This window comes from Psittacula echo, assembly GCF_963264785.1.
Source record: "Psittacula echo genome assembly, chromosome: 13".
Taxonomy (NCBI): domain Eukaryota; kingdom Metazoa; phylum Chordata; class Aves; order Psittaciformes; family Psittacidae; genus Psittacula; species Psittacula echo.
In genome coordinates, this window is record NC_137749.1 from 1031613 (window position 1) to 1158958 (window position 127346).

At 52.1% G+C, this 127346-nt stretch overlaps 4 protein-coding genes across 4 annotated transcripts; all 4 read right to left on the minus strand.

Annotated features, from left to right (window-relative positions):
- Positions 1-4406: 4406 nt before the first annotated feature.
- CRYBB2 (crystallin beta B2) lies at positions 4407-6471 on the minus strand (the record flags this gene model as incomplete). The annotated part of the gene is made up of 5 exons (XM_080628780.1): positions 4407-4575; positions 4678-4820; positions 5144-5276; positions 6001-6119; positions 6418-6471. 5 exons carry the CDS (start codon positions 6469-6471, stop codon positions 4407-4409), a joined length of 618 nt encoding a protein of 205 aa, XP_080484906.1.
- Positions 6472-9438: 2967 nt separating this feature from the next.
- On the minus strand, positions 9439-15594 carry LOC308226569 (beta-crystallin B3). Its single transcript, XM_080628384.1, has 6 exons — positions 12199-15594; positions 11906-11985; positions 10638-10756; positions 10398-10530; positions 10151-10293; positions 9439-9673 (listed from the first exon to the last, which is right to left on the minus strand). Exons 1-6 carry the CDS (start codon positions 12422-12424, stop codon positions 9508-9510), a joined length of 867 nt encoding a protein of 288 aa, XP_080484510.1. The 5' UTR covers positions 12425-15594; the 3' UTR covers positions 9439-9507.
- Positions 15595-17204: 1610 nt separating this feature from the next.
- Positions 17205-61551, minus strand: KIAA1671 (the record flags this gene model as incomplete). The annotated part of the gene is made up of 11 exons (XM_080628382.1): positions 17205-18316; positions 18801-18883; positions 19042-19181; positions 19544-19671; positions 20288-20462; positions 21762-22017; positions 25435-25553; positions 54069-54179; positions 54964-58143; positions 58760-58853; positions 59957-61551. The coding sequence occupies 10 exons, from the start codon at positions 61549-61551 to the stop codon at positions 18805-18807; spliced, it is 5877 nt and encodes a 1958-aa protein (XP_080484508.1). The 3' UTR covers positions 17205-18316; positions 18801-18804.
- Positions 61552-94797: 33246 nt separating this feature from the next.
- SGSM1 (small G protein signaling modulator 1) lies at positions 94798-115550 on the minus strand (the record flags this gene model as incomplete). The annotated part of the gene is made up of 23 exons (XM_080628854.1): positions 115475-115550; positions 110672-110834; positions 109737-109889; positions 109138-109205; positions 108639-108784; positions 108104-108235; positions 107482-107606; positions 107059-107126; positions 106485-106648; positions 105927-106056; positions 103520-103658; positions 103090-103154; positions 102759-102904; positions 102284-102412; positions 101529-101711; positions 99542-99613; positions 98276-98854; positions 98032-98156; positions 96497-96579; positions 96076-96185; positions 95734-95830; positions 95216-95383; positions 94798-94886 (listed from the first exon to the last, which is right to left on the minus strand). The coding sequence occupies exons 1-23, from the start codon at positions 115536-115538 to the stop codon at positions 94798-94800; spliced, it is 3198 nt and encodes a 1065-aa protein (XP_080484980.1). The 5' UTR covers positions 115539-115550.
- Positions 115551-127346: the final 11796 nt, after the last annotated feature.

Here is a 127346-nt window from a genome sequence, read left to right on the forward strand (position 1 = left end):
CATCTGAAATTGCTCAAACTCAGCTCAGCACAGGCTTTTTAGATGAGCTGAACCGTACAGATTAAAGGCATGGCACCAGCTCCTGCACCTTATGCAAGATAGAAATTAAGGAGGAAAAAGGAAAGGTTATGTCCGTCCTGAAGTGAGAAATCTGATGTTCACTTTCCCCCTGATTTCATAAGAGCATCCCCAGCAGCTGATCTCCGCAGCACTGCCGTAATCCAGTGATATACTTTAATCCCATTATGTTGCCATGTGCTTGCCCACAGACTGCCTGGACCAGGAGGAGCCGATGCTTCCTAATAGGCACTTCTGCTGCCCAGGAGTTCGCCTCGCTCACAATAGTGCCTTTGCCTTTCGCTGACATTAAAAGCGAGACCCTGCTGCTGGTTTCTGTGCTGCTGTTCTATGGTGGTGGCTGCTCACATTCCAGTTTCCCACCTGGAGCTGCTGGGGCTGCTGCTGATCACTGTGGTTTAATTGCACCAGGGCTGCCCTGGCTGCTCGCCTAGAGGGGAAGAGAACATTCCCTTTAGGCTGATGTGTTTGGGTACATCCATGGGACGCAAAGCCCTGCCCCACAGCACAGCACAAGGGTGGCTGCAGCCCCTGTGCTGCATGCACAAGGATGCTCCCTTCTCCCAGCTGCAGCCGACTTGTTATTTCCCGGCACATACCTTTGGATTCTCATGTCATTGAATCATAAAGGTTTTGCCCTGTTTCATAACCAGGCATTGGGAAGAGCACCCGGAGCTGCAGCGCAAGGCAGGAGCAGCACTGCTGAGCCCTCTCCGCTGCTGTAATCCCCTGGTGCACGTTAATCCCATTATGTCTCCGTGCGGCTGTTTCCAATTCTGGCCTTTGAAGAAGTGATGTTTCTTAATCAGCGTTTCAGCTGGACGGGAGCTTCACTGCTGGAAGGAGCCTACAAAGCTGCAAAGCTTCTGTCCTCCTGTCTTGTCCCTCTTCACACTGTTAGGAACAAAAGCAGCAGGAAAGCAAACAGGAGCCTGGAATTCTGGACAAGAGCATCCATCAGATCTGGTCCTCTGCTCCCTGTGCAGCACCCTGGGTACCACAGGGTGATCAAGGCAGGTTTGTCTCATCAGCTGCTGGACAGGACTTGGTGTTCCCTCTGCCTCTGATACGAGAGATCTCCTCCACTGACCCACACAGCCCCTGTAGGGTAGGAAAAGCCATAATTGGGGCTGGCACCAGCCCAGCGATGCCAGCGGGCCCTGAGCCAGTGCCCAGCAGCATCAATCCCAGCTCTCTGTGTCTAATCCCGTGTTTTGGCTGCAGCACTCAGAGCCTGGAATGGAAAAATTCCCTGACACCCCCCAGCCGTCACATGTGAGCATTGAACACTATAAACTGAGGTGATTCTATAAAGCCAGGCCAAGGATGTCCTGCTCGCCATGGGGCACAGTGCCAGCACCCCTGTGTTCCTGGCCCCTCTCTCAGCGGGGTTATTCCACTCTTGTCCCAGCTTTCACATCCATCAGAAGTGAGATTACTTTTCCACATGCCAGAGCTGAGTAGTGATAAATCACAGCCCTGCAAGGCTTTAATAACACTTGCTGGGTTCCTGCTTAGATTTCCTTCCTTTCTTAAGCATTTAGGATCTGTGGCTCAGGTCTGTGATGCACAGGCGTGAGGCTGGAGCTCAATCTAGTTTAAAGGAGAAAAAACCCAAACCACCAGAGCTAAGAATCAATCCCACAGAGCCACGTGGCTCCAGACGCTGGAGAATTAAAATAACAGCAATTTCCAGAGGACAAAACTCTGTGAAATCCATGAAAACTCCTGGAATCCAAGGCACGTTCAGCCCCCAAGGCTGCAGATAAGATAGAGCTCAGCCCACTGTAGCCAAGAGCAAACATTTCCCATATTTCAGGACTACCGGGTTTTAGTCAGTGATTTCCTGACCTTGGAGCATCCCCAGGGCCTTGGTGCCCTGTGCAAAGCGGGATTCACCCAACTGCTGACACTGGGCACCACGGGAAGGCATCTCCTCATTGCATTTGCTTCCCAGCCCATCCTGCATCGGACACGGACATTCACAGAGGCACGTTCCAAGGACACACAGTGGCTGATGCTCAAGCTGAAAAATACAGTGGGAAGGGAAAAGCACCCAAATCTCAGGTGGGATCCAGCCAGGGGCTTGCGTTACTTTGATTCTTGCATGAATTACTCCATGGCAGACTGCTGCTGGGCTTTCCCCTGCAGGCAGGGCACCCCAACATGCCCTCGGTACCAAAGGAAACAGCCACCATAGGCAGGTGAAACCCAGCGTGGGTTTGACCCCCCCATATTATCTGCTGGGTGAAAGAGAACGGAACTCTTTCTTTGCCAGTCTGTGGAACAGCTCCGGCTCCCCCATTGCTTGGCAGAACAGCACCTGATAGCTGGGGCAGAGAATAGTGGGGGCCTTGTCCTCTGCCCCCCATCCCTGCAGCCCCATGGGTAAGGGGGTGCAGTGATTGTGCGTGCCATCGTCTCCCGAGCACTGCAGCGGCCACTGGGCAAAGCTGGGCAGCAGCCAGAGCCCCACCGGGTCCTGACCACGCGCTTGAGTCTGACAGCTCCTGCCTTGGTGTTTGGCACAAGACCGGAGCCCCGGCTCTGGGCTGTCACCGTGCAGCAGGTCCCTGCTCACCTTCCCTGCACCAGACCTGGCTCTTCGCCTCTCCCTGACAAGTCCATGGCTCTGGAAGCATGGGAGGTCTGCCCCCCCCCACCTGTGCTGCCGGGCACTTGGCTTCACATTTAGTATCCGGGGCTGCTTGAAAATGCAACCAGATGGGGACGTGGCTCTTTCCAGAGCTATCCTTACCTGCAACAGCCAGAAACAACAGCAGTGAGCAGGGAATAACAGCCGGGAACAGCAGTGATGACCAGGGGCATCGCCAAGTCCCCTCGCTTGGAGCAGCACAGGAGCTTCTGGAACCCCAGGAGCAGGCTGAGCTCAGAGAGTGGAAAACCCTACCTGAGCAGAGCTAAAGCCGCATGGAGATGAACTGAGGGCACCCACCTGAGTGCCCCAGGCATCAGCTGAGGGCATTCCCCAATGAGCCCCACATGAGCCTCCTCTGGGCTCATTCACATTTTCCTCTTCTGCTTTCAGTGCTCTTGGCCCCAGGTGTCCCCATCCCACTGCTCACAGCCCGGCACTGTGGTCCCCAGGGGGCTGTGGGTCTCGTTGCTGCTGGTTTTAGCAGCTTGCACCCACAGAATGCACCGTTTCCCACTCACAGATGAGGCAGAGGCCGCCCATCAGCAGCACGGGGGGGGGTGCGTGTCCCTGCTTCCCTTAAACCCCATTTGCACAGGAAATGCTGAGGTCTGGGAGCACTCTGAATTGCCCCTGTTGAGTGAGATGCACAGATTTCCGCAGGGATGCTGGGCCTGGTGATGCGCTGCCAAAACACGACTCGCCCGGAGCTGGTATTTCACAGCAACACTTGGCAGATGATTAATTCAGGCTTTGGGCCCTGCCAGAGCAGGATTGATGCCGGGCTCAGTCATCCCAGGCACAGAGGAAAAGGCTCTGAAAGGCAGAGGATTCTGGGGGCAAAACACCCTGTGTGGGGTGGCTGCGCGTGGGAGCTGATAAGAGGGGGCCGTGCATACCCAGCTCCCTGTGATTCCAGTTTTGATGGTGCTCACACCAAAACACAGCAGCCAAACAGCCACAAGAGGGTCCCAGCTCCCCGGGGACTGCGGTGCACAGGAGAGGACCATGGCAGGGGGGTGGCCGGGGTGCCCCATCAGGTGCCCATCACTGGGGCTGGGAAGCAGCCCCTGCACTCCTGCAGTGACATTGCATTACAATGCAAATAATGACACCATTCTTTAGCATTATTAATGCTAAATGAAATTTAATTAGCATTGTTAATTAAAGCTCATAATGCCTAATAATTAAAGCAGCAATTTGCCTTGGGGTGTCCTGACTGAGAAGGTGAACCCCACAGACATCCTTGCGTCCACACCAGCACCACAGTGCTTTGGGAATACCTGTGCCGGGCACAGCAGCCATCATTGTCAGGCTGGACCCCCCCAGGGTGATGGCTCCTGTCCCTGATGCTGAGACCCTGGCCCACATCCCCTGGGCGGTGAAGGGGAGGGTGGGATGCGGGCGGCACCGAGAGCATTGGGATGCAGCAATGGGTCCCTGTCCCTCCCAGCAGCACAGGGTCAGGATGCGCATCCCCTTGGTGGGGTCCTTCTGTGCCACCGAGGAATGAAGGAGGCAGAGCCGGTTCTTTGAAACTCCAAGCTTTATTCAGTTGCTTCGGCAGCGCTGGGCATCACACGAGGGAGGTGGGAGGCGAGGCCATGGGGGGACATTGGTGGCTGGGGGGGAGCTTGCTCTGGTCCCCAGGCCCTGGCACGTGCTGGTGGCTTTAGTTGGTGGGGTGGTAGGCGCCGCGCTGGTGCCACTGCATGTCCCGGATGCGCCTGACCGACTGGATCTGGGGGTGCTGAGCCCCGAAATCTGAGCTGTCCTTGTAGTCCCCCTTCTCAAACAGGTACTGGTAGCCCCTGTAGCCGGGGTACTGGTATCCCACCCACCTGCGAGGCAAGCAATGGGGTCAGGCTCCATCCCAGCCTGGCTGATGCTGCTCAGTGCATGATGCTCAAGCATCGCCCCGGCCCCGCTGCCCCGGTACTCACGTGCCGCTCTGCACCCGCACGGATGAGACCTTCTCCTGGTATCCATGTGCATGGAAGCTGGGCACATCGTCGTCTATGATCTCGATCTTCTTGCCGGTGAAGCTGGGGTTCTCGTACAGCACGATCTTGTGCTCCTGGCTGTCCTGCAGCGGGCAGAGCAGGAGGGGGCTCAGCGGCTGCCGGTACCCAGGGGCAGGCGGGGATGGGGGGATAAGCCCAGGGCTATGGGGAAACCGAGTGAGGGGCTGGCACCACAGCTCCCACCCGGTGCCGGTACCTGCTTGGGCACCTCCAGACTCACCACAGCCTCTGCCCCCGTCCCCGCGCTCCCTCCGTCCCCCCACCCGGGGGTGCACAGGGGGGGTCCCCCTGCCCGCGGGGCTGGGGGCGCGGGGAAGGCTGGGGAGCACGCGTGGCTGCAGACCTTGGTCTGGCGGGTGGGTAGTGGCTGTCTGGGTGCTCTCACCACTTTGATGGGGCGCAGGGAGGTGATGCTGTCGCTTCTCCGGCTGTTGGTCCAGGAGTCCCAGCGCGGGTACTCCCCCTTCTCAAACACAAACTGCTCCCCCTTGCAGCTTGCCTGCTCGTAGCCCACCCAGCTGCAACAGAGCAGGGACCAGCTTCAGGTGGGGCAGAGGTGCAGGGAGCAGCACCCCGGCACTGACCCCAGCAAGCACCCTTTTGCTGAGCCCCAACTGTGTCCCCAGTGGGGCACAGACCCCTCTGCTCCTGTTGTGCATGGAAACAGCACCATGGGGCCCGGAGGCAGTGCCAGGGGGGATGCTCTGATGTGGTGGCCACTTATCCTTGGTCCCTGGGGACCTGCAGAAGGATGGGATCACCCACATGTCCCCAGTGAGGTTTTGGACCTGCAAGCATGCTCTGCACTGCCCCATAGGTCCGGGGTGTAGCACATTGCCAAGCACAGAGTGCAGGCAAGGGACTCCCCCTGGTGCTTCCATAAGTGCTTCCCAGGGGATCCCCATTGCCCAGAGCCCCAACATGGGGGGCACAGCCCCTCAGAGAGCACACACAGGGGTCAGCAGGTGGATGGGGAAAGGAGCTGCCACCAGCAGCACCACTGAGGGGATCCCATTCCTGCCTGTGCCCAAAGGGAAGGAAACCAGAGGGAACACCGTGATCCATGCCCGCATCCAGCACCAGCAGGGCTGGCGGAGCCCAGCCTGGCCCTGGGGACACTGCCCCCCCTGCTCACCCATTGGCACCCGCTGTGGGCACAGCAGCCCCGGCCACAGGAAGCCCAGGGTGCTGCCAGCAAGGAGACCCCTCCACATCCCCCCCGCCCAGCTCCCCGGCACGTACGGTCCGGAGTGCACGAGGATAGAGCCCACTTTGTCCACGCCGGCTTCCTTCAGGTTGGGGCAGGCGCCGCTGAGCTCATGGCAGCGGCCCTGGAAGTTCTCCTGCTCGAAGATCGCGATCTGGGGGCGAAGGGGACCTCAGAGCGGGGCACGCGCTGGGCACAGGCACCAGCTCAGCGCAGCCCCCGGACCTGCCCACGGCTCAGGACCGGATCCGCTCCCGGCCGCTCCGGCTGCACCGGGATGTGGGATGTGCCCAAAACACCCCCTTGGGTCTGCAGTGTCCTGCTCCCCGTCCCCTCACCCCTCCACAAGCTCAGCACCGCAGTGGGACGCTGGATGCTCAGCAGCTCCCAGGGGTGGTTTGGGTGCTCAGTGGGGCTGAGGGTGCCTCAGGGCAGAGAGGTCCCACACTGACCTTGGAGCTGCCTTGCTGCTGCTTGGAGGCTGGCATTTGGTGCTCGGAAGCCATCATAAACTGGGTTGTCCGGTGCCCTGGGGGGAAGCAGAGAGGGTTGAAAGCTGCCACCGAGGATGCAGGGATGGGGCTCACAGGCACATCCGTACCCCGCAGCTCACCAGGCCCACCCAGGGCTGTTTGCACCACAAACTCTTCCCAGGCTCGTGGAGGAGCCCAGGGAATGGTCCTGGGGCAGCATCACCAATGATGGGACCTGCAGTGAGGAATCCATGGGCCTCGGCATTCCTGAGCTGTGCCCAGCCCCATGGGCAGGGCTTTTCCCACTGTCCCTGCCCGGGGCACTGAGGAGTCCCTGTCCCATGCAGGGTGATGGGGACAAGCTCCGGGGCTCCCACTGTGCATGTACAGGGTGACAAGCACCGAGCACCCGGCACAGCCACTGCTGTGAGGCAGCCTCATCCCCAAGCCCAGCAGGACCCCCTGGTCTGAGCAGGCTCCAAACGGCCCATTCCCAACAAACCAAACCCAGTCCATGGCCGGCAGCGATGTCCCTGCCTTGGCCACCTGGGCCTGGGGACGGGATCATCCCCATGGATCCCCCCCGTGCCCGCAGCCGCTGCCACCTCCACAGCTCTTGAGGAGCTCCAGGGTGGAGAGGAGGCAAGGACAGAGAACAGGAGAGCAAGCAGCAAAGCCTTACCAGTGATACCAGTACCCGCTGCGCCAGTGCGGGGCTGCGGCCGGGAGGTGCCATTTATAGCGGGGCGCTGCGGGACGGTGCCAAAACCATGGAGGGAGCCGTCAAAGCGTGGCTCAGAGCGAGAATGCTGGATTAAACCCCTCTGAAAGCCCGGGTCAGCTGATGGGCCCCTGCCTTTGTCTGCGCGAGCCCCGCGCCGGGAGTTATTCCATTACCTTTCAATTCGCTTTGTTGGCTCTGTGGGGAAGGAGCTTTGCAGTTTGCCTGCATCAGCCCAACGCGTGCCAAGAGCCGGGCGGCCCCTGCGAACAAAGCCCCGCTCCGGGGCGTTTGGAGCCAGGGCTCTGATCCCTCCACAGCCCCGCGGGCCGCGGGCACGGATCTGCTGAGCTCGGCTCTTCCCGAGCGCGGAAAATGGCATCAGACAAGGGGGGAACGCACGGATGCACCCGCGGCGCCCGCGGCCACCGCACGGGGACCCTGCGAGGGGCTGCGGGGCTGGGCAGGGGCTGGGCCTGCGGGCGCGGTGCAGGGGGCAGCACCCGGCAGCATCCTCAGCCCGAGCGCTGGTGCTGAGCGCTGCGCTCCTCCGTTATCCCCACGCACTTGGGGTCCCTGAGTCGCACCCCCGGCCCCGGGGCAGCCGGTCCAGCAGCACAGGGCCTGCTCCGTCACACCAGGGCATCACCGAGGCCAGCGGCAGGGGCTCAGAGCCTGGGATGTGTCCCCAGATCCGAGCTGTGCCCAGAGTGAGCAGCACTTCCCAAGGGATGAGCTGAGGGATGAGGGCGGCAGCAAAGCCCCTTCACCGGCATCTCACTGCCGGATGACCCGGGGGATGTGTCAGGGCCATGGGCTGGGTTTGGCTGCAGCAAAGTGAGCAAGGGGGGACACCACCAATGCACTCAGAGCCCTGGGTCCTGTGCAGCACCCACAGCCCCCTCCTACCCCTCAGAGGAGCAGCATCCCCTGCATCACCCCAGCAGGTGTCACGCAGCGTTAATGTGGCCCAGAGCAGCTTTCTTGTGCATGCAACATCCGTGGGTCCTGCAGCAGATGGGCTGCAGCCCCGCAATGGCACCTCTGGGCACCAGTGACATGCAGAGGGGTCGGGCCCCATGGTCTGCAGCTGCCCCGGCTCCTGGTGATGGGACCTCATGGGGCTCCACAACACACAGTGCTGTGCCTTGGGCAGGCTTTGGCACAATGGGGTTGTGAGGAAGCTCCTACATCGCTCCCAGCCCCGCCACCATCCTCCTCCATGCCCTGTGCCTCCACCTGCAGCACCGCAGAGGGATCCAGCTCTGCCCTCCCCATCTTTCAGGGCTAATTCATTGGGGTCCCCAGCCCAGGACCCCCATGGACCTGCCCCAGGCCCCAGCACAGGGCACGTGCATCCCCCCGGCACATCCCAGCCCCTCGGCACGGCTCCTGCGGGATGGGCTTTAGCTCAGCTCAGCCTCGGGCAGTGGCAATGGCACAGGCAGCCCCATGGACTGTGCTGGGAGCAGCTTCAGCAGCTCAGGGCCCTGCAGTGCCCTGTGAGGGCTGCAGACCTGGGCCCAAGCAGCAGAGCTCTGGGACGGCTGCTCAGGGACCAGCACAAACCCTGTCCCTGCCACCAGCACTGGCTCGTCCTCAAGCGCAGCTCCCAGGGCTCTGCCCCTCGGAGCCAGCCCAGGCACGGCAGCGATGCCCATCCCTGCCCCATCTCTGGGGCACAGGGGCCAGGTCTCTGCTTGTTCAACCAGAACAGGCCCCCCTGTGCCAGGGCACATCCCCAGGGAGCAGCAACCCCCTTGCTGGGGTGAAGCTTCCCCAGGGGCCCTGCAAGGGGATGGGCACAGGCTCCTGCAGGGCACGGCCCCCTTTGTGGTGCACAAGGCCTGGCACCACCCAGGGGTGGTTGTTCCCCATCGCTCCTGAGGCTGCCCATGGTGCCGGGCCCCCACCATGCCCCTTGTGCTGGGCACTGCCCCCATCAGAGCGGGCAGAGCTGAGGGATGTGGGGAAGGAGCCATGAGCAGAGTGACCCCGGTGCTGGGAGATGCTCTGGGAAGGGGCAGAGCCATGGAAAACCCCTTGGCAAGTGCCTGGAGAGCACTCCCGGGGCTGGGCTGCCCCTGGCTGGGGGCTCAGCTCCCTTTGCAGCACCAGGGGTTACAGTTTGGGAAGCTGCAGCCTTGACGTAGCTGCAAACCCTCCACTTGTTCCCTGCTCCGCGCAGGAGAGCGATGGGATCCCCCCCGCATCCCCGCGCACGCCCCAGCCCAGGCGGGCCCCGGCAGCCTCCAGCTCAGCGCTTTATTGAGGGTTTTGCACACCAACGTCCACCACGGTCACAGCAGCACCCGGGGCCCTGGCCCCCCCCGGCAGCGCTGCCCCCCTCAGCTCTCCTCGAAGCTGCCGCGCTGGTGCCACTGCTGGTCCCGCACGCGGCGCACGGACTGGATGCGGGGCTGGTTGGCGTCCCAGTCGTTCCAGTGCCGGTACTCGCCCTTCTCGAACACATGCTGCCGGCCCCGGTACCCGGGGTACTCGTAGCCAACCCACCTGCAGGGATGGAGGCCGCGCTCAGTGGTGCCGGGGCACATCCAGCCCCATGGCACGTCCCACCCGGAGCAGGAGGGCAGCAGCCCTGTGCCACCCCAGGGACCATGGCAGTGCCGGTGCCTCTGCCTGCTGCCGCCATGCAGCACTGCCAGGGCCATGCCCAGTGCTCCTGCAGCCCAGGTGGGATGTGCCATCGTCCCAAGAGGAGTTGGGGAGCCCGGAGTCCCACTGCTCCTGCAGCAGTGCAAGGAGCTGTCACACAGCCCTAGGGATGCTGCCCCAGTCTCCATCACTCCATGTGGACCAGGGAAAGGGTGGCAGCAGGGAGGGAAAAGGGATGTGATGGGCATGAGCAGCAGCATGGGAACAAGTGGCTCCATCCCTGCTGCTCCAGCATCCCTGACACCACCGGGGGCACCAACCATGGTGCCACAGGACAGGACCTCACTGGGGTGCTCCCAGTGCCCCCGTCCTTACGTTCCATTCAGGGCCCTGACGCTGGCCACGCGGTCCTGGAAGCCGTGGGCCCAGAGGCTGGGGACGTCGTCATCCACGATCTCCATCTTCCGCCCGGTGTATCCCGCGTTCTCGAAGAGGTGGATCTTGTGGTCGGGGCTGTCCTGGGGGGAGAAGGGGGTCAGGGGCCTCCCTGTGCCCCCCCAGCTCCCTGAGACCTCCTGCTTGTCCCCAGGGGCACGGAGCCCCCGACACAGCCACTACTCACGATCTGGAGCGGGCGGATGGACATGAGGCTGTCGCTGTTGTGGCTGTTGGACCAGGAGTCCCAGCGTGGGTAATCCCCCTTCTCCAGCACAAACTGCTCCCCGGCGAAGGCTTGGCGCTCGAAGCCCAGCCACCTGCAGGACCGGCACCAGGGGGTGGCACCGGCACCAGGGGGTGGCGCGGGTACCCAGCACGATGCAGCGCCACAGGGGGATGCTCTCCCTCCCCATCCCAGACTTACGGTCCAGACTCCACCTGGATGGAGCCCACCTTCTCCAGCTCCTTCTCGGCGATGTTCGGGAGCTCCTCCGTCAGCTCACACTTCTTGCCCTGGAAGTTCTCCAGCTCGTAGATGATGACCTAAGGCAGGAGAGACGCCATCGGCTGCCGCTGCAGCCCCTCTGCACGGGGAGCACACTGAGCCCCACTGGGCAAGCACAAGCAGGAGCAGAGGGAAGAGCTCCGGCCATGTTCCCTCTGTCCTGGCTGCCCCGCGCCGATGCTGCTGCTCTCCTGCAGCAGAGCTGGGCCCTGCGTGTGCCTCTGCCCCGATGGGTGGCTCCAGGGCTTCCCTCTGCAGCCCTGTACTGGCCAAAGGTGTTTGCTCAGCGAAGCACAGGCTGATGCTTCACCTCTGACAGGCTGAGACCAAGCTGATCAGCTCAAATACACTGAAACCACAGAGGGTTTGTGCTCAGAGACCTCCGGGGCTGCGGGCTGCGGTCTTCTGACCCCAGCCTGGGCAGGGCTCATCCTTTCCTCCTCCCTGCTCCCTCCAGACCCATTTGTGCCCCTGGCCTGGCACGAGCTCGTTTCTCGGTGTTTTCCTATGAACCCTGCCATGGCAGAGGCCACGAAAGCCTCCCTGGGACCTCCCGCTCTCAGCTGAGCTGCAGGACGGGTCTGAGCCTGTGGCGGGAGCACAGCAGGGAGCAGGGCCCGGGGTCCCCGCTGCAATCTGGGGACCAGGAGGGCCTGGTACCCCCAGCCCTGCCCTAACAGGGTCCCAGCTGAAACCGCTGAGCCCAGGACAAGGGCAGAGCCTCCTGCAGACCCCACCTGCGGTGGGTACCATGGGATGGAGGTGATGCTGTGGTCCTCAGGAGCTTCTTTCCATCCCAAAGCAATCCCCTTCAGCAGCAGCTCTTTATCCCATTTACAGGATGTGCTCCCAGCCAGGATCAGCTGCGGGCAGGGCTGCAGCCATCACAACGCCCAGAGCTCATTCACCTCCCACACCCCATGAGCACAAGCATCAGAACCCAGAACACACCCGGGGGGGTCCCTGCAGGCGGTGCCGCTGCGCCGGTGCTCGAGTTCAACCCAGCTCAATGCACAGCAGCCGGGCAGGCAAAGGGCCTGGGCAGCCGCGGGAGCAGCGTCTCCTCCTGCCAGGCAGCAGCAGAGCCTTGGGCGAAGCCTCCCCCCGGTCCCAGCACAGAGCCCGCGGTGCGCAGGGACCCACAGCATCCCCCAGAGCCCACCCAGGGCCGGCTGCCCCCAGGGTACCTTGTAAGTGCCTCCTCGCTCGCCAGCTCCCTCCCCGGTCACCATCTGCTCGGGGGGACTCTGCTGCTCGGTCATTGTGCCTGCAAAACCCAAATGGAGGAGGTTAAGGTGAGGCAGCGGCCTTTGAAGGATGCACCAGAACACAGCGAAGGAAGCTGGCTGGGAGCAGGCAGCAAAGTGAATTCAGTTCCCGCCAGTGCAGCAGCTGGGAAGCCCCAGGGGTGCCCAGGCCGGAAGGAAGGGCTCCGTTATCCATCCTCTATCCCTCTGGCACACAGGCCCTGCATCCTCACCCAGGCATCGCCAGGAGGCCAGAGAGCTATGACCAAACCAAGCCATCTTCCAGGTGACACCGGGTCCCTCTCTGTCCCTCACCCAGTTGCTCAATGGAATCACGTCTAAAAGCCCCTCCTTTGTTTCCAGCAGGAATTTCAGCTTCCAGCTGCTGCCATCTCTCCCCTCTATCATAAATCTGACATTCCCAGCATCCTGGCGGGTAGGACAACAGCGCGAGCCCATTGCCTTGCTCCAGGAACATCTCCCAAAGCTCCTCCTCAAACAGGAAACCCATCGGAATGCGCCTGCCCCAGGGCACGGGGTCGGCAAGAGTTAATAGGAGAGGAACAGGAGAAACCGCTTTGACCGGGCCCTCAATCCAAGCCGAGCGCTGCAGATGCCGGGACCTTGCCTCAGGCTGCTGCTCCCGTAACGCCCGCTGCAGGCCCGGCAGTGCCGCGGGTACCTCTCCGGCGCGGTTCCGCTCTGCGCCCGGCGCGGGCGCCCGCCTATTTATGGGCTGCTTCTGGCCAGAGCAGCAGATTGCCCGGGCGCTGATGCAGCAGCTGCGTCCACGGAATTCCACCCAGGAGATCCCAGCTCAATAGCGCGGGCTCGCAGCGCGCCATGGAAACGGCTTTCAGGTGCCCCCGGCGCTGCGCGCACAGGAGATTAACGGGGAAACGCACATCAGCACGTTCCCACCGCCGCCGGCCGGGGAAAACTCTCCCATCAGCAGGAACGGGAGGGATGGGCCTGGAAACCAAGCGCAGCGCAGGGCAAAAGCATGCAAATGGTCATGGTTTGGGCTGGAATGGAAGGAGAGCCCTGGGGGCTCTGCTGGTACCAGGGCAGGAACGGCTCTCAGGGTTTGGGTTCTGGATCAGTGCTGCCTCTCGAGGGGAAGTTACCTCCATCGAGCTCCTTTTCCTCCTGTACATCCCAGTGCCTCTCCCTGCCCCATGTGGCCCCCAGGAGCATCCCACACGCACAGACCTGGGTGCGCTGTTGGGAGCCAAGGGCATCGCACGTGGGTTCATCAGCCTTCGGAGGTGAGGCACAATCGAACAGGGCAAGTGCAGCCCTTCCACACCAAGCTGAGCGCCTTCTGCTTTGCTGGTAGTGGTGGATTCCCTCTTCAGTGAGCACGAACTCGGTTCAGCTCCACACCTCTCCAACCACCGCACCTCCTGCAGGGTTTCCCACCTGGGTCTCACCTTGAAGCTAAGAACCACAGAGGAAGCAGCTCCCAAAGCTGCCAAACCCCAGGTGCACGCGGCCGGGTTGGACAAACCTGGAGCTCACCCATGTGAGCAGTGATTAGAACACCGGATCAGAACACAAAACACTGCCCTGTGCTGCACAGCTCGAGCGCGTGGAACCGAGCTGGGGGGGGATGAGGGTCTCAGCAAGGTGAAGTTATTGCGGTGGCTCGGCACGATGCAGGCCTGTTTGTGGCCATGATGCTCCCAGACAGCCTGGCGCTGTCAGCAGTCCGATAGAGCCCGTTTCCATTGCAGTTCGATTTCACTTTCCCTTTGCACATGAAGCTGCTTGGCTGTAAAACACCAAATCCCTTCACACAGGAGGGGCACCTAAAGGCGAGCCTGGCCTGGGTTAATTTGCCTCCTTCACCAAACACAACAGCATCGGGCTTCTGACTGATGAGAAGCACAGAACTCTTCCCACCAGCCCCTTCCTGGCCAGCATCCCGGTGACAGCGAGCTCTGCAGTGCCCATGGATCTTCCTTTGCCCGTTGATAAGGCAATTACAGGAACACGACAGAAGGGGCACCAGATCTCACTGATTTCCCTTCCTAACAGAGCTCCATTTCCTTCTGCTGTCAGCCCCTTAAATCCCTGTGAGAAATGGTGATAGTGGTGGAAAACAGATTGGTTTTCCCTAATATCTGCTAAAGCTGGACGGGAATGGTAATGGTACAGTACAATACACAGCAGCCAGAACATCTTTATTACTTAGGAAACTACGTAGTACAAAATATTCTCTATAGCACAATATATTTATTGTGACCCATATTTACATAAGCTATAAGGCTATGTGGAACAATATAAAATGTTAATCTATACAATAGCTCCTTTAAAAACAGGCTTCATACCATTGTGTTTAACAGATACCATCGTGTTTTATAGATTGGTTTGTGTTGGAAGGGACCTTAAAGCTCACCCAGCTCCAACCCCCTGCCACGGGCAGGGACCCCTTCCACTGGAGCAGGTTGCTCCAAGCCCCTGTGTCCAACCTGGCCTTGAGCACTGCCAGGGATGGGGCAGCCACAGCTTCTCTGGGCACCCTGTGCCAGCGCCTCAGCACCCTCACAGGGAAGAGCTTCTGCCTAAGAGCTCAGCTCAGTCTCCCCTCGGGCAGGTTAAAGCCGTTCCCCTTGGCCTGTCCTTACATCCCAGCCCATGCTGGCAATCCCGTGCTCTCCGTGGCTTCACTGACCCCATTTAGCACACCACGTGGACCACCCGAGCCGTGGACACACGGTTCCTCTGGCCCCACAGCATCGTTACATGTCTGCCATGTTCTCTCCCATCCTACCCACAGTAACACAAAGGGCAACGACTCTGCAGTATCAGCACCAGGGTTTTCATAGAAAGGGGAAAAGGCTTCGAGACAGAAGCACCTTTCACCGGGACACAGACCTGAACACGGTGTATTTAAACTATTTATATGATATTTGCCTTAGAACTGCCCTGATCCCCACTAAGCTGTTTTGTTCTCCTTTTAACACCCGACATCAAACCACATCCTCGCTTTAATACCTAAGCCAGGAGGCCTATTCCAGTGTGTTTGCACAAGTCCTAAAGGTTATGAGCGAGCGGATGCTGCTCCTCCAGATGAAAGGGCCAGCTGAGGGTTTGCTTTCTGAACGTGACACACAGTGTTTAACAGTTCCCCAATAACTGTTTGCAAACAGAGGGTGAACAAACTTTGTGCAAACAGAAGGAGGGGGTAATTCCTATAGGGGCACTTCCAGACCTCAAAGGCTGAAGAGCAGAAACGTTGCCTTTCTCCACAGGAGGTAAAACCAAAGCAGCGAGGCTCCGAGCAGCTCAGGGCTCAGATTCGAGCTGCACAGACCTTCGAGAGGTGCATCTGCAAGCAGGAAAACGGCAGGGAAGGAATCCACAAGTGGGGCTGCAATGCAACGGAACAGAACGGCTGTGTAAATCCCTGGACCGAATGGGAGGGATTCCTGCTAAGAACAAGAACAGTGGAGCAGAAATTACTTCTGAATTCCATATACTTTGACTCTTACAAAACATTAGGTATTGATGCTGGAGTGCCAGGATCTCCATCACGCTTGTTATTACTCAGCCTCTGTTAGGACAAGAGCTGGATCCTGCTCTAAGGCAGGTTCCGGTAATTCAAGAGGACTCATCCCTTAAGTGCTGAGGTCAAGAGCTCGCTCCCATCTTATATTAACAGCAAAAGAACTACATGGCAACAGAAGCAAGAGCGTAACAAAGTCAAACAAGCGTTATTTGGAATTAAAATAGAATTATATAAAGTGTATTACAGAATGTTCTATCAGTTAAGTAGTAATAACATATTTATATATCTTTTATTACATAATGATAACCTGAAGAGAAGGGAGTAGGTATTTAATCCATGTACAACATAAAGAAATGATAGAGCAGAAAAAACACCTTCCCATTCCACAACATTCTAAAGATGCTTTTTAATTAGACATTTAAGCGTTAAACATTTCTCAGTAGTAGGTTAAACTACTAAATACAGTAAGGTTCAGTGCATTGTCCAAGCAGACGTGGAAATGCATACACATTCAAAGGGCTTTGTGGAAACCTGGTGTTAATCCCCTCAGGTTCCTCAAACACAGAGCAAACACTTCAGTTACACACCTTCTGGCCTTCATTTATGAGACCAAGAACCAGTAATTCCTCCAGCTCTTGGCAATGCAACACTCTCAACCTGCTGCATTTGAACATGGAGCCTGGGTAAATACTCTGGCAAGCAGGGGGAATTTACCTGATTTCTAGGTACTGTTTGAAGTCAGCCCCACTTCATCTGAGTAAGCAAAGCATCGCTGCTCCTCTCACACCCGCACACGCTGCTGCTCAGGGGTACCTGAGCGTGTGGCACGTGGGGTATGGAACTGATGGTACCCGTGAGTGCTGCCATCACAAAACACATCCCAAAAGACACACAAGCGAAACTTAAGAGTCGCCATTTCCACCAGCAGCTAAAGAAGAGGGAAGGAATTATGTGCACCATGGTAAAGTGAGCTGAGAGCAGCTCTTTAGTAGTGGTTGACCGCGTCCAACTGGAAGCCCATCTCGTGGCCCAGGTTAAACCCACACAGAATGAAAGGCTTGGCAGAGATCTGGGGTGATCGTTTCTTAACCGCTAGCAGAAGGGGCTGTGAAACTCTAACACTGGAACAGCTCCGATGTGAAATGGGGCAAAGCAGCAAAGGAAAGGTTTTTTCCCTAAAAGAAACACATTCATTTCATCTCCATTAAGTACAGGGAGCTGCTATCGGAACTAAATCTGGGAGAGAGATCTGGGCATATGGGACTTGTCTCCTGACATACTGCTGTTATTTCCTACGAGCAGACTGGGACTAAAATTCCCCTCCTCTATGACTCCTCCATGAGAAGAATTGGCACATGGTTTTGGCAGCTACAAGCTTGATAGACGGCAGAGCAGGCATGCCACTCCGGCTCGCAGATGCACCACTGCGGTAACCCCAGGAAGATCAAGCTTTCCGAAACGCTGATTGTAATAAAAGAAAAAGGAAAATGAGTTCAAGTGCTGGTGCTTTATCATTAATATCCAGAGAAACCCAAAAGCAGGACACGGGGAGGGCAAAGGAAGGAGCAGCCCCTGCTCCCACCCCAGCCACGGCACTCGGGCCCTGCGCGAGGAATACTGACATGACAGAATAACCTTCCTCGAGGGGCTACAACTTGGAAAGGTTTACTGCAAAGAGCACTTATTTGGGGGGAGAAGAAAGTATGTCTGACATGGACACCTCGGTTGCTATTTCAGAATCTGTATTCAAAGATATGAACACACTTGAGATATCAGTGGTATCTGTAACACCCGTGTTGTGCATGACATCTATGCCGCTATTAGAACATCGGTCTTAGCAACAGGAAAGTAAACGATCTGAGAAGCTGATCACACTGAGGTTATCCCATAAAATCAGCATAAAAATAAAACCTTAAACCTGGTATTTACAGCTTAACAAATAAAACTATGAAGTGGGACTACCCAAACTGCTATTAAAGTGACATTCAAGAGTTAACTGGAACCCTGATACGAGTGTAACATCCTCCCTCTTCCCTTCCTTTTTTGTTATAAAAACAGTATTTACACAGCTATGGTTTTTAGAGAGAACTGGTTGACGTTATTGCTTGATCCTCTTTAGGAAGGACATTCCAAGGAAGCAATTATTCCACATGCTGACAAAACACAGAATATACCATTTCATAGGGACAAAAGTCAACATTGTGTTCATCTAAAAATGACCCCATCCGCTGGCTCAGCAGAGCACATGGAAATATAAGCCAATCAAAAATACATTTTACAAAAAATACTCAAGTTTCCTTTGCAATATGGCAGTAAACATCATTTGTTCGCACACTCGCCCCTTCCCCAGGCTTCAGCCGAAACAGGAGCTCACTAGTTTTTCCACAAAAAAAAAAAAGAAAAAGGTAAATCTGATTAAAATTGTTATTTTCATAACCAAACACAAAGCCCACCCTTCCACCTGATGCGGCTACCAGCAGTCACCCTTCTGAGTCACTGATAACCTATGGAGAAATGTAGTCTCTGGTCAACAACGGGCGACTTTTCCGCTCCTAGATCAAGTATTCCCATCTTTCCTGACTTTCTGAAGGGCTACCTATGAGCCACGGGTTCTTCTTTCAGGCAGGCCTAGGTGACTGTCCTCCCACATCCGAAAAGATACAGCTTTGTATTTGACTATGAAGATGAAGCAGCTTTCTCCACGAAACAGGAAGGCACCATGCACATAGCAGTTGAGGCAGGAAGCAAACAGCAGCAACGTGACGTGTGAATTTTAGGTTCAGATGAGTTAAGGCTTCTGTTAAACTTCTTCATCTTCTTCTAGTTAGAATCACTACCTGCAAAGAAAGGAGCAATTCGGTCATGGGATGACATGGTCAAGAACACAGTCAGACCCCTCTCAGTGTGACAGGAAAGCCCTCACAAACCAGTACTACTGTGGTCGTGTTGCCTGGGTCTCGTGCTGTTTAATGTCCTACATGAGCTGCCCAGGATGCTGCTGAAAGAACATACACAAGGTTTTCCAACTGTGTGCAAGCCTCAGTTACTCACTCACAGACTCTTTCTGACTTGATGGAGGCACAAACAGACTGAAATCAGCTGCAGACAACCAGGGGATCTGTATCACCTGTGAATGAAAGCTTCTCTTTCAGGAGAAGGGCTCTGCCTCAGCACGGAATTACTGCACATTCCTGGGTTCACACTTGGTGGTAAGTCTGCTTCAACGTTTCTGCTTACAGAGTTGCTTTACTGACATGGTAAGGAAACATTTTCCATGTGTTTCCCTCTCGCTGCACAGCCCCTCTTCCTGTCAGAAGATACCTTTTCAAACCTGATTCTCATAATGGCTCTGTCTCTTCTTTGATTTCAGCTCCTTCAGCCACTGAGGAGACTTTTCTTCTGACCTACGATACAAAAAACCCCTCCTCAATCATAAAAAATCATTACGGAATAAAAAAGGAATATCCCGTTTCCCCATGAGCCTTGGGAAGTGCATCTGCATTATGGTTTTCTCCCACCAAAACGAGTTTAGCATCTTTCCGACACCGAGGGAGTCTCTCACCTGTCCTCCTTCTCTACACTGGAGGGCAGCACTCTGCTACCGGGAGTTCCGAGCTGCGCTTGTGGTTTCGGGGATTTGAAGGGCTGAGCAGAACTTACTTCAGCAGGACTTTCTGACCCTTGTCTTCTTCGCAGCTGGGCCTGAATACAAAAATAAAGACAAGGGCTCCTTGTTAAGGCAACATTCAGATGGTTTTTGGAATGGAAAAGAGATTTCTGAGATTTACAACACCACAAAGATCCATGTCTGAAATCACTGAAGGGATTCCTTATGAACCTTGCAGGCTCAAACGCCTGCCTGCTGATGCAAAGCTTGTTTTGTTCCAAATCACTTCGTATTTCTAGCCAAGAGTTAAAATAAGGAAGGTAACCGGGTGGTTTTGCCACACATCACACCCACCCTGCAGACCTCTTCAGCAAAACCTCCTAGCTCTGCTCCTGGAGAGGATCTGCAGCTCCTGACCCAGTTTAACTCTCAGCTGACACCTTCTGCCTACAGGTACCTTGAGAACAGAATGATCCATTCCTGGAAACACGGGGAGTCTCTGGGCTTGTACAGACGGTGACCTCACAATATGCTGGACCCTGTCTTCCTCATCGGAATCCTCCTGTTGCATAGTTTTCTTCTCTTCTAATTGATTGTTTAAAAGAGAAGAAGCAGAGGAGAGGAAAAGCCATTAGTCAGCAAGCTTTTCACCTGTACCTTGTTCTAGATCTCCCCTTCCATTCAAATGTGTATTAAGAGTTATATTAACACACCACAGGACTGAGCTCAGTGCTTCAGCAAACATACTAGGTACCCAACAATAGAAAGATTTCTTGCTGACAGGTGAGGGAGCAGAAGGTAATCCTGATTTAATGAATGTTGCTGCTTCTAAACATCTCAGTTGATCACACAACCTGAGATAAGTTTCAATGTGAAAGAATGCATCCAACTGCAGCAACTTCCAAACTCAGTATTTCCTCAGTGAACAAAATGCTCTTTAAGTCAGCAGCCAGAGACTCAGGGAAACTGCAGCAACATTCTCCTTCACCCTGGTCTTCTGCAGGTCTGGTGCTGCAGCTTCCCTTGCTCCAAAGGCTCCAAGGAATGGAGGGGGAGACTTTATTTAGGGGATGACCCAGAGGCAGGAAAATGAAACTGCTGTTAAACCTCAATGCAACTTCAGGTATGTTGTACCAGTTAGAAATTCCTGCTCTGGCAACCAAACTGATCCGAGCTGGTTATTTCAGGTAGTGAGGGGTACCTGTGGAATCTTTAAACATCCAGGTATTGTCTGGTTCTTCTGTCAAAGAAAATCTGTTTTCAAACTCCAGCCCTCTGCTTCTTCTAAGGGAGTGGGAAATAGGAGCCCGGCGGCGTCTCTTCTTGCTGAGCTGCACACGTGTTTTCAGAGCGCTGGAGTCCAGAACAGTGGTTTGCTGGAGAGAGAGACAAACCCTTTACTTTAACCAGCCTGAAAATAAAAGCCATCTCCTCCATAATGGTTTTACCCTACTTTAATGCATTAACTCCTTCAGTTTAATGAAACTGTACATATTTGCCTGATTATTATTCTTGTAGTTACTTAAAGCTGTATTAAAGAGAATTTCTAATGAGGATAAGCTAGACTGTGGCTAACTGGGTGCAATGCTGCTTCTTTGATCTCTCTTGGCTGTGGATGCCTGATCTGCACGAATCATTTTAACTGAATTAATAGAAAACTAACTGCGATAAATAGGATTTGGGTTCCTCCAGTGTTGTCAGAAGGCAGCCTTGCTCGCTAGTACCAGCTGAAGGCTGAGAAGATGATTGGGACATAAAAAGAGCAACTACACAAAATTCTCTTGCAGCAGAGCGCTGGGATTTCATTATCCTGATGGGCTGCCATTCACAGACACGTCCAGCTGCTCACCAGCAACAAGGAAGTTGTCATGATGCAAGTAAAGTGTCAGAGCAGTCACAAAAGCTCTGTGCTCAGCCCCTTCCAACACATCCATCTCTGGCTGTGACGGTAAAGCAACAACAGTTACAGGGCAAAAGAAGGAGCTGTAATCTATTTGTTTAAAGCAATCTGTTGTGAGAGGCTTGCTGGTAATGAGCAAACAGTACTGAGCCTCCTCCCCTTCTCCAGGAGATGCGGGTTTGTGTCTTGTCAAGAGGTTTCAGGTCAGGAATAAACTCCTGTTTTAACAGCATATTGCCAGCTGAACTTGCAGCCATTCGTGTTTTAAAGAGACACCTTTAACCACAGCCGGGGAAATCACTTTTCGTACACTAACTGCAAAGTTCTTGAGTATGAAATAAGCCCCTTAAAGGGCAACTGTAAGTGACTTCAGATGGAGACTAACTGTAAATAGGAAAAATATTAGTCAATGTCTTCATAGCACAGCTCCTAGCACAGCAGTCAGTAGCTATTTGTGATATTTGCCTCCAGTGTTCATGAAGCCATTTAACTCTTCTGTTACAGCTCACCGAGGACCAGAAACAGCAACTTTATTAAGCCACTGGCAGACCCTGCCCAAGGCCAATAGCTCTGGAATCTCTCAAAAATCTAAGCGGTAAAGAAACTAGAACAACTTTGTAGCTTTGATCTTAAACTTTTCAGACAGGAAGTCAGCTGAGAAAACTCCATGGGATAAAGAAAAGGCATAGGAAGACTGAGTGCAAAGTTTCCATTAAGACCAACACAGGTAACTATATAGTTAACGAAGAAGTTGTTTCCCATTATGATAACTTACATCTATGAAAGAGAAGTCCGTGGTGTTTTCATCAGGGTGGGTGTCTCCTGGAGGAGGTAAATCGGTGCCATCAGTAGAGTCCATGTCAGTGCTGGATCGATCCAAACTCGTGCTCCTTTGGTCTTTAGAGAAGTCATGGTGATCAGCCAGGGAGGCAGCTTCTGTCTGTGAGGACAGTGAGGATGGGTGGCTGTTGGGAGGCTGCTTTCTTGTTGAAATGCCATCATTTTCCAAGGAAGGAGATTCGGGCACAAAGCTGCAAATGAAGACAATGGAATCTGAGAGACAAATGCAAGCCAGGACAGTCTGGATCACACATACTCAGCAGATGATAGAGAAAGGTAGAACTGAAACAAGTACCAAAGGCATGTTTGGAGGCAGCAGGTACCAGCAGCAAGGGTGTGGATCGCTTTCATTAGCACGCTTTTTACCCACGTGGATTTACAGTGTATTGAATAATGCAAGTACAGATTGTAATAACTGGATCGTAACATTCTTGGGGTTTCTTCTCCCTAGCACAAAGGCCCCTCTAAATATATACACACAAACAAGATGAGGGGAGACAGCAAGGAAATAACAGCCAGGAAATAAACCCCACCAGTGATTTCCCTGTTTAATATATAACAGCAGCAGACCTTACACTTTGGCACTGTGTACATGTGAAACCACTGTGAAGGGTAATGCCCTGCTTGCAGGCCTCAGGCAAAGAGAAACTCATAAAAGATTCTTTTCCTTTCTCATCCAAACTAATCCCAAATACATATAAATGCTTATCAATCCAGAACAATCAATACTCTTCCTGTAAGTGGATTCCTGCAGGACACTAGGAGGTACTTGCACAGCTTTCAAGCTCACTTGTTCATGTTCCCTTCTCCCCAGGAGGGCACTTTCATATATCTATATATAATATATATTATATACATGATAACATATTATATGCATTATAATATATTATATATACATTACATATTATACATACATTATATATTATATATTATATACATATGTGTGTATATATACACACACATCTATAATATTTAGATTGTATTTATTTCCTTTCATATTAATCTCTTACTAAAGTAGTATTGTGTATTTCATATAGATACGTGGGTTTTTTCTTAACAAGAACCTTTTCTTCAGCAAATATCTAGGAAAACTGTTCAAACCCCCCCCAAAATCCCAACACTTACGAAGGAACACACACACATTTTGAACAATAGACCTTAGTATTTGGTACAGTCCAATGGTGATCTCAGAGGAAAACACTCAGGAGCTGTTGAATAACAATGTTCTACCAAGGAGCAGTGCATGGTGTATTTCCAGTCTGGCAGAGCAAACCCTGCACGCAAGGTTTCCAGCACATGGGCACAGTGAATGCCTCTTCCCCCCTTCCGTGTGGGCCCCAGGATAATTAAGCAATGGTTCTAATGAGCTCCAGGGGGAAGGGTTTGTCTGCTGGTTTTGCTTTCTGCAGCGTTAGGCTTTAGATCCACTAGAATATGGAAGATGATGTATTATGCATCTTCTTCTATTACTTCATTAAGATTCCAAGCTTTATGAGCACATCCATAAGCTACCAAGAGTGTGCAACTGGTGCCATTTACAGACACTTGCTTCTCTGAAAACCTATCCTACATCCAGCCCACGCAAATGCCAGCAGCATGGGCACCACACATATACAGTAAGATCAATCCTCACTGTCAACTGTAATTAAATTTCATTCGTTTTAGCAAGACAGTGCTGCACGGCCATAAAGAATGTGTTGCTTTATCACACAGAATTAGGAGTCAAGGCTCCTAATTTCAAGTGATGGTTCCTAATCTGGTTGGAACTGGATGAGCTTTAGGGTCCCTTCCAACCCAAACCAGTCTGGGATTCCATGAATCTATGAAAATGCCAGAGGCTGGAAGCTCCTCTGGCACAGCCGCAGTAGGATGGTGATGTTGTTTTGTCCCTGTTGTCATTATATTCCTTGTTTGCTCCCCAGGTGCCCCCGAGGACTCAGGTCACAGTGTGCTCAGTTCAGCTACGGCCACACACTGCCTGGGCAGGCGTATCAAGGTGCCCAAGGAACACAAGCCCAGGGCTGTGTGGCTGGGGAGATACACAGTCTAAGGGAAGGGAGCCAGGCAAAACAGGAAGGCTGAATTATCAAAGTCTCCTCTAAGTTCCTGCCTCTGGCTGAGCAGAGGAGACAAGCACCGCAGCAGCAGAGCACAGGGACGGGCTCCATCACCCACGGCAAGAGCAACAGAACGGCTGCCCTTGTCTTTATGACAAGTCCTCTGATTCATAAAACATAAACTGCAACCAAAATGCAGATTCCAGGAAGATTCCCATTATTACTTTAATATTTTAAAGTATGTTATTCCCATTCCCCTAAGTGTATGAATTAATACACCAGTAATTCCCCTGCAGTGAGCCGTAAGTCAAGCTAAAGCAGAGAAAGGGGGTGGCAAAATGCTGCAGAGTCACTATACTGTCATCATTATACTGTGAAAGCAGGAGAAACCAAACATTTCTTAGAGTGGAAACAAAGCTCCAGGACATGGGGGCTGAGTTCAGCATTTCAATAACCAGCATTTCTAGGTGGAGCTTTTCTAACCAGGAAGAATCCCCCAGGTTTGAAGCTGCACTCAACTGCTGTTTGTTGCAGAGCTGAGACAGCATTGCTGTTAAGAAACTGGTTTCAGAAAGTGCCTATAACATCCTGAAATCAAAGTTAATTTAACAGGAGGCTTGGATGTCACTGTTGGTGTGTCAGTGAGCCCACTGACTTCAGCCTGAAAGCTACCCTGAGCTCATAAGCAATCAAATATTTATAACACACTGTTCTTGAGCGTAGAACACACCAAACATAATTGACACTAATGTCTGCTATAAGATCTCAGCAAGTATAGCATTAAAAATCCAGATAAAATGCTACTTTCACACTGCACTGAGCAGACAGGATACTGGCTCAGTGTAGATGAAGCTATAATTTACACAACAGGTGTAAGTTACGAACCCTCACACTTCGGTGCTCTAGGTTTATTTCATTAAATCATGTTAATAATAGAAAAGCATCTGTAATACTAGATACCATTCACCTGACAGCCCTTAGAGCAGCTTCCAGGCCTAAAGAAGCCAAAAAGACAGCTGGAGAGGGGCTCTGGACAAGGGGAACGGCTTTAACCTGCCAGAGGGAAGACTGAGCTGAGCTCTTAGGCAGAAGCTCTTCCCTGTGAGGGTGCTGAGGCGCTGGCACAGGGTGCCCAGAGAAGCTGTGGCTGCCCCATCCCTGGCAGTGTTCAAGGCCAGGTTGGACACAGGGGCTTGGAGCAAGCTGCTCCAGTGGAAGGGGTCCCTGCCCGTGGCAGGGGTTGGAGCTGGAGGAGCTTTAAGGTCCCTTCCAACCCAAACCAGTCTATCCCAGTCCAAGCAGCTACTGTCACTGATCCTAGAAGCAGTGATGCTGCATTCTCACTGAGGGTGGAGTTTAAATTTCAAAACTTCCTGCAATTTGCAGACATTAAAGGAATATTTCTTCACTGACAGACTGAAGAAACCACGTGGTCGCTGAACTGAGCATGAAGCTTTAGAGAAGCCCCATGCACATGTGCACACCCAAGCCAAGGGCTTCTCTCCTTACTCAGCCAAGCAGAGCTGTACTGGTGGGACTCAGTCCCCTTACCTGTCCCCGCTGTGCCGCGGGTTGTTCCAGGTGCCGTACTGGCTGTCGGGCTCCTGCACGAGTGTGTCGGTGTCCTTGGCTCCCGCGGGCTGTCTGGAGAAGCACTGCTTCAGCCGATCCTGCAACGACACCATCAGAGCTCTCAGCATTCCTTCAGCTCAACGATTAACAGCTCAGTTGCCATAATGGGTTGGAATTCAGCAATTACACTTGGGCAACTTAAAGCCAGGAATAAATTGCTTGTTATGAATTTGTTTCCAATCCCAATCTCCCGTTACGAGCCACTGCATTCTTGCAATCACTACACAGAGTATTTATCAATACAAAGAGCTCCTTTCTGCACTGAAAACGTGGCATCTGTGTTAAGCCCCATACCTGCAGCCCCCAGCAGCTGTGGGACAACACTCCCTGACCTGGACAGAAGATGACCCAACACACATGAGCATCTCTTTGTCATTGGAAGCCAGTATGTCCCACCAGCTGCGACTGATGCACCTTCTCTCTATGCAGGGTGTATAGAGCGTATTACCTGCAATCACTCCCACTGTTTCTAGCTAGAAACACAGCCTGAAAAGCTTAGAAACAGGAATGGGAGCAGCAGAAAAGCAACTTAATTTCATGGCATTTAGGAGACATTGTTTATAATAAGTGCTGTGTTATCACCAATGTGATGGTTGGAAGGAGAAAGCATGGATGGCCCAGATAACACTGCCTCAGCAGCAGCAGCAGCAGAACATCTAGATGCAAATGTATTGCTCCTCTAAAGGCTCAGTAATTCTTAACTGGGAATTTGAAAGTGGGACCTTGGAGGTGCCAGGGAAAAATCCATTCCTTCCTCTTCAGAAGGTTTACCTGTCAGGAAGTATGAGCTGACTGTTCAAACACAGTAGAGGCTAGTTAAAAAAGAGGGATCATTTTCTCTACTTCCATCCTCCTTTGGCTTTCATACTCTCTGGATAGCACTTACTAGTTTGTATTAACTTTTGGGTTTTAAATACCAGTCAAAATCACCCAAATACTGAGAACTACACGTACGTACCACTGTGCTTTATGGCTGAGATGCTTTCAAGACACAAGCAACTCCAGTTTGATCATAGAGATACATTTGCATTTCCTGGCATTGACATTTTACATGGAACAACCTGGTGTTCCAGACAAAGAGCACGAATGAGGAACAAACTGGGATCACAGATTAAAAGCTGTAAAACATGACAGATTGGGAGAATAATATAGGACACTGAATGTACCAGAGTGACAATGTTGAGGTCTTTTTTCACGGAGAAGCTCTGCAGAACCCAGGATCCTGCAGGATGAAGCACTGACACGTCTGGCATTGACTTTGGTTGCTCTTAACAGACCTGTTCTGAACAGAAACCATTCCTCTATAAGAGACAACCACCCATTAGCAACTTGACAAGCTTGTGCTAATACGTGTGACCCATTCTCTTTCTTCCTCCATCCCTCGGCAGAAGCAACCAGAGCTGAAGGCAGAGGGGTATAACACGTGGAGCGAGGCCAGAGACAGCATCTCCTCAACAAACAGAATACTCATGGCACAGTAAAACCAGTCATTTCACAGGAAAAGGGGATCTGGTGTCTTCTCAGTGCACAAGATAAACCCAAATTGGGAACTTTCTTATATATAATCAGAGAAAAATCGCCCCAATCACATAAAAAGCACTGTTGCTCCAGTAGCCAAATGCTGTAATTCTCCATCTTTGATCTCAAACTTCATCATTCTTATACCAGTAGCCAGGAAAAAAACTAACTTAATTTTCACACAAAATAAACCAGCCGAGCTCTACACTGATTTCCCTCTAGTTCTTCTAAAATGAGACATGATGATTATGGCTCTTTCAGTGCTCCCTTGGAATTAAGCTGGGTTTGGCCACAGTCCAGAGCTGATTACTCCTCCAACTTCCAGTTCCTGAAAGCGATGCACACACAATATTGGTCCTACAGCACAAAAATTAACCGTAACCAAGCACGAATGCAGACACGGATGTGAAAAACTCTTCTGCACTGATGGATTCCTCATACACCACGTCTTTATTCCACCAGTTGAAAGAGATCTCATGAGTCAGAATCTGCACAGACAGCTTCAAAAATAGCTTTGTTTGCCAAAGAGACCGAGACATCCGACAGCCAAAATGACACCCCACAGCTTGAAGTGCAAGAAATAGAAGTTAAAATCTGCTGGCATAAATTGCAGATGAATGTGACTGCACAATGGAATGAAGTTGTGATCATTCTGCCTTCTTAATGTGCAACTCAGAGACAAAAAAAAATTGCCTGTTTATTGGAAAGCTTTTTTCCCTTCTCTCTTTCTCCCTTCTTTTTATCATTAAAAGAAGTGAGAAGTTGGGTTAAATCACCCATGTTCAGACCTCCCTTGCCCCTTAAGAGTGACCCTGCACTTAAGAGAGTTTACAAGTCCTTGCGGATGCAGGAAACCATCCCAGTTGTTCCCTGCACTAGGCCAAGAAGATGGCAATACACCTTATTCTGTTAAAGTATCATTCTCTTATTTCACAATTGGCTGTGCTCTGACCACGATGCTGGGCTCCACGACCTCCAGAGGCCTTTCCTAACCTGAACTATTCTAAGGATCATTACTGAAAGGTACACTACATATTCTGCACCATTAACAGAATTATCAAGAACATATCACCCCATCAAAACCAACCAACCAACGCAACCCACCACACTTTCAGAGGGCCTTATATAACACTTCACAACCTATATATTTTCTCTTGGTAAGCAGCCAAAAGCCTACACAGCAAGTGGAAAGCCTAACTCGGTGGGATCAGCATCCTGGGATTTCCATATATACTTACTATCCGCCGAATGAGTGCTGCCCACAGGGAGTAAGTCATGGCTCAAGACCACCACCCCAGTTGGTTCCTATTGAGCAGGAGAGAAGATCTGCCACCTCAGTGTGTGAGAAAGGAGTCACTGCCTCAGCACAGCACCCTGGGCAGCAGCAGCACCTCCTGCCTCCCCCCACCCCATGTGCAGTGCCAGATAAGCAGTTCCAGGAATTGTACGCTTGCTTTCTGACCTCACTGATGAGGGAAGTTAAGAGACCTCCAGTGCAGGCTCCACCCGCAGCATCGATAGTGAGCACAAGCCCCTCAGCCCTCCCGAATGCCCGCTTCCAACCAAGGAAGCACTTTACAAACGCTGGAGACCAGGCCTAAGAGCAGCCACAAAAGTAATGGAATTATCAATCCCATAACACAAGAGGGACGTGGAGCTGTTGGAGCGAGTCCAGAGGAGGCCACGGGGATGCTGCGAGGGCTGGAGCAGCTCTGCTCTGGAGCCAGGCTGAGAGAGCTGGGCTGGGGCAGCCTGGAGAAGAGAAGGCTCCTGAAGGGGAGACCTGAGAGCAGCTCCAGTGCCTAAAGGGGCTGCAGGAAACCTGGAGAGGGGCTTTGGACAAGGGCCTGTAGGGACAGGCCAAGGGGAATGGCTCTAAATCACTCCAGAGGAACATCCTGCTGGCCCTTGCGGGACAAGCCCTGGAGGAGACAGGCCGGTCTTGATGTGGCAAACTGCAGGGTACGTGAGCCTGGGGAAACACAAGGTGCCCCAGCCACGTCTGAAAGCACTCACACAGCACATTTAGCACCATTAAATCCTGAGGATCTACTGCTGTTCTACTCAGAAACCCTTTAAATAATAAATGCCCTGTGAGGAGCCGGGAGTTGGACCTGATGATCCTTGTGGGTGCCATCCAACTCCAGATATTCTTTGTTTCTATGCTTAATTTTCCCCTGTGCACTGGAGTAGGTACCAAGTCCCACAATATACAACATTCTCATAAATGATGTCAGCCACATCCTCGCTGTTGCCATGCAACCCCCGGCTGCCTCAGCCGAATGTGTCTTCTCTACCTCTTCCACTGGGATATGATATGATATGATAAGCAACAACCAGTGACATCCCCAAAGCTGACAGTGTTTTTACCTTATGAGACATGGGTTGTTTCAAGGCCAGGTTGGATGGGGCTTGGAGCAACCTGCTCTAGTGGAAGGTGTCCTGGCCCATGGCACGGGGTGGAACAGGATGAGCTTTAAGGTCCCTTCCAATCCAAATCATTCCATGATTCTATGATTTCCCTCACCTCCTGAACACACAGAATGACTTCCTCTGCTTGGCTCTGCCAGCCAGGTCCAGCTGAGACACAGGGTTTGACAGCAGCAGCACCAGAGACCCAAAGTCTACCCAGAGCTGACTGTCCACAGCACAGAATGCGGCCAAATTAATCCAGCCTATTTCCGTTTTGCCAGGAAACTGGTTATCACTGTGCAATGAAATCCCCCCACTGCTTTGCAGCGACTCCCAGTGAACCTGCTCACTCCACTGAGGATTTCAAAGCCATTTTAGAGTTGACAATTTTTATACCCTGAAAATAGAGCTGCCATGACTTGCTGTGAACACTCACCACGCACCTATCATGTGGTTTCAGCACAAGGCTGAAGACAGAGCAGAGGTTGACTTGATGTGCAAAAAGCAGACAAGAACCAAATACTAAATATACCTTGCTAGGGCTGAGCACGTCCTCTGAGAAGTAGTTGAAAACCAAAGCAGAGCAGAGGAAATAGCTGGGAGCATCTTTAAGACCCCTCCTGTACCAACTGTGGCTTGGAGCAAGCTGCTCTAGTGGAAGGTGTCCCTGCCCGTGGCAGGGATTGGAACTGGATGAGGTTTGAGGTCCCTTCCAACCCAAACCATTCCGTGTTTCTATATTAAGTTTTGCTTCCAGCTTTAAGCAGTCAAGCTCTAAAGACATTAAACTCCATGAAATCGAACCCAGCAGGATCAGAGCCATGGTGGCCTGCCCATCAGGGAGATTCTGAGCCCAGCAGTGCTGTCCTAGCCAGCAGCAGTAATAAAAGCTGGCACCCAGAGCTGAATAGGATCCCTCGTCTCCAGCCTCACAAGGGACACAAGCCAGAACAAGCCAAGACAGCTTTCTGCTGTTATGCTAGGAAGTGAAGCTATTTGCTTTTTCTGAGATGCTGCATACTTGAAATCAACACCTCCCACTTGAAATACTTGATTTCACACCTCTTCTGCACAGTTAATGTTCTGCCACCTAAGACACAAGTTAAACTTCAAACAAACGTTCCTGGGGAAAAAAGTGCTCTTTAATTGAAAGTCTGGGTTTAAATATCTGCAGGAAGGGACAGGATTTCTTGGGTTAGATGAGAGTGGTCAAAATACACCACCTCCCCCCCCAACGAACCAGCACCAGGATTTCCTACAACTATTGCACTGTTACAGAAGCTCAATACAAATGGACTGCCGGTGGTAAGAGTTGTGTTCAGCCATGTATTTGTTTAATACAATTTACTTCCCCCTGACAGCACTTAATGCTTAAAAACAAACCCAAAGAACACAACCACCAAAAAAAAGGCAAAGAAACCTAAACCCGCAAGGTGAATGAGCACAAAATGCCCAGCTCTAGTTCTTCTCTTACACTCTTAACATGGTCAAAATCACCTCCTTGCAGCCCCCCGAGTAAAATCACAGAGTAAGGTTGCTGAAGTGATTATCCCTGTCAGAACAACAAGGGACCAACAAAGGCACTCCACCAAATGCCCATCGCTGCATCTCATGGCCCAGATTCCTGCTGCCTGCTATGTTCATGGCCTGTTAAACCAGAGAGAAGCTATTAAGAATGAAAAAGCCCGAACTGTTTCAGCACTGGCCCTTGTATCTGCATTAATTAAACCAAACAGCTTTACTCCTCCCCTCCACCTCGAAACAGGACAAACAACTCACACAACAAAGTATTTCTGAGAGCAATTCATTGTGCTCTCCGTGAACATGAGGCCAAAACAGTTCATGAGGATCGAAAGAGCCAAGCTTGGAATAAAAATGCCAACTTGCATTAATTCCTTCTTACAAACAGTTTGTTGAAGGGTGTTTACCATAAAGGACAACCATTTGCAGACAGACCTTGGGTAAAGTCGAACGGGACAGCACAGATCAATGCTTCTTTAACAGCTGAGGTGCCATCCAGGATTTAACAGCGCTCTTCTCATCCCTCTCCTGCTGTTCTGTGTTGGACAGGGATCCTACTCCAATGGAAAAAGCTGCAGTCCCAAGAAGCAAGCTGACTGCACAAGCTTATATTGGCTCAGAAATAAACACAGGATCCCAGACTGGTTTGTGTTGAAGGGACCTTAAAGCTCCTCCAGCTCCAACTCCTGCCACGGGCAGGGACCCCTTCCACTGGAGCAGCTTGCTCCAAGCCCCTGTGTCCAACCTGGCCTTGAGCACTGCCAGGGATGGGGCAGCCACAGCTTTTCCAAGCAGTCCCATTGCATATACCAGAGAAGCTATTTAAAAATCAAAACTATCCCTGCACTCCTCTTTGTGATCTGCACCCATTAAACTCTGACCGATCAACCGCCGGTTTGAGAACAAGACAAACGGCTTTAGCTCTTGGGTTCATTTTACCCCTGGATTGCCCTTGCTTTCAGGCTGTACTTTCTGCAGACTCAGAATCAGACAGCCCTGTGTTAGACATTGATTTATGGAGGTGTCATGAAGCTGTATGAATTAAAGCCAAGAGGATAAAAGGAACAAGTGGAGGTTAGAAGAGCCTTTCTGAGGCACAAGCTGACAGTGTCCTGTGCATACAGCCTGGCTCCCATATGAAAACCAGGGGGTCACATTCTAAGCAAGCTGTCTCCACCCATCTCCCCTCCTCAGGAGCCTGCTGCAGAACCTCCTGGCTGTGGCACTGCAGAGAAGCAGCGGCCACAATGGGAGCTGGACCAGGAATCCAGCCCTGCATCCAGCAGGAGAATGTGACGAGGTACGAGCCAAGCAGCACAGCCAGTACGTCATTCAGAGCTGCTGGAGAGAAGGGCTTGAAGAGAAAACCACTTCCTCTCTCTCGCAGCGCGATCCCTGCTTTTCTGACCTCAGCGAGGAAATCAGCAGTTACGTCAAATCCCTCCCGCTCCAATCCCAGCGCTCCTCCAGAGCCGATAAAAATCTCTTCCCCAGAAAGCACCGCGATTCGCGTGAGCCCTTCCCCAGCCACACACGCGGCAGTGACCAGCTCAAATACACTGCAGTGGGTTATTGGTAGGGTGCTGATCTCCCAGCTTCTCTACCTGTCAAAAGTCTGGGAACTGTGAGAATGCCAGGCCTATGGAACAGCCCCAGGTTTCCCACCACGTCTCCAACAGGCAGCACACACAGCACTGGCCCTTTCCCACAACAGCTACTGCAAACACAGGGTGGCAACTACAGAGAACAGGACAATTTATGAGCCTGAGCATTGTATATTCAGAGATAACACCTACAAATGGATGAATGCTTTAAATGCAATACTCTAAATTCCTCCAGATCAGTGACAGGAGATCCATACAAACTCTACCCTGTCCAAAGTCATGACAGGGGACAAGAGCACAGCTACACAATGCAGCAGAATTCACCCTCACACCTCCCCTGCCTTCAGCCTCAGCAGCAAGGCATTTATAGGTCAAGAAGTTCACTCACACTACTTTAAATTGTGCTGTTTGACCTGAATTGTGAGAGGTTCCTTGGTCTTGTATGATGCTAAGTTCTCAGCCAGAAGCCACCAGAGATGGGAGCTGAGAGCCCCCAGTCCCTGGCTGCTCTATTTTAACTGCATCACTCAAGTACCAACGCTGAGGGCTACTCTAGAGCCCATCCCTAAACCAAGAAAGGCTCAGGCTGTGATGAGTTATGTGCTTTACAGTAATTCCACAGTTGTTTTGTAGAAAAACATCCGTAGCTCCAAGGTCAAAGTAAACCCAGGACCCTGTTCCAGCCAGATAGAAGTATAATAAATAGCTCAAGGTCCATATACACAAGCTGTTCTGTGGAGGGGACAGGCTATGAACAAGTGTCAAAACCTTAACTTTGAGCTCAGGAGTTGGGCGCAAGTTAAAGCAAATCCATGCATAAAGCCAAGCACACACCAAATGACTACTGAAGGGGGGAGCAGCAGCTCCACGCTGTCACCATGGATGGAGCGAGAAGGTCACCCCGTGTCCCACGATTCCTGCTCTGTAAGCAGCACAAAGGGAGTTGTCCACTTGTCCTCCACAGGTTCCACGTTCCCATTCTCGTCTTCCTTTAAACAAGCTTTTCAGTGAGATGATTCTAATAAATCACAATTATCAGCCTACAAAAGGCAGCAGCAGAGCTCCTCCGCGCCAGCGCTGTAACAGTGGTTACCAAATATTTTCCTGCTCATTCTTCCGTGCTCACTTGACAATGTTTTCTTTTCCAAATGGGAGGCGAGCAGCAAGCTCGGACAAAAATGCTCTAACCGGGGCTGATAAAAAGCACTGGAAATAGCCCGCACACAACGGCCACGCCTGCCCCAGGAATGCAGCTTTACCTTCAGCCGCTCTGTGAGGCCGCACCAACTCCGTGTTTGCACTGCACAACCAGCAACTGCTTCCTTTAGAAACCCAAAACAAAACCCAGCAACATGGGAGCCACGTCAGAGAGGAAGCTCCTCAGGATTTACCCACCTGCTGCTCCCAAGGCTTTGGTCTGATTCCACTCAAGTCAATCACTGCACACCCATAGCTCAAGCATCGGCCCTAAGCCCTCAGTTCCAGGTACAACTCCAATCACCATTTAGGCTCCTCTCCATGCAATAAACCCGATTCTTTTACCTTTCACACACTACAACCTAAAAGCACTGGCAGTATTTGGCAGGACTAGGGACAGGGGGTGGCACATACTGCTCACAAGGAGCGGGGCAGACCCCAAACCAGACCCACACCCCTTCCACTGGAATGGGGCTTCTCCCTCCACAGCCAGCAGCTCCTCCACCACTTTGTGAGGCTCTTCAATGCCAATTGGCATTCCTGAAAATAACCTGGAGACCAGGAAAGGCATTTAAGGAGAAGGGAGGGGATGGGGGCCTGTGTGGCACATGGCTGGGTGAACCAAGATCTCTTCATCTTCCCTTTGTCCCATGAAATTACACCCCACTGCAGCCCTCAGAAGCCATGCTCATGGAGCTTCTATCCCATGACAAAACAGCAATTATAATGAGAAAAACACCTCTTTTTCAATGAAAAAAAGATCATAATGATCACTGAGTGCAGAGTGACAGCCCTTCATGCTTTTCACAACTTTTGCTCAAGGTATTTGTACTGAGCAATCACAAATACAGATGTGAGCTCAAAGTGACACGGATCCACGGTGTGGCAATGACCCAAGTGCGGTTTCACACTAGCTTTCTGGTTCTAATGTCAGCCAAATATTTGCCCTACCTGGCTGTGTTGTTTTAAAGCAGCTCAACACCATTTCCCCCCCATTCCCCAAACCTGGACTAACTGTTCCCTGGCACATGAAGATACCCACCTGCGCTGCGGAAAGGAACCAGCTGGGAGCAGACAGACAGACACACAGCACTACCTGCGAGAGTTTGGGGGGCTATTTCTGCATGGAAAGCAGATGTGATACAGGTTCTGTTATCAAGATCAAATGCTGCACCAGCACCAAGGTTTTTGCATTGCGTTATCTACCTCGAGAGGCTCAAAAAGGTGTTTCGCTTACAAGCTCGGGTGGCTCTGAACTGGGCTGCCTCTTCCTCAAAGAGGAAAACCTCTGCTGACTCCGCACTGAAAACCTTCGGAAGGACTCTCTGCTCCGGGATGCAAAGTGCCTGAAGGAGGAGGTCCGCTTGAAGGGAGTCCGGCTGCCACCTTCCCCGCTAGTCCGCTCGTGAGCAACCGCAGTAGTGACTAAATTTAGAGCTTCCTGCAAGGATCTCCGCACTGTGCCCATCCACTGGGTCATGTGGGTTTGTGCCACTGTCAGCTTGTCTCCAAGGTAATCCATTTCTCCAGCAGAGACGAGAAATCAATATTCAGGAGGAACTGCTGGCAAAGAGATTCTCCTTAACAACCCTGGTTTGCTTCTGCTGAAAGGATTCCACTCATAAAGGCAAACAGCTCTGCACGATAACCATCAGCATATTTCTGTATTTCAATAGCAAAGGAGAGGTGAGGTTGGAGATTGGTATTTGTCAAGTAGGAAGAAATCAAGGAATTTTCCCACTTGCCATCAGATTTCCAGAGTTCCATCAAAATACGTTTCATTCAGCCATGTTAGAGAGAGAAATCAAGGTCTGAATCCTGACACAGCCACCTGAAATTGGTCCGTCTACAAGCAGAGAACTGGTCTCTCACTGTCTCATCTCAGAGCTGGAAAAGCAACTCCCTTTTTAAGCCAAGTTTTTGTTTTGCTGTAAATACCATCAGAAGGATAAACCCCAATGCATTCTTCTGGCTCGGCGGCTAGTCAGGTGCCAGTACATGAAACAAACTTCTGACGCTTCTATACAATCCATTTAGCAGCAACACGATTAGACCTTCCGAGCAATAAATCCCAACGGCTTTCTTCCCCAGGAACCCAGCAGGAAGGCATCGCCCCCAGCAGCACCCCCTCCTCACCACTCTCCCCCTGTCAGAGCCATTCTCAAGGCGCTCACTTCCAGATGCCCAGCTCCCAGTGAAGCTGCAGGGGACCCGTGGGGAGCCGCCGCCTTCAGAGCGGACCTGCCGCTGCTCGGAGCCTGCCGAGAGACCTCCGGGATGACATCAGCTCCTCCGCTCCGAGGGGCTTCACCCCGAGGAATGCAGCTGCACAGAGGCCAGCACGGAGCCTTGCCCCGCTGCTCACCCCGGCTCCCAGCACAGCCAGGGACGCGCTGCAGAAGGCACTGGGTCCGTGCCGGGTTTGGATGCCCGCCCCGGTCCGAACGCTCCCTGGGTAAGGCACGAGAGGTCACAGCAGGAGGGACGCTGGCTCCGGAATCCCGCTCCCTCCTCTGTGTCCCTGCCTCCCCTCTGCTCCGGGGAGGAAACAATGAGCTAGGTGGGAGAGCCGCAGAGGTCTGCCTAAGGAAGGATCTGGGCTGGGCTTTATTATAGTACAGGCAGGGTTACCACGGCAACGAGGGAACAGCATCTGCTTGCTGCCGGAGCAGGCAGGAGTTGCACAGATCTATTGGAATGATTCATAGTTTGCATATGTCACGTGCACTTACTGATTTTAACCCTTCCGTGGGGAAACGGGAGCAAAATCTCTGCCAAGGGAGTGTCTGACTGACACCAAAAGGCTTCCTATTCGGATGGGCAGCTCCAGGCAAAGTCTTCACCCTGCTCCTGGTGTCTGACAGGGCACTGGGGCAGCACCATCACCTCTTACCGCTCATGACGTGACTAAACTCAAACAAGATACTTCCGAGTTAGTGACCATGCCATCAGTGCAAGACAAGGATTAAACCAGAGCTCAAAGCAAAGCTGAGCGGGTCTGACCACGTAAAGCAGTTCTTCCCCCCCTTGCAGACACTTCTGTGAGCAAGGGCTCGCTGTCGGCACCAGCTCTGCTCCCTTCCCAGCTGGGAGATCCTGTCTGGGACCATGGCTGCAAAGCCCTGAATGCATGGGGATAACAGGAGAACCCCACGGATGAAACCAGCTAATACTGAGCAGCCAGATGCTACCAACCATGGAATTCCTGGGAACAGCCCATTTGGGAGGACAGCAGAAATAAAAGCTAAGGATTTCAATTAATAAGCTTAAAAAGGTATCCAAAGTCAAGACATGACTAGTTCAGGACTGAGGGGAGACAGCTATGGGTCTGAAGGCAAAAAGGGCATGTTGAGAGCTGCTCACTTTGTTTGTTCAAGGGGGTTGTGTTGCTGTTGCTTCATTTGCCATACAAAGTACCATGGTCTTGCATCATCCTCTCCTCCTCTAAACCATTCAGGAAGAGATTTAAATGTATTAGTTCATACATTAATGAATAATTTCTAGATAGCTTATGAAATGATTCTCACATACAGGATTATCGTATTACAAACAGGCACAGGAGCATGAGATGCTCTGAGGAAATGGGGGGGTTTTGCCTTTTAAGCACTGCTTGAAAGCCTCAACCATCCTGCAACTTAGCTCCAAGAAAAAAACCCTGGTGACAAAGTGTCCCATTCCCTGTGCTCTCCTTCACTGCTGAATACATTATATTTGAACATTCTCAAATGAGCAGCCTTACGAAACCCTCAGTGTTAAAGAGGAATGCAACCAATAGAGAAAAACATTTTCCCCCCCTCACACAGCTCTTGTTTTAAAGAGCTACAGAGTTGTTCTTGTACAGGCACGGGAAGAGAGACTCCTGATCAGATGCCCCAAGAGCTGGGTGCTCCTTCCATTTTTAAAGAAAGAGAAAACCCCAGACCTATTCTGACAGCTCTGGATGATGATTCACGAACGATGGAGAGCCTGTGCCCAAGGCTGAAATTCAAGACTTGCCCCACATTTTCAAGCTGTTGGGTCTAAGCTCTCCATTTCAAATGTGTGCATTTGCAAGCACAGCTCCGTGCTTGCTGCAGTACAGGGATTCTTCACGAGGCACTTGGCTGTTTCGGATGGGTTCAGGCTCTGTCTGATTCAGCAGCCCCCAAAATAGCCATCAGAGAGCTGTGGACTGTAGCTGCCACACGGGTCAGCCATCAGTCCCTGCACTGAGACAGGATGGGTGCAGAACTGAAAGTCAACCAGTACCTGGTGTACCAGCCACCACAGAACAGGAGGAGATGCATGACCAGATTCAGCCCAAGATCCTCAGGAGGCAGCTCTCACACTTGCTGCAAGAGCCTCTACATGTGTACTTGACTTGAGGGATCTGAGAATTCCCTAGGGAACATATTCACTTTTTCATTAGACCTCCCCGAAAAGAGTGGGTTGTGCCTGTGTTAATGTCCCATTTACCTTCCTCATCCTTAGGAGACTGTAAAACTGCTGATCTGAGGCTATCTGCAATACTAAATTTAGTCTCTCAATTTGTTCTTCTCGCCCCTCCTCGTCAACAGCTGAGCTCTGCCTGGATCCATGCAGGGGGTGTGAGGAGGGTTATTATTCCATGTTATTAAAACAGACTGCTTCTAGCCCTTCTATTCTGGTAGGTAAAAGAATCCACTGAGCCCTCAGAGGACCCCATGACATCAACCAGCCAAAGCTGGAGCACACTTGGAAAGTCTAAAGGACAGAGTTTTCAATAGCTGTGAGTAGCAAATTGTGGTTTCGGGCGTTTCTGGTCCAAGTGACATTTCAGCTGTATGAAGAACATAAGCCACTGTTAAAAATCATTTGAAGAGACACGAATCACCTTCACAGTGGGGTAAGGACTGTATTAGCCATAGGAGAGCAGCAGTTTCAGAGCGCAGGTCTCCTGCCTGAGGTGTGCACCCCATGCTGCAGCAATGCCTGGGCTCCCCGGGGAGCACGCCAACTTGTGCTTGTTCTTCCTCTCCTCAGGCTCCCCAGAACACGATGCTCTGCAGCACTGCACACACTTCCCAGCTGGCAAAGGGCTCACAACTGTATTTTAATTAAATAACAGCGTGGGGGTTACACATGGCCTCCCTTTACTTCTGTGGTGAATCCACGCATCTTTTTATAACCACCAGCTTCCAGAACATAGCTCGAACCATACAGATGTTCTATAATTGTCTCATAGCCGCTTCAGCAGCAGTCTTTCTGGCTGAGTAAGGGTTTGTTTCTGAACAAGAACAGCACAAGATGATCTTCTGCCCTTGAAAGCTGCTAGTGATTATCTTGAGCGGCAGCCACCCTGGGTCTGTTGAGGGTCTGCAGCTTCAGAACACAGAGCACACACAGCTACCTGGCACTGCACAAGTGGCAAATGGGACCTCACTATTCAAACATTGCTGGATGCTTTTATTATTAACATCAATTCCACCTACGACTCACAAACACAACCCTGCACAAAGAAGTAATGATCCCTATTTCACCCCTTATTCAGTAGAAAAGAGAATTCTATGGTTATATTCTATTTCTCAAGAGCTTTTTCAGCTCATTTTGAGCTTTACCTCTCCTCAAATACATGTAATTATGCTAATGACTATACAGGATTGAAAGGTCAAATGAAGACAGGCCTGCGTGTAGCACAGCGCATGATGGACCTGCCGTGGGAGGAGGTGGAACTCACAGCTCAGCCCTGTGAGGAGTGTGAGCCCTGCATGGCCATGGATCCCACCATCACCACCACCTCCTTCCTTATGGTAGCACTGGGGTGCATGGAACCAGGAGGGCAACGCTGCTGAAACACCATCAAAAGGACACTAGGGATTAGTCTGCACCTTGTCTGGATCCCTGCGTGATCCTTTGCCAGCAAAGCAGATGTGACAGTTTAAACTAACGCTGCCCATCCTTCTCTAACCAAGAGAACAGTGTCTGCTTTTCTCTTGTGGGACCCTCAGTCAGAAACCCACCGTCCTGGTGCTGACCTGCCTCCCATCCCATCACTCCACTTACGTTAGCAGTTATTACAATTCATGCATTTCTGAAGTGTTTCCTGCAAGCCATCACCCCACATATGACCAAGTACTCGCCAAGCTCACGACAGCTTCAATCCCATCCCGGGCCTCTTGGTTTGCCCAGTCTCAGCACCACGAGGAGAGAAGCCTGCCCTTGTAAGGCTGTCCTGGGCCCGCATTCCACACCGACTCTTTCTGTTTCATTAGTAAGAGAACTTAATTTAACCGGTTGTGTTTGACATTATGGACTATTTAAAGACACACAGCACCGGGCTGAGCTGAGCTGTGTGGCTCCAGACTCAATTACTCCGTGGGCTCCTCAGACACTACAAACCAGCTTACGGTTTTCTATATGCTCCTTATTTCTGCTCCTGTATTTTCTACTTTGCCAGCTGGGCTGTCATGTCCGCAGAAGGGCCAACAAGCATTCCTAACCACAGGCTGAATTGCCCACATGTAACATCCCATAATTTTTACTACGTCACCTTCAGATTCTCATTTGAAGGAAAGAGGAATGCTGCAGCACTCAGTCATCTGAAATGCCAAGTAATACTCCTGAGGCTTCCCAGTGACCCCCCTGTGACCTGCTCCAGCCACCCCACATCTGGCACAGGCACAAAAGGCCAACAGCTGGAGCAGAGGTTTTCATTGCATTCCAAGCCAAGACCAACTGAACTGCTTAAAACCAGTTTTAACTTGGGAAAAGACACAGCGCCTAAGACTGGGCACATACAGTCTGTTTGGCTTTCCATACACAAAGAACAAAAGTATTTGTGTATCGAGCTGGTTTCTTTACAAAGCTCCTGCCAACCCACCAGGTCTCACTCCCCCTTTTCCTCTTGAGGATGACTTGCTGTTACCCAAACACAGTGACAGATCTCTGGGTGCAGCTTGGGATTATCTGGATTTGGGGAAGTCTGACAAAGGCACAAGTTTCCATCAGGTTATCAGGCTTCTGGGGAGAAGCTGTCTGTGTGTGTCTGCCAGGTTAAATCGCACTTGGCTGGCAAGCAGGCAGACTTGGAGAACTGCGGGCGCTTCCCCTGTTCCTGTCAGTGCTCTGTCACAACTGTGCACAGAACACCCGCACTGCACAGAGCCTTAATTTAGAGCTTTGCTCACAGCACGCAGTGATCTCGTTCATTTACGTTTAATAAAACAGGAATTAACATAGAGCTGAAGTTAAACAAATGCCTTATATTTAGGTGCATGAACAAAGAACTGGAATCGCTCGGGCTCCTGCACCTGCTTTCACTTGACAAAGCTCCAAACCCAACAGAACCTCAAAGCCATGACAAGCTGCTCGGTGCAGGGATCACTGTGACATCCTTCGTCTGAAACAGAAATAAACCCTTGGTGCAGTCAAGATCTGTGCTGAGAGAGCAGGAACAGATGATGTGATTCACACCTCCGCATCCACCTCCGTCCCGAAGCCAGCAGTCCCGACAAGGACCCGCAGCAGGCCAGGAACCATCTACAGCTTGACATCCTTCAGCCTCACACCTTCCCCTTATTGCAAGGCTGTGAACACAGCCTGGGTGACAACGTAAGGACCTTGAGGTTATCCCAGAATCCCAGACTGGTTTGTGTTGAAAGGGTCTTAAAGCTCCTCCAGCTCCAACCCCTGCCACGGGCAGGGACCCCTTCCACTGGAGCAGCTTGCTCCAAGCCCCTGTGTCCAACCTGGCCTTGAACACTGCCAGGGATGGGGCAGCCACAGCTTCTCTGGGCACCCTGTGCCAGCGCCTCAGCACCCTCACAGGGAAGAGCTTCTGCCTAAGAGCTCATCTCAGTCTCCCCTCTGGCAGGTTAAAGCCATTCCCCTTGGCCTGTTCCTACAGGCCCTTGTCCAAAGCCCCTCTCCAGCTTTCTTGTATGCTCCCAACACACAGTGCTGGGGCATCACCAGCTGGGACACAGGTACCAGTATGCCCACACTGGAACAAATTCACAGCACAGGCCCCTGCTGCCCAGGTACTCTGAACACAACACAAGCCTTGCTTCCCCTCTGATTCTGACACAGCATCATGTCTACCACCCCAGAATAACAGACATGCCATGGACCCTCAGCCAGTCATTAAATTAAGTTTGCGTCTTCCTCCATCCTTCTTCCCATTGGCTGTACTTCACTTTCCCGTCCCACAAATCCAAGATTCTTCATGAAACTTGACTCAGCCAAAGATGAAAGGCCTTAGTGGTTGTGTCAGGTTTGTTTGTTGGGGTTTATTGTTCCTTTTTCATGGGGAACTACAACTCATTCTGATGCCCAGACTGTTCCACCCACCCCAACCACCATCAGCAGCCTGTGGGCAGCACAAAAAGGGACATAAAGAGTGGACAGGGTGTTTCAGCACCAGGACTTTGCACAGTGAACTCTCCTGTACCTCAAACACCGGCTGTCTCAATATTTACCCTAAATATTTGTGTTCTGCTCCTACTTTCGTTTTCTCCTGATACGAAGCAAATGAACTCACAAAGACAGTTCTGCCTCAGGCTTATCCAGAATTTAAGTCAGCTTGCACAGAACACGACATTAAAGGCATTCCCCTTGTACAGCGAGCTGCAAGGGACTGGAATTCCATTTCCAGGCTTTTTTCTTACATTGGGCTATTTTAAAAGCCCACAGAGGCCTCATAAACTATTGAGCAAGGAGAGGCTGCAGCAGCAACAGGTCCTGGACCAAGGCTTGTCCAGCTTAGACAAGCACCCATTAATACCAGAGACAAAGGAAGGTGCTAAAGCACTTCAGAAAGTATCTCATCAATGTAGTCCAAGGCTGCCAGATAAGGCAAACATTAACTTTGCATTCCTTGTCTTCCTTACAGAGCAATGCTTGTGATAAGAGAAAACACATCAGTAACTCTCATGACTCTCCACATATTTGTTTTCTATCTCCCTAAATAATCTTATCATCCTACCACCATGGTCATCCTTGATGGGATCAGTGAGAAACTGCAGCTTCCTATTTCACTGCAACCAAAGCAAGAAGCCAGACATCCCTTTTCCTGCACAAATTTCTGTGCCCTTTTACAGTACTATATCATTATTCCAAGCTTTTACATGCAGGTAATGGTGAACTATAGCTTTTAATCTAAGGTTTTCAGCCATTTCACTTAAAACATGATTACTACAATAACTGCAAAAACCAGAGTGCCAAAGGAGTCTTCTTTGGGAAATGTTAATTCTTTTGTCCCCCAACTCTGTTTCTCTTGAACTAAAGAAAGGCCCCGTTAAACATCCTGACCATGCATAGCTTTGGTACCTTGAATTGTTTCAGTATAAAACAATCAACGTTAAAGCGGAGGGAACAAGCTAAAAATACACGGTGTTGTTTGAAAGGCCACGGCCATAATCATTCAGCACTTCCCTTCTATCTCAATGGAGGAGGGAAAACTGAGAAGCAAAACAGAAACAGGAAATTCCGAGAGCACAGATCTTCTGGAAAGCCCTGAAAACATTTGCTTTACATTTGTTTACATCCAAAGGCTCAGGCCAAGCAAAGGATGGGGAGTTGCTGGTTTCCATTTATACAAATAAGAGGCCAGGATGAAAGTTTGTTGCTGATAAACACTGCCATACAGATACCAGACATTCCCTCCCATGGGGGCTGGAAACTACAGTCGAGGTAGCTACAAGCTTAGTAGCAAGCTAAGCCCTGGCTTTAGTGTCACCTAAGAAAAGAGGTTTTGGAAAACCAGGAGCTGTCTTACCATAGGGGAGGTACCTGATGCCAACACGAAACACGACGTGAAACTTATCCCTAAGGCAATGAAGCTATTTGCACACTGAAATGAAAATACGGGTGTGTAAAGCAGTATAAAGCAGGCTGACCACCCTGCACTACTGCTGTGAGCAGCTTCCTTGTTCTGATCCAATGCACCATCTCAGCATGGGCATGGTGCAGTTCGTCCCGAGGTCCCAACACGGGAACAGTTACTCCTCCATCACCTGACCCAATGAACTCTCACTCCTTAAGCACAGGCAACTGCGTTCAGCTCTGGGTCCCCCAGCGTGAGGCCTGATGGCAATTTCCATTTCTCCCTACAAACACCTTTCCATGCATCTTTCATCCACATCAGCCACTTCCTGATGGCAGGAAGCAGAACAAATACCAGGTACAGGTTCCTACAATAGGTCCTTTATCCATTTTACCTTGCCACATGCCATTTTTATGACGAAAGCAATAGCATTTATTCGCCGTGGCTGTGGGACCTCACATATACACACGGTTCCATTACTTCTTGGACTCTTGGCTCTTGCTGCCTCCTCCTCCTCCTGCCATGCACGCCAGCCCCACATCACCTGCTGGAGGGTGGCCCAGCCACATGAGGGCTGATGCTCCCACATCCCCTGGGCTGAGGCCAGGTCACTGGGGGGGACCACAAGCTGGCCAAGTCCACGCTTGCATCAAACTACACCCAGCAGAGATGCTTTTCAGGAGCCCTGAGCAGTGTCATGGTGCAAGACCAGCCCCGCAATGCTGCAGGAGGCCACATCCGAAGTTGTTTATCAGGGTCACTGCTCCAGGAGTGGCCTTCACTTACATTTCATACATAAAGTGCATTATTTCTTGCTTGGTCTGGAACTTCATGGAGCTAAAAGGTTGATCTGCTGGAATTCCTCCTGTGATCTCAACTAGGTTTGCTCTATTTCCTGCCCTCAGGAATGCTGCCGAGCTAAGGAACAAATCCAGAAGTAAATCCACATTCAACATCTGCAATCTCCGGCCCTAGCAATCAAAACTTGCCAAATTAGGGGCTGTGGTTAGCAACTAATCTATACTGCAGGTATTTATCAGCCTCAGCCATGAATCACTAAACCAAATACTTCCAAGCGTCATTCAGGCTTGAGAATCACCTGCAGTTACTTAAGAGAAGCTCTGCAGCCCAGAACAAAGTCCTGCATCTCTTGAGGGAAGCCCACAACAAAGAACTACTTTCCCCCTGCTCCAGCTGCTCTCCAAACTGCTGTTTCCTTTCAGTACAGTAAACACGCACCGGCTGCGCGAACAACTCGCAGGCACTGGAAGAATGGGAACAATAGTGGGAACTTGGCTGTCTCCCAGCACCAGGAACAGGGACAACAGCATGGGAAAGCAGGAACTGAGTCACAACAAGTCCACATCAAAACATTAGTGGGGAGGCAGCGGTTACCTCTGCTTTGTGTGTAGAAATGAGGTTTAACAACCCATTCCAGCTGCCCATCAGAGGTGTACTCACCACTTGAGGCTTGCATTGAAGGGGAAGGGGCAGACAGTGCCCAGCTCCAGCTGCTCCCAGCCCGGAATGACACCGTCATTCCAGAACAAAAATTACCAGGTCTACAAATGGCTGCCTCTTCCTGAGCAGTCCTTATTGTGCAGAATTAACCTAGAATGCACCGTTTCATCACAGCATTTGATGGCAAATTAAACTGAATAGCACACCTGATGACAACAGCCTGTCCCGGATCCTGCCCCGTGTCCCTTGTGCAAGCCCGGAGTCACGGCAGGATGAGTGGCCAGGAGCCAGCGCCCGGCCTTGGTGGCTGAACAGCACTCTCTCGTGTTCCTGCCAGGAATGGGCTTCCCTCCGCTCTCTGCTTGCTCTCAGCTGCGACACACAAGTTAGAATTCCTCTTCCAGGAAGAATTAGGAAAATGTCTTTTCAGATTTCTTCCCGTAACAGGGCTCCATTTCCTATCTGAAAGGCAGATTTACACCTCAGACACTACCTGGGGCTGAGGGGCATGTGCCTCAAACACAACTGCCCCATCATCAGAGGAAAACCTGTAACAGAACAGACACTGTGCAGAGGAAACCGCGGGCAGTGCACACAAGGAGAAGCCACAGAGCACCCACAGCACGCGCCTGCCCTCCCTCCAAGCAGGGACAACCATTCCCACAGCACACAGACCCACCATTAGGGTTTCCCCCCATCCCCCTGGGAATGCTGCACCAGTGACATCGATTGCCATGGCTATTACTGAACTGCCACTTCCTCTGGAGTCACCTGATACAGAGCTACCAAAACCACCCTTAAAAGGCAGCAACAAAATCTTGGCAAAACAAACTTTAGATCTTCCTGAAATGCCCCAATTTCCTTTTGATTTTACAATTACTGTTTAATGACTGCTCATAAAGAATAAGGAAGTCTTTTAAAACCATCCCAGTGCTGCAGGGCAATGTTGCATTTAAAACATGCCATTTTCCACTGAATGCTTCCAGGATGCAGCATTTGTTTGCTGTTTGAACAAAGACAAGTGCCAGGCTGGGATGAAACAACCCATCAGGAATGACACCCGGCATGCTCAGGAGACCTGTCACCAGCATCCACAGCAGAAGGCCAAAACTGAGCAACCCGCTGCCATTCCAGCTGTATCACAGTATTATGTGTGTGACACAGCTGCAAGATTCCCGAGATTCGCTGCTACTCAGAGGCTTTTTGCACCTCCATTGTGTTAACTGGGAGCCAAGGCCACCCTTAGATCACACCTATGATGTTTTCAAGGCATCCTCAGTCACTTACCTGACCAAGGTACTAAGAACTGCCCCAGCACAGTTCACATCCTGACACCAACCCTTTTTCTCCCTGGGAGCACAGCAGCGCCTCTTCACAATCAGCCAATTCCTTCCCTTCAGCACCTATTCTGGAAGAGAACCAGAGCTTCCCTATCTCCTGCCAGCTCTGCCCCCTCTGAAGCCTGGCCTCCACTCACCGAGCCGGCTTATGTTACCTGGTTCTACCTGTGACACGGATCGTTGCTTATCACAGTGCTCCTACAGCAGCCTCAGACACAGCATCAAAGTTGCAGCATCCCACAAACACCCTGGGGCAGAGCAAGCATTGCACACAACTTTGAGATACCTACAGGCAGAACTGCCAGGGCCCTCCAGTAGTGGTTGTGTCCACAAGCAAGCCAAAAAAGCTGGTTATTGGATAAAGGGCATTGCAGAGGAGCAGGAAACCACCTTCCTGTGGTGCAACCCTGGCATGCTGACCAGCTCATGGTGTGACTGATGCAAGCAGCTGGACACCAGGCTATTGAGCTGCACTTAAAGGACTTCTTCTGCAAATCAGACCTAAGGATGTCTTTCATCAGCTGCAGCAAAGCTCCTCACCATCTGGAAAAGGGATGATGAATACCCCGTGTACCCTGGAAAACACTCAAACAGAATAAATATAGCACATGGTCACTGCAAGACTGACACTGGAATATGTAATTACAATAATGAGCCAATTAAAGATGATGGAAAGGGCTCAGCAAGGAGGAAGTGCACAGCAGAACAGAGGAGGAAGTGATGACGTGGAGCACAGAGCTCTGATTCAGTGCCTGAACGTCAGCTGCCGACCACAGCGCAGTTGGTGATCAGTGAGCAGTGCTCTGGCTTCACACGTATCTGAAGGGGTCCGAATAACACCTCTGCTCTGTAATTAAAAACCTGCCTGAAAGCAGCTCAGCCGGTGAGGATTCCAGGCTGATGGAAAAGCAGCAAGAGGAATCGGTGCTCACACCAGTTGATGGAAAACAGCCAGCCCCAGGCTGGCCAGGAAAAGGAACAGAACACCGCCAGCAGCCTACGCCAAACCATGGTGCTGTGGTTTAAACCCATCCTAAGGCAGGTCCAACCACAGACAGTCCCAGCAAGGGCTGCAGACAGACCTAAGAGGCAGCCCCGACCCTTCTTCTCCCCATCACTGCGAGATCTTGGTTATATGCCACACAGGTTACAGCTCACAGTGCCTCAAATCTGAATGCTCAGAGCCCAGGAAGCATCAGCTCATTGCTGCAGTCACAAACCCACAAGCTGCTGAGAAATTTCTCCCAACAAGCAGCACATTCATAGTATGAGAAGACAATTTACTGAGTGGTATTGAAGAGTCCTGCTCTTCCCCCTCTCCAGGAAACACCAAGCAACCTGTCCAAACCCAGACTGTGCTAATCACACCAGTCAGGAACCTCTGGATTCTGGAACAGCCATCCTAAACACTCAAAGGCTTATGCAGTGATCTGAATGACCTATCAGCACCCCTGGCCCTCCTCTTTCACTGTTCTGTCTTTTGCTAGTTGGTACAGTCACAGCCAGAGTCCTCAGTAGCTCTCATTACCCATCACAAAGTCCAATGCTAGGTGCTGCTCAGGAACCTCCTCCTGCGCTATCCCATGTCAGTGTTACACACGGACCTGAAGCAAGCTGCAGTACTTCAGAGTGCTGCAGCAAGTCTCCTTATGGGTGCAGATGACCCAGGTTTGATTAGCTTGCTCTCCTCAGTACTCCAACTGAAAAGAGATCTCTTGGCTGCATTGCTGGACTGAACTCTGCCTGCACCTAACACAACCTAGTGAACAAAACAGGCTTCGTGGTGGGCAGTCCCCACTTCCCACATGCTCAGGCAGAGCACTGAGGATTCCTTTTGACACTCCCCTACACATCACAACATTACATATCCTATCCACAGGTCAGGAGAGGAATCACCAAACAATGAGCAGATAGCTGGCAATGAGCGTGGCCACTGGTGTCCAACAGCTCCACCACTGCGCAGTACCACAGATACACAGCAGGAGTGATGCAACCTATTGGGAACCCAAAATAGAGCTTTTAAAATGCATTTTCATTGTAATGCTTTTTAATTAAGAGTCACAGCTTCTTCAGGCATGTCCATCTCATGAATAAAGTATCTTAGCTCCCCAGGACAGACTTGACAACTAACCCCATCTTCTCTAGTTACTCCTGATTAAAGAGAGAACTGATACCTCCTTAGCAGCCTTCAGCTGTAACATCACCACAGAAAGTGACTGAAGGCACAAACGTGCTTTTCCCTTTCTATTTCTTTTTCTTTTTATATATATATATATTTAATATCATATTGTCCTTCCAGTATTTTCCTACAACATATCAGGAGTGGACACTAAAGAAAACACCTTAAGAAATGCTCAAGGCCCCTACAAGAGCCTGTACACACAAAAAATAGAACACGCCTGTCCTGTTAGAGACTAAAACTGCCCAATGTGAGACATGACCCCCGTGAGGATCTGCACTGCTCAAACACTTCAGTTAGGTTGGGGTTTTTTCCTGGCCTTATGGAAAATCGCCAGATAATGTGAAAGCAAAGGCACCTGGAGATCTCTTTCAGCGTTCCCACTCCAGGGAGAACATCCACCCTCTCATCACACTGAAGTCAGATACATCATGGTCATGCTTTAATAGGAGTTTAAAGACAGCTTACCTCTTCAAAACATAGTCAAATGAAACCAGAAATGGCCACAGACTCCCATGGTTTGCAGCACTACAGCCTCCAACAGGGACAGACCCAGTTCTTTGAGCACTGTTTCCTTTCCCAGCTGCAAAAACTTTGCATTGGCAGCCCCAGCTTTGCTCACGACTGCTCGCAGCACGCACAAGGAAAGGATTGTAAAATCCAGCTCTAAATGTGGGAGGCCAAGTCTTTGCTAGTTTCAAAACACGCCAGCAAACAGCCAACATTAAAGGGTTTAGTGTGTCAGTGCTGGTTACACGGATTTACAGCTGAAAACGGCATGAGATTAACGCAAACAGCACAACAAGCAAATGAAAACTGATGTTGGATTTGTACAGAAGAAATTAAAACATTAAGGAATTAGGTTCAAAGAAAACATTAAGGAATTAGGTTCAAAGTAATGGAGCATCTATTCATAAAGCCTTACAATCACATGCATCTTTTATGAATGTGAAAGTATCAAATAGCAATCCCCAGGCAACAGTGACCCTTCAGAGGCAGCAGGCTGCACAAGCAGCCGGCCAGAAAGAGCTTTTCACTGAGAGCTGTTTGGAGAGGAAGCGCTGCCCGACACAGGAGAGACCCAGAACAGCCAAACGAAACACACAGCGTTGTGCCATCACACACTGCTGAACCAGGGCTGCTGCTGCTCGACCCAAAGAACAGGCAGCAGGGGAAGGAGCACCCCTGGGAACAGCACTCGCTAGAGCCCAGCTTCCAAACACACAGAATGGTTTGGGTTGGAAGGGACCTTAAAGCTCCTCCAGCTCCAACCCCTGCCACAGGCAGGGACCCCTTCCACTGGAGCAGCTTGCTCCAAGCCCCTGTGTCCAACCTGGCCTTGAACACTGCCAGGGATGGGGCAGCCACAGCTTCTCTGGGCACCCTGTGCCAGCGCCTCAGCACCCTCACAGGGAAGAGCTTCTGCCTAAGAGCTCATCTCAGTCTCCCCTCTGGCAGGTTAAAGCCATTCCCCTTTTCCCTATCACTACATCAGGAAGAGTATTTCTAACACACAGGAATACAAAACTACAACTGCTATGGTTAGACATTAACAAGGAAGAAATTCCAGTTACTAGGAGGGTTTTCTGAGGCACATTCAAGTAGTTCAGAGTCTCATCATTTTGAGTATTAAAGATAAAATAGCCTTTCTCACCCAAAATAACCCCCAAGTTCAACGTTACTGTCCAGCTACATCAGAACAAAACTCCAAAGTAAAGCCACTGCTGCATGTGAGCATCCTCAGGATCTCTGAAAACAGCTACAAACACCCAACTTGGCAAGCACAACTGGAGTACACTCACCCACAGATACTGCAGCAGCTTCAGCAGACGTGGACAGTAATAATACTCCATCTTCCACAGCTAAAGTTCACACAGAACCATGGTGGGCAGAGCCAGGCTCCTGCTCCTCCCCGCCTCCAGCAGCAGCCCAAAGCAGAGCGGTGGGATGAGAAGCAGCAGGAATGCTGTAGGAATGGTGTGTGCACGTCACCACGCTCTGCTCTGTGCCTTTAACAGATGCTGGGGCTACTTATAAGCAGTAGCTGAGCTCCCAGCACCATGTGACTTCACCACTTGCTATTTAGCATCGAACTGCTCCGACCTCTCCCTTCTCCATAATCCCGAGTGTGTTAGGCTGGAATTAATAATAGTACTTTGGGTTTCATGCTAAAAAGCCCTTCATCTGCAGGGAAAGAGAAGCTTCTCCCCCCTCTCTGCTGGGCAGGCTGGGTTATGAAATGCTGCTAATGGTCGGGGTTGCCAGCTGACCTTATTTTCAGTTAATGTAGACGGAAAAGCAAAAAACCACAAGTGAAAAGAGCTCCTGCTTTAAATATGAAAACTTCTTTTGTGAACCAGAAGAAACAGACACAACAAAGTGACTTTTTATACAGCACTGGAATGCTCCCAGCAAGTGAATACTACCAAAAAAGGAAGCAAGCCTGAGCAAACCCAGTCCTTAACCAACACCAGCCTCCCTCCTCTGGGCTGGTTTTAGCAATAGGAAGCAGAACTGAGCGGCTGAAGGGTGGCAGGTACTTTGTGAAGAGCAGAAATGAGAGCGCAGCACATCTACCCGCTCCTGCGTTTCTGACCTGTGTCTGGCTTTGGATGGGAAAAGGCAAGAGAAGTGACCAGAGCCAGTCCAGCAAGGATCCTGATGGCTGCTCCCTCTCCAGCTCTCACCTTTCCCTGTGCAGGACAGTGTGGAGGAGACACCAAGCCCTTCCAGGACACCACAGCCTCCTCTGCTTGGAATTCTGGGTCTGGATGGTCCAGAAGAACACCCCTCACTTTTCTAATCCGCACCTGGAAGATCCTGCAGAGCTGACAAGTTCTTTTCACCTTCTTCCACTTTCCCACACATGGCTTTCAGTGCATCTGCCTGCACTGGGAGGGGTGAAGCTGCAGTACTGGAGATGAGAAGGCGTGCTTTCCAGTGGGCAGGAGAGACTGTCACAGGCAGACCTGGGAACTGCTGAACTGTGATGAGCCCAGCTTCAAATTCATCTGCTCGTGTTTATAAAATATTTATCTTCTCTCCCTTGCAGCTCCCTTCCAAAATATTTCCAAGAGTCAGCTCATGATTTCCTTAAACAAATCCTTCTCCACCCACACACCACATCTTTATATGGATACCAGATTTTCCCCACCAAAGGACAACAGGACAAGGGGAATGGCTTTAACCTGCCAGAGGGGAGACTGAGATGAGCTCTTAGGCAGAAGCTCTTCCCTGTGAGGGTGCTGAGGCGCTGGCCCAGGGTGCCCAGAGAAGCTGTGGCTGCCCCATCCCTGGCAGTGTTCAAGGCCAGGTTGGACACAGGGGCTTGGAGCAAGCTGCTCCAGTGGAAGGGGTCCCTGCCCGTGGCAGGGGTTGGAGCTGGATGGGCTTTAAGGTCCCTTCAACCCAAACCAGTCTGGGATTCTATGATTAAATAAATACATTAAATGCATAACCAGAAGCTTCACAATAATTCATGCCTGCACCAGCTCCAGTACCAGAGTGCTCCATTTGAACCACACAAAGCAGCAATTTTCGTTCTAGCCCATAGTTGCATTAAAGCTGCTCTGTTTGCAGATGAAGGCACAACCCCTTCATCCCCATACAAGTGCAGTTACTTTACTTAGGGGGTGAGCTGCACAGCACATTCCTCACTTTGTAATTCATAAGACTCCTATCAGTCTTGATGACTTAATCAGGAGCTGAGGTTTGTGACCCAGCATCAGGGAATGAAAGATGTGTCAGCTGTGATGGAATCCTTCTGATTTAACCAAGGCAATCCTTGAAAACATCTTCTGATACCCAGGTGGTTCACCACAACGTGGTGCAGACACAGTGTGGGAGAGGGAGCCCAGCCTCGAGCTCCAACACAACCACAACGGGTCCCTCCACCAGAGGGAAGTATTGAAACGTCCCAATGACAACAGCGACCACACAGCGAGCTGCACACCAAGAACTTCTCCAAAGAAAAACAAAGGTTTCAACCTTGCTGCCAGAAGAAACAGTTCAGTTTTACATCATCTTCTGTGCTATCTATGTGGGGCTTTGGCAAACAAGAAAGCATGGTGAGCTTTCTGCCTCCCAACCACGTTACACACACAAAGGCCTGGCTGCCCCTGTTGCTACCACTGCTCTGCAGAGCAAATACACCATGATCTGGCTCTTCAGAGCAATTCCAGTGGATGCTGGACACTGAGTGCTCTCGCCCAGCAGGGCTCACAGGCTTCCTTTCTTGCTTCAGGCTACGCTGGACAAAGTCAAAGGTTTACCCTGAGTAACCTCACACTTCATGACCAAGTTGGACAATAAGTCATGTTTATGCGAGCACAGCACCTGAAGAGTTCAACCATCCCAGCACTGCTGACAGCACTTTTCTCCCCCATATTCTACCTTGTCAACATCATCTTACACATCTGCACCATAAGCTGATGCCATTTAACAGCTCTTAGGAATCAAATGATAATCACCAACTTTGTAAATACCCCAAGTTCCCCTAAGATGAAGACTCAAGATGAGAATGGGAAGGACCAGGGGATATGAGCCTTTTGATACCTCCCATGAAGTTTCAGGACTACAACTGGAACACTATAAGCCTGTTTCCAGAACTCCTATTAGGAAACTTTTTACAAAATACTTAGAGGTTTCCTTTTTCTTCATTAGAAGAGACAGAAAGAACTCACTTAGCTCCTCTCCTTTGTTATCTTTCTGTCTACTCCCAGCTGAAGGGCTGCTAATAGCAGTGTGAGTAACTACAAAACCAGCATCTCTGCAAGGAGCAATACTCTCAGTCACCACACGAGTGTGCAGCAGACTAAAAGGATAGCTGACCTTGGGACAGCCAGTCTGGAAACACCCTTCAGCCACCCCTTTCCACACAGTTGGAAGAGCTCTGAAAAGACGTGGGACACCCAGACTTCCAAAGACAGCAAAGACGGGTGTGTGGAGTTACAACAGAGCATACCCTGAAGCGACCAGTGTTACTCCAGTGTATTAAATCTGTTTCCATGCACAAGGTTAAAAACAAACCCAACAAAACCCCCACAGCACTCGCAGTGGTTCCAAACAAGTTCTTCCAGTAAGGAAGGATTTCAGTGGCAGCACCAGTGTCCCTCTTACAACTGCAGAGCTCTGTACTGCTGATGTGGCTTCAAGCCCTTTACTTCCCACAGAAAATTCTGATCTTTCATTTATGCAGCTTTTGGAAGATCCAGGTTCTTGCCTTGTATTTCACAACGCCTGGACACAGGAGACCATTTCCCAGCAGAAAATTCCACTGTGGGCTGAGGTCAGGACATCCTCCTGCGACTTAGGAGAACACCACCCAATGGCTCTAAGCGGCAGCTTACCCCAAAAGACAAATCAGACAACCCAAAACGTCAGCTGGGATTCCTTCACATAAACAGCTCTGTGCGCTCCTCACAGAACAAGTCTGAAGCTGTCATTTTCCAGGCTCTGACACGGTTCTGTCTGTGCAGTATTTCAGCTTTCACAATCTAAGCTGAGAGCCCCCACGCGAGAACCTCCCCACAGCCACGTACCGTCCCGTCGTCCCTTCTCTCCTTGTAAAAGCTGTGGTGGCTTCTCTGGGTAGAGACCAGGGAGAAGTCTGCTCCAGCTGAACTCTGCTTGCTCCACTCTCTCCTCAACGCCTGTGTAAAGTAAAGACCAGAGGAAGTTCAAAGCCAAAAATGCAAAATGAGAAAACATCACAGGCATCAACGTCTCACCAGTCAGCATCAGCAGGGAAGTTTCATCTACAGCTGAGGGCCATTCATCCAGTAAAAATACAGAATGGATTGAAATGAGCTCTTAGGCAGAAGCTCTTCCCTGTGAGGGTGCTGAGGCGCTGGCACAGGGTGCCCAGAGAAGCTGTGGGTGCCCCATCCCTGGCAGTGTTCAAGGCCAGGTTGGACACAGGGGCTTGGAGCAAGCTGCTCCAGTGGAAGGGGTCCCTGCCCGTGGCAGGGGTTGGAGCTGGAGGAGCTGTAAGGTCCCTCCCAACCCAACCCAGGCTGGGGTTCTGGGATTCCATGGATTTGCTTCCTTCAGAAAAAAAGATAAAATAAAAAACAACCCAAAAGAACTCCAAGCTCACTGCTGACAACTTGCAAAATAAACCTCAACTTCTCAAATCATTACAGAACTGCAGAGCTAACAGTTTAACATCCTAGCACTAATAACATACACACACATTTCAAAGCTTTTTCAGGCTCTCCATGGAAACATCAATATTTATACACTTGAAAGAATCCAGTCATGAAGCACAATACAGATTCCTCAAGAAACACAAGCCAGAGGACAGGCACTCTACTGGATAGCCCTGCTCACTTGCTGCCACACAGCTGACACTGAAAACCTGTGTAGACACCTAATAAAAGCTTCTCCTCACTTCCAATGTTAGCTCCAGGAACACCTGGATACCCTGTGTCATACCTTTTTATCCTCATAGAAGAATGACTCTGACCGAGCTGCCACCTTGTGCTTCCATGCACTGTCGGCTCCTTCCAGCGGGAAGCTCTGCCTGCATGGGTGCAGATCCTTTGTTGCCCTCACTTCCTGCAGCAGGAGCAGATTGTCTTTCCCTTGGCGGCTCTTTTCCGAATAGGATCGTCTCAAATCCGGGGATGCACTTCCTAAGCTCTTCCAATCAGCTTTGCTTTTCACATTGGAAGAGTCGTTCTCACACACAGTCTTATTTGCACTGTCCTTGTTCCTCACTATGGAGATCCTTGCTACATTTTTGCTCCAATCACCTTCTGGAGACACCTCCAGGGACTGTTCTTTTGCGACCAACTTCTTCTGTAAGAGGCCATCGTCTGCCTTAATGGATAACTTGGAAGCAAAATTCACTTCCACCCTTTGGTCCGTACCAACCGCGCTGCTGGGCTGTACCTTATCGATCACCAGTTTTGAACTCTGACTCCTGGAACTGAAGTTCACATCTTCATCCTCATCAACGATGAACGTTTTCTTCCTTGTGAACTCCACAGGGGAGCTCACAAACTTATCTGGACTAAAGTTGCTCAGACTTCCCCAGTAAGGAGGAAGGAACTTTCTGTCTTTGGACTTTGGTTTATCCAATTCGGGGCTATGGGATTCCTCTTTCTCTTTGCTCTTTTCGTTTAGAATTAGTTTCTCCGGCCTGTTGCACTCCTCTGCACACTCACCTTGTTTGTTATTAACAGAATAGTGACCTGATCCCTTCCACTCTTTCCAGCTAGAGGAAGAAGCCACCCTATCCAACTCATTTCTCTTGTTCTTTGATTTCTCCCTACTCAGTGAACTCTGCTCTTCTAAGAGCTTATCTTGAACATTACTGGCCTTCACGGAGTCATCTTTGTACTCTGCCATAAGCGCATCAATATCGAGGATGTGGGACCTGTAGCCATCCTCAGCCTTCCTCCCACAGAAATCAGAGTGATTTTCACCCCGTGTCTGGGGGGCTGGTTCACTCTCTTTAGGTAACTGTGCAAAACGCAGGGGAGATCTGGGCTCAAGATAAGAGGAGGCTTTTCTTCTGCTACCTTTGAGATCAGTTTGGGCTGGACTTTCCAGATCCTGTTTTAACAGGAAAGCATCAACATCTATAATTTTCTCTTTAGAAGGATCCAACCCTTTTTCATGGTACTGTTGGTGATCTTTTGTAGACACATGAAAATTCCCAAAGGCAATGTTCTTGGAAAACATATCATCTTTGTGGTCATCTTTGCCCCAATCCCTGTTAATATGCACTTCCCGTGACGATTCTCTACAGTTTGTACTCCTCATGTTTGCATTTGGTTGCTGCAAGGAAGATTTGGACCTGCCCGGAAGACCAGGGTCCAAATTAACTGTTGCTCCCTCACTTGAGCTACAACTTGTTCTGGTTTCACTCACACTGGGAGCACAAATGAGGCTTTTCTCTTTTTTGTTATCAGGGACCTGGTAAGTCACTGCAAAATAAGTTGCCTTTGGCCCAAAGGGAGAACTCTGGTGTTTCAAGTCATCATCATGCCTGCCAAGAGCAGCCCGGTTTGCCTCGTCCCCTTCCACCCCTTCGCTGCTTTTTTTGCTTCTCTTTTTAACCAAGCCTTCATCCAACTGCAGTGAATCTGTCCTGCTCAGCCATTTGGTATTCTCAGGGGTGAGCCAGAGGACTTCTTCTGTCCTGATGGAGTCCTGAGGCAGGGTTCTCCTCCTCCACCTCTCGGAAATCTTCAAGTCCGAAACGCTGCTTCTGCTTCTCCTGACTTTCTCCTCTGGATCTGTGACTCGGGTTTTGTCACTGCTTTCACGAGCCGGACCATCTAAGCTGAAGTCTTGCTCTTTGCGAGTGAAGTCTAGACTTTTCCTTAAACCAAAGGCCCTGGGCACCTCTTTGTTAACGGTTAGAGCTGTTGGGTCAGGCTGGGGGTTACTGGATGATGTACTGAATTGTCCACCTGAAAGCACAGAGGACTGGGCCCTGTGTTTATTGACACTTGTTGAAGTAACTTCCCAATCCAAGTTGGTTCTGAATTCATAGCTCTCTGTCCCTCCTGGTCCAAAACTCCTTTTCTCAGAAGAGGATTTCATTACATTGGACCTCTCTGTTCTATCCAAGGAAGAGGCTTCACTCTTATCATTTTGAATTCCAAAATGCAGTTTGTTTGCTTCTTCATTCATTCCCAAACACTTACTTTTGTTTGCAGAATAGGGCATTTTCTCAGCTGTTAATACTGGACCAGTCTTATCAGCATCTTTTTTCTGTTCAGGTAAAGTGCACTCAGTGGGTTCTCTCAAAGCAGCTCTGCTTGCAAACACCTTTGTGTCTCTAGCTTCTGAAATAACACTATCTTCTTTCAAGTACAGAGTTTTACTACTCGTCCTCACCAACTGACCGGTGTGTGAAACATCCTCATCGGCTTTATTCTCCTTCACAGATGATTTTCTAGTTCTGAGAGTCACGGCCTTTTTCTCTGGAGCCATTGTAATGGCTTCACTAAGAACTCTCTCACCGCAGGTCTGGAAGATTTCATATCTTGGCTCTATTCTCTGGTAAATCACAGAGCCCTCTGCAGTTTTAGGAGGGGGCTTTTCACTTTTCTCAACCAAAGATTTTTCCAAGAGAATTCCTGAAGTCATTTTCTTGTCTTCACTTGAACAAGCTGGTTTTCCACTTTTCTCTCCATCTGCTGTATGTTTTGATAGATCAGGCTGCTTCTGATACTCTTTCTTTATACCAGTAGTTTCCTCCACTTCTCCCATCCATGAGCGTCTGCTGTGCCCTGAAGTCATCACATTGTGCTTTGCCTTGGGCTCATCATTCACTTTCAGAGCAGCATCAGCTCCAGGGTGATCAGCAGCAACGTTATGCCTCTGGACATGATGGTCAAACATGGTGGCACGGACAGTTTTAATGCAGGGCTTTTCCAGAGGTGTGCTTGGGTTTAGTTTCCTTTCCAAGCTGCTTGTGAAGGAGACAGAGCTGTCACTTTGCTGGGGAAAACGCTGACTGTCTCCAAGGAAGCTCCTACTCCTCTCCAGCTCAGCAGCTTTATGCGTTATCTTCACTATCTGCCGGGCTTTCCAAGGGTTCCCAGTAGCATGTGCCTCAGTGCAATCAGTGCCATGTCCAAGCTTGAGCTCCTTGCTCTGGAACAGGAAAATCCAACAGTTAGGAGAGTACATTGAAAAGGTGTGGAATAAAGCTTATTATAAAGCTACTTGCACCTACTCTGTGCAACATGGTCTGGTCAAGTTAAACACATCCATGTTCTCTGAACACAGAATCCACTCAGACCAAGGTAACTAAGCAAACGTGTAGCTCCAGCTCCTGAATCCTGATTGTAACAGAATTACCCCACAGCTTGATTTTTGCTTTTAATGCAGAAAAAGGAAAGATGTGGTGGTACATGAGATGCAGGACCAAGCTTCTGAGCATGGATTCCACAAGACAGTTTAACCTGTGGTGAATTTATACCCACAAACTCCAGAGAAGACAACACATGCCAAAACAGTACAAAACTTGAGAAGGTTCATAACCCCAGCTACCACAGATCCACTCCGCACTGAAGACTTCCCTACTTGATCAGCATGTCCTAAAGATAGACTCACACAAGTAAACCTATTAGGATTATGTCATTCTCAATACTCTCAATACCCATTTTCAAGTCACTGATCGATAAAGACCCACAGGACAGTGCTCTCTGCCTTCCAAACCAATGCACACTCAGCTGGAGAGCACACCGGCCTGGTGCCACTTTCTTACTTTGGGGGTTTCTGGTGTTTCACCCATGGAGTCATTTCTCGTTTCAGCAGGTTTCTCAGGCTTTGCTTCCCTGCTTGAGGTCGGACTTGAAAACCTAAACCAAGAGATTTCTGTTACTTCTTTTACTCCAGCAAGTTACTTAGCAAATACACTTGCACCAAAGCAGACTGGTAGAAATTAGCCAATAAATTGTATTTCTTAAAGGAGAAACATCAGCATTTCATAGTCAGCAACGGTGTGTGGTGGTTTCATCGCATCAAGACCAAAGGATTGTTGATTCCCAAAAAATGGTTGGTTATGCAGCTGACTGTATAGTGTAAGATTGAGAGGTGATGAGGCGCAGCGGATACAATACCAGTACCCTCACTCCTCAGGTAAATACCTTTATTTTGATCCCAATGTTACAAGACCAAGGTTTACAAAGCAGGTCCTGCTGAAAAACACCCACTGTGTTCATCACCTGAAGCACATCTCCCTTACACAACCTACACCCATCACTTTTCTGTCCTTCTCTCTCTGTCATGACAGACAATCATGAGCATGGATGCAGGACAGCTCAGGGGGTCTCAGCAGAGCAGAACAGAGGAGGAAAATCCCCTCCCTCTACTGCTGGCCACAGTTACCCAACTTGGCACTGACAGAACACATTTATCTTGGACTAAATCTCTTTGTACTGGACAGGATTTTCGCTCCTTTGGTTGGGTGTATAAAAATAGCAGATCTCATATTACCCTAATAGCACTGCCCAGGGCCACAGCTCAGGCAGCACAGACATCATCGATCTTCAGGCTTTAATACGACAGCAAAATCAGATTGCTGTCTGGCTGAAAACCCCATACTCTGGTACTGCTGGCAGAGACACGGGAACCATCCTTCTGCCTTAGAGACAGAGAAGCTTGCAGGCTAAAGTGCTCACCTCGAGATTCCAAAACGCATCAGATTTTAATAAGATACAGTTACAGCAACAGGCAGAGGCCACAAAGCTGACAGCATTATTTCTGCTGCTTTTTGCAGCTATTGACAGGGTCTATTTCCTACTTCTCGAATAGGAAAAGGTGGGAAAGGGCTCAAGAATAACAGTATAAAGAAGAATTACATTTAGCGGAACCAAAAAGATCAGTTTTACTGTACTGAGGGCTCAAGTTTTACTGCATGAGGTGGCCTGAGGAGGATTAAACAGAACCGCTCTGAACTCACAACTTGGTGAAGTCTGCAGAACGTGGTCGCGACTGCAGTGACCGGCGCAGGTTTCCTGCCTGGGCCTCGGCAGTTTCTGTCGTCAGCTCTTTGATTCTCTGCTGGATGCTCACACTTCTGCTCTCCTTCTCAGCCGCTGACGGGAGCAGCTCTGGATCCGTCGGGGTACTGGGATTTTCGGGAGTGAACAAACTAATGTGTTTTTTAACACTACCTCTTACAATGGCGTTCTCTGTTTCTGAGGAAGCTGCAGGGCTTTCAGAGCCTGGGATCATACACACGTCCTTCTGATCCGGTCTTTTCACCCCCTTAACAGTTCTGCTTTCACACGGGCTTTCATGGCTCCTTTCTGAACCCTGCGAGTTACTCATTAGTTCTGGTTTTGTCTCAATTTGTTCACTTTTAGGTTTAAGCTTTGTTTCCCAGATGTATTTTCCATTATTTAGAATGCCAATGTCCTGACTACTGCACTTCAGAGTTGGTTTGGAAGAAGTGCCTTTATTAAATTCAGTTTCTTCAGGTTTTGGCCTCATTTCAGCCTGATCAAGACAGCCCACATCAGTAAAAGATGTCATTGATGCATTCTCCTTGCTGTCATGAGATGAACAAGTCTTCGTGCAAGGAGAAAGATCTTTCTGTTCAAACTTCGCTGTCAGGTCCATGGACAAAGGCCTGGGTTTCGTAGCCCAGGATTTCTTTGTAGATGTCTCCTCAGCAGCTTCCACAGTGCGATGCTTTTGATCCCGTAATGATTCCAGGAAAATAGCAGATACTGGTCTTTGTTTTGGCTTTTGCTGCACATCAATGGAGACATCAGCTTTTCTGCTGATGCTATTTGCATCATCGCTGGGCTTCTCCCCTGGATGAACTTCAGAAGCATCTTTCTTTTCAGCAGTTTTGAGGGAGTTCCAAGAAACTGGTCTGACACTGGAGGAAAGCACTATCTGCCTATGGAGAGACCCTTCAGGACTCCTACATGTCTCTGATGGTTTCTCCAGCTTTGCATTGCACTGTAGCTCTTTCGTTTGCATAGTAGTAAATACTCGGCAGTCATCAGCAGCCCTTTTTTCTTGGGCCAGGCTCACCTTTGCTTGTTCTGTGCCTGCTGCCTCGAAGAGAATGACAGTATTTGCGCTGGGCCCAGTGTAGAAAGTCATGTTTGTGACCACTTCACTGCCAGCCTTACTTTCATTGCCTATTGCTTTCTGATCTACTAATGGAGGAACATTTCCACTCAATACCTTAGCAGATGATGTTTCTTCAGGGGCCTTTCTAATAAGACTACTTGATCTGAAAGCTGGAACGGGTGGTTTTACATTTGCAAAAGTATCTGAAGATTTCTCTTTGGAAAAGGGCTTTGGGAAGAGCCTTGGCCGTGATCCCAGCGACGGCATCGTTGCAGATCTCAAAGTGCTCCCAAACTTGCTCTTCTCTTCCAGAGTCAGTGATGCTGAAGCCTCCTTTGCCTTGCTAGTTGCATCTGAAAGCACACTTACATACACACGCTGTGATTTCTCCTCCTTTCTGATCTCATTTAAGTCAGGCACTGTCGTCAAAGACGCCAAAGGCGAATTTATTTCTACTCTTGTTGCCATAGTTGTAATTACACATTCAACAGAACTGAGAAAATCCAACAAGGAAAAGGGACCTGCAAAACAAGAAAGGAAATGCAAGTATTGATGTGGAGTCAGCAGGAATATCAAATAACATCATGCCAATTTAAATTCATGCAGCAGCTAAACTCAAATTAAGGTGCCTTTCAGAGACGCTGCTTACAGAGTGTATCACAAGGACAGACATCCTGCTCCTCCTCCCCTAGAGAAACAGCAACACCATTATTCACTGATCAGACCTAACAATCAAAGAATACATCACAAAACCTACAAGAGCTCTGCACACAGTTCCCATGAGTAAGTTTCAAGGGTTGAGATGCTTCAAAATAAAGAAACAGATTTCTTTTTGAAAGCCAACATCTCAGTGTTGACATGAGCTCCTTCTGAAAACACAAACAGCTGCTCAGCTGCATTGAGAAGGTACCTGCAGTTAACAAAACCAGCAAGACTGGTGTGTCTGAAAGCGTTGTTACCTATTAGCTAAGGCCTAGAGTTCAGCAATGGAATAAACGCATCTCCAGAAGCTTTGCTGCCACTTACCATAATCTGCATTTTCTGTTGGAACCACTCCATACAACTGGATTCACTCCTCATAGTGAGAGCAGGGTCCCGGTGCCCACGATGACATTAACAGCAGGGGAAGGGATCACTGCAGCAGCACTGCTCAGGCCTCTCCTGCACACAAACAAAGAGCTTCAGACTCCAGGGTGGCACAGACCCAGATGCACACAGGTAACACCACGAGACAAAAACCCGGCGCGCTTGAAGGGAAAAGAGCTGGCTCCCAGGTGGGAGCATAAACCGACCTCATTTAACTGCACACAGCAAATAAAAATGGGGGGTTTCAGACAGTTATTAAAGAATCAACAGAAGTTGCCACCTACAGCCTGAAAGGTCAGACTGCAAGGTCTGCCCTGGTGGGCACAACAGACCCAGCCCGAGCACAGGTAAAACCGCATCGCCACAAGTACTGTCTGCAGGTTCAAGTGCTGCCAGTCACTGGTTAAACACGAGCTCTGCACTGCCATCATCTCAATGACTGCCATTCACTTCCCAGTGTAAATCTCCTTTCTGAGGCAGCAGCAGGGAAGTGCCACCTGAGCAGCTGACCTTCAAGTGCCTGCTTTTCCAGCCAAATATGACTTTTGCCATGACAACGCAGTTTTTCCAGGCTCTCACCACAAAGGCACAGCAGCTTTGGCTTTAATTATATTCTTAGTGCAAAGACGAGGGCAAAGCAGAGTAATTACAATTTCAGCAACAAGAAGTAACCTGAATTTGTCCTAATAAGAAGCATATTTAGGCTCTGTAGCAGATGCTGGGGGCTGTGTGAGGTTAGGTGCTTAGGGTTTTTCCCCTTTAAAAGCTGCCATTCTGCCAATTTTGAGGCAATTCACCCTGTGTTTCACAGTCTCTCGCTGAGGGGCTCAGTTTTGTGTTGCCACCCTCTTGTCTACTTTTGGGCAGTCTCCGGACCCCCCTCGCCTCATCTATTCTGGTGTGTACTTAAACCCCTCCCAAAACGGGGCTCCATGGAATATGCAGCCCCTGCATGTGAATATTAAACTAAAAGGCACAAAGCCCACCAGAGCCCTTTCCCTTCCTGAGCCTGCCGTCCGGAAAAGGGTTGTTTCCCCTCCAGCTTCCCTCGAGCAGCCTGACACCACACTGGCACACAGACTGCAGGGATTTATTTTCGGCCCTTGCACTCGTGCCTTCCCCTCTGGGCCAGGCTGTGCCCTCACCTTGCCCGTTCCCTCTCATCTCCCAATCCACTTGGAATTGTGCCTCAATCACTGACACCCTGTTCTAGCCCCCGCAGAGCCCACGACCTCTCCTTTCCAAAACGGGCTCTAACCCAATCAGCTTATCAGCATCCAGCTGTCCCTTCCCCAGTCTCACAGATCTGAATGAGGTCTTCCTGCCTCACCCACTCCTTGTTCTAAGAAACACCATTAAAATCTGATAAATACGCTCTCACATTCCAAGGATGCAAAGGTTTTATGAGGAGACTCATGCTCTTAAACAGTGAAACTTGTGCAACGAGGGCAATGCCAACAGGAAATACCACAGGGCAAAAATTAAGCTGCAAACCCAGCATCTGCCTTGCAGTACTCAAGAACGTTTGCCCCGTTCATCCTGGAGCTCTTTTCCTTTGACAAGGAAGAAGGGGGCACAGAGCTTCTTAAATGGGATAAAACTTGATCCTCAACAGAACGCAAGGCAGCGTTCTGCTGGCAGCGAGACCACGATGCAGGACATAATCCCTGCTAACAGTGTACAACTGCTGTCTCCAGCCAACATTCCCCAGCCACAGCTTACCCATTCCGATGATATTTGTACCTTAGTTTTACTATACTACAGCTTTCCAGGATCCTGTTTTCTTCCCCATGACCTAGCAAAGTCCTGTGCTCATCCTCTACACATCCCAGCTCAATCCAGCAAAGCCGCCAAGCCACAACATCCCCCTTTGTGGGTACTGTTTTCCTTCATGCTCCCTAAGCTCTGGTCTCACTCCCCTCAGCTGTTCCATGGCACATCCTGGATGCACAAATGAAATTATCAATGGCACCAAAATCACTCCTGAAATTCCTGCTGCTGATAACAACAAGAACAGCGTGTGCAGGCCTGGCTCTTCCCTCTGCTCCTCCTCACAGCTCCTGCAGCCAGGATTTTCCTTGGCCAAGCTGAACCAGGACAGGGTGTTACAGGGATGCGAACGCCAACGCCACTCCAAGCTCAAGCAGGCTCTTACAGAGTTAATGTCTTGAGGTGCTGCCTGGGTTTTTAACTAAACAATCCAATTAAACAATGATACACGTTCCTCATCAAAACCAGAATGGATTGCTCCCTTCGTAGTGCTGCTTTTGCTAAAATCCTATGGGAAGGGCTTTACCCCAAACACACCCTTTGCATCGCGCTGCCCTGCCCACCACCAGCATGGAACTGGTATTTACCTCACTGGTAATTCCTTTAAGCCTATTAGGCCAAGAGGAGCAGCAGCCTGCAGGTCATTTCTGCACCACGATCCACATGGTTATCATCAACTTCCTTGTTCCGAAATAAGAATGTTTTAAATGACACAAAGCAAAATGACCCCTAAGCTGTCCCTGACCTATCCATCTGTCTCTCCTAAGGATGGGAAGCGTAAAAATCCCACAGAGAAAAACCTCTATAATATCAAGAAACCCCTAAACAATAAACCTCCCAAACCAGTTATAAAACTGAAAGCAACCCAAAAGCATGGCTCAAGAGTGACTATTCCTGTTTGCACTAAGAATACGCCAGCAGACAACTATCAAACACAGGATTTTCCTTCTTTAGACACAACTGCCCCAGCAGATCTGCGGCAGCATGAAGGAAGTCAGTGTGCAAATCCAGGAGGAGCTCCCTGTAACCACATGCACGAGAGCTCCCGAAACCCCGGCTCTGCCAGGGTACGCTCATCTCTCCCGCAGGTTTTCCCTGGGGCAGGAGGCCACAGGCACCACTGAAAACAAACGCAGTGAGCACACACACAGCAATCCCGGATTTGTCTCCTGCCCTCTACACTTGGTTCTTGCTGTGTCTTAAATGTTTCAGTCTTCATAAAAAGAACTCTTTCCTTTTCCCATTTTTCCCCTTCCTCTCCTCACTGACCATGTTTTGGCATCAGCGTACAGCAGGTCACATCAGTTCTCCTGAGCAATTGCCCTCCTGCTGGTCCAGCTGCACTTGGATTGCTGCTGACAGGATCCCTCCGTTAATTCTTGCTTAATCCAACCACTTGCTGGGCACGTAGGAAGAGGGGAATAACTTCACCATGGGTGTGAATTCTACCAAGAACACGCAACTGATACGGTACAACCAAAGTAACAGAGAGAAGAAAAACCCCTTTCCTGAAACTTCTAGCACCAAGCAGATAATGCAACTAATTCAGTAAAAAAGGGGTTTCTCTGTTCTTGGATTTAAGGCTGATTCCCATTATTAGTACTGTTATTCCCTTACGTGGGACCATCAGTTGTATTGAAGAGGACATACGGGGTCTCTTACAAAGATTAACAAAAGTACTGTCATTCTGGCTCGAAGTTTTACAATGATCCCTGCACAAACTGGTTCACAAAGGAAAAGCAGGAAACACAACACATTTCAATTCCCTTTTCCCGGATTCACAGTGCAGTTCAGGAGAACAAGGTGCTGCTTCTGCTTCTCAATAATCGATAGCAACAGGTTGAGAACTGAGATATCCTATGACCTGCAAAGCCCCGTACATCTTTAATACTAACATTCCAAATATTCCAAGTTACAATCTTCTGCCATTCCCCAGGAACAAGCCTATTTGAAGCCTCTATTTCAGTATTTTAAGGCCAAAGTGCTGTTCCTCTGGACACTGCAGTCCAGTCCCATCTCAAGGATGAACCACTCTGCTCTGACATTTCTCCCTCTGCAGAGAAAGATTAGCGTTTGGTTAAACAAAGTGCCCATCCTATAAATAGCAGCATTTACAAGCACTTGTAAAGCTCTAATTGCCATTGCCAGGGCAATTGCATAACGACCATCACTCCTTAGAGCTGCACCGAGATCCAGGCATGCACTAAAGAACAGGAGTATTTTCTACAACCCTTTTCATCATGTGCTGCTACCCAAGTGAAAACTTTACACCTTGTATTTCAATGCCCCTGTTACAAGGGTAAGGCAGTTAAAAGGGTAACAAACTATAAGCCAGTAGCTGCAATAATTCAAACTGGCCCCACAGAGGCAATAACATTTACAGCAAGGCAAAAATGGGATGTTCAATACGCCGACGTGTCCATGGAATGGACAACATAAATCTGAGATTGCATTCCTGATGTAGCAGGACAATAGAGACATTCATTCAGGAGCACATTAGCTTATGCTAAAATAGGATTCAACAGCAAAATGCAACTGTAACCAAGAGGGAACACAGTGTGAGGGCTGGGGAGCACAGGGAGTCATCTCATCCTCCAGATCTCCTGGAGTTTGCGAGACAAAGATGGGGCTGGAGGGAAGGATTTGTGACAAAATTATAGGTAATGACCCATTTCCATAGCTGCCAGCCCTGCAGAGCTGTCAGTGCCTGTGTGTCATGGACAAAAGTAACCAGACAGGATTCATCGCCGGAAATCAGTCACTAGGAAGCAGGAGCATCCCTGGGCCTTTGCCCAGCGGTGTGCCCACACTGTTCAGAAGAGGCAGCAAAGTGGAGCAGACCTGGAACTAGAGGGGTTTAACTCCAGTCGTGTTCATGAAACAGCTTCTGAATGTCAGCCCTTCTGGATTATCAGCCTCTGTTCCGTGCTCCCCCTCCTCACCCAGCCCAGCTTCCACCCTTCGCACAGCCAGGCATGGTGCCCACAACCCTTCCCACCAACAGGAGATCCTTCTCCTCTGCAGTGCCAGATGGTTTTAAGGGAAGAATGTGGGATCCTTCCCAGCAAAAGGAGATCCCTCCTAACACCAGCAGTGACCATACTTTCCCCTGCATGCCTATTGCATTTATCATCAGTTCTCAGAGCTGAACACAGGCAAGACCTCCAAAACTTGCTGCAGTCTTCTGGGGACAACTACAACTGTTCTAAGACAATCAAAGGCAACTGCTTCTCTGTGAAGATCAGCTTGGTCAAAGCCAGACTGCTGGTTTGGGTGTTTCCTCTTCATATCCCACTGCCAGCGTGTTCTCCTCGCGAGAGAGACCCATCAAGACTGAAAGAGCACGTTGGGCATTTCCTGACCTGCACAACTACCTCATTACGCCTCATTCTTCCATAATTCCATTCTCCACAACCCTCTCATTGACAGTTTCAGAGTAAACTCTTCTCCCGTCCAAGTTTCACAGAGGGTCTAATTTGTTTTGAAAGTCTCATGAGAGTGAGCTAGAACAAACCCTACCCAAAGGAGAAATGCTTTCAGGTGCGCATGAATAATCACTTTTTTGGTACCAGCTGCAGTGCATCCTCACCCTCCTGAGTCACCCTTCCTCGCCAGCTCGCTCTCTGCTCGAGGGATCCCATGGGCTCACCAGTGGGGGGGTACTTCAGAAAGTCCAATTCTTTTGGCAGTTGGAACAGGGAACAAAAGCAAAACCCTGATTTATGCGGGCGGGGGAGGACACTGGGCAGGAACAAGATGAATTACTGGGCAAGGCTGAGGAGTGCTTGTGCAGAAGGTCGGTATTCCCAGGAGGCCACAGAAAGTGCTGCTTTGTTTGCTTGTGTCATCCAACATTTGCTTTGTGGTCAGCTCCAACTCCTGGTGAGGTTCTTTTAGGTTTCATCCTTGTAAATGTGTTTCACTCACAAACCAGACCTTGGAAATAACTTCCCCCCATTATATGCAGTTCAGCATGAAAAGAAGACATTCCAGGGCCAGCTCCAGCACATGCCAGGTGAAATATGATGACTGGATCCAAGCAAGGAGAACTGGCTATGGAACTGAAAAAACAAAGAGGTCAGGCCAAGGCTCTTGGAGGCTGATGTTCAGTTGTTTCAGGCAGAACCCTGCCCTATCTGTAGCTCCCAAAGGTCACCAAGGCTGTGCCTCTGACACAGCACAGGGTGGATTCCTTCATCTGCAACCTGGCAAATTTCTCCTCAGACCTTTTCAGAGCCATTATAAAGCTTCCTCCTGGTCCATGTGCAGGAACAACGCAGTCCTCTTGCTGCAGGGAGCTCTTAACTGCATTTAAAATACAGCTTCAGAGAATCCCAGCCTGGTTTGGGGTGGGAGGGACCTTAAAGCTCCTCCAGCTCCAACCCCTGCCACGGGCAGGGACCCCTTCCACTGGAGCAGGGTGCTCCAAGCCCCTGTGTCCAACCTGGCCTTGAACACTGCCAGGGACGGGGCAGCCACAGCTTCTCATTTTGATTAGAATTCAGTTTTCCTGCACATAAGATTCTAAAGGAAAGGCTGCATCCTTTTCATTCTCCTATGCTGTACATCCCAAATACAATTAAATTGATCACATGCTTATTTATTTATACCTCCTCTGAGCGTGTGGTCTCCACGACCTTGCTTTAGAAGAGGTGAATTTGGTTCACTGTTGTTTCAGAAAGACATGGAGCAGCCACCAACCCCTCTGCCCTCGAGCAGGCAGCACATCTGAGCACCCCTTTCTAGGTATGAAGCCCTGAGGCAAGGCAGGGCTGTGTTTTCCCTACAGGATCCTGCTCTGGGTGGGAATGTTCCCATTTGGCAGGCACTCCATGGACATGGCTGAAGGAGAGCAAGTGACGGAGAAGCCAGCTGCCTGCAGCACAGACATACAGGATGGAAAACAACCTTTGGCATCCCTCCGCTCGATACCCCCTCCAGAATGCCATGTGCCGTACCAGGTTTCAACAGTCAGTGGAGCTCAGAGACCACCCACACCAGGAAATATTTACTGTAAGTGCCTGTACTTCTTGTCCTCTTGGCAGTAAGGGCAGCACAGGACACAGGTATCATCACTGCTGCAGTCTCTGGTTTGCCACTGTGCTCGCTGCCGTCAGAGCTACCAGCTGCTGCAAATGCTTTATAGGCAGCAGTGATATTACTGGGCCAGTGTCCTCCCAAAACACTGGGGAGAATTCCATGGACACTGACTCTATTTATTGCATGGAGCAAACGTTGGGTTAAAATCCTCCTCAGAAAACCCCTTGCTAAGCTTGCCAGCAGGAGGGAAACAAAGCTAAGCAGAACCGCAAGGAGAGCTGCTCCGGGGAGGTGGGTCTGGGCCTGACCCGGTGACACGGGAGTCAAAGAACAGAGTGAAACCATCTGTGGGCTTGGGGCTATTAAAACATCCGCCTACTCGATACAGAAATAGCCAGAGCCTGCACAGAGCCAGGGCTCCGCAGCCTTCACAAACACACCTGACACCTCAGCCCTGCGCCCAGGAAGGAACCGCGGGGATGGATCGTTTCATACAAGCTTGCAGTGATGTTAGCAGACGTTTCCTGCTTGCCTTTGAGCACAGCAGGTGCTCCTGTGGCAGGAGGGCCCATAAGAAAGGACAAATCCAATAATCCCTGATCGTCCTCTTCAAATTCGAACAGGATTTCCAGTGCTGGAAGACGCGGCGGTGGCCTGTGTGGTAACGCTCCTTCAGCACGTACAACCAGCTCGCACTGTGCTGTGATTGACTCAAACATCACTGGTACCAATATATAAATGCGACAGCTTTTGCACATTCATCTGACTGCCAGAAAGGGGATTAAGGTGTTCCCACACGGAGAAGAGAACAAGTGGGTGCATCAAGCCTTCAGGAAAACCTGAGGCTGCTGAAGGAGCAGCACCTTCAATAGGTCACTTCAACAGTTTAATCCCCCAGAGAACACCTGAAGCAATAAAACAGATGGGACACAAGACCAGAAAGAATCATGACAGGTTAAAAATTATATGTGTGCATATGCATGTGCATCTTCTCCATGACAGAACACCTGGGCAAAGCCAAACTGCATGGTTTCCACAAGGAAGTCAGCTTTCCTCCTGTTTTAATCCTCAGGATTTGCTCTCACCATGAAGCCAACTGTGTCAGGACAGCAACAGCCACTGACAACAACTAAAGCGTGACTGACCATGGGGCCAAGTCTTCGGGGATAACACTGTTTGTTCCTGAGGCAGGGCAGAGCCAGAGCTGCCGGGCAGGGGGAGAACATCACCCTCTGTGCACCAAAGCTGAGGTGCAGAGACCCACAGGAAGAGCTGTGGAACCACCACAGCCCAGTCCTGCACAAGGGCAGGGGGTGACCGACATCTGTATTTGAGGTCTGAGCACGAAGATTCCTCTGATTCTGCAAGAAGAAAGAGTTTCCACTGCATTAGTTTTACCCGTTCTTGTCTTAAAGGACAGACTGAAGCTGGACAGTCACCACTGCATAGACTCATTCACAAAAGGCACATGCCACCTACAAGCAAACCACTGAGCACAGATGTTGTAACAGGTAATGCTGCTTCCAAGCTTTCACCCAGCTGAAAAGAAACGTGCCATTGCATAGCCTTCTTACAGATGTTTCATGTTCTGCTTCGGCTCTTACAGCTCAGCCATTTGACATCTTCACGGCCTGATGTTCTACTTGCTTTCTCTAAAAAGACTCATACGCTATAAAGCTGTGTTCAACAGCTTTGGTTTTACTGCTAACACCACATTTTCTTTCAGTACAAACAGCCAATACTGTCCAGCAGCAGTTTTCCCCACTCAATCCACTATTCTACCTTCCAAATGTCTGCGTTAGTCATAACAGAAGCACATAGTCAGGCTTAGTCAACAAGCAACTACACTTAAGCCGAAAATACTTGTCCCAAGCACTACCTTAGAAATGAACTGCAGCATAAGGGCAGAAAGACAAACATGATGTTATACAGCAAACCAAGGCCTGTAATGAATTATTGATCCACACACAATCTAGAAGATATTGACTACAACACAATCCCCTCCATCTTCCTGGATGCTTGAGAAAGCACAAAAAAGAGGAAAATGCCCATTAATTGAAAGGCAACAGCTCAGACACTTCCAATGTTCATGTCTCCATTGAGGGGGGTGGGATTAAAAAGGGAAATAGCAGAAGGGTGAGGAAGCAGCACTGAGAAAGCAGGGAGGGATCGAGAACCAGCAGAGCCTGGCTGCGAGCACACCCCTGTGCTAGCAAGGGCATGGAGCGAGGCAAGGGCAGGCGATGGCGGCTGCTCACACCACGCTCACACCTTGAGCATAGAAGTGCACTTTAACCACAAGTCAACATTTTGTGGTAAGCTTTAAGCACAGAAGCCACAGAACCACTCAACACATGGAAATGAAGCTAAGAGTAACACAGAAACACTCGACACAGTGCAGACCTTGTGCACTGTGGAGATCACCTCCATTTTAAGGCATATTTTGGAGGTCACAAAAATCAGCAGGAATGAAGGGTCACAGGTATGCTCCCAGCAGTTCATCCAACCCTGGCCATCAGCACTCGCCTGCCTGGGAGCATCCCATCCAGGCCCGGATGCTTCCCTCCGATCACACCCACACCACTATTACAGCAACCCCAGAGCCTGATCCAGATTTCTCAGGGTATATCCAAAGGAAGGGATTTTAACAGCATTTTAGTAATCTGAGAATGATCTCACACTGAACTTAGAAACATCACCTTCCCAAGGTCACTACAGAGAAGGTTCCTTTGAAATCTGACCCAAAGCAAAACCAGAGTACAGAGTGGCCCCAGCTCCCCACCTCCATCCTTCTCCATTCCTGCTCCCAGAAAGCCATGCAGCAAAGTGTGACTGACCGATCCTGGGTTTAGCTTCACTGTTAACAGCACTAGATGCCTCTGGAAGGCACAAGACACATTCACCAACTTCAAGAGGCATGGTTAAGTCCTGCAGCTCCCAGGAAATCTGCTGAGCCAACTCCCTCACTGGCCTTTCTGCTGCAGATCTGCACGTTCAAGCAGTGGCACGATGCTCTCCTAGGAACAAGTAACAGACTCCGGACCCGCAATTTCTGCAGGAGGAATCCCATCTGAATCAAATCCTTCTCAGAACAGCCTTGCCAATCCAGGGAGCCGGATGTGAGGTCAAATGTGTCTTCAGCTTCCTCAAGTTCATGGCAAGCTTGACCAGTGCAATCAACAGTTCACACATCCCAGAACCTTCCATGAGATAGCAGCCAGTGGAGGATGCTTCAGAAGTGACAAAGGCACAACGTACCTTTGCTTTTCAGTTTCCAGTAAGCTGTAGATTAGAGACTTGATAAGCCAACAGAAGACCAGGTGAACGCAAGACAGATACGCAGGATGAAGAGATCTACCTGACCCAAACTGTTCAGACAGCACACAGCCTGTTTGTTTTGCAGCAAAATGACAAACTCTCCAGACTGTGATGCCTAATAAAAGCCAGTCCAACTTCTTCTAAACACTGCTTTGCACATTGGTTTAAAGCCAATATTGGCTAAACAGTTATAAACAACCTCTGTTAATGATATAGTTTAAAATACACACTCATGTCTGAACAAGCTTTTCACTCCAGGCCCCTCTCCAGATGTAATGGAGGGCAGAGCCCTTGAATCTGGCCAACACCACATTCTGTAGTTGCTCTTTGAAGACAGGTTCTGGTGCTGTCTCTCTCTGATCGTTAGCAGTTACTACCCCTGGTCTCAAACTAGTCAGACAGCTCCCCAACCGGAGCCCATCAAGCACTGGCAGTGGCATCCACTCAAAGCAATGCCAGGGACTCAGCAGGAAGCTCCCGGGCAGCCAAGTGTCCAAACAGCATCCACAGCCTTCCAACATGTGCCATCACCACTTCTAAAGCTCTCCAGACACTAACCTGCCTTCTGCTTCATTGCTCCCTTCTCACACTGCTGAAGATGTTCTCAAACTCTGGGTTGAGGTGCTCCTCCCACATTCACAGCCTTTTCCACACTCCCATCAGCAAGGGAGTCCTGGCAGAACCAGTGTAATTAGCAGGATGCTGAGATGTAGATCTCCAGAGCAGAGCTGCTTCGCAGTGTTGAAGGAGCCAACATAAGCAGAAAATGGAGCAGGTCACCATCTATAAAGGTTTGAAAGCAGTAAGAAAAATCCAGGCTACAGCAGCCCTGAGCAGGAGCAGGATGGGAAGGAGACATCACCCTGCCCTGAAAGCTTGTGGGAAGGCTCCAACTGTCCCAAGGTACAATGAGGCTTCTAACTCACCAGGAGGAACATCACTGAGCTCAGCTTCCCAGGGTCATTAGGAAGGACGTAACCCATGTACTAGCACAATCATTGAAAACTACACTAACCTGCTCCTACAGAGCCAAGCTCGTGCAAAACCTATCTCAGTCAATCATACATCTGCAGTACAGAAAAGCTGGATTCAAAATTGACTGCTTTCAACAATGTGCGCAACTGATACCAAGCAAACAGGTCGCTGTGTGATCATTACAAGTATCACATACACTAACGTATGATAAGATCTCTAAAGATACTGTACATGCTGGTTAGGAATCAGTAGCAATACACATTCATAGTATTCTAGACCAACTATGAGACAAAAGGCTTCATGTTGTTTATAAAGGGTGTCAGCACCAGGGCTTAAGTTCCACCTCTGCTTCAATACACTCTCATTTCATTCCTGCATGCACACAAACAATGAATTCCATCATTACAGCTGCTAGTCTCCCCCAGCCTTCAAGGCTTCACCCTCTCCATCACGGCATCACCTCCTTAGGTTTCATCTTCAGGCATAAGCACCAACACGACAGTGGCACTGTTTAAGCAAGTATTCCATGTAAAGAACTCGAATCAAACCGTGATCTGCAGACACATTTCTTGCACGTGGTTACAACCCAGCACACAAGAAAGCTGCTCCCTGCTCTAACCCAAGCCTCTGCACTCCAAGCGCAGAGCAAAGGCTCTGATGGAATCTGCAAGCACTGCAGAAGCAAAAGGAAGCACAATTCCAATATGTTTAACAACTGAATTAGCATAATGCTCACCATGCAGAAACCCGCTTCCCTGACCTTGAAACACTGCTCTGTAGCCATCGATGAGCCCTTCCTATGAGCGCTGTGATTCAGCTATGGTAAGGAAGCAGTGAGACAACATCCATTGCTCTGACAAGTTGAGTAAGAATGGGTCAGAGATGTGGAACCCTCTCCTGCAGCCTCATACCACCACGCAGCAACAGTGAGCATCTCTGTCCTAAGAAGGACTGAATTTAGGAGAGTACGTAAAGCTGTGAAGTTGTGCTGGAACTCTACATAACCAAATCAGTTCATTTAATCTCTCATTCACAAGCAGTAACCATAGAGAGCTGCAGTGATTTTTTAACACTCAGATTGTGAAGAACAAACTGAACATTATGATGACCACTGAGAATTTCAATACATTAATTTAAACAAGTTTTAGAAATGGTTAATGTCATTTGCATAAATCAAGACATCTGTTTCCTTGGACATAACTGTTATTGTAGGCTCAAACATGCAGAAGAAAAGCCCTGTATCATTTGTACGTGTGGACTACAACAGCAGGATGTTATTTAGGTAAGTCTGCAACAATCATGTTGCTTAAAATATTCTAAGGGCAGATTACACTAATATCTGACATTTAACAATGCCAAAAGAGTGAGAGCACTATTTGACCACAAATAATAGAAATGGCGTTTCTTGTAAAGGTCTCTAATGCAGCAGCTGAGCTGCGCAACCCCAGCATGAACACTCCTTTTAGAAAGGCATCTGTGCCCATTTTGTTCAATGGAGAATTCTGAGTGTTCTCACAAAAGATCAAGCACAATTCTGGTGGCCAAAAATTCCAGCCCTGTTTAAAGCACATCATGGCTTTGCTGGGCAGAATGCCTTCATTACGGATGAGACAGCTTTGTCCATCCAAAGCCTTGTATGGTTGAACATGCTTGCAGCAGATAAACATCCCTCTTCAAGTTTGGCACAACTCGCTCCCTACCAGGAGTTCCTGATACTATGGCTGAGCTGAAAAAGCAGCCAGACTTATTGCAGGCTGCAGTTTGACCTCATTAAAACACGGAACAAAGACAAACTTACAGCCCATTCCTCTTTATGTCTTTCAAATTCTTATCAACACGGTGAAATAAAGATCATCCTGGTTTTACAATAGGAGGAATAACAAGTCTTAGAACTTCACATCTATAGATATGAGCTGTTGAAAGGCATGGGAAGCATGTTTACCAATACCAGAAAAAACAGTCACTATGAAAACAAACAGAAGGGGTTGATGTGTGTGGCAACAACATTGTCTGCATCAGCAAAAGCACACGCAAATACTCATATTTTCATGCACTGCACTAAAATACTGGCAGCTTTTTACCCTTAGGAACTATGAGGGGTAAAACAGTTTTTAATGACTAGATTTAAAGAAAAACAAACAAAATAAGGCATCAGCATCTTCTTGTCTCCATCATGTCATGCCTACCTATTTTCAAAAACTAAATGCAGCTGATCTTCTGTTTCTTCTATTTTTGCCATCATCTCCTTTGCACCCAAATGCTGCTTGTGCAGCAAAGCCAAAGCTGCGGATGGATCCCTGGGCTGGCCCAGCCCGAGGAGCTCCCACGCTTCCCAGAGAGGCCAGAGCTCAGCAGCCTCTGCTGCCGCACGGGAACTGGGTCAGGCCTGTGCTGCAGTTGACAGCTCCCTTCCCAGCCCCCTGCCAAATCAAAGGGGTATTCTGAGCTTGGAAAAAGCCCGAGATCAACTCCCACCCCCCCGAAAGCTTACACTAAATCTGTAAAATCAGACAAATCAAAATCACACCAAAGCTGGAGCCGTTCACATGCCGTGTACTTACACTCTCGGAAGTGCCAGAACGCACATGCCTCCTTTTTCCTTCTAAGTGAAAGCCATGCAGATAACCAAACCTTCAGCAATTGAATTGTTATCTTTTCGTACTTGTTACAGCAAGCCAATGACCATCCTGACTCATAATCACTGCAACAGTACAAAGCTTTCAGTTCTCACAGTGCTGCAAGACCAACGCTTATCTTTATCTTCTTTCAGGCATGCAGCAGCTTTATTACTGCCCAAAACTCAAAGTTTGGGCACTTAATACTGATAAGAACTTCTAATGAACAGCTCTGTAAGTGGCTTTAAAGCAGCTCAGATTCCCTTCCTCTTCCCCCCCCCCCCCCCCATTTCCAACATTTAAGTGCATGTTCATAGGACATGACTCAAAACAAAACCAAGCAATGTTTTGGATAATAATCCTCTCTAGTCCCAGATTGCTCACGTTGCATCACCGCAATCACACAGCCTAAGAACAAATTCATTTCCTCTCCAAGCATGTTTAATAGCGATGAGTATTTAAAAAAACTCAGCTCTCATTGTTTCAATGTAATTTTAAGGTATTCAGGAACTGAGAAAATATGTATTAACAGTCTCCTAATTATACAGATGCACTGAAAAATAACCCCAACCAGCTTGGGAAGCTGTTTGAAGGTTTTCTTGTCTGCAGAAGTTTCAGCATTAGGTATTTCCAGAACCAACCAGTGGGAGGCAGGAAAATAAGCCACCTTGATTTGAGAAAAGAATCTGAAGATGAGGCTGTTTACAGAAGCATAATCTAGGCTTTTAAAAGTAGTATTGAAGCCTAGGCCTGAGGAGAACCATCATCCAGATCTACATATCCTTTTCTCATCAGACATTCAGCTCATATCAACATGAACTGATACCCAGTCATGAGAAAAAGAGGGAGACGTTACTCATTTTTTTAAACCAGTACCTGCAAAAGGATAGAAAAGATTTACTGTGTTTTGCCAAAACTCAATATCCAGGTTTTCTTAGTCCCTGTACTGGGAAAGCCTGCATGTTCAACTGCATGGGGCAGGTGCATCTAGAGCTTACCAAGCATGAGGTCTTCCAGTTACACTATCAAATCTACCAGCTCTGTGGCTGTTCAGAAGGCTGTTATTAGGATTCAGGACTAGTTTGCTGTGGAGGTAATTCCACAGCTCTCCTGTCGCTGTTACTCCAGTCTCTTTGGCTGCACGCTCAAGAGAACCCCGCACTGGCTTACACTGCAGAGGCTACTACTGCAACCAGTGCAGGAGCAGTTAAATAGACTTCTGAGGCAAAAGCAAAAGGTTTGTGGCTTTTTTCCATTGGATGTCTTTGGGCAATTCCTACATACACAACAAAAAACACAGCCAAACCATTGCAACATTCTCAGGTTCTACTCACCCTCATGCATCAAACACAAACAAGTGATACAGATTGTGCTCACAGCATCACTGCGAGCTTCATGCCTGGGCTTGCAGGATTAAGTAGTTTACTTCAGTCTGGCTTTTACAAACAGCCCACTGAATGCAGAACAATCTCCTATTCTATGAACATCTCTTTGAAGTATCCAACAGACATGATACTTTCCTCCCAAGGGCTGCCTACTACTTCACAATAGAATAAGTAGCCCCAAAAGGCTGCACCTGCATTATGAAATAAACACATAAATCAGCAGAAAAACTAAGGCATTGAATACCTCCAACAGTATCATGTAAATTCATCAAGTTATGGATGTGAAAGACAGACTTCCAACCAGCACCATTCACATCCTTGTGCAGGAAAACATCCTGTAGGTACAAATAGCTTGAAAAGAAGAACAGTGACATTACATTTAACTGCCTGCAGAACATCCAGAACTCGCACTTCGACATGCACACACACACCCCTTTACTAGTCAAATTTGTAAGTGACTCCACAGCTCACAACTCAGCATGACAACCTCATCTGCCAAGGGAAACTTCCCCAGCCAGTGAGCCGAGCCAAGTTACCAGCTCCGGTGGAATATCAATTCAGGAAAACATACCAAGTCCTAGAGAAAAACCTTGATACATGTGAGTGCTCAGTGAGAAACCAGTACAACTTTTAAACACATGAGCAGCCCGAGGTATCAGAGAGGTAGATTGCTGCTGCCACCATTCCCCATGTCCCTAACTGACATGCTCAGAGTAATCCTCTCAAATTATCAGACTGGTTTGGGTTGGAAGGGACCTTACAGATCATCAAGTTCCAACTCCCAGCTGCTTCCCGATCAAATACAGTCCCAAGCCCCGTGTCCCTGGTCTGCAGAGCACTCCCCACAAGCACTGCTATATTGACATTTTCAAGACTATGGGAAGTTTCCTCACCACTATTCAAAAACCCAAGGACAGGACAAAAATCACAAGGAGCTCTAACAACCTGGCTCTGATGATACTCGGAAAACCTACCACAAGAGAGAAAGCTCCATGACCTAAGATCAAACAAAGGCTAATCCCAAGGAAGGGACTGGGCAGCCAAGGCAGCAACACATTCCTCACCAGGGCGAGAGCGCTCGCTTTTCACTTGACAGTAACCAAGCACGTGTGAAAGAAGGGAGGTGACAGGACTGGCCTCAAAATTATCTAGTAGCCAGAGAAACACAAGTGCTGAATGGAGCAGAGTCCAGGACAACACCCAAGCAAAACCACAGAGCAAGCAAAGAATCCCAGGCAGGAATACCTGAGCTCCCATCGACCTTCCACCGGGACCTGCTGGTCAGGACTCAAATCTCTCACACAGGGTCTAAATTGTACCTTCAGTCCATGAGCAGTAGGGGCTGCCACACTTATCTCAGACCTTGGAGTCTGAAATCCTTTCTTTCAGTAAATCTATTTTATTCCATTTTCCTTTGTGAGAAAAGAGGCACACAGTAAGCATATTATTACTGTCAGAGGAGTCTGCAAACACACAAGGGACCCAATTAGCATCCAGTATGACAGTGCTACACATGGCTGGAAACAGTACTTAAAACTAAACCAACCAAGCACCACACACAGCTGTCAGGATGGTCATGATCAGAGGTGATAAATTGCTTCATCATCAGACATTAAGATTCTCCTACTCTATTGGCATGGTGTCAGTCAAGAGCCCAGGGCAGGGGGAACATACCTGGGTACTCTGCCCTTTCTCCTCCAGCCTCCAGAACTGCAGCACGAGCATAAACCTGGGACTGTGACACACGTCATTACCAGCACACATGAGACAGCAAAACCCCAACAAACTCAGGAATCCAAGTTAGGAAAGAGTCCTAGTTTTGCCTTCTTTTAGGGATTGGACATTCTGGAGTCACTTTGTTCTATGTCTTCTCTGTACTGGAAAAGAAACACTGAGCTGAGGATTAGTTGAGCATCGTCTGAGAGAACAGACTCCAGTTTACAAGTGTATTTTCAACAAACCATACGCCTATCAAAAGCGAATTACAGGCTACATCTACTTAAATGGGATTCCTACCTCTTTAATTATACTCAAGTAGAAAGGCTTTATAGGTTTACTCGCTAATAAATGTCCTTGACAACTTGTACAAAAAGAGGCTGAGCAGTGATGAAAATCCTACCAAATAGAAAAGTGAAAAGAAGTTTATAAAGTCTGGGGCTTTTTTAATAAAGTCTTTACCTGGGTCAAGCTGCCAGGCAGCTTTATTGGAATTTCTGCCCCACACTGTCTGTTTCCCTACTGCACCCTGAAAATGTCATGGGAAAACAAAGAAAAATGGTATTTTCATGTGGTCATTAAAAAGATGCAAAACCTTCTCCTTTCTGGAAGAGAGACAAGGCAAGGGAACACCAACAACCTTCAGTTCTGGCAAAAAAGTACCTCTGAAGCAGCTGAACAACTTCCCAGTTACCCTGGAAACATAGTTCACCTCTTCAGCCTACCATGAAAACTGCCTGCAGTTACCAGGGTGGCAGGAAGCATCAGCTTGACAAAATGTCCTTTGCTGCGTGCTGCCATTCCTGTAACACAGTGCCCGTGTTCTACCATCAGCAACACTTCATCTCCAGTACAACTGTGCTGTTAAACTCCAGGGAATCAAATCCATAGGTATTATAAGAGGTTACGATCTCTCGTCATGGTACAGAAGAGCTCTGCCATCTGCCAAGTGTGATTTCCCTTAATCCCATTCCACACACACAAATCAAAAACACAGGGATTACGCCACGGAAATAGAAGTCAAGTCAATACCTGAACCCACAGGATTAATCTCCTACGCTCAGACAGGAGAAATGCCACAACAGTAACGATGCTGCAAACACACTGGGGAAGGCAAAGCTCTTCACAGGACTCAACACCACGCAGGAAACAGCGATTTCCCAGAGCAGTTTCACCCTTCCAGAATCCCAGTTCTGCTCCCTCCCAAATCCAGGCGCAGAGCTCTACATAAACCCAGGGAACTGACCTCCTTCGGAGCAGCTTTCTCCACCCATAAACAGAACTCCACAGCCCCCATCCACACATAAACCACTTACATTTGGAATTTAGGAAGAAAAACGAACAACTAAATTGCATAACACAACACAAATCTGCCCTCCCAAACGCCAGACGTGCTCGTAAAACAAAGACACGGATACACACGCGGGCTGATGAGCCAACAAGACAAGGTATGTGCATCTGCAACTGAAAAGAACCGGCGCAATGACCTTAAACTGGCACTTGAAACTGTTTCAGGTATGTTTCCCGAAGTCCAAGGCAAAAGGGAGTCACATACCGCGCTTGGGATGCTAAATCTCTCCCGCAGACAGCTCCTCACCCGAGCAGAAGTCAGCTCTGCCGTGAACTCTTCGGGGGCAGAGCGAGGGGGGCATCTTTATTTGTACATTTAAGAACGCCAAGCACATTACCGTCACTAATCCAGAGGGGAACAGATAATTGCAGCGCTTACAAAAGTCATCTTGGATTACAAAATAAGGCTCTAATCTGCCGCGCTCGCCAGCAGAACATTATACCCATGAGCCATCAAAATCACCACCGGAGCACCCGCACCGGCGCGGGGCAGGGGCACGGCGGGATCTCTCTGTTCCAAACACAAACACGCACACGAGGAGCCAACTTCTCCCCTCGCCCTTGGTTCTGACGCAGTGAAAAACAAGCAACGAAGCGATCCCACCCCCACGGGGTCGGACCCACGCGGACCCCACAGACCGAGCCCCGGGTTGCACACAGGACCCCGGGCGTGTGCACTCGCCCCCCCAGCCGCCGCTACGGGGGAACGCGGAGCCGCGGGAGCAGCAGGGGAGCCCCCCCCAGCCCTTCCCATGGGTCGGCTCCGGGGGCTTCGGCTCAGGGTTGGGGCTCGGGCGCTCCCTTCATGGTGAGCGAACCGGACACTCCCCGCGCCGGGCCGCCTTTGTCCCGCCGCCGCCAGCAGCGCGGCTCCGCGCCCCTCACCGCGCTCCCACCGCCCTGCACTTACCCTGCGGGGCACCGGCTCCTCCCGCGGGGCAGGCGGCACCGGACGGCGCTGCCTCCACCGCAGCGCGGAACTTCCCAACTAACTTTGAGCGCGACGGCGCCCAGCGGCCTGCCCGGCTGAGGGCGATCAGCGGCCGGGCACGGCCGGACACCCCCACCCGGGGGCGGGGCGAGGCGGAGCGGGGGCCGCCCCTCCGCGTTCCCCGGGGCGAGGAGCTGCCGGAGGGCGGTGGAGGGGAGCGGCGCGGCGGGGCAGGGCCTGGCCCGGTCTCGGTCCGGGTCCTGCCGCTCCCCAGAGCCGAGCCGCGGGGCCGGGCCCGGCCCCTTCGCCCCACAGCGCCAGGAGCCGCGGCGCGCGCGCAGCCCGGCCCGGCCCCGCGGGAAGCGCCTCTGTTGCCATGGCGACCGCGCGGCTCCGCCGGGGGTGGGCGGGGCCTGCCGCGCGCAGCACGGGGCCCGTTCCCCGGGTGGCTCCGCCCCCTTTCCACCTGCTCCTCGGTGGTCCCGGGCGCGGCGCGGGAGCCGCGGGTTCGAGTCCCGGCCCTGCCAATCCCCCCCGCCCCGGGTGAGCGCAGCCGCCCCTCCGCAGCGCGGTGCCGCCGCCCTGCCTCCTCCCCAGGCCTCTCAGCCTCCCCGGACAGGCGCTGGGTGAGGGGCAGGAGCGGCCCTTCCGGGTGAGCTTTGTGCCACCATGGCTCGGGCTGCAGGGAGGGGCCCTGCGGCAGCCTGCACGGGGCTGCCATGGTGGCCGGGGGTCAGTCCGGGGAGCCCATCCCCTCACACCGGGTGGTTCTCCGCAGCCAGTCCCCCCCAGGAATGGCGCCCGAGTCACTGACCGTGCCCACAGCCACCTCAGCCGCCTCCAAGGCCGTGGCATGGTTGTGGTGATTGGAACGCTCCAAACGCTGCTTTCCGGCCCTCAAAAGGTGCGGCCTTGTGAGGAGTCCAAAGTCGGCTCCTGAGGCAGGGCCGGCGCCGGGCTTGTGACTCACGGCCCCCGGGCAGTGCCTGGGCTGCGGCCATGAGCGGGTACGGCAGCAGCAGGGCAGGAGGGCGATGCTGTGGCACAAGGGCAATGCTGTGGCACAAGGGCGATGCTGTGGCACAAGGGCAGTGCTGTGGCACAAGGGCGATGCTGTGGCACAAGGGCAGTGCTGTGGCACAAGGGCGATGCTGTGGCACAAGGGCAGTGCTGTGGCACAAGGGCAGTGCTGTGGCACAAGGGCGATGCTGTGGCACAAGGGCAGTGCTGTGGCACAAGGGCAGTGCTGTGGCACAAGGGTGATGCTGTGGCACAAGGGCAGTGCTGTGGCACAAGGGCGATGCTGTGGCACAAGGGCAGTGCTGTGGCACAAGGGCGATGCTGTGGCACAAGGGCAGTGCTGTGGCACAAGGGTGATGCTGTGGCACAAGGGCGATGCTGTGGCACAAGGGCAGTGCTGTGGCACAAGGGCGATGCTGTGGCACAAGGGCAGTGCTGTGGCACAAGGGCAGTGCTGTGGCACAAGGGTGATGCTGTGGCACAAGGGCAGTGCTGTGGCACAAGGGCGATGCTGTGGCACAAGGGCAGTGCTGTGGCACAAGGGTGATGCTGTGGCACAAGGGCGATGCTGTGGCACAAGGGCAGTGCTGTGGCACAAGGGCAGTGCTGTGGCACAAGGGCGATGCTGTGGCACAAGGGCGATGCTGTGGCACAAGGGTGATGCTGTGGCACAAGGGCGATGCTGTGGCACAAGGGCAGTGCTGTGGCACAAGGGCAGTGCTGTGGCACAAGGGTGATGCTGTGGCACAAGGGTGATGCTGTGGCACAAGGGTGATGCTGTGGCACAAGGGCGATGCTGTGGCACAAGGGCAGCGCTGTGGCACAAGGGCAATGCTCTGGCTCAGGAAGGCAGCTCCACATCCTCACCCCAGCGCTCAGCAGGACCTTGGCAGCTCGGGCAGCAGGCCCCGTGTCCCCGCATCAATGGCGAACGTCCTCGTGTGCCGCTGCCCAGCCCTCGAGGGAGCCATTCGCACCCGGCCTCTTGCAGACGCTGACGGTGCCGAGCAGTCCAGGCTGCTCGATGTCTCCATGATCCATTCCCCAGCTGCACGAGCAGCCCCGGCTTAGCTGCGGGCGCTGCCTCTTAGCAGGTGCATGGATGGGGGCCAGCAGAAAGCGTCAGCAGCCGAAGCATCCATCCCTGCGGCAGCTGCAGGGATACGCGAGCCTCAGCCCCCGTCCCCACCCTCGCCGTGCACACCCGCATCCCGGTTAAATTCAGATCCCTTTCCTTGCTCCCAAATCAGGATAAGAGATGTGTTTTCCCCACCTTAGCCAGCCTTTTATCTTTACCACACACACAAACACAAACAGATCCAGAATCCTTGCCTCATTTGCCTTTCTTTTCTCTGAAACTAGGACATAACCTGTCGCCTCATACACATATCCCCATCCATGCCTGCAGCTCAGGCTGTCACTGGTACCTGCCCCCATGGAACAGAGGGATCCATGGCTCAGATCAGTGCCTATGCAAAGAGCATCTCCCTGCTTCTTGCACCTCTTTGAAGTGGTTCTGTCCCACCCGTGGCTTGGGAACCCCAGCTGTAACACTTTGGGTTTTCAGCAGGTAAAGCCAACCACCGAAACCATCTGATCAGTTATTCAGGAGCCACTGTAATGGCAGCACCCTCCACAAAACACCTACATGAGACGAGAGAACTGGGCGAGCCGGGCTCCGGAGCCTCCACAGCCCCTGCATTCAAATGGGTGACTTCAAGAAGAGCAGGCGCCTTCCCAAGAAGCTGCAGCCACGTTTCCCACTGTCTGCAGAGGAACCTCAGCCTGAGCCTTTGTGAGTGCCCCGGGACATGAGAGCTGGGAGCTTCAAAGGACCCACAGAGATGCTTCAAGCCCCGGCATGAGGCAGCAGCAGCGGCAGCGCAGAGCTGCGGTGGGTGCCGCAGCGCAGAGCAGGCCTGGTCTCGACAAGCCTCCAGTGCAGAGCTGGAGGGGCTGTATCCTCACCCTCACTTGGCTCCTATTGCCCTGGGGACATCGCAAATGTGTGGGAATGGGAATGGCTGAAGTGCGGGTCCAGAACAGAGCAGGGAACCATGGAACTGTGGGAGCCAGGTACCTAGCACCAATCATCACATTCAGCCCTTGCACCCCAGCTCAGGCAGGAGAACACCATCACCCACCATCACCCATCATCACCCACCATCACCCACCATCACCCACTATCACCCACCATCACCCATCATCACCCACCATCACCCACCATCACCCACTATCACCCACCATCACCCACCATCACCCATCATCACCCACCATCACCCACCATCACCCACTATCACCCACCATCACCCACCATCACCCATCATCACCCACCATCACCCATCATCACCCGTCATCACCCATCATCACCCACCATCACCCATCATCACCCAACATCACCCACCATTACCCAACATCACCCATCATCACCCAATGTCACCCACTGTCACCCGTCATCACCCACCATCACCCACCATCACCCACCATCACCCAACATCACCCACCACTGTGGCTCCCTTGGGCAAACACAGAGCACACAGCCCTCTAGGAAGGGTTTCATCCCCTGTGCTCCCTCCCCACCTGAGGCCCTGTGTGATCCTTTCTCCCCCTGGCCCACCAGTGTTGGACCAGAGTGAGCTGCAATCTAGGGGCAGAGTTAAATGCAGAGCCCTGTCCTATCACCCCATGTATATACATTAGAGCTGTAATTCCACGCTCCGGTGTGGATGGCAATAGCAAACAGACACTGCCAGCTCCATCTTGCACAGACATTTGAGCTTTGAACCTTTGGTTTATGATTTCACCAGCCCATCAGTGTGATGATATGCAAGCAATATACAGCTCGCATACGGAACAGAATGACAGGCCCTTTCTCTATCAGAAGTTTCCATTTTTAAGCACATTCTTTGCCATCAAGCCCACAAAAGGCTCTGTTGGGCTGAGGCACCAGTTTACCAGCAGCTCTGCTTTCACATGGGTAGTGCCACTGTTTCTCCTCTCTATGATAGAATTAACTGTTTCAGAATTCAACTAAGAACTGCATTAAACAGTGAATAACCTCCACTGTTGGGTGTAGCAGCAGGGCTGCTCTGTGATCTGTTCCTCTCGCCATAGTCTGTCAGTGCCCTGTAGTGGAGAAATGGGTTAATTGCATATATCCCATGGAGCGACTGCCAAACCACGTTACACGCCTGCAAACCTGAGGTCAGGCCACGGAGCCAGTGCGGAGATCCCAGGCAAACACCTTTGCCTTTATAAACCAGCTCTGGAGCAGCAGCTGCCCCGCTGCCTCCATGGAGATGTAAGTCTGCTCCTGTGCTACCTCTGCTATAACAGCAGTGGGCTCTGCCCAACCTTACCAGTGCAGTGGCCAAGATTCCCTCCTCTGTTCCAGCCATTAGCAAGCTCCGTCTCTTCCCTCTGAGAGAGTCGCTCCTGTTGTGCAGAGGTGCAGATGTATGCAAAACCCCTTCATCTGGAGCTGGGGAACAAGCATCTCTCTTCTCAGGCCCACAGGAGTTTGAAATGCACTGGCCCTAAGCAGTGAAGCACCTCAATGTCCCATCTTACAACCTGCCACGAAGAAAGTGCTCCCATGGAAGCCAAAACTGTCAGTGAAGGTTCAGGATATGGCCTCATGAGGAACTGACCAGGAGCAAACTGCACCTCGCAGGCACTGAATACTGCAGGAAGGTGCTGACTACAGATCAGCTGCAGAAAGGAAGGCAGAAAATCCTCCTGCTCCCCATCACCACCACGGCAGGGGCCTCAAAAGCTCCTTTCCCTGCTCTTCATCCTCATCCACCATGAAAATCAGTGCAGAGCTGCACAGACAGCACCAAGGGCCCAGCACAGAGCACAGTGGAGGGCACAGCCCTGCCGCAGTATACTTCTTTCTCCCGGAAGGAGAAATCCAGGCAGGTTCTCAACCAAGCAACTATAGCCAGGAATCCTTGACAAAACAACAGGGATAATCGAGCATCCCATTAGTGTGTACAGCGCTCTGGGGCAGGAAGGAGCTGTTAGCGTGCACTGGAGGGGAGGTTCTGCTGCATGAGGGTGAACATTCCGTGGGTGTGGAATCTTTGCCAGCAATACAAACCCATCCCGGCCGCGCTATCAGCACACGGCACATGGTGGGATGTAGGGGGGGTTGTGGGAGAACAAAGGGAAGCAGATTTCCTGGGAGTCTGTTTGTGTTTCCCGAGGCAGTGACTCAGATTTCAGCGCGCGCCTGTACCGCGGCCAACAACAACAACGCTGTCAGCCGAGGCGATAAAGGCCAGCAAGCGTCTTTGTTCCATTTGCTGATCTCAGAACAGCTCAAACTTGTCCACCCCAGTCCCTAAACCAGAGAGCACGAATGAGCCCTCACAGCATCTTCCTCCCAAACAACCGAGCTCCTGGAAGCTGCCCAGAAAACAGACTTTGGTCTAGAGCAGCCCAAATGACCTCAGTTGGTGCATGGTCACAGATGGGAGCTTTCTGCTCTGAATGTCACCCCAATGCAGCAGATAGAAGTGCTGCAGAAATGCTTTCGCTTTCTGAGAAATGCTCCAGGAAAAAGCCCTCCACTTCCTTGTGCTTTAGGAGCAGCTCAGCCCATCCCTGCTCTTCTGTCTCCTGTATCTGAGCTTGTTTTTCATGGCTGTGAGCTACATCCACAGCTCGTTGGAAACACCATGGCTCAAATCACTGCACCACACTCAGATCCAGCAGGAAACTCCAAACCCCAGGCTGGCAAATCTGGTCCTGTCCTACAGGCTTTGGGCTCACAGTGATGCTGGGCAGGGTAAGGAGCCCCAGCTGCCAGCACAGTTCATGCTGGTGCCCCTCACCCTGGCATCGGGGTACGTTACTGCTGCCTGTCCAGCAAAATGGGGCTTTCCAAAGGATGTGCCCAGGTTTGCTGCTCTGTGGGTAAGCCTTTGTGCAATGGCTTTATTTTCCTTAGCAAAAAGGCATCCTGGAATACGTGTTAGAACACCTTCACAGTCAGACATAGCCAGAGGTGCTACCAGGACAGCGCGCTCCTGTACAAAGTAGGTGTTTAGACGAGAAGTACTCTGTTTGCATCGAGGTTTAACGTGTTCGTTCATGCACGTTAATAATGCGTTATAAAAACCCCGGTCCTTCCTGGCACTGAGGCCACGGCCGAGGTGCTGTGTGGGTGCCCTGTGCCACAGCGATGCAGGGAGGGTGACTGGAGACAAGCCCTGGACTTACCCCCACAGCCCCTCGTCCCATCCAACCCCACCACCGCCATGGGCTGCCCCGGGCATGTGCCGTGGAAAACTGGTTTGGCAGCAGCAGCAGCAGCCTCAGGGCTCAGACTCATGCAGCAGAGGATCAAACCAACCCTGCGGCTGCCACCACCCCTCCTGTCCTCCTGGGAGCTGCCACCCAAAGTGGCATCTCCTGAAGTGCCCCTGTCTGCAGCCCAGGGAGCTTTTCTTCCTGCAGCAGATAGGGAACCACCACCATTGAGGAGCCGCTGCAGGCTGGTGTCTCCTCACTGCAGGAGGTGGCAATCCCGATGGAAATCTCAGAGCACTTCAAAGCACAACCTCAGGATACCTGCTTTTGTGGGAAAATATCCCAGTTCAAAACGAACGAAACTCACTTTTAGGATCATTTACTCCCCACAGCAGGATTTGGCCAGCGCCTTGCACCCTGAGTGCAGAGCATGTCTGCTTTCACACCTCAGAGACCAGGCCTATAGTGATTAAGTTGCCAATACCAGGTAAGTAACATAGGCTGGTTGAACCCCCCTGGCACTTCACAAGCTATGTGTGTTTGGGAGTGTCTTCACCAGCCTTTTGAAGCCCTTCACTGCGAGCCTGCTCTGAAACCTGGTGCTGTGCCATGAGAGCAAACAGGCCCCAAGAAGCAAACATATTAAGGATTAATTAAATGCTAGGTGTATTTAATTAAGCCTCTTCTCGCACTAAGTACGTCGAGGCAGGAATCTGGAGCTCACATCCACCCTCACTTTTACTCCTATCCCGTGTTTAGAAATGCATTGAAACTTGCTTGGTGTTGCTTCAAACATGATGCTGGGGCCGATGCAAATCCTTGCTCTCTTCCCAGTGCAGGAACAGGAGCCAACAGCACATCGTGAGGAGGTGGCTGGTGGCACCGTGCGCTCCTGGGGTCACCATTCACATCTCCCCACACACAGCACTCTCCCCAGGGAGCACCCAAAGACCTTCTGGAGGCTGCAGGGATGCCAAGTGCCAGCCCCGCACACAGGCAGGACCCTGCTGCCTTTCTGATGCCCTCCACATCCTCTGTGTTACCAGGGACCGGCGCAGCCATAAAGAACCACCAGGATGGTATCGGTTTGAAAATACATTAACCATAGAGAATAGAGCTTTAATTCTTCTTTCTGAACAACAATAAGGAACAGTTGACATAAAAAACAAAAGCATGGATAAAATAATATAAAACAGATATTGTACCACAGAGTGGAATTCAAATCATCCCAGAACATTAGCAGCACTTCTACAAATATATTAAAAGCTATAGTGCTTGTTAAGCTCAATAGAGCAACTCCCAGAGACCAAAATGGCATCAACAGAGAAAAGCAGCAATTCAGTGTAGGGCAACAGAAAAGTCTAATGCCAGGACATCAGATACATTCATAGCCCTGCTGTGGAGAGGTAACCCCGTGTCCCACAGAGCTTGGGATGGTTCCTGGCATCTCCACAAGGGCTGCAGCAGGGCGACAGCCCAGCGCCAGGCTCTGCAGAACACACCTTAGCACAAGGGAGGTGACAACCGTGGGTCTATGACGGGATTAACAACACAGGTTCTCATTAATTCTGTTCGTGAATGACACCTTTCTCCTTCCCTGGCTCCTGGGAATTAACCTCCGAGAGGAGATTGAACTTCTAAGGATTTAAGTGGATCTTACGTGCTGTGAAAAGGAAGTTTTTAGTACCTCAGTATCCAGGATTTGCCTTTTCAATCCTTTCCCTTCCTCACCCCGAAGCCACACCTATCCTCAAACCTTCCAGGTATCTTGAACATTTTGTGCATAGTTTCAATTTTAGCATTGATTTATTAAAAACTAAATAATAATTTAAATAATACTAATAATAGAGCCCCAGACCCTCAGTGTGGCAGTGGCTCAGGAGCCACCACAGCCTGACATGGACCAGGGGCTGGGACCTGCAGCTCCATCCCTGAGCTCCCGCTCGGCCCCCATGTGCAAAACCCATTTCAAAAAGGAAGTTATCAAAGTACTGAACGGGGATTTAAGGTTGAATATGCCTATCACTGATCTAAAATTAGACACATTAACAGACTGCTATGGCTATTCCAACAACGCACATTCGCCAGGAAACTCGGGATTCGGACAAAGCTTAGAACAAATCTGAACACTCCAAACCATGGAAACGGCACCAGAACAGCTTAACCCGGCCCTCACTGCCAGCACCACACACAAAAGGGGTGTCAGTGGGACCACAAAGACTTCAGGTGCCTTTATCAGCGATAATGTGCTTACTTGAGGGCAGGCAACAAGGATCATGACCTTGGGCAAGGACCACTGGGGTGCCTGAAACAGCGCAGGCAGCAGGAAGTGGCATTTTATCTGCTTCAGGGTGTCTGGAAACTGGCTCTGGCGAGTTCCAACCCTTCGGGCCCGCTGGAGAAGTGTCACTTCATCCGCAGGTTGTGCTCTTTCACCACCAATTTGTGCTCAGGCGATTGTAAAATGCTGAAAACCAGCCCAGAACTGCTCGGCCCAAGTGGAAATTCCCAAACGGAGTAAGGAATGTTGGACAGATGTCTGATGAAATGCCAATCATTTCAGGCCTCCTGATGGAAGGGCTCTGAACAGCAACACCACAGGAGAGAGCAGAGATCTAAGACGTTGTAAGAGATTATTAAAAGCAAATTGAGGTGATGAGGATCCTAACCTGGTCTCACACCTATTCTGAGGACTGTTGCCACAGCAGCTCCCAGTGCAAGGGATTAACCCAAGTAAATGGGGAGAGAAAGGAAAACCAGCCAGCTGGATTTAAATAAGAAATGAACAAAGGAGAAAGAATAAGAAGAATCTATCCCATGAACTGCTCTTGGCCACAGGGCTGGTTTCTCCAAGGTGGGGTTTTGGGATGGGCTCAGCTCAGCTCACCCATGGATGGGCTGTGGCAGAACCACAATTCCAAGTTACCACATCAGGAATGTCACTTCTCTTGATCTGATTTCCAGTTCTCAGTGATGGAAAGGTCCATGTGGGTATGTGAAGGGATGTCCAGATCGTAAGAGGCTGGGTGAGAGCAGAACAGGGTGGCAGCAAGAAGTCCCCACACAAAAAGCCCTCTCAGTCTTCATGAATCACACCCATAGCAAAGCAGTTCAGAGACTCAACACAGTGAGAGAGCAACTCCTGTAAAAACCACGTTTAGGAACAACAACAACTTGTAAAGGGTTTACATGAGTAACACTGAAAGGGATGGGTACCAGGAGCTATTTGGTAGGTTGCATCAGCAGAAAGCTCAAATGCAGAAAGGGAATCCATCAGTAACACCCTCGGGGAACATGGCACTGGGACATTCACTGTATTTAAAGATACCAAGATAACTGTGAGCTGAGCGGCTCATAAAGTGAATCCCTCATGCCTCTGAGGATGCTCAGCACGGGTGCAATGTGAGTTGAGCATCTCAGCCCGTGTCCATCCTTCACTCCAGCTCAGTCTGCAGCCACCCGGAGCAGGGAACACAGGCTGGGACAAGTGGGATGCTGCGCCCAGGGGCAGGATGCAGCAGTCTGGAGTCAGAAGGGGCAGCAGCCCCAGTCCCTGGTCCCACAGAGCAGAGCGACCAGGCTAAAGATAGTCCCAGGCTGCAGTGCCATTGCAGGGGGTGGATTTCAGCGGCACGGAGCCGCTGGGATGAGACATTCCTCTCCCCAAGGAGCCAGACAAGATGACTGTATAAGGGCAAGAATTCCCCTGCCATGGGCTTCTCCCGCCCTGGTAAACACAATCCTGTGGCAGAACAGCTGGGAGAGCTGCATGTCCCGCAGGACCACGGGATCCCCACTGTCAGGAGCCCACAACAGAGCTTCCTCCCAGCAGAGGGGCAGAGCCGGGCAGAAGGGCCACGAGCAGCTGCACAACGAAAACCTGTGCTTAAATTTAGCAGGTTTTAACCAGCAAATAGATCTCAAGCCCCAGGCTCCCGGTTCTGCTTCACACCAGGTCTCTACAAGCACCTAAACCTGTGGCCAGCAAGGAGCAGAGCTGCCACTGCGGATCTGATGATCAAACCGAGCTGGGATCACGCACGGACAGGGGCTGGGGAACGGCAGAGCACAGGGACCGTCACAGCCTGTTCCTGTCCTGCCTGCTCCTACGCAGGCAGCATGGCCAGGGTCCGGCAGGGTGGGCAATAGGGAAGCATCCACGACTGCAGGGCATGGAAACCGCTCACGTCTCCTCCCTCAGACCTGCACAGAGCTGCACCTGCGGGTTCAGACTCGAGTTCTCAGGGGAGTATGGGGAGCAGATGGCTTTCACTGGCCTGTGTAGGACCTGGAGCGGAGCAGTGCATTGGGGCACTGCCTGCAGCCGGGAGAGCGGATCAGCTCCTCTGTCCGGAGCACACAATTCTCCTTTCCTAAGCAGAGGTCTGATCAGCTGCAGAGCAGAATGACTTCACTCCCACGTTACACGACAGGCCGTATTCTTGGGACTATCCAATTTCCTTGCAACACACACCAAGCCTCAACCCTGCAACTGCCCTTGCACAAGCTAATGCCAGGGCTGGCACAGAACCCGCTCGAGCAGAGGTCTGCTCTGTGGAACTCAGCCCCGCTGCTCAAACAAAGCCTTTTGTAATGCTCTTTCCTCCTTTCTTCTTTCCCAGTTTTAAGGTCAGAACTAAACCCAGGCTGAGGTCATGATGGGGGCTCTGCTCTGAGCCTCCTGCTGCTGTACCAGAACAACTCTCACAGTACAGGGACAGTGACAGATTGGCACATCATGGAGTAGGTGCTATAGGAACCACACAGTTCTTAGAAGCAAAAGATTTCTTCTCCCTCCCGCCCCCCTCAAAAAATAACCCACTTAATTCACATATTTCTCTCTATACCATATATATATATCATATAGACACACTTTTCTGGTAAACATTTACAAGATATCGTAAAGAACATTGAAAAGATAGATCTCCATTTGCATAACAAAGCACACCCACGTACTCCAGTGTACAAGGACACACAGTAAAGTACAATCAAGAAATAAAGACTTCTTTTCCCCAGAAGTTACTCAAAAGACACTGCTATCGAGCGGCCCAGAGACACCCTCGGTCAACACAGAGCAAATATGGTGCAGAATTTCTTGGCTCTTTCTGTGTAAAAACCAAGGAATTAGAAGCTTGAAAGATAAAGTGTCAGCGATGCTGCCTGGTAAGACTGTGTAAGCTCACCTGTTGGTTCTGGTCCCTCAGAGGCAAGGACGGAGCATGGCCCTTCCCCTTTGGAGAAGTGGATGCCTGTGCTGGGAGGCAGAGGGAAGAGGCACAGCCTGTACTCTGCTTTGTGGAAAGATGGAAGATTTCCATACCAAGTGCAGAGCTGAAGCTCAGGGGCCTCTGTTCCCTCTGCTGCTGCAGACCAAACACTCTTTGGAGACTTAATGCAGACAACTGCTTCAAGAGAGCTCCTAGATTGCTGGTACACATTTGCTTGTTGGGGTTATAGGGAAGGAAAGGTTCCCCATTGCTGCAGCCTCCGATGGGTTCAGTTTGTGCTGCTGGCCCCTGGATTTCCCAGCTGCAGGCTCCCTGTCCCAGCACTACACAAGGACCAGCCGGTTTGCTGGGGAGCTGCAAACCACTTCAGCATGCTCCAGAGCTGCTCTGCAGCAGCAGCCTTCCCTCCTGCAGATTCACATCCCTCTTTACTCCTGCAAGCAACGCCTGACGCACGCCACAAGTAAATACAGAACACGGCACAGACAGATGCGCCATAGAGGGAAGGGCCCATTTCCCCTTCGGGTGAGCAGCACGCCCGCAGCAAGAGAAGAGCAGGGCCTTACCTTGCAGAGGGGAGGGGAGCACACACATCACACATCACACATCACACATCACACACTGCATGGAGGGGAACATGGATTTTGCAGCAAAACTGGAGAGCAAGAACCCTACAACCCAGCCCCTTCCCCGCTGCTGTGAGCACGGCTCCCGGCAGCCCTGTGGCCATGACAAAGCCTCCCTGGCTGCACCAGAGCTGCCAAGCACCCACCCCTCTCCTTTGCCTTTAGTGTTTGTACCTGAGTTGAAGAATGAATCCAAACCCTCCTTAGCGCAGCCCTAGCACGATGGGCACCCCTGCTCTCACACTGGCAGTGCTGGAGAGGCACCTCATGCAGGGGTCACAGAAGTGCATCTTCCAACAGCAGAGCCCACTCAGGGACCTCGGGCAAAATATTTTCCTCTTCACAGGCATTGAAAGAAGCCCACCAAGACCTCACCGGAGACTTACAGTGGATGTCAGGGGCTTTGCAGCCAGCCCCAGAAGCACACAGAAACCCCACAGGCACCAAGGGGATTGGCTGCACTGTCCTGCTTGGAGCAGCTGGTCCTTAAATGAGCAGAGGAGACAGGCACCTTGAGAGGGAAGGTGAGGACAGACCCCCCCCGGAGCTCTGACCTGCCCACCGAGGAGCTCTCCCCTAACAGAGGAACCAGCCTCCTACCATGAGCAGCTCGAGTAAGGCAGGGAAGAAAACCTCGGGTCTGGAGTTCCCAGAGGAGGTTGGGACCAGATTTTCCAGTGTTCGGAGAGCATCAGAGAGGCTGGGTTTGACAGAAAAGCCCAGTGCTGAATTTGGAGCTCTTCTGAAAACCCATCCAGAGCTGAAAGTCCCCTGTGCTCGGATGCTGCAGTAACAAACAATGTAAAACCCCCAGGGGGAGAACAGAGCCCTAAAAATAACCCTACAGGGGACGCACTGAGGGATAAGATCAAAGGGGAACTTCTGTGATCAAAGTCCCTCTGTTACTGGCAGGACCTCGTGATGTTGGTCACAAACTGAGCACTGGCAGCACCGGGCTTGTGGAGCTGGTTCCTGGTGCCACGGGGCAGCGCCTGCCCAAGCAGCAGCTCCATCCCATTGCAGCAAAGGCTGCTGAGCCCAAGGCAGCCCCAGGCATGGGAGCAGCTCCCACCCCCCCAGCTCTGCCTGGCTGCTGGCGCCTGCCTCGGCAGTTTTTGTGTGCTCCCAAAGCAAGTCCTCAGCACTGAGGTGCAGTTGCACAGATCTTTGGTTAAGTCACTGAAGGCGGCTGCGAAGACGTGAGCCAGGACCACCGGACCTAACACTGAACACAGCACATGGAGAGCTAAGGGTACTTCCAGCTTAGACAGCAGCATGTGTCCAACTACCTTGTATCCACAGGCATGGCACTTGGAGGAGGAGGAGGAGGAGGAGGGGAGGAAGCATTGAAGGGGCGTCCTGGCTCCTTGTCTGGATGTCTCGTCTTCCCCCTGTCCTTCACTTGTTCTCGATCAGAGTCTGGACTTTATAGACGAGGTCCCGAGCCAGCTTCAGGATCTGCTTGGTGTTGTGCCGCTCGGCCATCTCTGGAACACAGACAAGAGGAGGATAGATCCAAGCACCCTGTGTCCTGAGGAGCCCCCCAGGCCTGAGCTCCAAGCCAGAGCTGAAGCCACAAGTCCCTGCCCAAGTTCCCAAGCGCCATCCCTCACAGACACCTGACTGAGGAGCCATCACTAACAACCCCTCTGGGGGTGATTACAGCCCGCAGGAGGCTCAGCCTGCGCCCACAGCTCCCATCCAGCACAGCAAGGTGGCTATGTTCTAACATACACCAGTACAGCCCAGATGACTGTCTACAGTCGGACACGTGCTGCCTACACCCGAGTGGCTGCCCGGGAGGACACAGCTGTACCATTGAAAAACTTGATGATGTCTGTAAAATCCATGTTGTTCTCCAGGATTATGTCCCGGTACATTTCCACCAAGGCCAGGGCTATGAAGAGCACGTAGTGAGCAGAGGAGATGTGTGCAGCCGCCCAGATGGTCTCCCAGACGGCAAAGACATCATCATACACCAGCTCTGCAACACACGAGAAAGCCCAGCAGTTACTGCACCAGCCCGGGTTTACAACCACCCCGACGCACAGCAGCCCTGGGAAGATGCTGGTGGTTCCTTCCCACCAGAACCTGTTCCTGGTGGAGGCAATCAGCACCCCAGAGCAGGGACGGATCTCCCGGCTGCAGCGGGTGGCGCAGGCTCAGGACACAAACCCAGCCGCTCTGGAACAGCAGGTTCTGCACCCACACAGAAAAGCCCCAGATCCACCAGGGAAGAGCAAACCAGGAGCACGCGGTTGAGTTCAGACAAGCGGAGTGCAGAGGGCACGCAGACCTCGCCTCCCCTCGCCCCTTGCTGGGTTCAGCACACACCTCTCTTGAAGTCCAGGAGAAACCACCGGTAGCAGAAGTAGAAGTGAGTGTAGTCACCGTTCTGGTGCATCAGCTCGAAGAGCTCCGAGTCCAGGATCTGATGCGGAAAGCAAAAGCAAACTCAACGATGCACACTGGAGGCAGCGGCCATGCCCCTGCCTGCTCTCCTCTGCTCCCACTGCAGCTTCCACCCAGCGCCTCCCTCCTTCACAGTCCCGGCACACGTTACTCCAGGCTGACTCTGCAGCCTCCTGCTCCCCACCACTGCATGAGACCCCCATCCCAAGACCAGCTTTCCCCCTCTTGGTTTGAGGCTGTGCCCCTGTGCAGGGACTCTGTTACCTGGATCAGGGATCTCATGTTGGCAAAGTGGGTGTCCATGGCTCCACCATGGGGGAAGTTCTGATTCATCCTCTTCATCAGCTCAGTGAAGCAGCTGAAGGCCAGAGCCTCTGTGCAGGGAAGAGACAGTCACTGGGGCTGCAGGGACGCTGCTGCATCCCCACCACCACAACCCACCCGCAGCAGGGACATCCCTCCTGCTTCACACAGAGCCCAGGGACCGGCCTTGGGCAGACAGCTCAGGCTGCAACAAGCACACACTGTGCCCAGGCTGGGCTCCTGCGAGTCACCAGCATCAACACAAATGGAATCCTGCTGCTCCACACCTCCGAGCACAGGACAGCTCAAAGGGTCACCACCAGCCCAGCAGATCCCCCCGTGCTCCCACAAAGGTCCAGGGAGAGCAGAGGCACCCACTCACCATCATCCAGGATGACCAGGAGAGGGGCCAGCAGGTCACACATCCCCTGCACGTAGCCAATCTCAATGTGCTGCCAGATGTAGCTGTGTGAGAGAGCAGGAAAGGAGGCCCATGAGCCCTCCCCATGCCATAGCCTGACACCTCACTTCCCAACCTGCCTCTGTTTCCAGGACACCGGCATTCCCTACATGCTGCCTCCAGCACAAGGCTGTGGCTGCTCCATCCCTGGCAGTGCTCAAGGCCAGGTTGGACACAGGGGCTTGGAGCAAGCTGCTCCAGTGGAAGGGGTCTTATCTAGGTGTTCCTGCTCTGGCAGGGGGATTGGACTAGATGATCTTTTGAGGTCCCTTCCAATCTCTAACATACTGTGATATTGTGATACTGTGATACTGTGTGGGTCCCTGCCCGTGGCAGGGGTTGGAGCTGGAGGAGCTTTACGGTCCCTTCCAGCCCAAATCAATCTGAGGTTCTATGATTAAGTTCCCATGGTGACTTTAATAAGCCATGCCCAGCACAGTCCATGGCCATGGTGTTGATCCAGGGCTGTGCCATGGCCATTGCGTGGAAATCAGTGTGGGGAAGGGCAGAATCAGAAAGCACCACAGGGTGCGGTGGTCACCCAAAGGGACCAGAGACTGACAGAGTGTGAATTCATCTCTCATTCTCGCTCTTCCCCCTCAACTCATCCTCCTGTCTTCACAACGTTCCCGTTTCCCCTCCCTGGACCCCATGTCCCAGGAAGCAACCAGCCTGTGGATATCTTCCCATATTTGGTAGCAAGTCAAAACGTGCTCCGAAAGGGCTCGCACCCACTGCTGGCACAAGGGAACGATCTTTCCCAGCCTGCCCACTCCAACGTCTGCTGCACTGTGGGCCTTATCCCAGCAGAGATCTCCAGTGCTGGCTGTCAGACGGAGCGACAGCTCTAATGAAACAGCAGCTTCTCCTCATATTTGCAAGATGAGTAACGACAGCTCAGCTTTCGCTGCGCCAGCTGCTGAGCTGGAGCTGCTCTGAGCTGCTGCATGTCACACAGCAACCCCTCAGTCACAGGGACCGAGCAAAGAGAACCAGATACCCTGGGGTGGCTGGTCCTGGGTAGGCACTAAGCACACGCAGCGCCTTCAGGCACACCCTCATTAGCACCACAGCTCTGCAGGCTCATCCTCATTACGTTTTCCAGGCACATTCCAGGGAGCAGGTGAGCTGCACCGGGTCCAGAATGCCTGAGCATCCCCAGGGAGCCTCTGCTGTGGCCAAGACACAGCAGTCAGCGGGCAGACCACAAAGGGCTGGATGCTGGACTCCTCAGGGTGAGGTCCTGGGGCTGTGGCCCAGTTCTGGGATAGGGAGGGGATGATAAGAAGCTCCTCATGACCCAGCAGCGTGCACCTGAGCCCAGAACCCCCCCATGTGCTGGGCTGCACCCCCAGAGCGTGAGCAGCAGCTCAGGGAGGGGATTTTCCCCCTAAAGGGGCTACAGGAACCCTGGAGAGGGGCTTTGAGAAGGGCCCGTGTGCCCCCGCAGCTCCCACCTGCACATGATGTTGCGCAGTTTCTCCAGGTTGGCGGGGGTGAAGTACCAGTAGTTGCGGTCACAGCGCTGCACGTCCTTCTCGATGCGGTGCAGGTTCACCGTGTACATGTCCAGGAGCTCGGCCTGCCCAAAGCAAAACCAAAGCTGGTTGGGGTTTAAATGGAAACTGAGAAGAAAGCGGCAGGAGGGGCAGGGAGCAGATAGCGAGGCAGGACCCACGCAGTGAACAGGCCCATGCTCACCGAGTAGGTGACACCCGTCGAGGAGACTGCAGACATTTCACTGTTGGCCAGATCAGCTACAGGCAGAGAGTCCAGCTGTGGGTACAGGCTCTCCATCTCCGGCTCCTCGGACAGGTTATCCTCACTCTCCACCAAGCTCTGCTTCTCGGCTTCGCTGTCTGCCCAGCTCTCTACCACGGTCAGGGCCACCCGGTCTCCATCACGCAGGACCCCCGAGGAGCTCACTGGAGCAAAGTCCACACTTCCACCGGTGGGAAATTCCCCTTCGAGGCTGTCCTGGCCCTGCAGCTTCCCCTCCTGCCGTGCACCATCGGGGTTCTGTGGGGCTGGCGCATCCGGCCCCCCCGCCTTTCCCTGAGAGCTGGCCGAGGACTTGGTGGTCTCCAGGGCACTGTCCTCGTTGCTGAAGCTGCGCTCAGAGAACCCCGATGTGATGGAGAAGTTCTGGGACGAGGGGTGGCCGGAGTCCGGGGAACAGGTACCGTTGGGCACTGTCCCGTTGGGGAGCTTGCTTTGTTTGCCATCTTCCAGCTGAGCGTCTGCTTCGGGCTGCTCCACCTCATCAACAGACTCAAACACCTGCAAAGCAGAGCAAAGAGCCCCCTGAAAGTGAGCAAAGCCCCCGTGCTCAGCACTGCTGGGAACATGGGCATTACATCCTCAGGAGCTGCATTCAGACAGCAGAGGGGAAGGAGGAAGATTTGCTCTGCACGCGCAGGGCTCCTACGAGCACCCAGTGCAAGGGAGCTCAGAGGACCTGAGGGCATTTTAATTTGCTACCTCTGTGCCGGCTGCGGCTCCACATCTTTGCTATAAGTGAAAGACAACTCCAGCTGAGCACCCAGCCCTGCCCCATTTAACCAGCCTTGGAGGATGGCCGGGCACATCTCAGCCTTTAGGTTCCCCTGCCTGCATTGTGGCAGGTCAGTGCCTGATGATTTACACAGCTCAGAGCCCACAGCCCCGGCTCCGAAGGACTGCACTTCCCTGAGCACAACACAGCGAGCAGAACATCATCCCCCAGGTTGGCACCAACACAGGGAGCAGTTCAGGGCCCTCAAGTGTGAAGGGCACACGGGGGCTGGTCCTGCAAGCCCAGGCAGAGCCGGCTGGTGAACATCAACCACCACCGGCACTGCGTGGTTCTGAGCTGGGTGGCACCGGGGGTGCTGGGAGGCACTCACCCCCCCCAGACACCACCGTGGTCATTGACCGGTGACCTGCCCCTGCCTGAGGGGGCACAGGGGACAAGGGGCTGCTGCTCACCTGGGTGCTGGAGCTGGAGTCGCTCTGCAGCCGGGCGTGATTCTGTCGGCCGGAGCTGCAGCTCTGCGAGGACTGAAAGAGAGGGAAGAGGACACTGAAAAGGCAAAGAGCACGGGGAGGGGCTGCGGCCACGCTGGCAGAGGTGGGCACATCTGCAGGTACAGAGCGAGTGAAAATCATCCCATAAACTCTCATATTCGACCCGTGCGAGACGCTCACATCACACAGCTCTGCCCTGCAGATCAGTCCCAAGCACAGCGCCCTGCCGCTGAGGGCCTCCTGGAAAAGATGACAAAGGCCAAGCCTCCGGCCAACCCAGCACGTGTGGGTCTGAGGGAACCGCTTCCTTCTGGCCCCTGGAGAGCCCACGCTGCCTCCTGGAGAGCAGGTTTCTACACAGCCCTGTCCTAATTTGGCAGCATCACAGCTCGCCCCATCCTGGTTCACATAAACCATGAAGTCACAGCCCATAAACCACCCTTCCCAGCACATTAATGGCTTTTTCCTTCTCTTAAAGGACAAATACTGATGTTTTAAGCCAGACCCAGTTGAGGCAGACCCTCTAAAAGCCCACAGCACCCTGTTCTGGCTTCCAGCTGAAGCACAAGAGGAAGGGTTGGGCTTTGCTGTGACCAGTTCAGTGCTGCTCCCCATGGATTCCCTCTGGGCAACCAACCTCCTTGTCATCCAAGCCATCCCAGTGCCAGGCTTATCCCGGCACAGGAGCCCGTGGGGCTCGGGATGCAGGGACACCAGGCACAAACAATAGGGCTGTCAGAAAGCAGAGCACTGTGAGCTGGAGCTGCCCCAGCCTCGTGCTGTGGTGTTCACTGGGCAGGGCTCTGGTGCACAGAGGAAGGGCGACAGCTTTCCTCCATCGCCACGGGAGCGGTCACTAACAGGAAACTTCAGGGTGAGATGGGAAAAGGGAGAACTTTTGTGTGCGTGAACTCCGCAGCTCCCTTCCCAGAGCAGGCAGAGGTGGATACGAAACAACAGCGGCAGAGATGCCGCGGGGGGCACAGAATCAGGGAATGGCTTGGGCTGAAGGGACCTTAAAGCCCATCCAGCTCCAACCCCTGCCACGGGCAGGGACCCCTTCCACTGGAGCAGCTTGCTCCAAGCCCCTGTGTCCAACCTGGCCTTGAGCACTGCCAGGGATGGGGCAGCCACAGCCTCAGCTGTAACCCACACACTCGGGACTGAGCTCATCCCTTTCCCAAAGCATCCACACAAACTCCCCAAAGGAAACCAGAGGACTCCAGAGCTGCACCTACCGAGCCCTTTCCAGCCTGGCCCCGCTCACAGCAGCACGAGGTCAATAACCCAGCACCTCTGAGCCGCGCTGCCCTGCTCCAAGGGCAAAACCCATATGGAAACACTCCCTGGACTCTGGTCCCAGAGCAGCCTTTCCTTCAGCAGCCTTTTCCCCCCACACCCCCTGGGGTGGGCTCTGGTTCTGACTCCTCACTGCACTGCTGGAAGCCAGACCCATGGAGCTGGGTGCCGGCAGAAAAGGGAACGTGGAGAAGGGAGCCAAGAAGCCCACTCGGCTGTTTCACAGCCCCTCAGTGCCAGAAACATCATCTTCCTCCCTGGCTGACCCCCTGCCCTCTCCTCCCTTCCACCCCTGCCTCCAGGGCCTCTGTGCCCAGCACGGATGCAGACCCGGTCGGCACTGCTGGAAGAACCAAAGCACATTTGTTAGACCCCCAATACACCACTCAAACCAAAACCATTGTTTGGGCAGTGCAGCACCACACACTGTGGAAACGGGGGTCATGCCACGGGAGATGCCTCCTTCCACTGCTAAACACTGCAAGAGCACATGAAAGGTGGGTAAGAAAGCCCCAACTTGCATGGACTGCAGTGAGCAATAGGTGTGGAGGCAGACACAGGGCAAGGAAGGAGGGCGAGCAAGGGCCAGGTACCCCACAGCAGAAGCCAACACGAAGCTGGGTGAGCAGAGCCCTCCCCGCGCCCTCACCTCGTTGCTGATGGTGGAGTCCCTGTGCATCATCCTCTGGAGGTGGGAATCCAGGCTGGCCCCCGAGGAGCACTTGGCCAGAGCAGCCGCGTGCGACTCCTTCTCCCGCTGGCGGACGATGGCCTCGCAGCCCAGCCACTGCGCCATGGTGTGCTCGTAGCACGTGCGCGTCTGCTCGTCCGCCTGCCGTGGGGGGATCAGACACAGGGGCTGGGAATGCTGCCCCGGAGGAGCCCGGAACCAGCCCCTCCTGCAGCCCTGCACAGGGAGGTGCACGCGCCTATGGACCACGGCTAAATGCAGGTCACCCATCTCTGTCCCTGCTGTGCAAAAAGGATGGGGACGGGACGGAGAGGGTCCAGCCTAGAAAGGTTGGACCAGATGGTCCTTGAGGTCCCTTCCAGCCGGGGGTTCTGAGATCCTGTGATCTGCACGGTGCCAGCCAGAGCCTGACCCACAAAGCCTTGCAAAATCAGGATGGAAAAATGACCACCCCCTCCTCCCTGCCTGGTTATGCTGGAACACAACCAACCAGCAGCTGCACAGGGGAGCCTGAGCTTGCTCCTATCAATTCCTGCTTCTCCGAGTCCTTCTCCCACCTCCTACCGCCGCAGTACAAAGGGGACACAACACCCAGTGAGTTCACAGGGTGGGCTCTGGCACAGAGACACTTCAGGCTGTGAAGTGCCCAGAACACAGCAATGCGATGCACAAGGCTGCTGAGCATCTCCATCCCCTCCTGTACCCACACCAACCTCCTTCCTTTCTGCCTCCGTCATCCCAAACTGGTAATGGCCCAGCAGGAAGGGCCAGACAGCCTTCCTGATCTCGTGCTGGATCCCACCGTAGTAGATCAGCCGCAGCAGCTCCTGGTCCTCATAACTCTGTGGGAAGAGCTCCGAGTAAGTGCACACGCAGCCAGGAGCACAGCCCATCGCTAACACACACACGGACAACCATGGCCTGGCCATGCTGCCTTCCAGCGCCCCGAGCACTGCCCAGACCCTGACCTCCACAAAATCACTGCCCGTTCATTGCAGATGATCTCTCCGATCTCTGCTTGGGCTTAAGTAGAGCCAGAGGCCCCTGTGGGTGGACATTGTGGGAAAGACTGGCCAGGAAGCGGCCACCAAACCCACTCAAGTAACGATGCTACAACCGCTGAAGTGATGCTGCCCAGTACCTCCCCAGCCCCCCACAGCAGGTATATGCCAGGAGTCCCGGCCCTACCGTGCTGTCCTGCAGGTATCGCTGCCAGATGTCCACGGTCAGCCCCGAGCTGGCGTTGCAGGGCACGTCAGGGGACACGATGTTGTGGTTCACCAGCGCCGAGAGGTGGGTGCGCACCGTGGAGAGGTGTCTGCAATAGGCCAGCCCTGCACCGGGCAGAAGGAAACGTTCAGCCACAGAACCCGAGGAGCCGTGAGGATGCAGAGCAGGAGGAAGCTCTGACCGAGGGTCCCTGAAAGAGACCCTCAGCTCCACTCCTAGTCCAGATCCCAGGACCTTGTGCTGTGCCCACCACGCATCTCAAGGCATCATGGATGTGACGAGTACTCACAGCCGTAGAAGGCCCGGGAGAGGATCTGGTACTTCATGTTGTCACACAGGAGCTTCAGCGGAGCCCTGCCAATACAAACACATCAGATGTGAGGAGAGGAAATGCTCCGTGTGTCCCCTCAGCCCCTGCCTTGATGTGACTGCTCCAGCTTTGCCCTCAGAGGTGCCCACAGGCCCTCTGCTCAGCCTGAGAGCAGTGATTCCTGCTGCCAGGACACGGCCACAGAGCAGCCGAGATGTCCCAGATGAGGGGACGAGCCCCGCTTCAGGCTGGACACGTCCCACTGGCCCCTGCACAACCAAGACAAGCCTGAGGCTGGAGGCACCACTTGCCCTGTACCAGCTCTGGAGCGGCCGCCAGCTGAGCTGTCTGCTGTTACCCTGCCCTGTGTTTCCCGCGTTTCCCAGAGCAGGCATGGGAGCTGTTGTACCTCTCGTGGCTGCAGCCGTTGGGTGGTCCACCATCGGAGGAGCCACTCTGCGAGCAGGAGGAGCAGGAGGACTTGCGGGTGCTGGGCTGCCACATGGGAGGCAGAGCAGAGCCTGGTGCATCCATCAGGTCCTGGGGCACTGCGAGGGCAGAGAGAGGAGCATCAGCTGCTGCCTGCACTGCCCCCAGGGGAGACACAGGAGGCCCGAGAGGAGAGCTTTGAGCAGCAACTGCAGCATCCCATCCATGCAAGGAGGCTCCAGCCACCAGGCAGGACCCAGAGCAGGCAATGACAGCACCAGCACTGGTGAGCTCAGGAGAAAGGGAAGGAAACAAAGAGGGTTGGTTAAAGAGAGCAAGAGGGAATCATCTGCTAATAAATACAGCGCCTTCAGCAAGCTCATCTTGAGCTGCTGTGCACTGACCATGGCAGAGAACAAACACCCAACGCACAGAGACTGAGGAGAAGGGGCTGCAATAGAGGTCACACAGATGAGGAGAAACGGGAGTGAAATCAACCATTGTCCCATGAAGAGGGGATCACTGGAAGGGAAAAGCTCCCATCTCTCAAGCATTCGGATCCCATCCAAGACACAGGGAAAGAAGGGAGCACCCAAATCACACAAGAGAGAAAGATTTGATGATGAGGTTGAGCGGGAGAGCAGGAGCAGGGAGCTCTTCATGTTGCCACTTGCTAAATCCCTGCTGAAACTCAGAAGTGCTATTTCAGTGGCCTTGGGCACAGCTCAGGCACTGCCTCATGCTGGTCATGCTGAGCAGCTTGGCTGCTGTCCTGCCTGGAATAGCTCCTGCCCTTCAGTCTTGGGCCTCCCTAGGAGAAGGTGAACTGTGGGATGGAGAAAGAAGAATGAAGAAGAACCCTATTTACTGCTCCTTGGACATTAAATCATGGCAGAAATTCCATCTTCCCGACGGGAGAAGGTTCCTCCCTCACCCTGCCTCTCACCAGCTCCCTGTTTGTGATGCTGAGTAACTGATCCTGGCAAGAAAGATGTCGAAATAGCCCCATGAAAGCCTCTTCCCTTCCCCTCTGAGCCGGTGCTGGGGGGTTGGTGACAGCCAGGACACCTCTGCAGGACCTGTCAAGTGACAACACAGGCGAGCAGCAGCACCGGACACCAACAACAGCCGCATTACACTGATGCCGAGCGGTCTCCAGGGGGGCAAAGGGAGGTCGGGATGTGATGGGGAGCCTCAGAAACCACTTAGGGGTCACCACCATCCTGCTCGCAGCTGCAGTCCTTGTGCTCCTCCCTCTCATTGCACTGATGGAGATCACAGAGGCGAGGAACGGCTGAAAATTACCATTAATGGGAACTAGAGACACAGAGAGAGGACAAAGGCACAAATCAAAGGGGGTAAAGGCAGAATCCATCGAGAAGAGAGAACTGATGCAGTTCCACCCCCCTCTGGGAAGGTTCACAGGAGCCTCACAGACTTGGATGATGCCAGCTGAGGAGATTGCAGCAATTCATTTCACCGAAGCCTTGGCCCCCAGCATGGAATTAAGGGGTAGATCAAAAGGAAGCTGCAGAAAGGAGCATCTCCATCTGGTATTTTAGCCTCAATCAGATTTTGATCTGACTCACTGAACTGTGTTAGTCAGCTAAAGGCTGGGAGAACTAAGTATAATCTTAAGTGACGTTATGGAGGAGTCACAGGAGATGTGATTGCTCCCTTCCAGCCTCAAAATTACAGGAACAAGTTTCTGATCCAATTTTGTAGCTTTTAAAACCCCCTCCACAAGTTCTACCACACTCTTGGCTTCCCCCTTATAAAGTCACCCACGATGCTCCCAGAAGTCAGAAACTGGCACCCCACAGAAGAGTGAGGACAAATGTACAGTCATTTCAGCGAGCACATGGCTCACATCATTCCCAACCAGACATTTGCTTTGGTGAATCCAGCAGCATCCTCTCCTTTTCCCTGTGAGCCAGGGAGTGAAGAGACAGGGCTGAAGCGTGGCAGCACACGGAGGAGGTGCTGTCATCTCTCCTTTGCACTGCAGAAGGAACATAGATGGATCTAATGCAGCGCTTGCTGAGCTGGCCTGGGGATAGCAAGAGAAGAATCAGCCCTGGAGGCTTGTGATGGTGAACAGTGACCCCCGAGGAACGTGACCAGAGCGCACCTTACTACTGAAATGATGTGCAAGGATTTCCTTCTTGGGGCCTCTTGTGCAGCTGCAGTGAAGGACTCCCCAGCAAGTGAAAGGTTAAAACAAATACACCCCAGCCCATACGTGATTAAAGGCAGCATCGCTACACGCAAAGCCCCTTGCCCTGGAACCACCTCCTGGCAGGGCGCGCCATGTGCCTGCCAGTGCTGCACCCCTGCCTGCTCGTGCACCGCCGATAACCCACCCAGAACACTGCCCCTGCACTCACCGAATTCAGCCTGTGTCCCTGGGTAGATGATCCTGAAAACATAATCCGTGGCTTCATCATCTTCCTTGTCGGAGGCAGACTCAGAGGAGCCCTGTGGGCTTCGCTTCCTCAGCTTGGGAAACACCTTTCCCTAGGGGAACAAAACCCGATCTTCACAAGCCACCCCATGCTCCACCGCATGGGTCAGCGTGGTCAGCGCCTCGCTTGCCAGGCTCCTATCCTGGATGATGTCTGCACCTTCCCCGGGCTGAAACAGCGTCTGGATTGTGCACAGTCTCTATAACCCAGGCAGCGCGGCCAGCTCCATGAGAGCCAAAGCTATGATGCCTCATGGCGAGCACCATCTCCCTTCTGATTTGCCCTGGAACGTCTGTTTAGCTGGTCAAGGCCACGAGCTAAACCGAACTGCCATATTCCAAGCCCATCTTCCTCAGCTTTGGGAGGGCTGTTTCAAACCAGAAGCCACTGATGTTGGGCTGAGCATCCTCCCCATCATCTCTGCTCCGAGACCCTCCCCAAGGGAACACCAGCAGGAGCCCGCAGCGCCCTGGTGCCTACCTTTCCCCGCTGTGACCAGAGGGGTGGATCCAGCTGCCCATGGGGCAGGAGCCCGTTCTCCAGGCAGGACAGGAACTGCAGCAAGTGCCCTCCTCTGGGAAAGCGCAGCGGAGGCCTCTGAATCCCATCCTGGCTCACCAAGACAACCGTTCCACCGCTGTCTACTATTAACAGTGACAGCAGAGAGAAGAGAGACATGAATGAGGGACACATCACCAGCCAAACGTGCAGGGAGCAGGGAAGGAAGTTGAGGGAATTGTCCTTCTGGTATAGAGAAGGAAGACTCTTCCTTGTCTGGGTTCATCTCCACGTCCGTTATAAGTCTGGGGGCCTGGAGGAGGCTTGCCTAGATCCCACCCTTGAAAACCACGGGGCATTGCTCTGCATGGAGCACCTCCCAGCTAAGGAGCTGGTTTAAAGGTTCTCCTAGAACACTTACATAGTAGTGACCATCCAGACCTCTGGACACCTGCCCTGGACCTCAGCTGAAGCATCCCCATACACACACTCCCCAGAGATAATAAAGCAAGTGCCAGGGTGCCAATAGCCTCCAGCACCCTGGCTCCAGCCTTACCTTGCTGGTGACAGTGCAAGTACACAATCTCCTCCAGGCGAATAGTCATGGCATAGTCCCAGTACACACTGGAACAGAGAGAGAAGAAGTTGTGAGCTTCACATCAGCTCCAGATCCTGCCTCCAGCTATCCTGGTGCCAGGGGAAGCCACAGAAAGGATGAGGTCCCAGCAGCAGAGCGACTGCCACGAAGCCAACCTGAGTGACAACGTCCCTCCAGAACACTAGCACAGCATCTCACCCCACCTCCTGCAGCTCACCTCTCCCGCCTCAGGCCTCCTTCCCCATCCCCTTCCCTGTCAGAGACTCCAGGATGATTGTTTTGCTCTGCAGTCATGGGGAAAACTCACTGATGGGCTTGGACACCAGATCCAAGCTGGGAACATTTCCCTCTCCTCTGCCCCACGCACTGGGAACCAGTCACCTCTTCTCGTAGTCCAGATCCCCCACGGAGCCGTTCATCAGCTGGTTGGGAGTCCACTTCAGTGCCATGATGTCTGCAGTCTGGTGAAGGGACAGATACCCCGGGATCGCCTCCATGTCATCTCGCTTGAGAAACACAAGGAGAGAAGGAGCTGGTGAGAGCGGGCTGGAAGATGCCAGCAGCACCAAGCACCAACCACCCCAGGGTACCAGAGGCTGAGCAATTCAATGCCTCTCAGCAATTCAGGGTTCTGAGTGAGAAACCCAGAGGGGCCCTGCAGAACCTTCCGCAGAGCCACCAGGACACCTCCTGCGAAGGCTGGAGAGGAGCCTGAGGCACAGCAGCTCCACATAAGCCATTTGCACCTCACTTGACTGCAATAAGCAGGCAGGGACAGGAGGAGGCATTTGTGGCCTCTGGTCACGAGCGGGCAGGCGAGGAGCCTGTTTGTACTCAGACAGAAGCAGAGCTCTTCCGTCCCACTTGGGAGGACCCCAACAAACCCAGTCCAGTCACTGCCTTCCCAGGTTAAAAATGAGCCTGTGCTTTCCTCCATCAAATGTGCTTGGGACAGGCGGGGGGCAGAGCATTTTAAAGGGCAGCTGCCCCAGCAGGTACTCACTGGCTGCACCAGGACGTTGTTCTTGCCATAGAGGAGTGTGGCTCGGGAATTCTGGTGCAGCGACTCCACGTAGTCCCTGGCAGACAGCGACGGCCGATCATCCATGCTGCCACTCGAATGCCTCTTCTGGATCTGGGAAGAGATCCACCTACAAACGTGAGCTGAGCACAGACACCTCTTGCTTTCACAAAGCTCGTTCCCCCCTCACTTATAAAGTCACTGCTAGAAACCACAGAATTACAGAGTTGGAAAAGACCTTAAAGTCCAACTTTCACCCTTTACTTTTCCCTTGTGTCCTCTAAAAGGATTCCTGGCTCTGGCCAAGCTCAATTCTGTACTTAGAGAAACCCCAGGAGTGGGCTTTGTTTGCAATAAACAGAGCAGACTTCAGCTGCCTTTGCTTTTTGCTCACGCACGGTGCTCTCGAAGGGCAGAGCCCCCCCGATGCAGCGCCGTGTTGATCCCCCAGTCTCCACAGCCCCTGCTCCCAGCACTCCGGGCTGGAACACCCAAGGAGCTGCCCTGCCACACTCACGCAGAGCGCCGGGCGCTTGGTGGGCGAGTCCTGGCGACAGTGGGAGCTGTGGATGCGGTGCCTCTGCACCAGCTCATCCGCAGAGGGGTCTGTCCAGAAGTGGTCGGCGGTCTTCATCTTCGTGTACTCCAGCGCGCAGGGCCCCACTGCGCAGAGAAATCACCAACAAGGACCCATCAGGGTTGTCCCAGGGCCCGTGGTCACCTCTCGGAGCTGCAGAGCCCGGGGTCACCCCATAGCAGAGAGTTCAGCGGGGCTGGGCAGCCCTGGCAGGGAGCAGATGACCCCCTGCCCGATGGACCACGCACACTGCAGCCCCGCACTGCTGCTCAGACCCCAGCCTCAGCCCTGCTTCGTGCCCATCAGTATTACTGAAGCTTGTGCAGGCTCAGCCTTGCCACTCTCCATCTCTGTGCGTGGCTCAGCAGCAGCACACCAGGACTGGGAACATGGGTTTGGAAAGCAAGCTATCAAAGTAGGGTAAAGAGAGAAGTGTTACCCAGTAAAGATGCAAGAATTGGCCCATCCACAGGATCCATCAGGAGAGCTTCTTTCTCATAGTACTTACTAGAAGAAATAAAAGGAGGATCTGTAGCATTGCAACCCCCTGGGACTACAGAATGGTTTTAAATCACTGTGATGCCCTTCTCTTTCTCTATCATTCCTCGATGGTGAGAGGACAAGAAGCCCTTAAGGGGCTGTTTCTGCTGGCTGTGAAATTCTGGTGAACAGCAGCACGCTGCAAGCACCCCCATCTCCTAACAGAACACCCCCAGCACTGGAGATGGCAGCTCCCCAGCACAGGACACCCCAGCATGCAGCTTCCAGAAGACAAGGACACCGCAGTCCCTGACAACCCAGCCATAAGCAGAGCAAGTGTGGCCACAATTAAAGCTCCCTTTAACTGAGGGAGTGTATGGTGGCCACCAGCAGCAGGTATCAGAGTCCCTGTGGTGGGCACAGAGCAGCAACCGGTCTGTCCCATTCTCTGGCCCACTCGGACACAGCTCTGCCAGCAGCACCTCGAGCACCATCAGGGGGGTCAGATGCTGGTAGTGAGTTTGGACGAGCAATTGGTGGTCCCGTGCCAGCACTCACCTGCTGTTTTCTACCAAGTAATGGACGATTTTATCCAGCACCTTTTCAAAGAGGGCCGTGCGGATCCAGAGGTGCTTGATGGCTTGAGGAGACAGGTTGGGCAGCTTCGGCATCTTGCGCACATTCTCCGGGATGCCCTGGACCTGATTTCGTCTTTAGGAGTACAAGGGAAAAGACAACAACATCACTGAGCACTGCACGAGCCCAGGGCGCTCCTGGCATCCTCAGGGACTTGACGCCAGGGCCTCAGTGGTGACTGCAGAGCTCAGGGAACCAGAGGGAACAGGGCTCTGGACACCATTCCCTGCATCTGTTCCACCCCCTGCTCCCGAAGGCCCACATCTGCATTTGAACCCTGACTTCACTGAATCAGTTTCCCACTGTGCAGGCACCCTCAGACAAGCCTCTGCCTCAGCAGAGCCCTCCAAGCCCACACTCCTTTTCCACTGGTGCCTGAGGACAGCAGTTTACAAGCAAAGAAGTTTATCTTAGCATAAAGATTCCTGCCCCCAGGTAGCTGCTCCATCCATCTCCCTGGTTCCTGTCCAAGGATGAGTAAGCAATTCCCAAACAGAAGCTGAATTACTGCAGGTTCAAGCCCTGCCCACTGAGGCAGAGCAAATCTGGTTCCAGCTGGCTTAGTGCTTAGTGCTTAGTGCTCTGGTCCATCAACTGTGACAGCTCAGGAGCAAACAGGATGAGCTGTCCCTGAGCACGAGGAAGTAAGAACTTGTCCACCCCTGCTTAAACTACAACTGCAGCTCACAGCATCCTAAAAGATCAACCAGTTCAGCCAAGGTATCAAAATCCCAGGTCAGGACCCTGCTCCGATGAAGGTGCAGCTCCTTCTGCAGAGGATCAAGCTGGACACTGCCATCCACAACAGCACCCAAACCACAGCGACCTGAGGGGTAACATCAGTGCTGGTGCCTTACGCGTTCTCGATGAGCTGCTCCAGGTCCTGCACCTTCCTGCAGAGCTCCTCTGCCAGGGGAAAGCTCTTTCCCACCTTCATGAAGAGAGCTGCTATCTTGTTGCTGCGCAGGAACCCTGCCGCCCGTCGCTTCAAGCCGAACAAGACACAGGCCTCCACCGCCGCTGCAACAGAGCAAAGACGTTACCGCAGCCGCAGGAGAAGCTGGAGCCCCCATCACAAGCACTGGTCCCCTGCTGCAGCTCCACAGCAGAAACGCTTCCCAAGAGGACACCAGTGCCATGTCCCACTTCTGCCTAAGCAGGTGAGGGAACCCAGCTGTCTTCCGACGCAAGCAGCACACAGCAGCATGGCTTTGCTGCCTGCAGAGGCATCAGTTCTGCTGAACAGAGGCACCACTTTAGTGTTGCAAAACGGAAGGAAAACGGAGGTTGGTGAAGCCTATTGGAAGTTTGCTAATCTGAACAAGCTTAACGGAAGTACACGTGAACTGTGGAGCTGTGGATGTGCCAAGACGTAAGCATTTCAAAGGAGAGTTCCCTTGTGCCTGCTAAAGTAGATCCAGGGTCTCCATGAAACCACCTGAGGGACCAGTCGGTAGGACTGACTTGGCTCGTTCTCACTCACCTGACCGACCAACACTTCACCACCTTACAGGGCTGGCGATGCAATGGGAACGTGCAGCTTTCGACCACAGAGGTGGTACTTCCATGCCGCCACCAGCAGTGAGCAGGGTCAGGGCTTCTCAGAGCACTCTGCTCATTCATAAAAGCAGAGCAGAGAAGGGAATCGCAGCGCTCTGCTCCCAGCCTTTGCTCACAAACACCAGGATTGGCTCTGCTACACGACAGCCTCACTGCAAACAGATCGATGCTAACGCTGGAGCACCTCAGCACGCCCGGGGGGGATGTCCTGCTGCCAGCTCTGTGCCAGCTCTGTGCCAGCACCACCACTGGGGTGGTCCCAGCAGAGCAGCGTGGCTGGAGCCACTGGACAGAGGGTGGCTTTCACAGGGTCATCGAGAGGGGCACCAGACTTGAGGTCCCTCTGCTCACTCAGCACACGAGTCCCTCTCTCTACTGTGCTCATCGCAGCCACCATTGCTAAGGCGAAGCCTTGCACAGGGACTTGACTGCACTGTGGTTTGGGGAGTGCAGCAGGCACAAACCACAGCGAGTGCTCGGGAAGCACCAGCTCCCTGCCCGGCTCCACAGCAAGCAGGAGCCCAGGATCTGGCTCTGCTGGTGATGGGTGACGGCGATGACTCCACAGAAAGCTGCGCACACGTCCAGGTTCCACCACGATCTGTGTGCTGGAGTCCCCTGGGATGCTCAGGATGGATGCCTGGTGTCAAACACTGACTTATTAAACAGGCTGATCAAAGCCCTGGAAACTACACAGACCCACAGCTCTGCAGGGTATTGATCAGGGTCTGACACGCTCTCTGCTGCACCAGCACCCTCCTTCCTCAGGACCAAAGCCAGCCGCGCTGAGCCTCCCCTGCAGCAGCCCAGCAGATGCTGATCCACCTCTCTCTCACCTGGAAAGGCTTTTTCCCTGCAGCTGAACAACTCTATGGAGACATTAAAAAGAACCATTCCATGCAGACCCATCAACATCAGCTCCCAGGGCTGTGAGATGCTCTCATTATCTCTGCCCTGCTTAGTGCCATGCCTGAGTTCACCGCGGAGCAGGCAGCATCTGAGGTGCTGCGAGACACATCCTGATGGCCAAAAGGCCTCCCAGCACACTCCAGCAAGACACAGCAGCCATCAGCACCTCTGCTCAACGCCATGGCCTGAACCTCTCCCAGATTCCATTCCTGCTGGCAAACAACATGCAAACGTGCAGTGTCCTTAGGAAAAACTCCCCCTGGGCTCTCCCAAGGGCTTAGAGGCTTCAGCACACAAACTCCTGGCAAAAGACTAAAGAGATTTCTGCGAGCTCCCTGGCCTGGCACGATCCAAACCACTCAGACTGAGCAATAAGGCAGGCCCAGCACCGATGTGGACAACAGCCCCCTCGGCTCACACAGGCCCCCAACCCTGCCGCCGGCTCCTCATCAGCATCCCGGGGCAGCCTGAACGTGACAGATGCCAACTCGTGTTTGTCTGCTTCAAACCCTTCCCCTGAGGCAGCGCAGGGCTGCCGGGGGCAGCTGCCCTTTCCTGCCACACCACTGGTCTCATCAGAGGGTTTGCAGCTCACTGGCTGCACAGAGCAGGAGCAGGGCTCTGCGAGGAAGGCGGCTCTCCCCGGAGCACAGGGCAGCTCTGCACAGTCAGAGCCAGGCTCGCAGCACGCTCTGCTTGGCAAGGAGAGAGGTTCTTTATGTCATGGAGAGCCACAACATGGGGAAGGTGCACAGACCGTTCACGAGGGAGCAACGGCACAACGTGCAGACACCAGAAGCCACTGAAAGCGCAGCAGCACCATGAAGAAGCCAGAAGGAGCCCCTCGTGCCTGGATGCCTCAGCTCCGTGCCGCAGGAGCCTATAAATAATTGCAGGCTGCGAAGCCTCGTGCTGCACAGAAAAGCAGAAAATGACTCACACCTTGGTGCCTGCCCTGCTCTTTCGATGCCTTTCTGCATACAAAGGCACACAGGCCTCAAACAAGCATCCGCATGTCATTTGTGTGAGCAGAAAAGGAAGGTGGCAGCATCTCTGCCCTCCAAAGCAGGGAAGGAGACCTCACAGCTCCCTTCTGTTTCTGTTCTGTGCCCGTGTCTGTGGATGCTACAGCCTTACTCAGTGGTGACAGTGCTGCAGGAGCCTTCCCAGAGCAACGTCTCCAAAAGGCAGTTGCCATCGCTCCTGTCGTTCACTTCCCAGCCTCCACATTAGAGGCTGCCCTGCAGCTCCCTGTGGACTGCGGAGCTCTGGTTCCCCTCCGCACGCTGCCCGGCCCCAGGCTGGGTGTGCTGACGTGCAGCTGCCTGTAACAGCTCTGCTGAGAGCCGTGGGCACAGCAAGAGCGCCAGGCTCCGGGGGGCACAGGCTGCCATCCCCTCACCTGCAATCCAGGGCTCCCGGTGCTGCAGCAGAGGCTCCCCAGCAGCTTCAGCCTCAGGACAAGAGGGGAGTTTCTTGCTTTGCCCTTTAAAGGAACTTGCTCAACCCAGAGCGGTCCCTCCCAAGGCCCTTGCAGGTCTGCAGGCAGAGCCAGCGTCCATCCCCCCTTAACACTGCTTCTCTTTGCAAAGCAGGGAGGATTTCCCAGCAGCTCTGTGCCCTGCAGGAAGGAAGTGCCCGGAATCTGCCCCAGGGATTCCCTACAGACCTGCAGGACCAGGAGGAGCAGGAAGGCCGTGGCTGTTCAGAAGGCTCAGGCCAGGGAGGACAGACCATCACCTGCGCTCCATGGCAGAGCTCTGCCGCACCAGCACTGCTGCCTGCATGCTCAGCCATTGCCCTGTGTTGCCATAGACACTACCGGGAGCAGGGAGCACTGGCACCAGGCGGATAACACGGGAGCCACAGCTGGAAAACTGGTGAGTGGGCAGAGGGAGCACAGCTTCCTCCAGCAGAGCTACAGGGCCTCTAACTGCTCCCATCAGCAGTCCAGCACAGGATCTTTGTCTTGCAGAATTCAGGGAGCATCCCAAAGAGAGCAATTCCAATTGGAACGGGATGGCACTTGACCTCACACACGCAAGCAGGGAAGCACAAGTGGGTAAAACACTTGGCCCTTCAGCAGACTGCCTCCAGCATTTGCTCAGTGCTGTCAGTGAGCAGCAGCGACAGCTCCCACATCCACACCACCCCAGAGCAGCGCCTGGCAGGACAGGCAGTGTCTGGCAGGGCAGTGCATTGCAAAGCTGAGTGCTGCTCTACATAGCAGTGCCAAGGAAAAGGGCTACAGACAGGTCCTAAACCAAAGGCACTACTGAACAAGGCTATGTCCAAGCCAGAGGACAGCAAGGGACTTACTCTTCTTCCATACTGGTCATTTGTGTCTCCCAAAACCATCATCCACCTCCCAGACAGCTGCTGAGGGGCACAAAGAGCCTGTCCCATGCCCAGGGCTACAACCTCCTCACTCATCCAAGGGACAGCAGGGTAAGCACTTCAGGCATCAGACCCGCTGGCTTCTGCCTAGGTTTAATGTCATCACACACCCCCAGCCTGACCCAGGGGACTGAGTGGCTGAAGCTGCCTCTTTACCTGGGCATTAACTGTGAGCAGTGAGCACAGCGCACACCAGACACGTATCACAGGCAACAGCCAGCGGCTCTTTGGGAAGCTTTCAGGAAACCCTTTGCCAAGGTTTTGATGGATCCATCCTGAAACACTTCCACACTCACAAAACTGTCACCCCCATAGAAGCAACAGAGATGAGGAAGGCAGGTGAAGTGTGAAGCGCAGCTGCCGGGGAGCAAGCCTGACAGCAGCACAGTATCAGAGCACATCTCCCACCTGCTCCACTTGAAATTCCCCCAGCCTCCCTGCTCCTGCGCTGGAGCAGACCGGAGGCTCCTTCCCATCAATTCCTCTTCTGTCACAGCAAGGAAATCTTCAGGTTTCTGTTGAATTGGTTCTCAAGGGACTTAAAAATACAACATTATTTCTGGTGCTCCTTCAGTGCGCGCGCACTGCCAACATCCCGCCTCCTGTGACACATCCCACTGTATTTTAAGCACAAAGTAAAGGCCTCAGCGACTCAGACCACTGCCACCCCCCTCCAGCACCAACCACCTCCCCAGCACGGCACCGTGTCCCCGGGACTCACACGCACCACAGCCCTGGATGCCAGCGTGGCTCCAGCCCCAGCCCGTGCCAACACCCCACCACCAGACACTCACCACAGAAGGAGATGATGTGGCTGCTGTCCTCATGCACAAACTTCCTCGTCACTGCCTCCTCCATGATCTGTTTTACCTGTTGAACAGAGGCCCTGTTAGAGAAAACACTGAATTACAGCCACAGACCAGAGTCAGGAGGCCTGTGGTAGAGATGCTCCGCTTGCACTGTGTCTGAAGGAAGCCTTCTCCGCTCTCTGCCTTTCCTAATCACCTCTAACAGCACGTGTGGTCTCCTGGAGAACCAAAGCATCTTTGCTTGTGGCTATTTCAAAAAGTCAGGTATAACAAAAAAGGGTTGGTTTGGTTTTGAGAAACTTCCAAGTAAGAAAACGATGAGCAGAGAACTAAGTGTGGGAATCCAGCATCATTTAGGTAAGCGATCTCTTACCAAAGGTAACCAAATCTCCATCCTTTCACAGTATTGTTACAGTCCTTCATTTTACATGGATTTGACAAATTCCACACGACGGCTGTTCTGAATGACTGTAACCACCCATCAGTGCCAAATCCAATGACCTCCTGGCACCCAACGTGACCAGGAATGCTGCGTGCACGGCAGTGCCATCAGCGCTGTCCTCCGACTGAGCCTCCACTGCTCGCACCACGTTACGGGCACTCCCTTCAGTGCAACGAGTCAAAGGGAAGCTGCCACACCAGGGGCACAATTAGAGGGAAGAAAATACACAGGAGCCCACATAAACTGGGAGCGTAATTTCTGCAGACAGAAGATGGGAGCTGGGATCAGCTGCAGAGCTGATGGCGTCGGGGGATGCTCCCAGGCCTGCCTGGCTGCTGCACCGAGGAGCCTGAGGAGCCCAGGACCACTGCTCTCAACCTAAATGGCTTCTCCCAGTGTCCACAGGTTGGGGGAATTCTGCGCAGGGTGCTCAGGCTCTCAGCGTGGGATTCCACATGAAACACCCTTAATGGATGATGGGGGGGAACTGCGGTCCTGTGACGAGGGCAGAGCAGCTCCGAGAGGCTGTCCCCATGCCTCAGGGAGCTTTGAGCCTTGCTCAGAAGGTGCTGGAGAAGTAGGTGTTGTTAACGGAGGAGGCAGCTCTCAGCTGATGGCCCCATGAACTGCCCCAGCTCTGCCCAACACATTCAGTTCCCAACTGCCTTTCCTACTAACTACAGAGCTGCTGGTGTGCCTGGGTCTCATCTGCTGGTGCCTCTGGAACATCCTGCTTCTCACTCTCTGATTTCAGAAATTACAGGGGAAAGGGTTCACAGTGCAGAGACGTGGGTGGAAGAGCGGTTCTGCTTATCAGGATGTTCTTTGTGAAGGCACAAGGAGGAGGAAAAAACAGGAGGTCCAGCCTTGGCCAAGCAAACCTTGCATTTAATAGCATCATTTGGGGAATTCAACTCCTCTGCAAGATCTAACCAAGGTCAGTTATGCACAGCTGACAGCCCCATAAAGGAAATCCTTTTATGAATATGGATTAAGGAAGAAAGACCTGTCTAAAGCCAAAAGCATCTCCCTGCATGTCAAAGCCATCAGGGCAGCTCCCAGGGCGGCACAGCTCCGATGTGCTGGGTGCCTGGGGAGCAGGACTGGCACCGTGACTTCTTCATCCCACAGCTCGGATGAGCTGACAGCGCGTCAGGAACTCGCAGCACTCCACTGGGATGTGGACCTCAGGTGGCTCAGAGGTGGCTCAGAGCACTGGGATATTCCCCTTGGCACAGCACGATGCAGCTCCTGCAGCTCCTCCATCCCGACTTCGTGCTCGGAGCAGCGACTGCAGCTGCAGGAATGTTCCTGGCTCCGCTTCCGTAAAGGTCCCTCTTCTACGTCAGTGCTTCAGTGTGGCAAGTGGCCAATGACTGAAGCTGCCCCTTACCAGGACAGCCTCAGGCAAGGTGAGGTGACGGAAGCAAGCCCTTGGTTTCATTATGCCCGATGTACAGTTTGGTCCCTTTTACCGCTGCCATGTGCTGAGCCCCACGGAAGGGGGTAACTGCAATCCTCATTCAGGCTTCACAGCTTTTAACTCTGATTTGAATATTCTCATTGGAATATTCTCATTGGAATATATTCCAATTTAAGCAGTGTAATGTTTGCCAGCCACCTTTGGCACAAGCATCATCTCACTGTTCCAATGCAACACCCGTGGTCACAGCTACCGCAGGACCGAGGACCAGCTGGTGAGGGAGTGCCCATAGAGCACTTGGTGCCAACACAGCACAACCAACCTGTGCTCTCAAGGCGGTGAGAAAAACCTTCCAAGAGACACAGCGTAGTGGAAAAATACTGATTGCAATTAAAACCCAAACCAAACCCCGCTGTATTGACTGAGGTTATCACACCAAACACAATAGATCAAACAGAGCTAAAGAAACAGGAGTGGGAAGGGCACAGCCACAAGGGCACCGACTTGGAATCACAGAATCATTTAGGTTGGAAAAGACCTTTAAGATCAAGTCCAACCATTCCCCAGCATTGCCAAGGCCACCACTAACCCATGGCACTGAGACCTCATCTCCACGGTGTGTGAGGGATGATGATGATGGTGATGATGATGCCCTGGGCAGCCTGTTCCAGTGCTGGACAACCCTTTCAGCTGGCATCTGCAGGACAGCTCCAACACAGAGAACTCCAAAACTCCTGGCAGGTCTCCTGTGCTCTTGTCTGCAGATCCCAAAGGACTCTCCCACCCTAGGCAGGTTTGTAGCAGTGTGGGAATGGAGAACTACACTGAACCCATGTTTGGCTCGCTCCATAGAGAAGACTTGAACAGCCTCTAAATATGCTGCATTCCAGCATTTTAATGCTAATTCTCATATTCTAGCCAGAACAATCTCAACAAATGAGGCTGCCCACTCTTTATCTAGAGCCAGCCTAAGGAAAATGAGATGTTTGCTCTTCTTTTATTAGGAAGGAAATTAAACCAGCAACTAATAATTTAGCTGTAGGTAAACTCCAGAGGAATATCATCAAGTATTCCACAACAACCAAAGCACTCCTCCTGGCTCCAGCTGTGAGCACAGGGTAAGCCACCCCTCCTCTGGGAGAGGGGATCAAGGTGTCCACACAAACTCAGCAGCATTAATTGCACATCCAAAACCACAGCAGAAGTCAGGCTGCTCTCACCATCACCCTCTGAGTCACTGGCTCGTGAACTAGTGAGCTCGTCCTTCCTTGCTTCATGTGCATGCCTGAATTACAAGGAAAACCATTTGGTTTCCTTCTTTCTCCATCTCCAAAGCTGGATCCAAGAGTGACAGGCATTGAGATGAGTCCTTAGATTATGGGGCTCATCAGGAGCATCCGCAATCCTGATGCACCCTCTTCAGAGCAGAGATTTGAGCTTGCAGCCCCACACCTTCAGCGATGCTCGTGACCCCAGTGGTCTCAGCTTTTCCTTTGGATCCTCTTGGCCTCACCAGCTCCATCACAGCCAAAACATTGCTATTGAAGTTTTATTTGACTAACTGCCCTTTTCCCCTTCAAACCCAAACCCATCCCTATCCAACAGCTCCCAGGCCCCATGAGGGATGCAGGCTTAGGTACCTGCTACAAAACTCCCAGGGTTACGCTGCATCTGAAAGTCCAATATTCCTGTAACAGCTTCACAACTGTACCCAGTCCCTGCTGTCATTTACCTTGGTGGAGCAAGCCAAATATTGCATCAGTTACAATAACAGAGCTCAGGAGCAAAGCAATAACCCTGCATTTAATTACTCTAAGGCAATATTGACTCCCAGCGCTGTTTCACCTGGCTGGATTTTGCCAGGCGAGTCACCATACACCCTGAATTCCAGCCTACACAGGGATGTTGGCAGACACAGTTTTCCTGCCACACGCCTTGCAAAGCCTTTCCCTGGTTCTTAAGGCATTTGTATTGAAGCACAGCATCTCCCACCAAAGGGGGCTGGCAAGAAAGCCAGAGAGGGGCTTGGGACAAGGGCCTGTAGGGACAGGACAAGGGGGAATGGCTTTAACCTGCCAGAGGGGAGACTGAGATGACCAAACCAGTGTGTGTGATCCTGTGATTTCCAGCTGCATCCACCTCCATGACTGGAAGAGTTCTTTAAGCCCAACTTCCTTAAACCAGCCTTCTTTAAGCCAGCATTCCTCCTTCCTAAGGACAGGAGCTCCCTTCCAACCCTAATGCCCTTGTCCCAAGCCCCTCTCCAGGTTTCCTGGAGCCCCTTTAGGCACTGGAGCTGCTCTAAGGTCTCCCCTTCAGGAGCCTTCTCTTCTCCAGGCTGACCCAGCCCAGCTCTCAGCCTGCTGCTTGAGACCACGCTGCCTGTGCTGCAGCCAGAAGCCCCTTTTTCATCTCAAGCAGAACTTCTCAGTCCAATTCTCTTCCCAAACCAGATTTATCTTCTCGTTTGAAAATGAAATGTCTGCCTGCAGCCCGTCGCGTTGCTGTAGCATCCTTCTTCAGCAGACTTGTTTATAGAATTCACATTATCAATCTCAATGTGGCAAGATACAGCTCCTCATCTTCCCAGCAACAACCCCCTGATTATTCCAAAACCAGGCACCAGACAGACTTCCCCAGCACCATCACAAGTTGCAGCCAAGCTCTGCCACTTACCAGAGAACCACAGAATGGTTTGTGTTGGAAGGGGCCTTAAAGCCCATCCAGCTCCGACCCCTGTCACGGGCAAGGACCCCTTCCACTGGAGCAGCTTGCTCCAAGCCCCTGTGTCCAGCCTGGCCTTGCACTATTTATACACAGACTTCCAGGGCTCTTTACAGCCATTCTGATGGACAGAGAGGGAGCACAGCCCCTTGCACCGCAGTGGGACAGCACAACACAGGGACAGCTGTAATACCACCATCCACGTCACATGCACTTGGCTTTAAAGCCACTTTTCAGGTGCAGATTCTTGCTTCCACAACACCAATCAGACACAATCAACCGGACCTCCGGCTCCTCTGGAGGTCTCCTTTAATCATTTGTCATCACTTACTAAATCAATGACAGCACCTCCTGCACCTCCACGTGGCACACGTGGTGTTTCCAGGCCAGCAGCAGCCCTTCCCCAGGACCCAATGTGCTCACACCGGGAACCGGGCTGAGCCTCCCTGCGGAAGAACAGCTCTGGGTATTCGGGCAGTTTGCTGGGCAAGAAATCACTAAGGCGGTTAATGGAAGGGTCCATAATGCAACATGGAATCCCTGGGGAAACCCTCGGGAACCGTCCCAGTGATGTTTATTTGCTGACACTATTCTGCAACCAGATTTTTCTCCATAGGGCATCGACTTTTGGCCAAAACCTCCATCCATACGACACTAATTTAAGACCATGGTATAGCTGCTTCTATTCCTGTTGTGCTTGTCAAGCGCAGATTTCCATACCATCTGGTGGCACCACGAGCTGTGAGATGCTCAATAAACACTGCAGCATTTCAGGACAAACTTTAGTCACTTCTCTGCTTCCAACAGCAGATCCTGGTTTGTTCCGCACCCACCACACCACCAAGCTGCTGTTTCCCAAGGGGCTAAACTTACTCTGACAATCATCTGGGGTTTGATTAGCAAAGATTGACATTATTTGCACTGAAACCAAGTGCAATTTCCAGCCCCAAATTCCTCTGAAGTCTGGGATTTAAGCAAATCCAGGTATTTCCATGGCAATGGCCAGGATGCCACAAGAAGGGGATGACATTGTGGCAGCAGAGAGGAGAGGCTGGTGAGGAGGAAGGAGCTCCTCGTCTCCCTGAACACCAAGAAGGAAGATGAAGGCAGAGGAAAAGCAGCACGAAACCTGCTCTGGGTATGAAGGATCAAGCCAGGGGCTTCTGGAGCATGAGAGCACTTCTGCACATCACTGCTTTTATCTTCAAAAGGAGAGAAAACGGTCCCCAGCGATCAGTAATACTCTTTTCAGAAGAGATCGATGCAGGCAATCAAGAGTGCTGCATTAAAGCCATCTGTTTACTTTTGATATAGGAACATTTGGAAAAGGCTGTCCTGGGTGCTTGAGAGGCATCAGAAGGTCCCTCTGCAAATAGCAGCTTTCATTACAAACCTGCAGCTTATCACCCTCATCTTCATTCTGCCTGAAGAGCTTTGACAGCTCCACAAAGGCCTTTTCCCTTCCAATTGGCCTCGAGCACATTCAAAGCTACCAGCATTAATTTTTCAAATCCTAGCAGCATTCAATTAATTTCCCATTTTCCAGCAATCCAGGGTGAAACCTGGCACTGGCACCCTCAGCCTCCGAGCTGGGAACCAGGGGCACAGAGGAGACAAACCCAGGCTGCAGGAACAGTGCTCTTCTCAATCACTCCGTGTCACTCAGCCACGACGCACCAATAGGGCTGCATAGCGGGGGCACAGCATTGAAAGGGTGGGAGGAAGAGAGGCTCCCTGTTGTCCCTATGATATATGATGATGGGATTAGTCAACAGCCACAGAGTGACAACCATGTGAACTATGAGAAAATAAACAATAACTCAAGCAGAAGGCTGTGGGACATCAGTGAGGGAGCTGGCTGCGGTCAACAACAGCTTGCAGTAATACTCTAAGCACAGGCAGAATACAGGCACAACCGTTATTGATTGGGATTTGATGAGCAAATGTGGCAAGGACCAATGCTATCTGCCCTGAAACCAGGTGAAACTTCCAGCCCCAAACTCCTCTGAAGTCCTGAGTTATGCAACCCCAGGTATTTCCATGGCAATGGCAAGGATGCCACAAGAAGAGGATGACATCTTGGCAGCAGAGGAGAGGCTGGTGAGGAGGAAGGAGCTCCTCTGGCACACAGATCTTGTTTCCCTGAATGCCGTGTCTCCTGTTTAAGGCTTAAAGCTCCTTGCAGAGTGGCAAGCTAAATATAAACTAAGGGTTTTGCAGAAGAATAAGCAAGGCAACTGTTTCCTTTCCTTTCCCATTCAGCTTTTCACACCATTCATTCCCCAGGCAGGCTGCATTTTACTCTGTGTTTTGTGGGTAATCCCTATTCTTGTATGCAATTACCTGGAGGAGGTGAAAAACGTACACAGGGTTCTCTCTCCTCTGCTAAGAATGAAGCTTGAAAAGGAAGGGGAGGAACCTGGGCTGCAAGAAGAGTGCTTTTAGTTGAAAATCCAACACCCTTTCAAAGCAGAGAGTTTGGGTTTTTACAGAAGCCTCGCTCCATCGGATAACAGCTCTGAAGAAAACAGGGAAGATTTGGTTGTGCTTCTTCCCCTGCACACCAGAAAGCGGGATGCCTCACAAAGTCCTGCTTGCACTGCTTCCCCGGCAGCCTGCTGACAAACAGTCAATCTGGCAGCTCTCAGCATTAGTCTGATTTATCATGACCGTACGGGGGAGCGAGCAGGAAGACGGCAGTGACAGCACAACTCATCCCAACCTGCAGCTCTGCTGCAGAGCAGGACTTCTGCAAAACACAAATGCATTAACCATGGCAACAACCAAAGAGCAAACCCCATCCGCTCGCCGCAGCGCTCGGGGTGAGTTTCATTTGGTGTTTATCTGCCTTCTCTAATCAGCCCTTGTCTTCACTGTGTTGACTCACTCGGTTACCACATGAGGATGACAGACACGGCATGGCTTTCCAAGCTGCATCCACGCTGTTCCCAGCCCCAGAGGAGCTCACCTGCCCCTGGGCACCCAGGAGATCACACAAAGCCAGGGCTGAAACAATCCAGACACAGGCTAATGAATGAGAATATGCAGGTTTATGGAAGGGAGCTATTCCAGGGGGAAAGCAGGAGAGAGATGTCTGCAGTTGGCCCTTTCTACTACTCCTTGGAGCCTGCACAAGCTCCCGACTTAATGTGAAGTCAGGCCAGGAGAGGCAGGAAAACCAGAGCACAAGCAAAACGGGCCTAATGAGCAGGGAGCACCAAGCAAAAGAATGCCCCATCCGCTCCCAATTGCAGTTAATTACTGCTAAATAATTAACTGTTAACTAATTAAATAATAGAGAACCTGTTGTTCCCTGTCACAGAATCCCAGACCTGTTTAGGCTGGAAGGGACCTTAAAGCTCCTCCAGCTCCAACCCCTGCCACAGGCAGGGACCCCTTCCACTGGAGCAGCTTGCTCCAAGCCCCTGTGTCCAACCTGGCCTTGAACACTGCCAGGGATGGGGCAGCCACAGCTTCTCTGGGCACCCTGTGCCAGCGCCTCAGCACCCTCACAGGGAAGAGCTTCTGCCTAAGAGCTCATCTCAGTCTCCCCTCTGGCAGGTTAAAGCAGTTCCCTTGGCCTGTCCCTACATCCCTCATCCAAAGCCCCCTCCAAGTTCCTTGTCGGCCTCCTTTAGGCATTGGAAGACTGTTGTTAGGTCTCCCCGAGAGGTTTATTCTAGCAGAAGCCAGCAGAAAGGCACATCACCACCCTCAGCTCTCCTCCCACCAACACACGCTGCACTTCCCTCAACCACAACCCCTGGAGGAAGAGCAGAGGGAGCAAAGCCCGGCTCTGAACACCAGCTCGGAAGATGCTCCAGTGCACTGGGAGCTCGCAGGGGTCTCTGTGAGGAAGCTCCCGTCCCCGGTTTAAGCAGCATGCGGCCGGGCAGCCCTCACCTCCCGCCCTCATCGCAGGCACTGTGCAGCCACGCTGCTGTTGTGTCTCTCTCCGCAGACAGACACTAATGATGAGATGTCAGCTCCATCCACCGCGCTGAATAAATGTCAGACCCTTTCTCTGCTTTAATTGCCGTTGCCAAGGCAACGTGTAGTATTCCTTACCTCCGCGCCAGGCACAGGATGAAAGGTGGGAAGTGGCCTGGAGGAACAGCCAAGCACCGCGCGCTGTCACCCAGACCTACCCCCCGCGGGGCTTGTGCACCCAGTGTCTGTCTCCAAGCGGGCACGTTCTGCTCTCCAGAGCCCATAACTCGATACCGAGGTGCTCACAAGACCAGAAGCAGAACATCGCGCATCGCACCCTCCAAAGCCCCAGGGGAGGTGACCTGCGTGGGCAGACCCAGGCAGCTCCCAGGGCCCCACTGCACAGCAGAGCCAGCCCAGGTCCCCTGCAGTGGGTCCCGTGACGTTCAGCGTTCCAGACCCCGCGATGGGAGGCTCGGATGGGTCCCTGAGCAGCTCTCCCAGCTGCTCCATGCACGGAGTACGAGGCAGAGCAGCAGGACTCAGCTCCACATCCTGAGCTACCATCGCCCACTGTGCTAACGCATTCATGCCACACACACGATGAACACAGAGGAGCTTGAGGCAGCTCAGTATAAACCAACAGAGTTCAAGATGCTGAGAAGAGGGACCAGAGCAGGCCGACGGGAACGCCATGGCAGCCCGGACACAGACACCCATGTGCATGCCCCCATCTGCCTCCCGCCCTGCACAGGGGCACTTTGTGAATGAGGGGTTCGCCCCATTCCGGTTCCCAAGGGAAGCAGCGCCGGGAACCGTCCCTTTATCCCTGCGGAAACCACAACTTGCGGGAGCCACCGGCGAAAGGCGATTGCGGTGAGGCGCGGAGCCGCGGGGAGCCGTGCTGCGGCAGGGATGCTCCTGCACCCCGGCACCGGGCAGCAGCACCGGAGCGCGGCCCCAGCGCCGCTCGGGATGGGGGGGATCTGAGGAACTGGATTCGCTGCAGCAGGAGCCAGCGAGCAGCCGAGCCCAGCGCCGGGGCTCCCCTCGGGGACGGTCCCACCTCCGATCCCCATCACCGCGGGCTCGGGTGGCCGCGACAGGGAACCGGGGACACGGGGCTGCTCCCGCTGGGTCCCGCACCCGCCTACCTCCTTCTTGACGGTGCGCAGCAGCCGCTGCCGGGTCTCGGCCTCTGTGGGGACAAGGGGAGAGCCCGTTAGTGCGGTGCGGCCCGGGCCTGGCCCCGCCGCCCCCGGCCCCGCCGCCCAGCCCTACCCGCCGGGGCCGCCGCCATGGCCGCGCTCCCCCGCTCCGCTCCGCAGCTCCCGCTCCGGTCCGAGCCGGGCCGGGCCCACCCGCGGCCGCCGGGGCGGAGCCGCCGCTGTCGCCGCCAATCGGCGCCGGGCGGGGGGAGCGCACAGGGCCCGGCCCTCAGCGGGACCGCGGCCGCGCCCCGCAGCCGCCGGCGGTCACCGGCACCGGGCAGGCTCCGGCCGGCGACCCGAGACTGGGGCGAGCCCCTGGGGCCGCACCGCCGGGACCTGCGGGGCCGCAGAGGCCTCTGGGGGGCAAAGCCAACGGCCTCGGAGCTCTCCATCACCCAGGGGAGCCCCTGCGGGCCCCTCCGCACCGGGTGGGAGGTGATGGATGGGAACAGGGGTGCGGAGGGGAGACTGAGCTGAGCTCTTAGGCAGAAGCTCTTCCCTGTGAGGGTGCTGAGGCGCTGGCACAGGGTGCCCAGAGAAGCTGTGGCTGCCCCATCCCTGGCAGTGCTCAAGGCCAGGTTGGACACAGGGGCTTGGAGCAAGCTGCTCCAGTGGAAGGGGTCCCTGCCCGTGGCAGGGGTTGGAGCTGGATGAGCTTTAAGGTCCCTTCAACCCAAACCATGGTTCTATGAACACCCATTCACGGGAGACCCAAGTCTGTGCTACCAAAATCACAGCCCCCCCCCGAGAAATCCCTCCCGGCAGCTGCCATTAACGCATCTCCTGTTTGTCTGCTCCCCCATTGCTATTCCAGGACATTTCCATAGAAACTGCATCCCGGCTCCTCCGCAGCCCAGTTTCCAATAACTACAAACCGCATTAGCGCCAGGGCAGCGGCTGCGCTTGGTCTGGTCCCTTCCAACCCCAACCAGTCTGATCCCGTGAGTCCTGAGGAGCCAGGGCTCAGCAGGGATGGGTCACACAGCACCCTGCACGCTCCGGGCTCTGTAAAGCTTCTCCAGCCCAGGATGAGACCGGTCTGAACTCAGCCATCAGCCCCTGCCGGCCAGGAGAGCCTGGCAGAGCCTTGAGCACGGTCTCAGGCAGGCACCGAGGTTCTCCTGCCCGTTTCTCACTGTTGCTGTTGTGAAGATGATGCTGGAGATGCTGTCCTGGTCCTGCCGGGCAGGAGCTGGTGACTGGACACGCACTGAGCGAGCCCAGGGAGGCTCAGATGGTTGGTGGCACCAGAAACAGCATTTGGAGGGGACCAGTGATTGCCTGGGTTCTTCCCAGTCACAACGGTGCTATACAGGGGGCTATGGCTAATTTATAACCTTCCTTTGGGGAGCTCAGAGAAGCCCAGGATAAGCCTTGCTGGTTCCTTCTCCTTGGAAAAGTCTGCTTCTCCCTGGATTAAAGACTGCTGGGAGACAATCGGCTCCTGTTTTCGGGAGCCTGGAGGGCTTAAACGGGAGCACGTTGATCTGTCCTTAACGTGTTTAAGTTACATCTCTGAGTATCATGCTAATTAAATTAACCTCCCCACTGCTGCCTCTGTGGCTCACACAGTATAGCTGCTTTCCAACCACAATCCACTCCTCTGCGTTTCTCTGCATGGATGAGCAGGTAGGATAAAAGCAATGTGCTAATCAAATCATCGTCCTGTGTAGAAACAGCCTCTGACTCGATGGGAATTCACATTTAAATCTGATTTGAGCTTGATTCAAACTCTGCATTTGAAATCTAAAGCGATTTGTGCTTTGAGTGAGGAAAATACCAGGGAAAGGCAAAATAAAGTGATGAAGGGAGCGCACAGAGTACGTCTGTGATGCGGCTGATGCTGAGACAGCACGAGGGATGATGCGCTGGGACCAGTAAGGAAAGGCAGAAACCCCACTGTAGCTGCTTGCTGCTTCCCTTTCCTTGTCCCACCCCAAGGTGAACACCCGGATCCAGCACCCCTGACTTCAGCTGTGTGTGATTTCGGATGCTACATGGCCTCTGGAATGCCTCTAACTGGAAGCCAGCGGATGGACAAAACCAGTTACCAATGAAGTTGGCAAAATAACAGCATTTTACCCAGAACCCCTCATCTGGTGTGTCACTGACGGGCACACTGGGCCC

Bases quoted from the DNA above. Each gene is read 5' to 3' on its own strand.
- LOC308226569 (XM_080628384.1), bottom strand. From the start codon at position 12,424: ATGGGCTCGCGCTGTTGTCCTACCCGCCAGGATGCTGGGAATGTCAGA. The intron at 10,531-10,637 runs GTAAGTCTGGGA...CCGGTCCTGCAG, and splicing joins ATCCAGGTGGAGTCTGGACC to GTGGCTGGGCTTCGAGCGCC. The intron at 10,294-10,397 runs GTGAGTAGTGGC...TTCTCCCCCCAG, and splicing joins CCATCCGCCCGCTCCAGATC to GACAGCCCCGACCACAAGAT.